The following is a 102,113-nucleotide window of genomic DNA, read 5'->3' as shown; positions in this document are numbered from 1 at the left end:
TGATGATTGTAAAACAATGATTCTTCTTATTTTCTGGAATTCTTTTCCATTCTCTACATTATTCTAGCTTAATGTAAAAAAGGCAAATGTGCAAAAAAAAATGTTTTACAAGGCCAGTACTTGAGATGAGCCCCAGGAGCATGGCTTACTGCAAACCTGTGCTTTGCACTGCTGTAACAGCTGCATTAAATGAGTATTTGTTAGCATAAATAAAACCAGAGTGAATTTCTCTAAAGTGAATTTAGGACAAATAACCCAGCAGTGGTGTATGCTCTGTGCTACAAGGCTTGTATCATTCAGTAACATGCCATGAAAGAGCCTGGATTTTTATGTTCTGCTCTTGACATGAAATAAAGTTAATCACAGACTGAGATTTCTTTGTTCAATACAACAGACTTGTTTCTGGCCTGTACAATTCTAGTTTATCTCACATTCCTGCAGCCTGCAATATTGCTCTGTCCACAAAGCTCACTGTGCAGTGCAGTGCTGACATGGTTGAACAGCTTACCTAGATACTGGCACAAATTCTCTAACCCAAGGACTGAGTCTGTTAAGGGCCTTCTGTTTTCTAGATTTGACCTCCTGTTTCCCAGCCTGTACAAATCTATTGCTACCCTGCAGAATTTGTTCTTTATTCAGGTTGTTTTGGTTTTCCTCATCTCCATGGCATTCCCAGTAAGAAGCATAATATTCAAAGGTATATTTTAAAAAGCCTTTTGTGCTTTGTACAGTTTGCTGAGTAAAGGCTCTGGGAAAGTTAGTTTCTTGCAAAAGAAACTACATGAGTAAATACACTACTGCCCAGGAAAAGTCATGCACCTTCTCCCAAACAAAATGGAAAGGTTAACTCCATCATGGCCTGCAGATACTGGAGTCCTTCATTCCCAAAACATCCTCTTCACACAGCTTTTGCAGCTCCTTTGACAGAAGGAAAATTAAATTTAAATTGGCAAAGACCCTATTCATTTATGCCAAGAAAATCCCACACAATTTGAAATTAATCAATAGCACAGAAACCCCCTCCCACCTACCACATGGAGCCCAGTCTCCAAAAATCTGCAGCCTCTCTCTAGGGTGGTATTTGAAATAAGCATGTTTGCAGAACTAGCTTCACCCTCCTCCCATGCCACCTTCCCACACAGAGAGATCTTTTGATACTTTCCTCCCAAGGGAAAAAACACCACACCTATGTGGAAAACAAAGGCTAGAAATGCCTGATTTGAGAAAATCTCCTTACTGAGCCAATTCACTTTTCTCTCACTGAGAAGCAATATATTTTTAGTCCAGCAAAACACAACACAAATATGATTTAGCCTTCATGTCAATAAACCTTTTTTAAAGACCTGGTAAGAAAGGTTTGCCTGAAACAGAGCCTGAGCTCTACCCTTACTTTGCTTTCCAGGAGACCTGAAGATCTCCTTAAGGAAGCAAGATAGCAATTGGTTACCACAAAGCTTTCCATGAATGGCCTTTTGAAGCATCTGGGTGAGACACCTGCAAGACTCCAAGGTGTTTGTTACTCACAGTGTACAATTACCCAGCCCCCACTATATTTTGGGGTTTTGCCCCTCCCTTCCTGCAGGGTTTCCCCATGCAAGAAGGCTCCAGGTGCCTCGTTTCTGAGCTGCCATCAGGGGTTTGCAGCATTTCCTTGTTTGTGTTACAGCAGCATCTACAAGCACCACAAGGGATAAAGGCCTCACTGCTTTGGCTGTCCCAGACACACCTAATGACACACATTATATTTAACCATTGATAGATTACCCAGACTGTTCCAGACTGGATCCAGCCTTCTAGCACATCCTTACTTTAGGGAGAATAAGGAGGCACAACCCAATCCCATCTTGCTTACTGTTAAAGAATACATTATCCCTGAGAAGTAAGTGCTCTGGGTTTTAATCCCTTTGGGTTTAGGAGGCACATAATTGCAGGTACCTGAAATCCCATATGATGAGTGTCATCAGGAGCTTATTGCTCAACCTGTGGGGACCACTGCCTCGTGTGGCTTTGGTAGCAGTGGGTTCCAGTGTCTGCACTGGGCATGAGATGGCTCAGAGCTCACCCAGAGCAGCAGGGACTCTCCAAAGTCAAGGAAACATCAGGTTTGTGAGCTTTAGGTTGCTTTCAATAATGTAGCTGTCAAGCTGCCTTGCTCAGATGGAAGGGATCTACCAGTAGCATGCTGCTGTCAAGCCCAGTAAGAGGACTTAAAACAGATTTTGCTAGGCCGTGTCTCATGCGTTAAAAAACTAATATCCCATACAGCTAGGCAGGGAATTGGGAATTGTTCTGCCATGGAATGGCACTTGACTGCTGTGGTTCTGCTGTCCCTCCCGGCTCCGCAGCAGCCGCCATGCCTGGCAGGGCACCGCGGCTCCTCCAGTCCCGCCGCTGCTCCCGGGCGCCATGCGCTCCGGGAAGGTGGGTCGGCTGTTTGTACCGCTGCGTGCGAGGGACCTCAATAAAGGGGGTGAAGGAAGGACCAAATTCCCCACGGCAGGAGCTGAGAGCATTTTATTGGTGTGCTCCCACCTTCTGCGTTGGGGAATATGGCCGCATGGCCCCGGCTGTGTGGGGCTTTAATCGGGGGTGGAGCAGGGGGCGTCACGTGGTCTGGGGGAGCCAATAGGAGCGCAGCAGGGGATGGCACCGGGGCCCGGGGCTGCGGGGGAGGGGTAGCGGCAGGGAAGGACCCACAGGCAGGGACGGGGGGATGGGAGCCATGGGACCTGCATGGTAAGGAAACCTGGGAACGGGCTACCGCAGGGGGGAAACCCGGGGGAACACAGAATCTGCTGACACACATCAGAACCCCGAAGTCCGAGATGCAGCAGACTGCAGCTGGGGCTGGACCAGAGCTGTGTCCCATGGGCCCGTCCTGCAGTGCACCCACACCTAGAACAACAGAGAGCACAGGCAGGCAGTGCCAGCAGGAAGCACAACCAGACCGCTGGGAGTTAGTCAGGCCTGTTAATCACAAAGCTGTCCTCTCCAATCATTGCTCCACCCAAAACACACTGCTAATTGCCCTCATATTAATGTTTGCCACCTGTTTCTTTCTTCTTAGCCTTTGCCTATGCAATCGTCATTTCTCAAGTTTCCATACTTCTTCCACAAAGAAGTGAAAAGATTTTTCTTTTTTGAAAAATTTTCTACTATCTGAAAAGGTAATAAATGAAAAAAAAAAAAAAAAAAAACACCAAAAAAAACCACAAAAAAACCCACAAAACCCCCCAAACAACAGATCATCCAATATAACTTCAACTAGCCAAGCTTTGTTCCTTCTGCACAGCATCAAATGCAGAGTGTTCCTTTCTAGAGGTAACAATATTGAAGAGCTTTCTCTCTCCTCTCCCAGTTCAGGCTTTAGCATTATTGGTGTTTTAACACCATGTCACAAGTACAGATATTGCAGATTAAGCCACGGGCTTTTTTTTTTCAAACTCTCATGTTGGTTTTTGGTTATTAAACACCACCTGAATAAGGAACTGACTAACAAACACAACCTTTGTTACAGGAAGAAAGGAGGAAATCAGCAGAGAGCTGTCTGTCTGTCTCAGCTCTGGGGAAAACCACTCCTCCCTGTTGCCAGGGGCCACTTTAGTGCTGCACTCGGAGCCAGGGGTCACCTTAGAGACACCCTCAGCTCCAGCTGTCTCAGGGCAATGCAATGGTTTCTGCAGGCCTCTGACTACAGGCTCTCACCTTACGAACTCGGGTTAAACTAGCCACAGCAGACTGGTGGTTTTTTCAGCACTTTTGTTAATTGTGAAGCTTCAAATTCACTTTCTCCTGTTGAATACATACAGCGCAAGGAATAGGCAAGAAGAAGACCAACTCTTAATAGCAGTTCAGCATCACAGAAATTTAATTGTGACAGGAAAAGTCACAGCAAGTCACTTATAAGTCACATCTGCAAGAACATTTTGCTACAGAGAAAAAAAAAACATACCACTTGATACAATTAAAGGATTTCAGGAGGTAATATGCCAGGTAGCACAGTGTGAAAAGGCTTTCTTTCCTGTAAAGGACAAAAATACCTTATTCCTTCAGACCCCTTCCTCACCTTATCATAATGAGATATGTAGTATGAAAGTTGATCAGGTAGCAGAAGGGTTAGGAGAGCACTGACTACATTTTAATTTAGATTTGTCTGTCCATCGTAGCTGAAATGAATTCAGATGTCTTTTTGACTTGAACAAGGCAGTATTTGATAGAATCTAGCAGCTATCTGGGTCTCCATTAGTAATTCAACCACTTTCCTGTCTCTTCACCATCTCATCATTCCAGCACTGTGATCCAGACTGGGACAGTGTCAGGATCCATCCCTGTATGGGCCACCAATTGTTGCCATTGGTGTTTGGTACCAGTCAATGGTGGATGGGAAGTGACTGTCACTGTTAGTTTATTATCCTACTGTAAGACTTTCATACCTTCTCTCTGTGAGTTCTCACAGGCAGTACCTCGCAGCACTGACTCTTTTTCTCTTCCTTCCACAAGGCTGGCTGACTTCTTCCTGTCCCTAGCATGACTGCCTGACCCTTCCAGCACATATTAGCCCTTGCTGTCCTTAGCACAACCACCTGACCCTTGCTCCTCACAGCAGCACAGCCAACTGACTCCAACTCTCCTCCCAACCAGCTAACCCACTCTTTTATAACACCTATCTTTACTGGACACAGCTATGACCTATTAAGGGCAGGCCTGTTCCTACTTTTTGGTAATTAGCAAAGCTGCAACTCCTCAGGGGCGAGATTGCCTTCAGCACTATCGCTATTCTCTCACAATCCATCCTTCCACAGGACAGCAGCCCAGTTCTTTGGATATCAGACTGGGAAGGAGCACAAAAACTAAGCCCTGATATTTTTTCCAGGGGCCCAAGAACCTCAAGGCTCTCTCAAATAGGTAAAGACCATCACAAGGATCATACTATAAAGGGGAAATAGTCTTTTCACAAAGAATTTTAAAAAGAAACCACAAGAAAATTACATTTTCTCAACCAGAACAAAGCTACATCTTTGTAGCTTCTGTAAATCAGATTTACCTTTCCCTACTCATCCTTATTAACATGTGCCATTTGGAAAAAAATATATAATAAATGGGAATGCCTCTAGATGTCAAAATCTGGGAAGTGTATGCAGTGAATCACCACAAGACATAGAATGCTGCAAGGGACAGCACAGACCCCTACAGGCTCCAGTCCCTGGTCCACACAAGCATCCCTGTCAGTAGAATTTGAGAAAGAGTTTAAATAGCTGAGAGGAAAAAAAGTTCATACTGGAGGTATTATTTATTCTTAGTTCCCATAAACCACTTAGGCCCTCAGTTAAATGTGATTTTTAAAAGACATGCACTGCATCAGTATTTGCTTTGGGATGCATAATTGGACTCTAGGATTTTAACTGATTTTAACATTAAAAAATAAGTTTTGTCAAAGCTGAGGAAACATCCATTGACAGAGTGAAATCACATGACTGTAGGACTGGTATCAATCATCTGTGACTGCATTGCAGAGAAAGGAAGTCTTTGCTAGACTTATCTATCCTCAGCAACTTCAAAATTTTGATAAAGCTCATTCAAGATGTGATACATAACATTTTTGAATGTAAAATACAAAGAAATATTGAGTATTAATAACTTTTCACTATGTTTTCTGCTTAAAATCCCTGGACTACATACAAATCACACCAGTTAGTAAGTTAAGATGACAACAGAGAAATGAATACCTGAATTTCAGACCTTCTTTATGAAGTGAACAAAGACTGCAAACAGGGAGGATGTCTCTCACCATTTAAAACTACCCCTTTGGTTTCAATCCTGCATATGCATATTGCAAGTAAGTACCAACACCTGCCAAGCAAGGCAGTCTCACAGCAGCACACGGCAGGGGTCTCCTGGCACTGGAAATGTGCCAACCCAGCCTGTATTAAATACCACAGTCGCATTGCTTCAGCTGCAAAACCACTGCCAAAGCACCTTGTGGAAAGACCAATGTGTACTACTCACAGCTCTAAAAAAAATAGGGTGGTGTTGCACTAGTATAGTTAAACTAAAGCAATTCTGTATAAAAGAATAACGAGCTGATTTCAATCGGGGTTACTTATTAGTTTATTTTTGCTTCACAGCAGCGCCATTTCTATGGCCAAATTAGGCTTCAGGCTTAAAGAGTTGCTTGGATTGCCAGTCTCATAAGATTAGTGATTTTAAATTAAGGAATGGGTTGCAAGAAAAAGTAATTTCATGCTTTGAGAAGAACTTTTATTTATTTCAAAGGCTTGAAACGTAGAACCATGACTCCATAATCTTATTCAAATGTTGATGTCATCAATGCATTTAAAATCAGCATTTAACTAGGTTAAAGAAAGAAAACAGAAGCTGCTGAAGTCCACTAAGAATTTCTATTTCTAGATAAAGCTGCTTTAAGTGCATTACCAATTTTGCTAACTGTGGGATGTGATGCACACGACTGAGTTTATAGGTGTTTAGTGAGAGTTTGTGCCACTTTGTGTATCACTGTGAGCAGTCAGCACAAAGAGAATGATATAAATATAGAAGAGTGGGCCTACAAGCTCTACTCCTAATTTAAAAACTACATTTGTCCTGGATTGCAACAATGCTTACTTTCCTTCTAAAAACTTTCATCTGCCCAAATAAAAAAAGTCCTTAAGTTTTTTTAGCTCTAATGAGCATACAGACTAAGCAAGCTTTAGGGAACATTTCCTGTATTTAAACTCTGTCAATTAACAGTGCTGTACCCAAATCCCTTCCAAGCCATAACATGATTTTAAGAAAACTAAATTGTATCAGTGTGGAAAGCAGAAAGAGAAGAAATAGAAATTAGGTCAGTTTAATTGAATTGCAGCAGCTTGTCTGAAAAACACCTTTGCTACCCAGTTTGAAAAGGCATTAGAAACCACATTAGGGAACTGTTTTAATTTTGAAAATCTTCTTCATTACTGCCTGCTTTGCTAAAATGACTTTCAAAATCTTCATCTTTGCTACTCCTGCTTTGCTGAGAGGACTCACTGCTGATGCCTCCTTCTGAGCTTTAATTTGTCTGGAGGATGAAAATAATGACAACATTAAAGCTATAAATTTCAAATGGACAAGGAGAATCTAGCTTCAGCAGGATTTTATGTGTCTTTTAGGCCCTTATGTGAACTTTAAATTTTAACAAAAAACTCCTATTTTTCTCACCCAGAGGAGGTGCCCACCACAGTCTGGTCTCTGCACACACAGAAAGCAGAAGGAGAAAAGGGTAGAGCTATTGACTATTTTGGCAATGGGGTTTTCTGGCCTTTGGGTACAGCTTTACACCTCCCACACACGAGTTGGGGAACTTCAGGAAAAGCAGTAAGCATTGAGTAAGCCTCATATTAACACTTCACCTCACTGACACCTGCTCCAGTCCTGGCTCTCCAGCACTAAGTGCTCCTGCTGCTTTGATGAAGACACCAGAAAGTTGTCAGCCAAACACAAACTCCCCTGTATTGCAAACCCCACCCCAAAGATGTGACAGGAGTGTTCACACTGTGGGTGCAAGTATTTCATAACAAATAGTAAACCAAGTATGTGTCATTTTAGCAAGGGTTGATTACACCAATTACTGATGTAAGATGAGCTACCTGAATGTATGTCAACTATAGATTAAGGGCACATCCATTTGTTCCACTCTCCATCAGTGGAACAGTGTTAGTATCATAATTCTGAAGCAAGACAAAACCTGGTTCCACCCTCTCAAGGAAAACTCATTCTCAAAAGGAGGATGCACTCTACCAACAGCAGGAGGAAGAAGCAGCAGCCACTGCAGTTCACTTATCTTTCTAGAGGAATGTACATTATTAAAATCTAAATTTGGTAGTGCGTGACTTTCCAAACTCTAACTACAGGGAGTACATACACACACACACACACACACACACACATATATATATATATGCGTATAACAAAAATGATGAAAAGAACCTGCTCCCAAGTCTGTGTTTCCTAGCATTGAGGATTCAAAATGTCATCTGAAGCACCTCTGTTTCACATTGGCTCATTCCTTAATTGTGTCAGTATAATATTCACACATAATTACAAATTATAATGAACAAGTCCCACTCTGAAATCTGAGCCCTAAAGGCTATATATGTTATCCAAATATACAACCAAATGTTAGCATTTTGTGCACATTGGGATTCTTCCAACCACAAATTTAAGTAATTATGATTATTCCTAATGTTGCAACAGAAGCATCATGTTCAACTATTTATAGCTCAGAACGCTTTTCTACTACATCTTCTGGAAAAGAAATACCATTTTTCAAAGTCACCCAATTTTCATAGCCTTAAGCAAAATACTTCAGCTAAATTTCTTACCTCTATTAGCACAATCTTTACTATTAAGCCATTTGTGTAAGTTAGTTTTTGACTGACTCTCTAATCTTCTGACTGACAGAATTATACACAGGCATAATGTGTTTCCTCAAGGGATTTTTCTACTTACAGAATCAGTCTGCAAACTTCTCACTGTCTGAATTATAGTCCATTATTTAATGTCATCCATTTCCACATCCTCAAAAACATGAGGGAGACCCTGTTTCTGGAGGTGGCTCCCCATGGCTCTTTGCCAACAAAAGTGCTTTTGACAGTGAATGACACTGATCAGAAACCTTACTAATTTTTGTAGCTAAATTAGATGTTGCTTTGTCACCACTGCCTGAAAACAGTCAGAGATGGGGAGATGCCTGGGTGTTCCTGTTTACAGAAACAGGCCCTAAGTAAGATAACTGCAACCCAGATAAAAGCTGGCAAGACTAGCTAATCATATGGATATACTTATATCAGGTAGTACATGCCACATCAGACAGTTTTAATGAAAAAGGCAGTGAGAAGAGACACCCACAGCACACACATCTCCCTTTCCCCTCCACCAGTAAATGCATGATTTGTTGTAAGAATATAGACAACACAAGCTCCTCAGTAAGGGTAAGCAAAGAGAAGATTCACAGCAGGTCTACAGACAGGGCCTGCAGGGAGCAGAGCTTCAGGGAAACATGGGTCAGGCTTACAACACACCCTTGGTTCTGCCTAGCTCTAGGTCACCTCTTACTGCTTGGTGACACCACAGCATTACAGGCAGGCACTGATCCTCAGTGTTTGCCCCTACAGCACAAAGGCTGAAAACAAGCCTTTCCCCCAGGGCATCCCCACGAAGCTCTTGGCATATTGTAGAGACAGGTGAGATTGGCTCAGCTGGATAGAGCATGGTGCTAATACTGCCAGGGCTCTGGGCTCAATCCCTCTATGGGCCATTCACTTCAAAGATAGACTCAATGAACCTTGTGATCCCTTTCAACTCAGAATATTCCATGATTCTGTGAACAGCTAAACTCAGGATATGATTGTGGATAAGGCCTTGCCTTTAATTTGTCAGAGGCTTCAGCAATCAGGTAATAAAACAATAAAGAGCCAAGTTTAACACTCAAGTACAAGTGATTCACAGTCCAATTTCACCAAGTTTAAGGACCAAAAAAGTTTCTTCCCCTTGAAAGAAGGCCCACTGCCACGGGGAATACATGGTAGAACACATAGCAATGATGGCTAAAGAGCAATAAATTACAGTTCATATTAATACATGCTGCAAGCCTAGGTAAAAAGGAGTAGAAGAAATGCAGCCTCTTCTATATTCCCTATACTGAAAACAGTCTTATCCAGTAATGCAGATGGAATGATGATTTACTTTTCCAATCACTCCTACATAAGACCTCAGGGTGTGCAAAATGGCCTTTTCACAAAGTTGTGTTTGATGAAATCAGGACGATGAATCCTTTTTATGCTATAAAATGCTGTTAGATATAGCTGTAGTAATAACTTCAAAAAATATCAGTCTTCAATTGACCATTTTATACATAGAAGAGAAAGGTAAAATGTTTATTCTACAGTTAGATGAAAAAATGTTCTCTTATAACAAACACAAAGACTAGTTGCTCAGTGCCTGGCATTCTTTGTGAATATTTCCTGGAATTACTGGTGTCCGCATCAGGCCAGTGCAGCTATAGGTGTGTTTCAACATTTAAATGTAGAAAAGGAGAAGCATTTTTTAAATTTAAATTTATCTTGGATATTTTTGGCATAATTTTTAAAAAAAAATTAAGGATCATGGATCTTGTCAGGATATGAGCATCATAGGGAAAGGAAGAGACATTTGAGGATTTTTCCAGATTGAAATGTTCAGTGTCTTGCACTCCTAACACTTTCTCCAAATCTTAACTTCCATGTAAATATGCATAAATGCATTCACCACAGGTCTGGCAATGTTGTTATGAATTTTAGAGGCCCCAGATACATCCTTTCCTAGAAGACTCTCTAAGCAACAATAAAAACAAGACAATAGCAAGAACTGGTACTTTTAGTACATCACACGATTCTAGCAATCATAGGAGGGTGAATGCAATTCTGCACCTATAGTTTTCAGAATACTTTCTCACTTGTAGGCAACATGGGGCATAGGGCATATAAAGCAACATTCAACCAATTTTTCAGTATTTTCAAGCTTATTTTTCAGTATTTGAATAAAGAACCACTATGAACTGAACTGTGGTCTGATCCAGTCTGACAGTTTCTGTGTCTCTTTGCACTTAATAAGGTAGAACTAAAAATACAATAAAATCAAACAATGCAGAGACATTCCTGGCGATCCATTGCAGAGAGAGTTTTTTAAAGAAAGAGATTTTCCCTTTTTTTTAATTTAACCAGGGTGGCAGAATAAATCTACTTGGTACTTTTTTCATACTATAATTAAATTCCCAGTCATGGAAAACAGACAAACTCACTCTTTCTATTTTCCCCTGGAGTTTTCTGCAGCAGTCATTACTAATGCCTTTGTTAATCAGAAGTCGGCTGGAACCGAGAAAACAGGAGCTAATCTGCTGCTTCTCCGATCTGGGTGTCCAAAGAACAAGGATTTGTTGCAGTCATTGCTTTGCCACCTGCCTGAGGCATTCAACTGTATCTAGCACAATGATGCTGGTAAGCATTCAGGAGTAAATACACAATAACATTTGTATGTTTACAGCATCTGTGGAAGGTGTGGGTAGGGTGATTTCTCTACTGTGTGTTTCCAGAGCAAGTCAAACCCATTAATTAAATTCATGCTCTTGTCCTGCTTCAAAAGTAAAAACAGAGATGATTTATGGGCACTGACAGCTGCAGGAACTGGTTTTGCTCACTCCCTCTCATTAATTAATTTTGAAGCATCTGGATAGGTTGATTTCTCAGATTCTAAACATACAAAAGGCTGCACATCCTCAGTTTCTGCAAAGAAAGAAAAATGCCAGTGCCATGTAGAGAACTGTCTGTCATGGTTTCTCAGTGCTGGCATATCATAGCAGGGGTCCCTTCCAGGTAATAATTAACATTGGCTCCATGATTCCAGAAGGCTGATCAATCACTGTACTATACTATACTATACTATACTATACTATACTATACTATACTATACTATACTATACTATACTATACTATACTATTAAGAAAACACATCACCCTTACAGACAGTCCGATACAGTCAGACCAGATTGGTCAATCAATCCAAACACCATCACCAGTGACAAATCAAGAAATCACCCTTTGGTAAACAATAATGCATTCCACATGTGCACAACAACAGGTGCAGCAAGTGAAGATAAGAATTGTTTCGCATTCTTTTCTCTGAGCTTTCTCACAGCTTCTCAGGAAAATCCTGGGAGAGCTGTGTTTCTCTCTGTTCAGAGGATATGGGATTAGCACACTGGCTGAACAATATCTACTGAAATTGTGTACCTCAATATCCCTGTGCCTGCCCAGGCTACTTGTAGGATAAAGCTGTAAGAGGTTCCAATTATAAAACATTTCTTATCCAGTATTATTTTACTTGTCCTAACAAGAACAATTCTAAAATGAGAAAGTAGCACCTGTAGAACAGTGTAATCTAAAAACAAAACAAAAAAATTTCTCTAATAACAGACCCAGGGAAATTGCCACAAACACTCCCTTCTAGAGGGAATATCAATGTCTCTATATTGCATATAATGATATATGCAAATATAAATATACAGCAATACACCAGTGTGTTTATTTCTTCTAGGTTCTTTAAACAGGAGGCAGATTGCTAGCATTTGGTGCTGAAAGCTGGAGGTAAGCAATCAGAAGACACCCAACATACAAGCTAGGAACAGGAAATTGTTACAGAAGTGGAAAATTTTGGGTGCTGAACTTTCACCCTTGTCTCCTGTGAGATTTTTACTAATAAAAAACTATATAAACATAGACAGATTATATTGACATTGCATTACCTGCCCAGCAGAGCCATATGCTGCTTCTGCAGACATGGCCAAAAAGTTCAAAGCTTCCCATGCATTAATGAGCTGAACCTGGGTGTTATATGTTTCATATCATGCTGTAGACCTATATTGACCTATATTGACATAGTGAAGGGCTGGGCCAGAACACTGGATCTGTCTTCCAATCAATTATTTTATGATTCTGTACAATACTTGGTAAAACATAAGGCAAATTTATTTTGTTGTGATTCATAGTCCAGACAGCAGAAAGTCTGCCAGGAACAAGGATGCTACCATCTAAAGCAGCTCATGATCACTAGTTACCAGGAAGAAATAAAAAGTATCCAGCATGGTCCATAAAAGTGATGGAGAAAACAGAACATAAAACTCTTTCTGCCAGTGACCCAAAGGGTCTCACTAACAGATTACTGGAACTAAGAACCTCTAGCTAGGCATGAATGAGCGCATGATACTGGGTTGCAGAATCAACTAAACAGACAACACTATCCCAAGGTGCCTTAGCTATTAGAAAGATAGTCATTCTCCAGAAAACTCTTGTACAACTGGCAAGACCACAAAGCTCTTTCAAATAGCCTATTTTCAGCTGTGAATCAAGATCTCTCCTTTCGTCAGCTCATTTTTACCACTCAGGAAACAACGTGTGCCTTTTCAGTTACTGATGAGGTGCTTCACGAATCAAGATTTGTCAGATTGCAAAGAATTGTTAAAGTGTTCATTAAATATTAACTGGTGCATACCATCTTACCTGCTTACATTCTTCATGTTGTTGGTGACAAGTTTGATATTTACAAGGAGCAATGTGATGACAGAATTCAAGAGCTGACATACTGATATATTAAAAAAAAATAAATTCAAGAAAGTTTGACAGAATAAATAACCTCAACATGATTATAATTCATATGTACTTTTTGTAAAGAAAATGGACTATTCACTTCTCTTCCTCCTCAATTCCTTCAGTGAACCAAGACCCAAGACATCTTTAGTTACCTACATTTCCTTTTTCTTATCCCTATAGAGTCTAAGAGAGAAGTGTGCAGTTTGACAGTTGGAAGGTTATTTCTTCACTCCAAGCATTCATAGAAACAATTCAGGATTTTCAAATTCAGCTTTGATTTCACAAAACTGCTCCTTTTCCTAAACTTAGAACAGAATCTTAAAGGCTTTGAATCCACTCCTAGCAAGATTACCATGAAAATGCAGTGAGAGGACATTAATACAACCATATGTAAACAATCGAAACACACGGGCACAATCACAAAGAATGTATGGAAATCAGAGGTTTGTTCCACTGAAAATTAAATTGCAATGAAATATTGAAGTCATCAAAAAGAACTCCCAAAAAAGCTATTGGACAACAGACTTTGCAACAGAGAAAATATTTGAATGGTACCACAAAAGCTCAAGGGCCAAGATTGTTAAAGAAGGGAAGGAAACTATAAGGGAAATGCAAACCTCAGGGCATTTGAATTAAATGGGCAATTAAAACCACTATTGATAGCTAAGCATTTGGTGAAACTAGGGGACAGCATAGAATTCTAAGACTTTTTATCGACAAAGGAAAACACCTAGTGTCTACAACCAAGTGATCTTCAGCTCAGCTTGGAAGACCAAGGTGTGATTTCCAGAAAGAGAGAGTTAAGCCCTGTATTGTTTGAGTAAACTGTTAGTTCTCTTTGATCCTTAGGGTGAGGGAGACCTTTCTTAGGCAAAGCGCTCACCACTTCACACATTGTGCAAAGAGAGGCTGTGTGCGGTGCTTGAAAGCTTCACGGTGGGAGCTCCTAATGGAGCACAGCCAGAGGTGAACCAGAGTGACAACTGTCCAGCCTGCTCAGAGAATGCAGCACCCCATGCACCTTTCCAATGGAGGACAAACACAATTTTTAAAACCAAAAGCCTAGAAAGAGATCCTAGAGCAGCACAAGAAGGTGCTCAAATAACTGTGTCAACAATATTTACTTTGCTCAGCATGAAATACATCCAGGATCTGAAGCATACCTATGGTCTATGTAAAAGCAGGTTTAGATAATTTCATTTTGATTTTGGTTTTATGACTTTGAGATAGCATGTTTTCAGCAACTAAATGAAATGGAAAATGCTAATGTGAGCTTCTGAGAGCCTAAAGATTTTGTTTAAATTCTAGGTTATTTTGGAATGTGAAAGCTACTTGCTGCTTGGATCCATGACAACCATGTAGGCACTCTTCACTTTAACAATCTACACCAGCATGGTAAGCCATATTCCAAAGACTGAGTCTCACTGGTAATTGTGTTGTGCAATAAGCTGGAGTGACTAGGTATATAAGCTTCATGCTTCTGGCTTAAAGAAAGTAATATAAAAACTATTAAACAACATAAGCAAGAAGGATATGGCAACATACCTTGATTCATGAACACTGCTTTATACACCAGCCAAGTATTAAGTTTCCCAGAATATCTCAGAAAGGATGTTGCTAAGCAAAGATGATGGTAAAAGAATACTTAATTAAGATGTCTGAATGCAATATATAGGACTAACAGCCATGCTCGAAACTATCACCAGCAAGCAGAAAAGTGAAAAGGTCCAAATACAGTGAAAAAAACCCATACTTTAAACTCAAGTTTAAGAACAAATATAGAATGGTTTGTCTACTTTTGGGTCAAAAGCCAATTATACATACATCAGACAGAAGTTGGCAATCAAACCGTTTATCATTGGACATGATATAAGGAGTGTGCTGACAACTTACCAATAGCTGTGACTCCCAGCAGCTCTCCTTTTTGGCATTTTCATTTTACATTTCTACAGAATTATAGGAATTTCCTAGAAGATTCAAAATAAACAAAACAAACAAAACCCAATAATAAATTAAAGGAAAACCCTATAGCTAACCTACTACTTCAGACTACTTCAGATACAGACAAAAGGAATTTACAGCAGTTAAGAATGCACTTGAAAGTTCAGTAAAACAAGCTGCCTCTTTTGAATTTGTTAAATGAAATCTGCATCCTTTCATAACTGGACCATGGATTTTATTTTTCATTTACTTTCACTGTATGCATAAATGTTTAGGCCATGGCTTACACAAAACTAATGAGGACATTAAGACAGAATTATACTGCAAGTAAGATTATTAGAGATCTGAACAAAAATTAAAAGGAGAGTCTTATAACTAATTAACTAATCATACCTATATTAAAAAAAAAAAAAAAAAAAAAAAAAAAAACAGAATGCAAAAAGGACATAAAATGACCGCAGTAAAAGGTTGCATAAAAACAGGAACACACCACGACTCATTCTTCATAAGCTTTATTATTCACTTCACATAAAGTACTAATCACACCTTTAACAGATGCACAAAAACATTCAACCCTTTGCAACAGTACAGTAAGATTGAATAGGGCTATAAATCTTCAAAGTGCAGCACAAACATTAAGCTCTGAGAAGGATATGAAATGGTGACATACAGGACAGCTTAAGTGACTTGCTCTGAGGGCAAAAGAGCAACAGAGTGAATTGAGGCTGAATGAATCCCAGGTTCTCCTTAGCAACGAGTCACATCAGATACCCAGGCCACTTAAATTTGCATTTAGATTTCAATCATATTTCAGGCTTTTAATAGAAAGTCTTCTAAATGTCACCCATGGGTCAGACACTATGCAATGTTGTCCTCTTGAATTTGTAGGCAAAGAGCAACCATGAAACTCCATATACAGCAGGGGTACTTTCAAACCTGGAAGCTAGATAGTGAAATTTTATAAGAACTTCTCAGAGTTTATCCATAAATTATGAAAACTATAACTGCAAGGAATATGTATGCAATGAGAGTATAGCAAAAACAGCAGCAGCAGTGATGACCATGTTGCTTGTACTTTGTTGCCTTGTACTTTCCCATCCCAGCCCCATTGGCTATGGATGCTGAATTCAGGAATGAACTACCCTGGCTTAGATCCTAGGAGTATTCTCCTGAAAGGGATCTCAAGGACAACAAAAATTTCACTCTCTTACAAGAAAAGCCTTGCAGGTTTCAAGAATGGTGCAAACATAACACTGTGTGGACTTGTGGTTTGTAATGTAAGCTACACTGAGAATTTTCAAGTTATCACTCACGCAGAGAGATGCTGAGAATGAAAGAAAGCACACGGCCCAATTTCTAAAACTCACAGCAAAATACTTTGCCCATTTCACAGAAGTGAGCTCGACTTGGTGATTCATGGTCATTATAGGTTTGCATGCACACACTAATCCACACGGGCTCACATTTCACTACAAGGAATACTGAAAATATTTGGATTTTTAAAGGAGGAAAAGCATCTGCATTTCAGTATTGTTCTACTCTAATTCTACAATTATCTCATTAATTTATTTGTCTCTTTAAAAATTCTTAATACAAAACATTTTGCTGAGCTTTCCATTTAGCTGGAGCACATGTCTGAAAGAACAACAGCTTTACCAATATCTAGAATATTATTGCAATGCCAGAGGCATTTCTTAAGTTTCAAAGTTTATGAAAATCTGAAGGGTGAAGTTCTGACAAGCACACAAGAAGTTTTAACTGATACTATAAATATCCTGGCTCCCAAAAAGAAAAAAAAAAAAAAAAAAAGAAAGAAAACACACAGGAAAAAAGGTCTCATAATACTGCATAATTGAAAGTTTTCTAATTTTGCTGTTGTTTAAACACTTCACATGAGTCCTAATCCACTGTAGCAAAGCTTATGCTCACTTTAAGCAGGTTAGCATTCCAGTTCAGCTCAAGGGGATGAGCATACTACTCAAGTGATTTATTTGATCACTGTCTAAATTTAAAATTCACAATGGTACCAAGAGGAGGTTGTTCTATTTCCACATTGTTTGCAGTAGACAGTAAATGCCTCTGAGGTTCCTTCTTACTTATGTGTGCATGTGAAGAAACCACTTGCAAAGTGTTTTACTCTTGCAGGACCAAGACATTTAAAACAAATCTTTCAAGCAGTCGATGGAGTACAATTGGAAAGGTAGGATTATTTTTTTTCTCCTTGTGTAGGTTTAAAAATGACTGGCCATTCACTATTGTAACTTCAGCATTCCACAACATAAACCATGTCTCCCTACAATACTCCACAGTGTTTTCTAATGACAACACTCAGCTGCTACAAGCACTAGTGACAGAACAGAACTGTGTTTCTTTCCAACCCATAAGTTTCCTGATGTAGCAAATAAAAGCTTGCCAATTTCCACTCTGAGGTTTAGAAAAAGACACTGTACAGAAGAAATGCAGAAGAATCAATCTAAGACAGTTAACACAGGTGAAAAGTGGCAAGAGAAAATGTGAAAATGCAGGCAAATGCTATGGAAAGAAGAAGAAGAATGGAAGGCAAGCAGAGGAAAGAGAGGGATTTGGGAAAAGAGAACTAATTGGAAAACATAAGGATTAATTTGGTTTGAGAGGGGGAGCACAGTGATCTCCAACAGTTTCCCTATAAAAAGCTGTAGGTTATGCCATCAAATGGTCAAACACAAAAGCACAACTTCCTGACAATGTTATGAAATCTACTTGGTCAATGTGTTGAATTTTAGGGGGGGCTTTGCTTTGTTTGGGTTTTTTTTTTTTTTTTTTTTGGTGCTGGTTTCTTTTTTATGGGGGCAAGGGCGTAGTTTTTGCTGGGTTGGGGTTTTTTACTTTTGTTTTTACAAAAGAGAATCATTGACTCATTCAAACTGCTTATGGCTTTATCCAATTTTCTTAGTATTAAGAGAGGCTGATGTTCTGAGCACAACAACAATGCCACCACAATACCTGCCACTAGCAATATTTCATATGATATAAACAAATCAGAAGCATCTGAAATATTCAGGACAAGATGAATTTTAGGCACACTAAGCTACAGCTGAATACCAGAGCTGAGATCACATATCCTGCCTGGCCTAAATCCTGTCCAAACACATGTACACAGAACACTCCAATCCTGTATTTGAAGCAATCTCCATGGACATCCAAGTCTATTTTCAGAATATTGCTCCCTGAAGTAAAAATTTATGGCATACTGCTAAACTCCAGCAGTGTCTCTTCATACCCTCTTCCAAAGACTCAACAGGGAAAAAACAAACAATCAAAGAAGCACTGAGCCTTTCCATAGAACTGCTGTGCAATCAAGAGTTTTCAATGAGATAGAATGACAGGATTACAGGAGTCAATCTGCTTAGACTTCATTGCTGATTTCCTAAGTTTTATTTTAACTTACAAGAATTTCACAATATCTAAAACATATGAGATCTCCACCTCTCTCTCCTTTTCCATCTTACTCTGTTCACCAAGGTCACCTAAAGATTCAAAGTCTTTCAACAGCATATTTTAAAGGTTCTGTTATCTTTGGCCCAAAATTTCTGCAAAGAGCCAATAAATCATTTTTGCACAGAACTCACAGACAAATACAAGAGGCAACAGCTTCCAGCAGATGGGCCAGCAAAGAGCTTGATTTCATAGTGTACAGAGCACTGCTATACTGCAAGTGAGAGGCACTGTCTGGCAATGTACATGGCACAACCACAGAATCACAGAATAAGCTGAGTAGGAAGGGCCCCACAAGGATCATCGAGTCCAGCTCCTGGCCTTGCACAGCACCATCCCCAAGTCACACCATGTGCCCAAGAGCATTGTCCAAATGCTTCTTGAACACTCAGATTTGGTGTTGTGACCTCTACCCCAGGGAGCCTGTTCCAGTGCCCAGCCACCCTCTGGGTGAAGAACCTTTTCCTGACATCCAGCCTAAACCTCCCTGACACAACTTCAGGCCGTTCCCTCAGGTCCTGTCACTGATAACCACAGAGGAAAGATCAGTGTCTGCTCCTCTTCCTCCCCTCACTAGGAAGCTATAGACTGCAATAAGGTCTCCCCCTCAGTCTCCTCCAGGCTGAACAGAACAAATGACCTCAGAATATATTTAGGAAGCATTCTGACTTGTCAATTTTTTTCTCACAGACTAATTCCTACAGCAGTAATGCTGTAGCTTTCATGCTCACTGTCTGACAATTTTGATTTTTCTAATGTCCCAAGTAGGATTTCTCATTGATAACAGCATCCATAAAACTGTACGGAATTATTCCAGGAGGCAAAAAAATAAGTCTTTATATATATATATATATGCAGTTGAGAAACAATATGCATCTAGAAAGTACTTCTATATTTAAGCAGGCTTAAATCAGCTGATTGTGTAAATGGAAATCTAAGAAAAAGTGATTTCCAGGCCAGAAGACAGAACCCACATCAAGTCCCAGTCAAAACCACAGAGAAGGCAGTGATTGCTTTACACAGTATTCAAAGAGTTAGAGAATTCCATCATAAATTAGGATCCTCATCTCAGTTTGACCCTCAGTCTCTAAAACACATTCACAGCTATCAAAATCATATCCTTGATGGCATGCTCTCAAGCAGTTTGCTCAAGCCTGCCATTGGGAAAAGAGCAAAGTATAAGCAAGGGAATTTTGTGAATTGTAGACCCATGGCAGCACCATCTCAAGACCAGATTCTAGAGCTGTTTCTATTTAAAAAGACATTGGCTACAATCAAGGATTTTCAGGTGAAGGGTTGGAACCCAAGAATCCATCCTCCAAAGTGCACAGTTGAACAGAATCACATAGAGACACTTTAACCTCTCAAGAAAAATGACATTTCAGACACAGTCCCTCTGTTACATAAAAATTGGCTATAACTAATTTGAGGCTCCACTTGTGTTGCCAAACACAGATCCCCACTCAGGCTTAGCCTAACACAATTACTGACTCAAAATAGCTCCTCTGCTGATTGTTTCTCTCACATGTACATGACCATCTGCTTCCCATTTTTGCCTTGTCATACATTTAGACCATGAATCCCTTGGGAAGAAGCACATTTCTATGTTTGCCTCTATACAACATGGGACTAAACAGGACTCAGGGTTTTAGGCCCGACTATTAAACAAGCTATTATATTTTAGGGGATTGATAATTTTAAAAGATGTGAAATATAAACTTCAGTAATTTAAACACTAGACTATGTAAGTTGGGTAAAACCAAATGTAGAAAACAAGCTTAGCTGAAGAGGAAATGAATGGGTTTATGCTACCAGCTATATTTGGTTTTCCTTTATGCAAACTGGCTAATGATTGTGGGAGTTGTACCCTTTTCCCCACTCTTCCTTTTACTCTTTAAAAATAAAACAATCATTTCGTATGGTAACTAATGGGGGTAGGGAAATGTTCTGTGACCTAGTGCTGTGAATTATGAGGAACTAGTCAGAGAGAATGTATTTCCTTTTAAGTATCTTATAAATATTTAAAATCAATTGCAAAGAGCATAACAGGAAAAAAATTATATGTTCAGATCACCTCCAAGCTGTAGCCCTTGTACCCTCTAGGGCACTCTTCTGCAGCAGTAACACCTCAGAAAAAGAAGGTCCACCTTCCACATGAGCTGGCCTTACTCTCTCAACTGTTTATAAAACAGTCAACAGCTACCAGAAATAGTAGTCTGTGAATGAAATAGTACAAGAATGTCTTCTTAAAAACAAAACAAAACAAAGAAAAAAACTAACTAACTAAAAACAGAACAAAACCAACAACAACGACACAAACCCCGAAACTGTCAAGGTAGAAATAAGAATCTATGATGAGAATAAAACATGGCACTTCGTATGCTGACTAATACTGTCAGGAAGCCACCAGGAGTAAGTGGAAGATCTGGCTGACCTTAGTGGTTTGAGAAGAAGGACATTTTGAGGAGGAGCCTAGCAGGATTTAACATAGCTATGCATATTATTATCAGCTTACACAATGACCAACAGTTACAAATCAAAATAGAACACCTTTTGTAAAACTGATAGCATCTACTTTTCATGACCTTCCCCTTCAGCAAACACACCCACAAACAACAAGTGCAGGTGTGCTCAAACAGTACTGGTAACACCCAAACGTCCCTGCCTTGAGACCTGCCCACTGCTGCCTCCTGGTTTGGTGCAAAACAGCTGCATGGAAAAGCAAGAACGTGAAGGGGCAATGTGGGAGCAGAAAACCTGTCAGCATCTGATAAAAACACAGCTAGATGCCTGGAGGTATGGGAAGAGAGCATCTGTAAAGAAGTGGAGCAGTTTCTAATGTTGCATTTGCATCAATCCAGGTGCTCCCCATTCCAGCTGAAGTATTCACAAAGGCACATAACAGTTAATAGGTACTGCCATTGCCAACTATACTGGTATCATTTCTTGGCAGTACAACTACACATATGTAAGATAATTAGCACGTATTTTTCTATTATAAGCAGAGCAGACTAAATCTGACCTTTTGTCTGTGTTTTGAGAAAACAAATGTAGCCAGACACTTCCATTACTCTGACCATCCCGACTGCCAAAGTAGTTTCTCATCAGATCCTAGCCAGACATCAGGCTGGCAGGATGCTCTTCCCCTGTGCTGAGAAATGTCACAGCATGCACCCACAATTAGGGGGCATGACTGACGCCTGCACGGTAGACACACTTCTCAGCTAGGAGACTGTACTCCAGCTTGGATGGTCTTACGAACAATCCAAAGATATAATACAGAATTTATTCTATTATAGTACTATTTCATGTACATAGCAATTAGAATTGACTGCTACTGTTGTGATCCTGGAACTGCATATTTTTGTCAACTATTACTATTGCAAATTTCCTGGATAAACATTTAATACTTGCATACCTTTTCAGATGACACAACACAAATAAGGGTTAAAATCATGATAGCATACTGGTTATTTGGTGAGTAGGCCATACTTTGGTGATTAGCTGTGCCATATTGATGGTTCGTCTGGCAAGTATAGTATTTGTTATTTAGGTTTTTGATATTCATGGAATCATAGAAAGGCTTGGTTTGGAAGGGACTTTAAGTTCCAATCCCCCTGCCATGGGCAAGGATGCCACCCACTAGACCAGGTTGCTCAGGACTCCATCCAACCTGCCCTTGAACATTTTGAGGAATGGGGCATCCACAGCTTCTCTGGACAAACACTTCAAGTGCCTCACTACCCTCTGGGTAAAGAATTTCTTCCCAACATCTCATCTAAATTTCTGCTTTTTCAGTGTAAAACCATTCTACTCTGTCCCATCACTATCTACCCGTACAAAAAGTTGCTCTCCTTCATTTTTGTAAGCCCCCTTTAAGTACTGGAAGGCCACAACAAGGTCTCCCCAGAGCCTTCTCTTTTCCAGGTTGAACAACTCCAGCTCTTGTAGCGTGTCTTCAGAGAAGAGGTCCTCCAACCCTCTGAACATTTACATCACTTTCTTTTTAATCTCCTGAAAAGTGTGGGATTCTGCTAACTAGAAACAATTCTGTTTAAATGTCACTTAGTTTGCTTTGCCCCTTGCTATGACTGCTCACATACCTTTGTCATTTAAGGATTCAGTTATTCAGCTATGTATTACCTTGATGAAGCATAACCCTTTTGTGATATCAGATCTACTTCCTCAGTAATGAAAAAACTACTCTATGTTGGAATACAAAGCATCCAAATTTATGAGGCTGTAACTGTGAGACTGCTTTAATTGTCTAGATAACAAGCAACACATGCTTCTGATCAGTGAGACCCTCTAGATTTTGATAACTGGACTGATTAAAGCAATTTTCTCCCTTGAAAAAGCTACAAGTCTAAATCAGTTTCATGGCTTTACTATGAAGAAGCCTAAATTTTATCACTAAATCCCACACATAGAACCAACATCAACTTTCATGTCTTGAATAGCACACAAAACATCAAATTCTTCCCTCACTGAAATAAATAGCCATTGTCCGTACACAGCATCTGTGTGTAGTATCACCCAGAAGTTTGACACTTTAGTCAGGAAAATGCCAAATATCAGTCCACCTTGTACAATGTAAAATCCATGGGCTTAATTCAGCCTGGCCACGGAGAAAGAGAAAAAAATCCCTTTAAAAAACACATTATCACTGTTAGCAACTGATGACAGTGTATGGATTATTTGCATTCAAGCAATGATCATATTTATCTGTAAAAAACAAGGGGTTCAGTTTGAAAAAGAGCAAGCAGAGGGGCAATGAGAGCCAAACATCCAAAATGGACAGCCATAAGTCACCCCTGCAGTTAGGCTGTGGCTCAAGAAGTTTTATACAAGTTTTTGAGGAGTCTAGATGTGTCAACTTCTCCTGTCTTCATTGTTAGCTGCACTAGAAAAACATGCAAGCTGTTCAGCAGGCAAATAATATTCTCAGTGGAGAATAAAAGTGGCTGACAGACCTGTGCAGCTCCTCAGCACTGTAAAATAAAGAAAAATAGGACAATCAACAATAACCTTGGCAATAACCTTGTGCTGGCTGGATAGCATAAGGCTCTTTCTGTCAGACACTGACACTCCTTATTCCCAAATATAGAGCCTGCTTCCCTCAAAAGAGAAGAGTAAGCAGCACCAGAAAAAGCACTTGCAGTTTTCTTTTCTTGCAGAGCAGCAGAGATAGGAAAGACTGCAGGGTGACTCAAAGTCAATCCACAGGTCATACTCTGTCAGCAGGATGGCACAGCCAGGTATCTCACTAGGGCTGGACTGCAAGATGGCTGAGGCACGGGAACAACAACTCAGTGCTACATTTTAAGAAAGTGTGAACAAAAAGACTGAAGTCAATTCAGCTAGCAAAAAATGGACAGACTAAAATAACCCATGAGGTGGGACCTGCTGCCTATAAGGGACCATGTTACAGTTCCTCAGTTTAGGTCATTTATTTTAAATTATATATGTCAATTGAGTTATTCCCTGAAGTACATTTAAAATAAATTTCCAGATTAAGATTCAGTGTGAAAAAATGAAATTAGATTTTGGTCCAGCTCTTAAGTATTGGTCTCAGTGAAGATTTGAGCACAGACTGTGCTCTCCACAGACCATGGTATAATAATAGAATAGTTTGGGTTGGAAGAGGTCACCTAGCCCATCCCCTCTGCAGGGACATATTCAAGTAGATCAGGTTGTTCAGATTATTCTGGGCCCAGGATGGTTTGGGTTCTCCTGTTCCCCAAGCCTGCACCCGTTCTGAGGCCCTCTGGTCTCAAAACAGTTACTAAGGTCAGGAAAAAGCCCACAGGATTTGAAGGGTTCTCTGTATTTTAAGTAAGACAGTTCTTCCAGATTATATTCATCCAATAGTAGTGATTAGCCTGCACAGTGTGTGGCTAAGTTATGTTCCTCATCTTTTTTCCTTTACATGGTTTTTCCTGTTATTCTCTCTCCCCCTCTAGCACGGGCTGGTAATTTTTTCTACTGTGTGTTTACTAGTTTTCCAAATTTCTAAATATAGTTCCTCTCAACTCCACCACTCCTCCTACAGTTTTTCTGTGCCTCTTTTATATTATCTGTCATCAATTATGATCAATTATTCCTCTGCCTCCATGCCTCAGTAGCACAGAGACTCATAGAATGGTTTGGGTTTAAAGGTCATTTCATCCACCCACCCTGCAATGAGCCTGGACACTGCACTTCCTCCCTCCAGCCTAGACACATCTGAGCCTTTGTCAGACCTAGCACATGCTGAGAACAGTCTCTGAAATCTTCTGAGAGGTGTGAATGACTACTTAGCACAGAAGGCAAACTGCACCTCCTGTTAGAAGCTTGTCAAGTGCTAGAGCTCTCTAAGGTTATTCCCACCCCACATTCTCTATATTTCCTCTGCACATATTTCTATGCAAACACTTTCTCTTCTCACACTTGCTTCTGTGCATATGTCTCCTAGCTGGTTAGAATTTGGCATCTATGTTAGCAAAGAAATACCAACAAAGTCAATTGTGTTTGTGTTACTAGTGAGGCAGACAGACATAATTCTGATGAACAAGGATTTGCGTCCTTGACAAAGAGACTGGTACCTCAGGGCAGTATCCTCAGAATGGACAGGTTTTACTGAGGAGTGCAAAACACAGCAAACTGATGGGGAAGACACTGGCAGGATCAAGTCTGAAAGATGCCTCTAACTAGAAAATGTCATCAGAAGGAGGTGCCTCAGGCCTCTAGGAGATACATCATCCAGGCTCAGCCCAGATAATACCCATGTAGGAAAAATCTCCTTACTTGTTAAGGTAATCTAGAGGGAAAGGATGGAGGAGAGTAAAAAGCCAAACAACAGCAGCATCAGGGTTTGTGGGATGAAAACTCCAAACAAACTAAAACAAACAAACAAACAAACAAACAAAGATACTGTATTAAAAATAATGATCCAGAATCAGAGTTTATCAGTTGAGAACTACTAGAGAAGCTATTTTAATATTGTCTCCCTCAGCTTTCTGCCTCTGCTCCTGGAGGTATCTAAAAGGAATTTAAAAATAAAAATCAAGACAGAAGAAAAAATACACCATGAACAAAAGTAAGACTGAACTGTTTCTGTTTCCATGTAAACTTCCAAAAAATATTGAGAAAGGTGCCAAACCATTTTTATGACCCAAAAATATTTCTTCTTCCGTTTTCATGACATTATCTCTTGTTTGCCTTTTATTTACTCATAACACAGCCACAGTTTAAATAAACATTACGACTTATGTTATTCCATAATTTAGAGTCAGATACCTTGTATTTCTCAAATCTGATAAAGAAAAGCAGACTTCTCTTAAAAGCACACTGTGGCTGGAAACACAAGGCTGTGGGTTTGGAGTCAGACATTATTCTTGTTATCTTCACCAAGGTCTCACACTTGAAAGAGAAGTCCCACCTTATTCTCTAAGCCGGCGCCACCATAATTGTTTTTAACCACCTTCCCTTTTTCAGCATTTGTTTTACTGATAGGATTTGTGTCCTGCTCTCCTCAAACTAAGACTAATTACTACCTCCTTCCATTGTTAGAATTTTTTCCAACTTTTTTAAAGAAGTTGCTCTTCTGTATCATACTGTTTTAAAGGAAGAAGGTCAGTCTTTCATAACATCAGGTCTTCTTTGTCTCTCTGTGAACATATTTAATACATTGCAAGCACATTATATTTAGACTATCTTTTGACATGATCAACTAAAGGTCTGCTGGGGTAGCTGGGGTAAACACACAAAGCTAGGCCTCTTCCATCTCTTTCACTGAAGAAAAGAATTATAACTTTAAATGAACCAAGCACTGATACGGAATATGCAAACCACAAGGCTATTCTACACTGTCCTACTACAAGAATCTGATTCTTTTGTAGAACCTGGTACAAGCTCATCCACAGAGGCACACTTTAGGAAATTCAGCAGCTACTCAAAACTGAAAAATTCAAGTTCAAAATTTGGAAGAGTAAAAAAGATTAATTATAGGCCTCCTTCATTCCTTTTACCTCAACAGCTCTGTCTCATTCCTGCAAATGCTCCAAGTGGTCCAGTCCACATCTGAAAAAACTTCTAAAAAATCTCTACTTAACATTTTTGCAGAGCTTTAATGCCAGGTAATCTATTAGTGTTCAGGATTAAGTAACTGCTTAATAACTAGTGACAGACATTTACAGGCCTTCAGAAACATCATGGTCAAGAAAAATAATATCCAAGATTAATGGCAGTTTGATCTGAATTCTGAGAATCTGAATGTTAAAGCCAAGGATTTTACTGCCACTTTGGACAGGCAGCCTTTTTCCAGGGGGAAAATAGCCCCCAAAGTGTTCTACAGGACAGCATCCCACATCATGTCATGTTTTTCAGAAATTATCTCATCAATTTAGGAGCACGGCATATCTGACAACACAAACATTTAATAAGGATGCAATGTCTCTAAATTCAGCACCAGTTAACATCCATCAGTTAACACCATCCATGGTTGAAGTCTCTAACACTCTTTTGTTTCAAGCCTGTAGCACTTGCTTGACTCAAACTGCTCCAGACAGCAGCTTATTAGTATTATTTATCCATTAACACAACCAGGAACATCACACAGTACACAAGCCTTTAGAGCTCGGTATCGAAAACAAGATAAGTAGGATTAAAGCACGCTTTTTCATGCTATAAAAGCAATTTGTTCCCCAGAATTATTTTCCAGCTTGACTTGAAAGATTATCATAAATGGAAGGAAAGGGCATGGGAAAAAAAAAAGCCGGTGTTCAGACAGTGACATTGTAAAACTATAGTCCTATTTCAGGGATGTGAAATAATTCATAAGATAATACAACATACACTGTTTTCCATATGTAATATTTTATTCATGCCAGAGGACAGATCCAGTTGTAACTAATCAGTTGAAAAGCATAATGCAGTAGCTGCAGAGATAATTCCAACAGCAGCTGTAATTAAAAAAACAAACAAAACAAACACACACCAAAAAACAGGAAAGTGCTTTCTGTGAAAACTTCAACAGTAATTTCAATTTATAATTGCCTTCTATGACAATCACAAACATCTTTACAACAAAATAAAGGCCAGCAATTAGAACTTGCCAATGCTTAAAACCTATAAGCAATATTTTTTGCTTTAAAAAAAAAAGGCACAAAATTTGTAAGTAAAATCCCTGAGTAGGAAATCTGTCAGATAAAACTCTAAGCAGAAGTACCCTGACTTGAAGTGCCCACTCTCTGCTAGAAGCAACATCTGTTGTTGGAGCTGGTTTACATACAAATCAGAACTGGGTTCACCAAAACTATAAACTCTAAAGCCAAGCCAAAGGCTGTGAGGGAATTTCAGTGGGAAATCCTCTTCAGACAAACAACCCTGTATCAGAATTCCTTCTGTGATGTTGCTGAGGTATGTGGGGTGAGAATACACAGTACACAGTCTGCAGAGATGTGGAAGGGAGTCTGCAATTCAGGGAGAGAAGCAGCTGGCTTAAAAGCCACTCCAACAAGCACTCAGCTCCATCAAGGTGGCTACTCCTGATAGAAATTTCTGCTTCAGAACAGTTCATGTGTACACAAAGACAAAAAGCATAGGTAGGAGCAGCTATAGCCTAGGCTAAAACCAGCTGCTGACTGTAGGCTGTTAGAGGCTCCAAGAATGAGACATCTGACATCAGGTATTTAGTTCAGTGCTAACACCAGAAATACTCAGATTTTAGAGGGCAACTGTTTGGATTTACATTTCTGCTAGCATAATTGCCAGTGTGCAGTTCAAGCCATGCCTGAGAAGAATAAATCAATACTACTTTCCTTGGATGTTTTGTAAATAAATTACTCCAGAAAATACCCCGACCTTGCTTCATCAATTTCTGTTTTATGGGAAGTGAGCCACTGTCCTTAGGCACTGTATGTGAGTTTGTAGAGTATCTCAAGAGAAAAAGAAAGAGCATGAATAACAATGGACAAAACACATTAAACAACCTGCCCTGACTTATTAACTTGAAACAAGATAGCCACCACCCATAAAGAATACTGGGGGGTTTAGGGGTTTTGGATGTTTAGATCTGGGACTTCAGTTTAGGTTCAGAACAGAACTGTTCTCAAGGGTCTAAATTAGCAAACCACTTCTCGTAATAGAAGACTTTGGCAGAAGAACCATATAAAAGGTAATTCTTAGCATCTCACTGGGTTAGGCAATGGTGTAGCAAAACAGAGACAGTCTGCTAGTTCTAGTGAAACTCTGGAATCTTACTGTAGCAAAATGGAAGTGTAACATACTGCTTATAACAAAATGCCCATTCCAGGAATTTGTCTGTGCCTCACTATGAGAAAATTCCTCAAAAATGTCACCTCAGTGTTCAGTGGATGTCACAGGGTCAAGTGAATGGAAACAAGAAGATATTGGGAAAGAAGAAATCTGCTTCTTTCAGGTTTCAAACACCTTGAGAACTCTGCATTTGTAGTTCCCACATTTAATTTTAATAAGATGTTAAAATGCAAAAAGACTCAGAGAACACCACAAGGACAGTTCATATGTTCAAAACAATGTCAGTATGATAATATTTAAATAGATGAGCAGTGAGGGGACAGTACAGGTCCTCTCCTATGGTGACAATTAGACATGACGGTCACTACTAATATAAGAACTACGAGGCACCAAATACTACAAAACACAGCTTCAGGTCAAACAAAAGCAGGTGATTCCTCACACAGGCAAGGCTGGTCTGTGAAAGTACTGAGCAAAAGATGTGGTAGATGCTAGCAGTTTACTGTTTCAAAAAACAGCTGGGCAAATTCATGGTAGAGAACTTTACCAACAGGCGTCAAGTGGAAAAAAATGGAAAAAAAAGCCCAACCAAACAACAAACCAATAACCCACACCCAATACACTGACTTACAATTCTCCAAATCATAAAATTGCTTAGGAAACTATTCCGAGAGAACAGCACTATCTAAGAATTGTTAAATTCTTCCCCAGATTTTTCCCCAATTAAAGACCATTGCCAGTGCACAGCAACCTACAAAAATGTTGAACAGTACTCCATCCATTCTTGTGTAAACATCTTTCTTTTTAGCTAACAAACCCTTCTAAACATGAGCATCATTTTCAATGCAATTGCTCATATTTTAATTTCATAATGCTTCACTCACTCTGTCTCTCCCTTGCCTTCCCTTTATCTCTTTTCAGGTTAAGGAAAATCCAGATGGGGTGCAGGTGCTGCAAAATGATACAAAGGTACAATAGAAGAAGAATTTCTTAGACTGAATAAAAGAAAAGCATTAAACCATGTGTCTGTGCTCCCCCACACCTGTTGCTTTAATTAGCCACTAAAAAGGTTGGCATTTTCTCCAAGTTTACAGCACCTTTAGGTACAGGCATACAGATTTCCTATGGAAGTCCTTTTAATTTACTGTAATTAAGGTCCACTTCTATAATTCCTATCCCACAAAATGAATTGTTTTGCATTGAAAACTCTTCTTTAGTAAAGTTTTTTCTAATTTACGTAGCATGGGCTTCCCCCAGTTCAGCAGAACAAGGAGCACACATCATGTCAGATCCTCCCTCTCTCTCAAGCAATGAAAATGAACAACAGTTCTTTGCTTCCATCATAGCTGTTAAATGTAATTAGCTGGGGGAAGAATCCCCATATTAAAAGTCTCCCTAGAGAGGAGGAATAGCTAGTTTTATGAAGACCACATTTCAGCTCCACTTGATGGTTACTACTTCCTCTTGGCCACTTCTGTAGAACAGGTAAGGAACTGGGGAGAAAATGGTGCTATGAGAGAAAAAAGAAAGATAAAGAAAAGAGAGAAGCCCTGGGAGAGATAAGTCAAGGAAACTATAGAGCAAGAGGAAGAAAATTAATCAGGAGGGAAAAAAAAAAAAAAAAAAGGACAAAAAACTTGAAAGAAGAACACCAGGAAAAAATGGAAGATATTTTAGCAACTGTATGAGGATATATTAATTTATAATCCATGTTATGACTACTCATTGGCTAATCAGCTTCCCAGAGAAAATAAGGCTGGAAACAAGCAATGACTAGCTCAAAGTTCTCCAACATCCTCCTTATGCTCCTCATAAGGTGAATCTCAGTACAGGGGTTAGTTATGATCAGTCCCAGGAGACAGCAGCCAACAGCATATTCAGCATTTCCATTTGGTTTAACTCATTCTCAGGACCCAAGATAAAGTTCAGTGACACTCCTTTCTCAACTTATTCAGCTTAAAAAGGAAGCTTAATCTTTTTTACTAATTATATTGATTAACATCATAAGTAACATTTCCTTTCCAAATTTTTCTTACTCCAGCTACATCTTTGATCCAGAAGAAGTACAATCATCTGGATGCATTCATGAAGTAAACAGCTATAAACACAATGAACAAGGCAGCAATAAATCCAAATTCAAAGAGAACAGTGAAAATGAAGAACCTAAAAATGAACTCCAGAAGGATGAGGTAAACAAAACAGAAAATAAAAATCCAATAAACAGTACAACAGAAACTCTCTGGAATCACAGAGGCAATGATTCTCAAGAGGATGGCCTTGTGAAGTGTGCTGCAAAGCCTGATGTTGCAGTCAATGGTGGCAACTCCTGTGCTCAGCACTCCATGCTCAACCCCAACACAAGATCAGTGAAAGAAACCAGTGAAAAGGGAACCTTCAGCCAGTCAGAGGCTCCTTCAGCCAGCAATAGAGACTTGTACACCAAATCAAACAGGTCTGGACAAGACCTTGACCTAGAGACAAGCAGTCAAAGTAAGGCAGCCAGCAATGTGCCTAACAGTATTCCAGACTCCCAGTCTGCAGAAGACAGCGTCTTTCTCAAAGGAAATTCAATACTGGAAACAGAAAGCAATACCATAAGACTGCCAGATATTGATTATCCCCAAAATGGCAATCAAACTGGGAACTGTGTTGAAAAAGACAGCTTTTCATTCAACTGCACACATTCAGACCAAAACACTGGTGCTTCAGTAATACAGGACCAGGATGCTCATGTAATCCCACCTTGGCCTGTGAAAGAGAGTAGTATTGAACCTTTTAAAACTGACTCTGCAACTTTGAGTGAGAGCCTTACTGCTGGTATCACTGTAGTGGCTGTTACCAAAGTCACACAGGCACCCACACACATCAACCATAAAGATATCAGTGGAGGAATTGAGGAGGAAGATGCAGAAGTTGCAGCAGCTCTGGCTGCACTGGAAGCTGCAACAGCAGGAGAAGATGTGGAAGATGATGATGAGTACTAGATGGTTTCTTTCTAATACACTGGGTAAGATCCAGATGTTATTTCCGGATCAATATGAACAGATATACAGCACACATGGAGAGCTGTTATGAACAGCATATATGAGACTAAAGCTTGGTCCCTTCAGCTGTTTTATACAGCCTTTTAATTTCTACTGCCTGAGGTACAGAAGAGCTCCCTTGACTAATGGTAATACTCTTCTCCATGAGCCCAAACAGCAGGGCAAAGCACCGTTTCTTCCACACAAAATATTCAGTTGTACACCCACCTCATCTGCACTCATGCAAGTCTTTCCTTTTTTTCCTCATGAGGGTCTGTGCACACTGCATGTTCCAGGTTCACAAAACTCCCATTTTTTAAAATAGGACTATTGAAGCCATGGAGTTAGAAACCACAGATTTTCATGATTAGCAGAAAAAAACTACATAACTGAGCCAAAGTTCGATGATCTACTGAAATATGAAATAGGGAAGGCAGCTTGGACTGAACTTTACAGTGGTTATGGTTCCATTATGGATTAAGCCTAAATCTGTGCACGTGCACCTGGCATTAGAATGATAACATCATTTCTCCCCATACACCTCTCCCTTGACTGTTTGATATCACAAGTGTTGCTGCTTCAGTTCCTTAAAACAGCAAAAGCCCAGCCAAATCCAAGAGAGTAGGTAACTTTCTGTTGATTTAATGTGCTAAAGTAGCTCATATAAGAATTGCACACACACTATCAGAGAGGCCAGAGAGAGATCAAAACTCAGTCCCTACCAGTTTGGATAGATTAAAACTGTTGTAAAACAACAGCCTGAAACCTCTGAACTCCACTAAATTTTCCAGGTGCATGTCGCCTGTCTTAACAATAGAGTTTTCAAACAGGTTGCGTCTCAAACATCCCCAGCAAGAGCCAATATGGACTCCTCCTCAGTTCTGCTGTAGTTTCTAAATTTGCATCAGGAAAGGGACTGATTTTCAGATTTTAGGATTAAGCCTAAGATCTGAAAATAGTTACATTCTTGGAGGGCTGCATTTCTAATGGGAGAAAAAAAAAAGGAGGTAGAGACCAATGTGGTGCTGTCAATTCAGCAAAAGTATGGTTGAAATAGAAAGTGCTTGAATTTTATACTGAAATTTTGTGGTTTCCAAGTGTTTGTTATAAACTCCTAATAAATTTTTTAACCATAAAAAAAATAACCTGGTGGCTTTTGTACTTTATGCATTTTCTGAATATAAAAGTTACATTTAAGAAGTCCAATAAGACATAGCACTCATTAGATACATGAAAAGCACCAACAATGTATTTGCCTACGGCATATGGTGATTTTGATTTCTCAAAACATTCATGACACTCTTAGAAGCAATTAAAACAACCTAAAGTCTCAGCTTCTAGAGAACGAGATCCTGCTACAGGCAAGAGTCACAACATTGTATCTGTAAAATAAAAAAGCTTTATATGGTTTTAAAGTATTGTAGTACTGTTGATTTCTCTACCTCTTTCCTATTTTAATAGGTCCTTCTAAGCCTTCTCCTAAGTGCATGCAAGTTTTACATATCCATTTGTCTTTCAATACTGAAAGTCAGTGAAAGTGCCAGCACATTGCCAGTAACGAGTTATGCTGAGAGTGTTGCCAGTCCTGACTGTCCCTGCCCACCACCCCAGGGCTCCCCTGCCCTGCCTGGGGCCCAGGACCCCACTCACCCCTCGTGGGGGCAGACCTGCCAGCCCAGCCACGGGCCCCACCAGAGATGCCTGTGCTGGGGCTGTCCTGGTGCTGTTGGCTGCCCCATGGCTGCCCCCAGCTGGGGCAGCAGGACAGACTCTGGCTGTGGGATCCAGCCTTGTTATCCCCAGGGAGCCCCTACTGCTCCCCACATCTCAGCCCCAGGAGCCAGCAGCCCCTTGCTGCACCATGATATGAACCGTGAAAAACAATTCAAGTAAAAAAGATGCTAAAGAAAGAAATGCAACAAACACCCCAGAAAACTTACCTGATTTTTTCAATATCCACTCAATTCGATTTTTCTAATCTAAGCTGCAGCTCAAACTTCAAGTGCAAATCACAGCAAGTTTCTCACCTTGTTCTCCAAGCATTAAAACATATTAGAGGAGAGGCCCTGGTCAGATGCAGCCCAGACAACTCAAACCAAGCAACTCTTCCACAGGAATTGCCCGCAACCATGGGCCACCCTCTGCAAGAGAGCAGCTGAGCCACAGACAGTGCATGTCTTGCAGCCCAAGTTCTCATTGTCATAAATAAAAGAGGCAAAACCCAGCATAAAGCAAGTCTACTCACTGCATTGGAAATAACTGGTCAGGGTTCTCTCACAGAAAAAAGAAAGAAAAGAAAAGTTTGGCCTTTGCATATCTCAAACCTACATCATATGGAAAGCTTCCATAAAACAAATCTATGAGGTAACACCAACATTCAGACTTCTTTTATCTGCTAAGTTTAAAATCCCAGTGCAGTTTTTAAGTTAAAAAACACAAAAAAGAATTTGTATGCATTTTATATTTACATATGTGTTTATATACCTTCAACCCTACCATGATATCACAGAGTGTCAGGAATTCTTACCTTTTTGCAGCTTACAGTGCAATTTTCACAATAAATGTGAAAGAATCACTTATTTAAGAAATAATTTTTAAATGCCACACACAATTTCCTCCACAAAAATTAGATTTTAAATAATTATGTGAGAACCAAATCCTATTCAGTCCATCAATCGTTGATTCAAATAAACACAAACATTGCCAGCTTGAAGAATCCATTTTGCTCAGGCAGTTGTGAAAGAAAAATTCAGTAACTTGAGAAAACAGAAAATCACAGAGAAAGAAATGCTACTAGAAGCAAGAGTAAACTGTATTTTAAGACTTCTGTCAAAAACTACGTATTTTTTTTTTAAGACATCCAGACACTGTAACTTCAGCTACCAATCAACTATGTTTCCTATCTTCAGAGGGGTCACTTACGAAGTATCATTTAAATCCGTCCATTTTCCTTCGATACAAAAAAATTAATATGGGGCTGGTTGGCCAGTATCTATCACTATTAATGTTTCTGTACTTGATGTAATCCTTTATAGGTAAGGGTGAAGACATATGTAGCAATAAAGAACAGGCAATAGGATGGGAAACTATGATAGGAGTTGGTATTTCTGTGAAAGCTTTTGCATCTTGGAAGCTCATGTTTTATTTGTTATTCTTCAAAGCCAGTAACAATTTAAAGGGAATTTGCAATCTTTCATATATAAGCAAAGAGACATTGAGGAAGACTAAATTTAGCACCTTCGCATTTGGCAGTAGGTCAGCCCTGGGTTATAAAAGAAATTCAGATCACTGCAGAGATTTCACATATCACTATGAGAGTGGAAAACAGCCCTCAAGGAAGTTCTTTCCTAGAGAAAATGCAGCAAGAGTAGAACCCAAAACTTGACACTGCAGAATTTTTCAGCTCAGCAAACAAAGTTCTAACAAGTAAGCAGGAACCTGTAAATAGATAAATTCCACAAAGATGGAGGTTTATGCTCCCCTTTTAAAGAACAAATGTAATTGTTTGGGCAAGTTTTGCTATGGAGACTTCCCATTAAGAATTGAAATTCAGAAACAAAAAAATCTTATTTTCTAAAAGATATTCCAGATTTGATTGCTTAAGTAAAATATCACTTTAATCATCATTTGAAGGGTGAAACAAGAAACACTGACTTGGAAATAAAATTTAAAAAATTAATCTTGACCTTATGTTGTATTTGTAGTTTCAATTTCCTAAATGTGATTTAGTTTTCCAAAATATTAATTCTTACCAATGTATCTCATTTTGGTAAATGAGAATACAATATCTCTACATTTACTAAGGTCTGTGTATATGGTACTCCACATATTTATTCAAATACCTATATTATACATTTTAATTACATGGAAACAGTGAATTTGAATTATTTCTCTGGAATTTTGGTATCTCTCCCTGAATGTAGATGGAAATTGGAATCCACTAAATTGCACAAGAGCATCACTTCAAAATTAAATGTATTAAAACTTCTTTAACATGCTGAATACACAAAGAAGTTAAATCATGAAAGTAATTCTTCATTAAAAACTAATTTATTTTTAAACAATTCTGTTAATGAAACTTTCTTTACAGATATTGTGTCCTACAGTTATGAACACAGATATGACAAAATGCTTAACAGTAATTGTTAGAAGCAGATTAAAACTTTTTCATTGGTCTTTTCAACATGAAATGCCCTTGGCAGAGACTTTTTTTCCTTACCATCATGAAATCAAAACAGAAACTCCCCAGCTTATTCCCTTGGCCAAGCTTTTCAAATTTCATGCATTCACATGCACTGCTAGAGACATTAGTCTTAGGACTCCCTTCTCCATTACCAATTTTACTTGGCTCTCAGGGAGGTTTGTTTTTAAGTTTTCCTTCATCTTGAACTTTCACAATCCCAAACTTCAGTTCAGACAATCCTTGAACTGAACTCGTTGAGTAAACAGAAGGCAGGAAATACTGTCTGCCCTGAAATGGTACTACTGCTAACCACTTCTGCAAATTCCACCCCACCTCCTTTGGGATTTTTTCCATTTCTAACTATGAACCATTTAAAGTTTTGAAGAATCTAAATGTGCATCTTGGATTCTGTAATAAAAATTGAAATAGATTATAGCAAATTAATGCCTTAACATAAGCAGCAATAACTTTCTAAGTGTTTTATTGTTAAATGCCATTTTAACTTCTTTTAAATTGTTTAGTCCAATTCCACAACAGATTTACATGTAGCTACTCCCCCACTCCCTATTTCTCCTTTAGTCAGAGAAAATAAATACTTCCTTGTACAACTTAGTTTGGAAAACAGGATTGTCTCAAAGAAGCAGGAAAAACATTACCTCTCTTGATTTTGTTTCTAATCCCATTGCTGAAGTACACATCCTAATCAGTTACCTCACAATGACTGTGATCAAAGCTCTCAAGGTTACATCATTCTCTGCTCTGAATCTTGACTGACATTATTATAAACAGGATTTAACCGGTTTTTGCTTAAATTCATGGCTCAATTACTATACACTAATAACTGATAAACCTTTCATTCATTAACAAAACAATAAACCTCAGAAGACCTTCAGGAAATACAGCATCCCAATATTATGTCAGGTTGAAGACAACTTAAGTACTCAACCAATGCCACAATAAAACCATGAAGACAGCAGTTTAAGCCATTTATTTGCTCATTAAGCTCCATTCTGTTTACTCTAAGCTAGAGATTAGCTTGATTATTGTGAGGGTGCAGAAGCAGAGAGGAGAAAAGCAGCACCATCAGCTACTCAACCTCGAGCATGGCCAGATTTTCAGTTTCTGTGATCACATATTCTATCCCCTCCCTGCTCTTAATATCTGGAGCCAGTAGCAAGTAATTGACCTAGACTTATGCAAAATGAAAGGACAGTAAGCAACAAAGGCAAAATAACTACAGAACAAAATGAATGTATGAATGAGATTAAAATTCTGTTTAGGTATTTGAGGACAAACCATAGCAATCTGGTCAAGAATTAATAACTTAGGTTGTTTCCATCTCCCATCTCTGTCGTTCTTAATTGAGATTCTCTTCCAAAAATAATGTATGAAATAATTGAGGTGCATTCCTCAGATTAGCTTTTTCATAAATCCTCAGGGAAAAAAAAAAAAAAGTTCCATGCAAATGCCCTTTATTTCAATTGTCCTGGTTTTAGCTGGGGTAGAGTTAATTTCTTCTCAGTAGCTGTTATAGTGCTGTGTTTTGGATTCAGAATAAGAATGGCATTGACAACACATTGATGTTTTGGTTTTTTTGAGAAGTCGTGTTTATCCTAAGTCAAGGACTTTTTTTCTTGTCTCATGCTCTGCCAGTTAGGAGGTGCACAAAAGAAACTGGGAGGGAGCAGAGCTGGGAGAGGTGGCCTGAACTGACTGAAGGGAGATTCCACACCATAGGCTATCATGCCCACTGGGGAGACGTTTGGGGTGATGATGTTTGTCTTCCCAAGTCACTGTTACAGATGATGGGGCCCTGCCCTCCTGGGGATGGCTGAACACCTGCCTGCCCATAGGAAGCAGGGAATAACTCAGTATTTTGCTTTGCTTATGTGCATGGCTTCTGCTTTCCCTATAAAACTGTCTTCATCTGTCTTCATCTCAACTCACAAGTTTTCCAGTGTTTACCCTTGCAATTCTTTCCCCAATCCGACTGGTGCAGGAGTGAGCAAGTGGCTGCCTGGGGCTTGGCTGCTGCCTGGGGCTTGGCTGCTGCCTGGGGCTGAACCATGACATCAATACAAGATGCACTACAGAAAGAGATTTTGCTGTGGCCAGAAGGGGTACAAGTTTCTCTGGAATGAGTCTCCAGAACAGATGAAGTATTACAGATTTTTAATGCCACAGTTTCAGTTTGGGAGGTAAAAGTGACACAGGGGTTTATCTAACAAACAGACATCATACTTTGCCAGAATAACGCTGGTCTGATTTTGGTTACCTTTTACTCATTAATCTGCTTTTTATGTAGACTTACATTAAAAACTCATCCAATTAGCATCTGCAAAAAAAAACATACTAGAGATCCAGCATTAATCAAAATCAAGACAAATTATCAAAAGCCTTACAAAAGAATACACATACTCCACCCTGACTGGGAATTACTTTTCCAGATTCATGCATGAGTGTTAATTACCAGGCGATGCACGCTGCTATTGTTTTGACATACGACACACAGATCCTGTTCTTCCTCATTGCTTTGATTAAAAATTTGGCTCGGAGAGAAGTTTACATTGTTCCTTTTAGTAACTGCAGCAGCTACTTCCACACCACTGCAAGGCAGGAGAGGGGCTGAGCTGCTGGGGCCTGACTAGCCACAGCTCTGCCCCAGCCCCATGAAGCACCTCAGATCTCCCATTAAGGTGGGACTTTTTCAATTTTTTTGGTTTAATTCTTTTTTTACGCAGACCCACTCCGACCTTTTGAATTATCAATAAAAGCTTCATAGCTCCCTCTGCTGCCAGCAAGGAGGAAATTCAGTTACTCTACAGAAAATCTGCTTGCACCTGACAGAAAACATTGCATTCCTGTCTCTCTAAGCATATATGTGTGTAGAGTCCTTTGAAAACAATGTTTGAGAAATATTATGGGTATTTTAAGACTCTCCTAAGATTGCTGCTTTTATTGGATAATCATCCTTACTGTAAATCAGTATTGAAGACCAACAGTTAAATACTACTTTAACATGGTAATTTCAAAAGACTACCTTATTCAATATGAAAATCAAACCATATTATCACCTGAGCATTTATCTGGATATCTGGATATTATCACCTGAGCATTTATCTGTCATATCTAATGACACCCACGAAACAAAAATCAATCATTCAGAACAGTTCACAGACAAGAGTTCATCTCAAACTGCTTCTGCCCTATCACTACTATTTTTCAGTCCACCTTCCCAAGTCTTTCACACTGCCACTGCTCCCTCTTCTCCGAACCTGCAGTGCCTCTCCAAACCCATCAGGTACCAGCTAGGTTTGTTAGCTGTCTTGCTGTTGCTGTTCTGCTCCATGCTGACAGCCATGAGAAGTGTCCTGAATCCAATGCTCTCTATTCCCCAGGACCATTTCCAGACACCACCACAATGGTGACGTACCAGCACAAGTGCCTCCCATCTGCCTCTGCTGCACTTCTAACCACTCTGCAGCCCAGAAGAGACAGGACTGGGATGTTTGACTGAAAATAGACAAGGGAAGGGAGCATCAGAGGGTTTACACATCTAAACCTAAGGGGTTACACTGGCAGAAAAATGCATTTGCTAATACATCGTCCTTTGTGTTGTAGCTGCAGCTACACTCCACGCCTTGCACCTCTACAGTGCTAGAGGCTGCCTAGATATAATTTAAGAGGAGTTTCAGTTTCAACAGGTGTATTGAGCTGAAGACTGACACAGACCCACACAAGGCCTGACATACAGAAACAGATGGCCAAGCACTACCCACATAACTGGATCTGCACTCACTCCATGCCACAGGGCACTTGGCTTCACTTATCTAAACTTACTAGCAAAATATACCACCAACCCACTCTTTTCCTCCAGATAATTTGGGAGCCACAGGTAATCTGTGCTTTCTGTAACAGCACAGAGCTTTCAGATCTTGCCATTAATGTCTCTTTGAAGGCTTCTGCAACCTTCTTGCTTCCAGCACTATATGCCTGGCATCTCTCCTACCTTTATTTGAAAGTAGAGGAACAGACTCCTACCTTCCCAAACTGTTCAGCTTCCTTTTCCTTATCCTGCTCCAGCCCTACATACCCTTTTATTAGTTTTGCCTCAGCAGATGACCTTAACCTGCCAGGAAGGAAGCTCCAAGGCTGATAGCATGCTTCCCAGCTCTGTACAGTGGTAGCTCCAGAATCAGCCAGGCCCCTCAGAGAGGCAAAAGAGAGCATCCAGAACAAAAGATAACATCAAATCATGGCTCGAGTAAAAAAAAAAACAGCAGCACCTTAGTACAGGCCCCTTACCACTGGAAAAAATATTTAAAATTAAGAAAAGAAACCTAAAAGTGGAAATTTCAGATTCCAGCACTTTGAGCCTAACCTCCCTCAAACAAAATCCCAAAACAAAGGATTTCACAAAACACTGAGAAAAAAATTAAATCTAAATCCATCTTTATTTGTCCAAGTCTTAAATGCTGTTCATTAATATTAGATAGCCAAGACTTAACCACTCTTTCCTTGTTGACTCATTAGCAGTAGCATTAGTCACTTAGCAGGGGAAAAAAAAAAAGAACAAGCCTAAAGTGCCCAGAAACCCTAAATTAATAGATACAAATTGATTCACACATCATACTACAGGTCACAGGTGGGAGTCCTCAATGACCACTAAACAGCCAGGAAACTTAATTCCTCAAGAGAGACAGTCTCACATTCCAACCCAGTAGGCACTTTCAGCATTACCAAACCAGTACACACCATATGTTCTCTCTTCCAGACAGGGCAAATCTCATAAAAAAGATCTTTTTAACCCACATGACTTTGTATTAGTAGGCAGTTAAGTACAAGCTCAATTCATTTGTAGGGAAAAAAAAAAAAAAAAAAAAAAAAAAAAAAAAAAAAAAAAAAAAAAAAAAAAAGGAAAACAACCAGACAACAAATCTATCTGGCACCCTTTTCTCCTGAAATTTCTTATCATGCTTTTAGTACCTATTTCCCTCTTCTGTGCCTTTCAGTTCAGCTCTGATCACTGAAAGTGGCAGCCCTGTAACTCCAGCAGCCTCAAAAGAGCTCCCCAATTCAAGCTGCAGATGCACCCTCTGCAGGAATACTGGAGTCTGGAGTCATTTCTATAGACAGAGCACAGCTGCAACATCTGCAGTCTTAAGTACACAGGAAAACACTTGTGCTTCAGTGTTCCCCCAGAACGAGACCAGCTGGCTGAAGTAACACTTCCACCAAGTGACACACAACACATGTGGGAGTACAGGGGCCATATAAGGTACCAATTTTGTCAAAGTTTCTGTACATGTGAAAAACAGGGATATAGAAAGAAAATGGCAGTGAGAAACCAGGTACACTATGGCATGCTTTCAACTGAGACTTTTATAGAGAGATTCAGAAGCAAAAGAAATGCTTTAATCGTTACCATGTTTCAAAAATACACTGCACATGGGCTCTGTGTTCTTTACTAGCAAAATCAGATTTTATTAAACATAGAAGTAGCTCCCTGGACTATTTTGCCACAGCAGCATAAGGTAAAATCCTGAATTTTGGAATAATTCTTTACTAAAAAATTAAGTGCCTGCATTGGGGAAAAGTAACACAAGAATTAATCCATGTGAAGAAAACAAAATCCATTTGAAAAAAAATTCTTTGTGTTTCTTTTGAGGACTTGTCTATGTCAGTCCAGTTATAATAGAATTTCTCAAACTTTAATACAGCAATCCTCTTGTATTTCAATGTATGTACATATTGTCTAGTAAAAACTGTGTACTACACATACTACACAGAATTTGTAGGTAGAAGAAAAAAAAGAACCAAAAAAAATTCCTGCAAATAAGTCTCACATAGTGTGTTGAATTTCCGGAAGCTTCAGCACCAATAGTGTCTCAATTCTGCCTGCAGATTAAGGCCTGGAAGGACTTTAAAATTTTTTTTTGTTTGTTTTTTTAATATTCTCAATATAAACCACAGCTGTATATCAACCTCTGATATTCAAATAAAGAGCTCAAAACAGACCCTATGTGATGCTGCTAGGAGCACTGAAATAATAAAAAACCCAAACTTGCAAACAGGATTGTACACTGATAGCTACAACTTGCTTCAAGCTACCTTGAAGCTAGCTACAACTTGCTTCAAGGCTTCTTCACACTATTCATGCAGCAAAATTCATTCTTAGTGCCCTTTACAGATCACAGTCATCTGTAAGAACATAATGTAACAAATTAAGCATTGTAGTATCACAGACGGACACAGGCTGAGAGGAAACAACTGCAAAGAGCTTCCTGTCATTTGAGATTTTTCATTCCCTACCTTATGAAAAAATTAAGAATAATATTGAGTATTTTTAAAAGCTCTGTATCAAATATAATAAAAAGTTAAAAGTCTTGATATTTTAAATTTAAGATACCAGCTTGGGTTAAAGCACAGATTTCTGTCTCTGTCATTTAAATAGGAAACTAAAGTAGTATTTGCAATTGTCCTTTCTGAAGAAAATCAAACTGCTCTGAAGTACATCATACTATAACCAAACCTTCTCACTATCTCCATAAACAAAAACTTAAAGAGGCAAAAAGATTGCATTTTACATTTAGATGGTGCAAAAATTAAATTTCACTCAGTGGTTGAAGGCTTAAGGAAGTCAGAAGCAAGCTTAAGAATCAATATTTTTTATTTACTGCTTGGTAGTATAAAAGTTGTATATAAACTATTTTGTTAAAAATACATTTGATAAGCAAATTTAAGAAAAGCAGAGTAATATGGCAATACGCATACCCCTACAAAATAGCAGTGTAGTGTTAAAGGCAATGAAACAGGCACAGTTTCTAAATCCTCTCTTACTTAGGTAGCAATGCATAAATTCAATTCTTGCACATATCAGATCTTATAATACCTTACATGATTACTTTGTACAGGTAAACAATATTTTACATATCCAACATCTTTCCTTCCCTTCTATTCTACGCATTTTCAATGGAATCAAAATAGAAACTACTTTTAAAATAAGTAAAAAAAAAATACATATTACTGTTTAAACTTTCTTCAATCCTTTTGTCATTTATTCACCATACTAACACATCATGTATCAAAATACAATACCAAGACAAACTGCCCTTTTTTTAGAAAAAGCTTTGTGGACAGTCTGTAACGCTGTATCTTCTTTCTGAAAATTATTTGAAAACTGCTGCTTTCTCCAATGCTCCCTTCTTCCAGTAACACTTTATAGTCATAGCTATCAATCTCTTGGAAACTGAAAGCTTATTACTACAACCAATACTAATTAAATCTTCTAGAAATGTTCCTCACACAAATAATCATGTGAAGCTTAATGTGTGCCTGTAAGATGAGGTTGGTGTTTATGTTGTACTTAAATATTGAAGAGATTTCACAAGCTGATTTTAAATTTATGGGAGCAGGGAACAGTGCTAAACACTGAAGTTAGAGTCCCAGCCAAACAGTTATTTTGGGTTCTCAAGGACAGACAATTATCTCTAAAAATATCCATATTGAAAAGAGCAATAAAACATTTACTATTTTCAAAGTTTGGGTGGGCAGTGGTGGGTTTTTTGGCAAATATAGCATCGCGGAAAAATACATATTGATAGGACCAGTCGGGATCTTGTGGATACACACAGGAGAAGACCATCAGCAGCACATACTTGCAGCAAGAGTGAAAAAACTTGATGTTTCCTGACAAGACATGGGAGTAACTAATACACAAGCAGGAAGAGTAATTTTGTACACACTGATTGTTAACACTGCATACATAAATCAATGAAAAACCACAATTCTCAGATATGAAGGAGGAACACAATTTAGAGCTGTTGTATTAAAAAGATTGAAGGTATCAATTTAAAATAAATCCATTTCAAAAACATACACTGATTTTCCTTGAGTTCATAAAGCAGATTAAGTTATAGTTCTCAAAATATAGTGCAATCTCTACTAAAAAGCATTACATTAGAGCTTACATTCTTAGGCACTCAGAACAAATGATATAATTTTCTATTACATAGAAAAGTTTGCTGAAGTATTACAGAGATTTCTCTCCCCAGAACAAGTAACAGGACAAAGCTGAGATCATAAGTAGATACAGAAAATTAATATCACAATATCATGGTACTTTTAGCATTAAGTCACACTTAAAATATAAAAGGACTAACATTGGCTTAAGATTTTATTGCCAATGAATACAACTACCCTCAGTCCAATAAAGCCACTCTGAAGCACTTTAGTATACATTCCATAAATTTTTTAATGCCCAATATTCCATATCCTTATCTAAGGCTTGAAATATGTTGCCTTAACTTAATAAGGAACCTGTGGGTAAGAACAACAAAAAAAGAAAAGCAAAACTATTAGGCATTCTTCAAATATGAGTGAGCAGTTACAAGAAAACAGGAGAACACATGGCCTTGAGGAAAGTAACCTCACCAAGAGCTCATCCAACTGCATACAAAAAGATGCTCTTCAGTCTATGTCAAGTAGTAAGGGAGAGGTATGGGTCTGGGGAACAACAATTTAATTTAACATCTGCATATAACTGAACCAGTCTCTACTTTGAGGTACCCTGCACAGAGTTTGAGGGCTTATGTAGTAAAGGCACACATGCAGATTTGGCTGACATAATCATGTATGTTTTACTTGGCTACAAGCAGTTAGATTAAAAGAATATTTCATATTTCAAAGGCTGGCTTTTACCTTCAGCAAACACTTGTCAATTTTGGAGCGGGCAAAACAGGAGAAGAAAAGTCCAGATGGACCACTGGGGTGAATGCAGTTTATCCATGAGGTAATTGTATTACTCTTAATATTGAGCTGGTAAATGCTTGTCTAAGTTAAAAAAAAAAAAGTTTAAGACTTGATAAAGCTTTTACCTTTCCTGTCCAAAAACTTGTACGTATGTTTTCTTTCCAAGATGAAGCCATTCATTATGATGTCCACACAGCTCAACAGTATTTAAGTGTCTAAATCTCACTATTTTACTGGTCAAAAACCATTAAGTGTTTAACCTTGCAGGAATGACATCACAGAACTTGTAAAATGCTACATTGCCATAAATACATTCCCTTAAATAGTATGCATCTCTTGGGAGTTTTCAGTTTTCTCCAAAGTGCTTGCAGACAATCTTCTTCTAAAAGGTCCACCTGTAAGAGAAGAAAACAATTCTAAAAATAAACCTAAATAGCAAAATTAGTTTTAGGATGGACACACCAATGAAAAAGTTAGCAGGTGCACTGAAATGGAAAAAAACCCCACAGTTGCATGAAGTAATTGCCATGCATTCCAAGTTTAGCATGTGAAATCATAAAGAGGAACTAAAAATTGAGCTAGTACTCTTGAAATGCATGGACAAACTGACAAATCACATCAGTGTTAAGCACTACAAATGGAAAATGTTACATAGCTTCAGTGTACCAGTACCAGTTTCTGTTTACCCAGTAGATGAGTTCAACTCAATGTCCAAGAGCTCAACTCAAAGTTTTGACTTCAATTATCAGCTGTGTAGCTACTACTCATTTTATGTGCCATTAAGCATATTTGAAATAAAATTAACTGATGAAATGGAGTCTGCTGAGAGCATGGACCTTGAAGACACAGAGAAGACATGCTACAACTTTCAGTGATGCAGCCAGCAAGACACTAGATAAGCTGAAACACTGTAGAGGTCACTTCAGAACATATCAGTTTAGGGGGAAAAAAACCCTGGACTTGAGAGTAGCAGTGAATGCAGGCAATCAGCAATGCTACTTCATTCTGGTACTGTCCAACTCAGGAATTCCACCTCATACAGGAACTCTCACTAACAGGGGCTAAAGTCAGCCACAAATCTACTGCCTCTGAATGACTGAAAAACCTCTTCTGGAACCAGTTAAACACACATTTAAGTCTGCCTTCTTCCTGAAGATCTGAGTCAAATTCCCCCAAACTATAATCTTTAATCATAAATGTATTGACTAGAGGCACAAAATGCTGTTTTATTTATTCAGTTTCAGTAAATTGGGCTACAATAATTTATTAGAAGTCCAAAATAAGTAGCTGAATTAAAGGTGTAACTACTACCTGTTTACACATGCACAGCTTCTTGTGACAATAGACAAAAACTGATCTAGAACCATGCTAGGGAACAGCATCATACCCTTTTACAAGCAAGATCTGTTTATTTTTTGTAGTGCAAATCAACCAGACCTCGCTAGTTTCCCAGACGATTTACAAAATAGCTCTGTTGGACTAGAGAGACCATCAAAATATTCTGCTGAACCATTTCTTTGCTATTAGAGCATTTGTTTTCGTAAGAGGCAAAACTTTAATCCTAAGGGGCGGTTTTACAATAAAAAGCTGCCATAGATGGACAATTTTTTTATAGTTTTACTATTGTATCTCTCTAGAGAATAGTTTATTTTTAAATTAAAGTAGTAATGGTTTAAATTTATAGAACTTTTAGGTAATTACAGGGAACAGCTTTTCTATTTAGGAGAGGAAAGAACAAATTAGACAGAAAACTGGATTACAAAACATTTTGAGTGATTTCAAAATGATGGGGTTTTTTTATTCAAAGTGCACTGAAATTTATTTTCATATATGCCCTATTCTTTCTATTTCTCATGCTTAAAGAGAAGATAACTAGCTTGCCTTTAAGTAGAAAACTCATATTATGAACAATCTGATGAGATTTCTGTATCTCCCACTAGAGATACAGAAAAGAAATAAAAATAGTCACAGAACTAACAAAACAATTAGATGGGCATGGAAATGCCCATCTAGTGAAGGAAGATGTTATCTCCTATTCCATTTAGCTAATATTGATTTTTAAAAAGGGAAGAAATAGAAACCACATCAACATAAAAAAACCTTAAACACAAGGACATAATTCTGAATCAGAAAATAAGAGTACTGTTTGCCTTTCACTGATATCTGTAGATCCTGCACAGATTTCAGTGCAACAGTGAAACAGCAGCTACTAGGCACCTCTGATTTGCCAAAATGTGCTACAGATCAAAAAGCGAAACACTGGCATAGACAAGTCTGGTCTTATAAATGTCCAGCAATAAAGATGCTTATTCCAATTTCTTAATTTTTGAAACCTGAGCTCCGCTTCCTTGCAATTTAGCCTATCACTGTCTTCTTATTTACTGTGAAAAAAAAAATTACCTCATTACCCTCCATAACATTTTTATTATTTGGAAGCATACTACATATCCAGGTCTCTCTTCCTCTACAACAATGTTTCAAAAAACCTGGGTATAACTTAGTGATGAGGCATAGAGGCCAGACAACTACATTCTGCTTAGTTCAACAATCGAACTTGTGCTGCCAGTAAGGGCTGGGAGGAAGTATCCCACTGCATACCAGCTCTCTACTTTAACCCTTTAAGATACTCAAGGGCATTTGAGTCTTGTTGCTTTTCTAAACAGACCCAATTTTCTCTTGTGCATTTCCCTCTTCCATTTGAGGTTACCAATAGTTTGACGCAACATTATTTTATCCCCTCTCTCTGCATACAGAGAGTTTGGCACTGTGCACTTTCTTCACTTTCTTCAAGTCCAGTAACTTTACTATGTTACCCCAGAACCCTTCTTCCTCAAGGGTCAAGTCTGAATTTTGAATCACATTTGTTTAAAATCACCTTTCCCCTTCATATTATCCATAAGCATATCATCAAATAGAGGCAAACCATATTAACTTCCAGGATTTTTTCCCCCCAACATTCTAAACTGTGAAAAAAAACCCACAATGCGGATTGCATTTCAAAACCATGCTAGGCATGTTTTTCACATGCTCAATAGAGTAACTCAAGCAATTTACTGAAGTTTAATGACTCACAAGAAAACCCCAAACGCCAGGCTTAGTTAGATCCCTGTGAGATCAGCAGTTTCATGTGATTCCATTGCTATTAGTCAAAGCTCCACAGATCTATCAGAGAAGTATCTAGTAAGCAATCATCTTATACAAGCATGCAGTACAAAGCAGCAAGCATAAGAAAGCAGCTGTAGTTATTGAATAACTGTAGTTATTCCAGTGATACAAGCGTCATCATAACTTGTTTGTTTTGGACAATAAGCACATTGCCACTAAATCTGAGCCACTGCCAAAATTTGTTTATTGCCAAAAAATTAATACGCAGACATTTTATCTGTTGGACTAGTGATGCCACACCCACAAAAGTTATTTCAACATCTACTCTAATTACAAAGTCTGAATAAACAATTAGATAAGAATTCGGCAGATAAAAATAGCCTTTCCTAATTTACCATTAACTGAGTGACCACATGTAATTTTTGCAGACTTGTGTAGAGAATTTTGAAATTGAAAGATGAGTTTTCACACAGAACTGACACATTTTCAACTGTACTGATTACCTTCACATATTTCACAACTTAACACTTTCAGTATGAGTTCCAAACATTCAAATGTGTGATACCTGCCTTCACTCTGAGCTTCTCCTCTCTTGCATTTCCTGTTTTGCAGGCGTGGCAGGCGCTTCGCTCACATCCTGTTTCGCAGGCGTGGCAGGCATCTCACCATTGACACTCTCCACGCCACTAACAGACATCAAGCTTTTCCTCTCTTTGGAGTTTGATTTGTGATCCACTTTTGTGACTCGAAATCTGAGGTGAGCAAAAGAAAGTGCACTTGTATTTCCCAGAGATGAGTTAGATCATTCTCAGGAGCAACAGCATAGGCAGAAACAAATTTCCAGGTCCCAAGAACAAGATGTCAGAGCAGACACCTACATGGATGCTGCTTCACTTCAGAGCATCTTCCTGCTGAATCACACTTTCTTGTGTTTTGAAGCAGAATCCACAGATTGCATACCACTTCTTAGAACAGTAATTTTCAAAGACAACTACAATCTAAGGTAGGCTTTAAAAATAACAAAGAGAATGAAGCAGTTTCTATAGCCTCACACTTACTTGAGAAATAACAAATTTAGAAACAGAGACGTTTATTAGTGTGCAATTCTTGTTTCTTTTTAGCCTGTATCAAATGAGCAAGAGCCTTAAATTTATACCCACAGTATATCTCCATCTTTTTACATAGTTCTCAAAAAAAAATAAAATCACATTTACTTCTTCCAGAAATAACTTCAGTCTAATAGTAACAGGGTCGTTAAAAAAAAAATCACTGACCTTATAAACAGAGCAGAATCAGTGGATATCTGATCCAACCCTGGCCACTGTAGCATTCTAAGAGAAGTATACAACAAAATGACCTAAGCCTTACCTTCCCACAGAAAGGACTGTAACTTCTCCAATACGACTTCTTCTGTTCTCTTTAGATTTTTGAGCTGGCTTTATAAGGTGCCATCGTTTATGACTACAGCGAGTACAAACATCCTTTTCCACCACTCCTCCAACAGTATGAAAGTGATGGGCTTTGCAGCTGTGTCTGAACGGAACAACACCTGGTGACAATGGAGTCCCTGGACTCATTGGACTCTCAGGAGAGGTAGGAGATAATGGGCTGTAGGAAGAAGAAATAAAGAAAATTTTATGTTTACTATAAAATACTATTTCTTAAAAAGGAAAAAGTATTAAATCCAACCTTCAGTTATGTCTAGTGAATAACTAGTTTTTACAGGAAACATTTATTTGTGAGGATGTCTGGCTTACAGTTTCCTCCAATACTGTATTCTTGCAATTAGAATCACTTTCACAAACTAATTCAGCTGCAGTCATGTGGTTAAGGTAACTAACACAGAAGACAATTAAGAGGGGGGAAAAATCAGCCCAAATAGAAGAGAACAGGTTACATGAACTTATACTGATGAAGACATTTAATAAGCTGATTACACTCACAAAAAAACTACCTTGGAAAACTATAGAAAGTATTTCAGAATTGTTGCAGGATCTCAAGGAACTCTGAGAAGAAGAGCACAGTCCCACAATATTGAAAGGAGGCAAAACTAAAATGTGTACCACAATGACAAGAGGAGACAACATCATTCAGTTTCAAGGGAAAAAAATAAAATGTTAAGTACCTAGAAAGAAAAAGCAGTACAACTTCCAAAAGGCATTTGAGATTAACTAATCAAATCAATCTGATTTTCCTTAAAAACAGAAAAAACAAACAGCACAGATAGAAACCAGTTGTACTTTTTTGGGACTTTAGCATTAATTTTAACACAGTCTTGTAACACAGCAGGTCAGAGATCATGAAAGGTGAAATAACTGTAGAGTAAGGCAGCACACCTTGTAAAAAAGATTAAAAACACATACAGAAAGTAGTATCTGGAAGTTGCTGTGAAACTGCAAAGACATTCTAAATGTGGTTTTTTTGGTCCTTTAGTGCTTTAAATTCAGTGCTTTAAATAATTCACTGGGTAACAGAATAGAAGAATAGCTAAAGTACCCATAGACTTTGGGTCACCCATAGAAACTGTAGAGATCAAAATAAGAAATCAGAATGATGAGAAGAGAACATGCATACAAAAGACACACATACACAAATCTTACTAAAAATACTGGATGTATTGCAGTAAGGACAACACAAATTCTTAGTGTTTTAGCAGAAAGTCTTTACCTAAACCTAGACTAAAAAGCAACAACACAGATGACCATTCTTCAGAAAAAGAGGATCATGAGCTGAACATGAATCATTAACAATGTTCTTGCTTAAAAAGGACAAAACACTGGAAATAACAGAAGTATAACTTGTGAACCTAAATTTACATTACTCAGCATTAATCATGCCAGATCTGATCCTATCATGCAGGTTTAGAAATGTTGCTTCAAGAAATACAAACAAACTGCAGAGACTCCAAAGGGGAACAGAAAGAACAAATTAAAGAAGTAAAACATGCCAGAGAAGACTGGGAGTTACTTGGATGCTTATTTTCAAAATAAAAATATTGACAAGAAATATTTATTTGGTCTCCAAATATGTAATAAAATGCTATTAAAGAAAATAAAAGTAGCTCAATATCTGAAGCAAAGACAGAACTAATGGCTTCAAGTGAGAGATGTGTAGATTTTACTCAGCCATAACTATTTCTATAATTAGGAAGTTTCATAGTGCACTGAACTTGCAAAGAAATACAGAGGATTTCTACTTGACTAAAAAAGCTTCAGGAATATCTGTCAGAATCTGTAAGAGCAGTCATTTCCCCTCTTATTTACTCTTCGTATTTTAATTCACCACTGAAACTATAGTCTAAAATGCCCAAGGTAACACATTACACATGCCTATGCAAAAAATTCAAATAAATATCTCTACAGAACCATAGACATTTAAGAATATCTATACTTGAGAAGAAATCCCTTTAGAAATTCAAGTTTGTTTCAATAACCAAGCCTCTCACCATTAGAATAGGTGTTTAATGGTTGTATACTTGACTCTTTATTTTGCTGAAACTATATACTCCTACTTCTTTTATAGGTGACACAATAGTACTTGAACTTCCATCTCCTCTGCCTTGAATATGAACACAAGGTTATATACGAAGAGTATTGAGAATCTAGATATAGCTAAAAGTACTCATGTACAGATACAAGCACTTTTACACATATGATGCATCTACAAGGTTTTTTACACATACAATGCACCTAAGGCAGAGATGCTTTCTCTACATAATTATCTGAACAGGTGTGCAGTGAAAAATCTTAAGAGGTAGGTCAATCAATGTCTATTATCAAAATTACAAAGAAAAAAGTAAACCAAAAGCAGAGACAGAAAAAGATGTCTTGTAAGTTAGCACCTATACAAATGAAATGAGTGCTGTTCTGCTCTGAAGCCACAGTGGCTTTGGACTAAGCCACCTGGTACTTAACTTCACCCCAAAGTAAAACAGTATTTGCAGCATCTATAAATCTTTAGCCCAAAATGCAGTAAAACTGTATCATGCACCTAGAACACATAACCAGAAAAGCCAGTCACTAACCCAGGGTATATGTTAAAATTTAAGGACTCAAACACAACAGAAAATCAAAGTATTATCCTCTTAGCTGGTAACTCAAGCAAGCAATGTAGTCTTAGAACTGTTCAGGAAACAAAGTCCTTTGAAAACATATGCTTTTAGTTGCCTCAGGAAACATGCATTAAAATGAGGAGTAATTACCTTTCAGGTTCAAAGACACTGCTATCTGCTACCATGGCCTTTAACACATCAGCATTTGCTGCAATGAGAATAAACAGAACTCTTCAAAAGTGAACGGTTCTAACTTTAGAAAAAAAAAAACAAAACCAAAATTAAAGTTCCTCAAAGAAATTTCATTTAAAAGAAAGATGATTGCATTACGTATCTCCAAAAAAATCACAAAAGAAAACTGCAGAGAAAAAAGCCAATATAATTCTATGGGTAATCTTAACATAAACTACTAAAATTGCAGTTCATATTGCACTCAAAGCTCTATCCCAATGCAAGCCATGAAACGCAGCCATCTACACAAAATTCTTGAACAAGATCTCTGAATCACCTCACACATTTAACCGAACTTCCGATTAAAAACATCAATTTAAGAGAGCCCTACAAAATGCAAATTCATTATCAGCCAAGAACTATTAATTGCTCACTTCCTATCAAAAAACATGACTTACCTAATACCAATCTCAAGGAAAAATACACAAGCTCAAAGCACTAATAGTCTAAAAAAAACCCAAACAACAAAACCGAAAAATCCCCACATGCAAACCCAAAACCATTGCTTTTCCAGAGGACTAGTTTTCATTCAGAGGTAACTCAAAGCCAGTTCAATGGTAAGAACTCTGATTTATACAAATGTAAAATCAAAAGGCTCTTGTCCTATAAAAACATCCAGTCTCCTAAACATTCCTTCCTACGTTCTGAACTAACCAAGCATACCATGGGGTGCTTAACCATGATTTTGTTTTCTCAGCCACATCTTCCTCTTTATCTTTTACTTTGCACACACATGCAGATAACATTTACAGAATTCAACATTAGTGCTCTATACCCAATTGTCTCAGTTATGCACAAGCCTCTCATCAGACAAGAGCTGCAATAATCACTTCAGGACAAGAAGTTTGATCTAGTCAAAACATAAAACTTCCACAGGCTGTAAACACTGCCACTAAGAAAGCAACATTGAGCTTTTGCTTCACAAACAAAGCAAAAGCCTGAACGAAAAAGGCCCAAATACCTAAACAGTTAAAATATTTGTAAATGCATGACCTGAATTTACCATACAAAACAATTTTCAAGTAAGCAAGAAAATTCCCTATTGTCCTTGAAGTTACTGCCTTGTAAAGACAATTTCAAGGAGCTAAGAATAAACAAACTGGTTATTAAATGAAAGCACATAAACATACCATACATAAGACCATGTGAAAAACATATTTGTTATAGAACACCATCACAAGGGCTGCTAACTTCAATGGCACAATACTATACCTTCATTTTTCATGATGTAGTTAACAATTTGTCCCACAGTGTCACTATTCTCATGTATAGTTTCATTCATTTCTGTGCAAAGAAATAAATATTTGTCAGTATCTTGGCCTTATGAATCAAGAACTGAACTATTTTAAAAATAAATAATGATTAAAAAGTCACAACCAAAACAGAACACACACCAAAAGAAACTTCACTTTTAAAAAGAGGCAAGATGTGTTGCCACTATGGAGGGAAAGCTTAGGTAAGATTTTATCATACGAATAAAGTAAAAACTATGAACACAGGTTTATCATCTGTACATTAGCCCAAATAAATTCAGCTACGAATTAATTAAGCTCAGTGTTTTCACAAACATACTTCAAAATTCCTTCTCTAGCTAGTAAGGAGGAGACAAATAAGAGAGCAGTATTTCTAATCCTAACAACAGGGAGGGGAAAAAAAAAAAAAAAAAAAAAAAAAAAGTTAAACTGTCTCAAATCACTATCCTAAAACAGGTACTATGAGCTTTTAGTATGAGGGGGATTCAATTTAAGATTTTCACCACATTTACAAGGACATGACAAATGATTAATTAAAAAAAAAAAACCTGACAACTTTTGAAAGAGAATGCATCCACTAACAATATTAAAAGCTCCCCTAGAATAATCTGCAAAGACTGAAGAAGATCAATTGCGGAACTAAGACAATGAAGAGGCAAAGCTGTGCCCTTCCCTAATAACTGTTATAATGCTTTATTTAAAAAAATGGGGTTGAGGCAAGTTTGATAGACTAAATTCCTCTGTTATGCAGTAAATTAGGGACTTCCTGACCTCTGTGCCCACGCTTCATCTTAATACCTGCAACTTTGCAATGTAACTTAGAGGGCAGCTCCTTCCTGCCACTGAGACAAAGGGGATGTCCCCGTTTCGCTACCACTCCCCTGTTCCAGTCAGGGAAACAAACAGAACAGATAGCTCCACTCACTGCACAGCTGCCCCAGGCAGTTAATGCTTAAGAACACACTGACACATCATTACTGCACCACATGGGTCTACCCTTACCACAGAGCCACTGTAATCTGCACTCATTATGAACCTACTGAAAAAAATTAACTGGGAGAAAGGAAGAAGAGTATTTACAAGTGACTTTTGTTCTTACTTACATTTTACAAATGCTATACCATGTTACTATAGGCCTTCCCACCTAGTAACACCCTTTTTTTTCCCCAAGTAAGAATAGATGGGAATAAGGAACAATAAAAACAAGGGCACAAATGAACAAACGTTAGGATAAAAACAAAGGCATCTTTAAGGAAAAAAATTATAAGCAGCATTACATAAAACAGAATAAAGATATTCAGTCCAAAGGCTTGGTTTTATAAAGAGCAGGAAGAAGAGAATGACAGCACAACAGGAACAAATTAAGATTGCAAAACATAAAACTAAGACTTTAGGCTTTAAATGGAAGCTTTTTGCCACTTCTCACCTAGCACTATGTACACCAATACTTTGTTGTTAACAGCATGTAGAATGGAGAAAAATGATCTGGTGACTCCATCTGTGGAGCTGCAAACAAATATAGGGATACTCTGATCCCTCTGTAAGCTTTTACTTAATGTTAGTAGACTTGCATGGGAAAAGCGGAAGACGCCTGGATTTGACTGGCAGAGATCAAATCCCAAGTGACGTGTCTTAACAAAAATATTGTTCTTAATACTGCTTTGATGTCAAATATAGACACAGAAATGACAGAAGTCTCACAGTAAATTATTTCATACTAGTAGCAATGTACAGAAACAGGAATTTGTTTATTAGACTTGATTACCTATTTTTTCATCAATTTTTTCTTCTTCTAGTTCTTCAGCTTCTGTTGTACAACGGTATCCTTTTTTCTTAAGGATATGGCAGATAAGGATCCCCAAGAGACCCATGATGAAGAAAACAGGAACCAAAGCAAAGGCAATATACTCTAGGTGTTCAGCCTTGCCATCATTGCCATCCATTTTAGTTGTCATAGTTGTCTGTAAGCCATGGCTTGACAAAACCCACGGAACCTCTCCATCTATGTAAATCAATAAACAAATGTATCACTATACACTGTAAACCACTCGAAAGAATTCAGAAAATTACAAGCATGACCACATTCCCACAGTACCTTCTGCAATGATGAGGAAAACACATACTCTACTGGCTGAGAACTTACACCAGAAACAGCAGATATTCCCTCTTCATCAAACAGTTACAAACATCTAACATCCAAAAAGCCTGTGTGATGTTTCTTCAATATAACAGTGAAGAACCAACCATATTGTAGCCTGACAGGCTTGTTATCTCAAATAGAGGGCCCACATATTTCACAGAAGAATAACACTACCATTGCTCCTTGTTCACATCAGCGAGGAAAATGCTATACCATTCCTCCAGTCCAAAGTTCATGCAAAATTACCAAGAAAACATGGATCCTTCCCTAATATGAGAGTAAATACAGGATTTAATATTGACCCTAGAAAAATTATCAGGTTTGAAAGAAATAGCCTTGATTTTTATTTTTGACAGTGGGAATTCTCAAAAGAAAGAGCATCCACCCCCTACTCATCAGAATAAGGTGGGCTCATTTTTTGTTTGTCTGAGATCTGGAAATCATTTGGTATTTAAACCTGAAACAGGACATGAAGGAATTCTTTTTGCTTGCAAAGAATTTAAGCTGAAGCACTGTCACACACTATATCCACAATTAAGCACTTTTGTTTGATTTAAATTCTGAATTTCACAGATGTAAACTATGTTATAAAGTGGGATTCTTATCTATCAAAAGTACAGAATATTTACTTTAGAAGGGACACTTGAAGTTCATCAGTCTAAATGCTGCCAAAAGCAGCACTGATTAGATCAGGTTTTGCAGGTGAGCTCCATTCAGATGATGAACGTTCCACATTTCTGGACAATCACTTCAATATTAACACACTTTTAGGTCCAATATACACAAAGAAACTAAAACCACAGTACCTTCTCCCATATCAAAGTATAAAAAGTTCAACAGCTCAGATAAATCCAAAATTACATGTTGCATACTTCAAAACCTTTGCAAACCCTTCCTTAGAGCTTATACACATTACCCACCTCATATAATAAAGGCTTAAACATTATTATCCCCAACCTGCATTTCTACCTTCTATTCTTCTCCTCCACTCCAGCTGAAAACAATTTTTTTTTGAGTAGGAAATAATGACTACCAGGAAGTGTTTCATTTTTATCCATCTATTTCAAGATATTTCCTATCTACTTGTATTGAAATGGACAAGGAAATTCACAATTGTTCCATTCATCAAACTGGCTGAAGAATAGGAGAGTCAGTAGAAAACCATTTACATGACAGGGACACTTTCCAACACAAATGTCTAGAATAATAATCCTTTCCTTTCCTTTCAAAAAAAAAAAAAAAAAAAAAAAAAAAAAAAAAAAAAAAAGGAAGCCTCTAAAAATTTGCAGAAGGAGCGTTATTCCACAGACAGAAAGAGAAGTTTGATATTTATCCTAGTTTTCTTTATTCCTCTAGCAACAGTAAACCTTTAATTTTAAAATATTTCTGAATTTTTCACAACAGTCTTGAATTGTCAGTTGGGTAGTATGCAATACATAAGACTTGGTCAAAGTGAAAACAATGAAAATTATTTGAAATAACAACTGATATACCTCAATTAGCAACAAAAAAAAAAAGATGTATTAAGCATTTTGCTAAAATAATTTCCTAGGAAATAGTAGAAATGCAGAAAAATTGAAAGAAGTGCAAACAAATTACTGAACAGATCTCAAAACAAAATGTTAAAGCAGAATCTCAGGATATTTGCTTTGGACAAAACCAGATGGTCTAGTTTGTTCTCAAAACCAAAAGAGAAAGCTATTCACTTTTAAGAGGCCAGCAATCCTACAGATGAATATACGCAGAATTTACCAACACGTAACCTTCAGAAGCTTTAACATATGCCTGAGTAGGACAATTGAAACGTATCCACAATTCAACACTTTAAGGTTGCAGCTGTTTTATACTGCAAGGAAACAAAAGACAGGAAAGGGCAAAGGATGTAATCACGTAACTGAGAAAACTGATCTTACATGCAATTTACTTGCAGTCTAAGAATTTATAATTCATGCTTTAATATACCAAAATATAATTTCTTTTTTTTTTTTTTTCTAACTCTACAGGTAGCAACAGCCACAAAGTACCCCAGTTAATCAACAAAAGTAGTTTCATTTACTAGGCAGGAGAAAAGCCATCACACCAGAGAAGTATTACCTGTATGACTACAACATCTCAGAATCTAGCAAATCCAACTGAAACAGTATACATCACAAGCTCTTAAGGGTATTAATAAATAAGCACCTTTCATGTTCAAATATAAGACAACAACAGGCAGATACTTTGGATTTTGTTGCACTGTACTGATTCTAAGAAAGAATGAGAAACACCTTCCTACTATCAACATCCACTTGCTTGTCAAACTATTTTGTGGAAGGGTCATAAAATTTATTCAACTCAACTTTCTGGGTTTTCTGCCTCTCTTTGTGGCAAGAGTGGCATGGACTGCTCAAAGTAATATCTATTTTCTCCATAACCATGGCAGGCAATTCCCACCAAACCTAGAGAGCAAGGGGGCCTTTTAACATGGCTAGCGGTCCATGCCTCAGGCTTTCCAAGTCACAGTTCACTGCAATTCCTCCAGATCCAAAGTGGCTTCAGGAGGTCCTTTCCCATTCAGTTCTCTGGTACCCCACTCACTGTGCTCCTGACAGACTGTAATCCTGAAAACAGTTTTAAACTGGATTACTGAGATAACCAGGTTTCAAGAAACAAGGCCACAAAAAGTCTTTAGTTTTTAAGCAGTCATTTTACTGAATCAGTATAGCCTGAGGTTTGGCAAACTCCTCTGTTAAGACAATCCACTGACTGAGTATGCTGAAGTGGGGAAAAACAATGAGCAAGGATAGACAAGTACATCTAGAACAAACATCCCAGAGTAATTGTAGTAACATGGAGCCAGAGGTTCAGAAGTATGTTCAAAAGAAAAGGGCAGTAGCATTAATTACGTGCAGAAAAAATTTAAATGTGAGGGCAGTGTTCAAGGCCAGGTTGAATAAGGCCTTGAGCAGTCTGGTCTAGTGGGAGGTGGTTAAAGGAGGGCTGGGACTGAATGATCTTTAAGGTCCCCTCCAATCCTCAGTACTCTTATTATTCTATTAAAAAAAAGTATAATGTCCAACATAATTATTTTTAAATCATCAACTTGAAATCCTGTCAGCTTGACACGGCCACTGAAAACATAGATCCAATTTAACACCATCAACACCCTCCAAAAGAGCAAATTGTGCCTATACTTCCTCCAAAAGGAGAATTGTGCCTATACTGGCACTTTTTTTACTGACAGAAGAATGTTGAAAAAAATTTAATTTATCAACTGAATACTCTGTAACATAGATTAGTCTATTAATAGGGTTAAGGTTTACAGAGGTTTTGAACTATGAAGGAAAACATACTTAGAAGTATTTTTTTCATTTAAAAATTCATTAAATTAATATGGATACTTCAACATACCAGATTATTTACATAGGCCTATGTGACTTTCTTTGGTTGTAATTAGATACCTAAAAATTCAACAAGAAACAAACATTACTAGTAAAACATTGTATCAATAACATTTCTATAAAAACATGTTCTTTACACAAAGTCCAGAAACTGCTTGATGCCATTCATCTTTTGTTCAGACACAAAAATTCATGAAAAGCAAAGCAAAAATATCCTAGAAGAAATTAACTTAGCTGAATCAAGTACTTGGTGCTGTGCAACCTTACAAGCAGAGCAAAACACACAGCTTTCATTATCAAACACCCTACACAGTCTGCCCTCAAACCCTCAGCAATTATGCCATAATGCAAAGCCAAGCCTTGAGGACCTAAACGAGCAGTACATTTTACATCTCAAGTCACAGCTACATCATTCATTGTACATTCCCTATTCCCTTTCCCCAGAGGCACATTATGCTTCTATCAGACTGCTGACAGTTCACCTCAGTCTCGTGATGCATGATGGTGCTTCTCAGTGGTTTTAATCAGGCCATAGCAATCTTCCTTGACTTGAGACAATTCATAAAAGAACTGATTTGTTTCAGTGCTTTGCTGTCCTGGCATTTTTATACAGCAGTCATTGTTTACCAGTCCACATATGAAACTTACTTGAAGATGTGATCTAAATGAAATTATTTAGAAGCGATATTCAGCACCCTTAGTGATGCTTAAGCTGTAAAAAAATAAATTGCACTCATGCTACTAATTCAGATCCCATGTACTCATTTGCTTAAAAATTAATATATACCAAGTACTGAAGTTGAACATTGCCTGCTCTTACTTCATCCTTACCTAAGATGCAAAATATAAAGATAGTCAACCTCAGACAAGTCTTTTGGTTCTAATCACTGTTACTCAGATACAAAGGTAGTGTTCTTCCACCTCAGCAATTGCTCAAGACAAATTACAGCACCTTCAGGAAACAGAATATAAGAGGAAAAATGTTAGCAGATAAGTGGAAAAATATTTCATGTTTCATTAAATTGCTATTTTTACATGATATAGACAAATTTTTCGTAAAGCACATAAGAAATTTCTAGAAATATTTAATCTTAATCCTATCTTGCCTAAAGTACAACTCAGATTCTTGAAAAACAAATCCTTTTAATAACCAAGATCAAAACAGTTTAGTTCTTATATTAGCAATATACAACTCAGCATTAAAATAATGTACTGTTTTTCTAAATCTCCTATACTATATCTAAGTAGGATCTACACCCATCTGATTACTTTAAGCACATTCCACTTGGTTTTGTATTGTTTAATTTAGAGAAGTGGCTCATAAACAACAATGTAATCTTCTCTCTACTCTACTGGTAAAAAATCCTACTTAGTTACTCTGGATTTTGCCCATTATGCCCATACCATTTACTTTTTATGACATGCCTTTTAAAAAGGTTTGTTTACATGTTATGAATTTGGTTATTTGAGCAATCTACCTGCTAAAAATAAGTACATATATATTCACTATCTTCTTGTCCATGAAGTTTAAGGAGTTACAGGATCATATTCCCTGCTTTTAGGCATGAAAACGAAACATAGATATTAATCTCACAATATACAAACTATTGTTGGCCTTAATGCTAATTAATATTTAAACAAATTAAATATGATCACATACAACATATTTAAGTACAACACAAATGAAATATTATGGTATAGCACATTATCTGTTCAATTATCTAAGCTAAACACAGCTGGAAAACATGCCTCAGTAGCAATATCGGCTTAGGCATTTCTCCCCCTCCTCCCCATTAACAGGCCAGTCTACCCATCTGCAGAAAAAAGGGCCATCACTTAGGGTTCAAAATAATCAGAGAGAATATCGTTTGCATGGGTGGGTTTTGGTTCTTTTTGGGGCTTTTCTGGTGCTTTGTCTTTTCCTTTCTTTTGTACCTGGATCACTCGTGGATCAATTCACCACACAGACCTACACACACTGCTGCTAAAAGCTTTGCTTAAGCCTTCTGTGGCAATGCCACAAGGAGAAATGGTGAGGCAGCCTGTGAACCCAGCTCCCCCTGCAAGAGACACCTGATGATGATACTCAGTGCTTCATCCTCTTCTGGCTCTAGAGGAAGTGTATTTTGAACTACATTAAACACTAACAACACTTCCTACCTCCAGGACAGATATCAAAGGTGGATGGATCGTAGAATGATTTGGATTGGAAAGGACTTTAAGGACTATGTAATCCCAACCCTGTCACCATTGGCTAGGACACCTTCACTAGATCAGACTGCTCCATCTGGATGTTCTTTCATTTACAGAATTCATTTTAAGCATCATTTAACGTAAAACTTCTTTCATGTTAAATTACATGCTTTTAAATTCAGGCATAAAAATAAAAACTCCTTGTTTATTAGCTCAATTTCCTAAATACACACTAAATACCTCAGTCTCAAGAATTTAAGAAACTACTTTACTTTGAAAAACCTGAGTTTTAGTGAAGTCAATTCAATGCCAGCTTGTATCTCCTAGCACATCCCCTCCTGGATATTTCCTTAAAAGAAAAGAAGTTCTAAATCAGTTGTATTCTTTCATTCAGTACCTTCAACTTACTCAGAGATACAGCATTCTATTAGAGATGCAGTAGAGGTTTTTATTATCAAATCGAATTTTTTTTAGATTCTTAATTCAGGTGCTCAGCAGGGAAATAATTTAGGTAAATCACTTAATCTGATGGCAATCATGTATTCATTTAATACATGTCTCTAATTATTTTACCAATAGTAAATTTAACAAGAATTTGATGCAACTTCAAAATAAATATACTTTTTATGAGTTATCTGATTCAAATAGTATTTATCTATTCTGGACACTACATTCAAATTGCTTTTGCAGAACTAAACAGATGAAATTACTAGCAATTTCAATCACAAGACAAAATATAACACTGCCCAAAACACACACACACACACACAAAGATAATTAGGAAACATTAGGGCTTCTCTGCCTTACTAGTCAGGTGGTAGCTACAGAAGAGAGCAGACAAACATAGAAGTCAGTAAAGAAGAGGTTAAAAAATTTATTTTCTAGAGAAAAAAAAACTCTTAAGTGAAGAAAACCTATTCCCTACCACTTGCTTTGTCTATTGTTCAAGGAAATTGTACTTCGGGGAATATGCTTAAAGTGAATAACAAAGGAAAGCCAGCTATCATCGAAGAAGAACATTCAACACATTTGTGAATTCCACTTAACTTCTAGCTTCCTTGTAGTAATCAGAACCTACAACCAGAAGTGAAATAAGCAGGAAGTGAGATGACAAAAAGGAAGCCACATGATGAAGGAACATACTGACAACTAATAACACAATGCCAACTGCCTTAGAGGTTAAGCAGGGCTGATTAAGAATTTCTGTTAAGAACAGACTTCAAAGCCTTCATCAGATTTGTCAAAAGCTGTATCTTAAGGAAATGAGCAGAAGGATCAGCCAAGTTTCCTTAAAGCTCATTCTAAATGCACCCACCTCGTGAACACCAACAGTAAGATCCAGGCAGCAAGTCTCAAGATCTGAGACACCGAACAGCATCCATGGTACCCAACATTGTGTTAACAACCATAAAACACCAAGCTTTTCAGAGTAACTCAGGCCAGAGCCTGCTAGGAGTTCTTACATTAGAGACAAAATCTCTGGCTCACCAAAGTCACTACAAAAATTCTGACTGCAGGCAAACTTTGCAGGAGGTCTGGAAAGAGAGCTTTCTACTCTGAGAGGCAAGTCTCCACCCTGACAACATCTTTACTAATGCCGATTTTTTCTGAATTACACATTCTATCAACACATTCAGTAAATTGTCTGCAGAAAGTTTTAGACTGGCTTCTTTGAAAGCCTGAGGGTAGGGTGGGGATTCAGAAAGGAGGCGCCTGCAATGTAAGGTAGGTCCTACTCACAGCAAAAAAAAATATAGCTAAAAGTATTACTGTATAATGCATATAAGACTCAACGATTTTGAGTGCTGAAATAATTGCAATAAGCATTGCAATTCCCTCACAGCCACAGAGAGCTTGTTAAGAACCAACAGGGAAGACCAAACCTAGTCAATCATAAGTCACCACACCATGAAGGCATCTGACATTATTTAGAATTCAATGAGAAAAAAAAAACAAAAAACAACAGTATATAGAGCAGTTTTGTCTTGCTGAGAAAGGGAAAAATTTAAATATAAAGGGAAGTAAGATTTAGCCTGTTCTCTGTGCAACGCAGTATGTGGTTGATAATGCTGCATTAACACAGAGACAAAAAGCTTATGGTTCACTGTTTACCAGTACTAAATTGCAGTGCTTATGGTGTAATTGCTTTGGTCACTACTTGAGCAGCATATAGCTCCCACAGCAAAAATACATAGAACTGGTGCATTACATTTGCATTTCTCTTGGAAAATTGTTCCTCAAACTTCAGTCTTCAAATACAAGACACTCTGCAAACAGCCACAGTACATTTAATAAAGCACATCTCACCAGTATGGCTGTTAAAAAGCAATGAAATAAAATCCTTCCTGGACACATCACCTATTTAGTACTATTGCATATCATTGGTTAAATTCACAAGTACAATCAGCATCTAGTGAGCAGCACTAAATCAATGCCATCAAGCACATTGTATCAATGAATTTATGCAAGCTAACAACAATCCTCACTAGTTTACAGGAGTCAAAAACCAATTTTAACCCAAACCAAAGTATCTCTTATGTGAAGAGGTACACTGTGATCTTGAGATACTGCAGATATGTTGGCAGAAAGCATTTGGAAAACTCTGAGAAGAAAATTCTTTCACAGCTTTTGCCTCTCTTGCTAGACTTAACAATTTTTAGCCTACATAAGTACAATCCTATTCACCTAGACACCTGACTAAATTGCTGCTGTAGTTATTAAATCTACAAATGCACATAGCATACCAAGAGTTCTCCACCCGCCTTCAAGTTCAATAAAGCAATCCTGAGTATAAACATTTGTACAAAGTCAGTATAAACCTACATATACACATCCTTTCATTTACTAAAACATCTGTTTACAGCCTCTTCAAGATACCACTAGTAAGTAAGCTGTGTAGTAATGACAGCATGTATAAACATGCAGTAATTCCCTGAAGTAACAGCCAAAGAGCAAACTGGTTTTTATCTGTTAACAGAAAAAAAAAAAAAAAAAAAAAAAAACAAAAAACAACAACAATACATATATATATATATATATATATATATATATAGTCATGATCAAGAAGAGAAATCCACAATTTCACTCCTCCTCATAGTTTGCATAGAAAATCTCAGGTCCTCAGATAGCAGCCACCAGGCAACATAAATCTGAAATTCAGGGTGCCTCGTGGTACTTATTTTTTTCCACTCTCCTGAAGCACCTTGCCTTCAAGTAATATACAAATACAGAAAAGGAACGCCACAAAGACAAGAAACATTTCTGGATTTATTCCTTGCTAGTAAGTAGGCCATCTTAACTGTTTCCACTAAGTTGAAAGTTTACTCTTAAACAAGCTGGTACACTGTTACTTATGTCATACTACTCAAAGGTAATACAGCTGATCAAGCTGAAAGTGGAAATGAGCATCAATTTTTAATTCAAGTGTTTGAGCATCATAGACAATGCACAAAAAAAGCGCACTTCAGACTACACAGGCAACAAATTCGGTTTCCAAGATTATTAGTAGCACAGTAGTTGTGGTTAGACATAAACAAAGAAAATGTCATTTTAAACTAACTTCCTCTGGTGACTGTATGTGTGCAAGGGCTCTTCAGAGTTCTCAAGGGTTACAGTCAACTTTTCATTTCCAAAGCCTAAACACTAAGCCAAGCTTAACTTCACAAGTGAGGATAAAACAGAAACAATGCTTTAATGCACTTCTACCTTAACAGCCATCCGAATCCAGTTAAAGTGAATCAACTACGAGGAGTTGTCAGACTCGAGCTCGTACAGCTCATTATAGTTTTTGGTTGTTGTTTTTTCTTTTTTTTTTTTTTCCACCCTCGCCACTCCTGGCCATAAGCTCCTACATCACCAGGCCGGGCTGTCGCGACAGTAAGCACCGCGCGATCGCTGAGGGCACTCGCAGCCCGCCCGAGCAGCGCCCGCCCCGAGCGCCCCCGCCGCGCTGCGCTGACAGGCGGGAGAAACTTCAGCCGCTGCCGCCGCGGAGCCTCGACCTCTTCCCAGCCCGCTCCCCCGAGCTGCCCGGGGCTAGGGCGGAGGGGGACGCGCCTCTGCCTTGCCGCTCTCCTCCCTCGTTCCCCGCGGGGACTAGAACGCCGGGGACCCCGAGGAAACCGCGTCGGGCCCCGGCAGAAGCAGCGGGCTCAGCCTAGACATCCGAGCCGTACTGCCCAGCGAGGTCACAGCCCGCGGAGCTGTACAAGGGTCGCCGGCGGGGAACGAGGGGGTCGCGAATTGAAGCGTCCCGCCGCGGTGAAGGACCGAGGCCGCAGCGACCCACCGAGAGCGGAGCTGTTGCCCAGCCCGTCAGCCATCAGGCCCAGCGATGGCGCAGTCGGCGGGGTCCCGCCGGTCGCTGCCGGAGCCATTCTCGACGCCTTGCCCGCGCTGCTGCGCGTCGGCAGCGCGGCCGCTGCCGCCCTGCCCGGCCCGGCCCGGCCCAGCGGCGGCGGGACGCGCCCTGCCCGCACGGCGCCTGCGCGGGGCCGCCGGCCCGGGGCGGTGCTGCCCTGCCGCGCCCGCCCTGCTGGAGCTGCTGTGGGGAAGCGGGCAATGGGGCTGTTTGTGGTCGGTTTTACTGGGGGTCGAAGGCGTTTGTTGTGCGCTCCTGTGGGGCTTATCCGAAGGTGCCCCACACTTAAGTTTAGTATTAGAGCTCCCAAACGTGGTTTTCTGAGCCCAGCAACCGCAGCGCTGGGGTGCAGCGAGGGGGCATCGCATCCTAAAGGGCGCGGGGTGACTCCTTGACCCGGTTTGCATGGCACTGGTCGTGTGCCACAATGGCTCCCCAGTGCCCGGGGTGCAGGGCCACCCTCACGGAGTTGCCCACGGGGAAGCCTCTCACCCAGGCAGGTTTGGGTGTGTCTCCCTATGGGTTTCAGCTGTAGCCAGGGAAGGCTTCTCTGCCTCTGCTGCCTCAGGGGCCGTGCTCGCTATGCTGGCAGAGTCCCTGCTGCCAGGCTTTGTCAGGAGCCATTGCTCTGCACCAGCATGGAGCCTGTTATCTGCATGGAAGATTCTCACTGTAAGGGCAGGGCAGTGGTGCACCTGCCCCGAGGAGCCATAGGGGCTTGTGGAACTTGTTTGCCACCATGGCAGCATTATCACCAGGACACACAAGCATTCAGAAACTAAATGTGGCCCTAGATTCACTGTCCTTTAGCATGTGGGGGCATTGCTTCCACTCACTCTGTTACCTCTTCCCATGCACTAGGCCTGAAATTCATGCTTTATTCCTTAAATCTTCACTGCTAAACTTGAGGTTGGTTTTATACTCTGGTAAAGTAACTCACATGATTAGAGCTTGGCTCACTTTGTATTTCAGCAGCCGAAGCTGGACTTTCCTACTGACATGGCATGAAACTAAAGATTTATTCTTGTACCAAGGCAGAGGCAGCTATAGCTTCCCAGTACTTCCAAAGAGAATACTCTGAATTATTCTAACCTAAGTAAGTTATTTACTTGCTATTACTGATTTTGAATACTTAAGGTAAACTCCACTCATTTAAGATACAATATTGCAATAATTATAAAGACAGATTTTTTAATGGGTTTTTTCATCTGGTACCAACATTGTGTGCAGAAATACCCTTATCAGCCCCTAACTAGACCCATCCACAGGTAGATTCAGAATACCAGACTGGCAGCTTCCTGTCTGGGACAATCATGCTGATATCTCCTCCTCTCACTACCTCCCAGTCTCCTTTTCTAGTAAAAAAAAATATGCAGAAAATTATGTTCTCAAAAATAGTACCTCAGTACCATTTCTGCAATAGACAGGAAAGAATTGCTCTGTAAATAATGAAAGTTTTAACCCTTTTCCTCTGTGCTTGACTGTCAGCTCTATTCATGGCACTAACTGTAACCACTATTTTTTATGCAATTTTTTTTTTTTTTTGAGATACAAGTGTTAAAAGATTAGGGTGATACAGTATGTGAGATGTTTATAGTTGGAAATACCTCTTCTCAGTCAAGTAGATAACCAAAACCATGAAAACTCAGATGTTTTGGTGCGAGACTTAATCTGTTTATTAACCAAACTAATGAGGAACTAGCAGAGGTGTCCTTTTCAACACAATACGCAGTCAAGCAGCAGGACACAGAGTTCTTTGCACTTTCAAAAACAATTATTTCTTCCTCTTGGGTTTTCTACAGAAAGTACTACTGCTTACCTCAGTTGCCTCTGCTCTGTCTCTTACATTTTTATTTACTTTTTTTCAGGGTGTGGTTCTGTGTCAGCTGCTCTCAGTGTCACAAAAGTGACAGACTTGGAGAGAGATACAATCTTCGTTTTCTTTTTGGTAAAGTGCAGCACTGCAGATCCCAACTCAAAGGAAATGGCAAAATGCAGCAGGATTACTGAACCATGTCTGCCTACATGAAACAAGCTCTCCAGAGGTAGAGTTTAACTCCATCTCCGACTTCAGAAAGACAGTGTTTTTTCTTTTTTATTCTTAAGATTAGGCTTTACAAGCAGGGAATTGGCACAGTTTCTGAGGCAGCAGCTTCCTGCCCTTCTTCATCCACTGGAACACACACCCTTGGGCATGGGGAAGCTATCAAATTAGCTTTGCCACTAGAAGATCTGTGAAACCACCTGTCAGCTTTTATGAAAATAATAAATCTCACTCAAAACATTACTAAGTTTCCTTAACAGTCTCAAAACTAATTTTCAATGAGGTTTAATTAGCCCAATCTATGTCAGTTATTCGTTATGATTTCTAGAATGTATCTTTGGTTTGTTCCCATTACTGGAAAATGCAATCAGTTGGGAAACATGCAAGCAGTTTTTCTATTGCAAAGTAGTCAAGAAATTTTGCTTAAGTAGTATTTGGCTCTACCCACTACTAATTCTTGAAACTTCAGACTCAATTCCAGTGTTGATTTTCTTTATTGGAAGACCTTTTCAGGATTTCATTTTTATTGGTAATAATAATTGCCTGAACAAACCAGACAACTAATTGTCCTCATTTGTAAAAGTTACAGAAAGAATAAACATTGGCAGAAGTAAGCAGAAGACAGGAACCATTGTTTGCACATTTTAAGTAGCGTGGTCTTAAACATCAAAACAAAGAAAGTAACACTGGAAATCTCATGTCATCAAGCCCTTTTATGTGACTTAATGAGATACTTTATACCGAACTAGCAGGATACTAATTTCACAATTAATTATATGTATGTGTAATTACATATTAAAATCCATCTATTTCAAGTATGCACAAATACCTCAGTGTAAAACTAATCAATACTAGTGCCAGTAAAATATGAATAATTGAAATTCCCTTTGAAAATCAAATTATACATATTTCCGCATAACTTAATTGCTCAGTTTTATTACTAGAATCACAGTTAATGTTGTCTCTGTTTTCTAAGCATCCTTTCTACAAGCATTCTTTGTATGTATTATCTATTTATTCAAGGCAAAAATACTTCCAAAATGTTTTAAAAGCTGCATCCAAATGCTAACAGTATTTAAAACACCTATATACATCAAAGAAGTACTCCTTGGGAGTGGTAACTTACCTCACAGTGGTTACTTTACACCATGTGTATTTGTTTATGGAAAAAGATGTATTAAAAGTAAAAATTCCTAGACCCAGACAATATAACCCACCTTGGTGTTCCATGTTTGGCTGTGTAGTGCTTAGCTGCCTAGTGGAATTAAACCCCAACACTTGGAAACACTTGGTATTTCTGACTCCAAGTAGCTATATTATCAAGCCATTAGTGGTGGAAAAGTGGTAAGAAACGCTCCCAGCAAACTATATAAAAGCTAGATTCCTAATTAGTTCTTTCCACTTTTCCCAGCAAGCATGCAGCTGTTTCTGATGATGAAAGTAAAAGCATTGCTGAAAGGTATTGCTCATGGGCAACCTGGTCTAGTGGAAGGTGTGTGTTCCCTGCCCATGGCAGGGAGGTTGGAACTATTAAGGTTCCTTCCAGCCCAAGCTATTCTGTGATTCCATGTTTCTTATACAGAAAAATAAATCCCTAAACCTAACAAAGCTGTAAAGAAGATACAGTTCTTCATTAAGATTCTGAACTTTATACTCGAAAAATTGCCCAGTTTTGCAATATTTCAGTCTTCAGGTTGAGAAAATATCAGTAGAGAAACTAAGCTATAAGGGTAGTATGTTTCTAGAAGAAATCTCTCTCTCCTGTTTACTCTCTCTCTGTATTTTTCATGACACTTCTAATGCACTAATCAGTTTTGTTACTGATTTTGTTACCCACAGGTCTTTGTAAGCAGGAATTCAGTTTCAGTTTTATCTGTACATTTGTAAGGTCAGGGGTCAGGTGGCTGACGTCTTTCAGGGAAATAGTTAAAGCACTAGATTTTTGGTTTGGGAAGGACTGCCTTCCCTTTGTTTGTAATGAGTTCCACTGATGAGGATAAAATCTGTTTCTCTGGTTCAGAGAGAATAAAAAAAAAATGGACTTGGTTCTACTTGCCAGAGAAGAAGAGAGTAAGGTTATTGATGCTGTCTCAAGGACAGAGCCAATACTTTACAATCATTTGCATGTGGATTGAAAAAAAACTATTGGAAACCAGAATTGAAGCCTGGCACACCTCTCCAGGATGCCAGCCCATAACGTTATAGCAGTTGTGGTAGGATATAAAGAGGGAAGTGGGGCAATTAGCTTTAATTCTTAAAGCTTAAACCATGCTTAACCATGCCTAGCTTAATCCATGTTGTGGCTGCCATTACATCTCCTGAGATGCCAGTTCCTGATGGTACTCAGTAGGTGCTCCCCAGGAATGCCTGGTAGGCAGAGCTTTCCTCAGGGGACTGAAGAAGAATGTTGATATTCTGGATGCTAACCAGGTTTAGGCATGATATGCCGTTAACTTGGTGCTAGGCTTCAGACCAAACATGTCTTCAATGCTTTGGGAGACTTGATGCTATGGTTCTTAGAAAGCTCAGGTGCTTCCGAAGTTAACAGCTTTGGGCTTTAATGGGGTATAAGGAGTTGCATGCTATTAGATCAGTTCTTTGGAACATGGATGAGAGAGAGGATCTTGACAGCTTCTGAGTTTGACACGGGATCACAAAAAAAACAACTCCATCCTAGGCTGAAAGGAGTTGTGAAAGAAGATTAGTGGTTTTGTGGAGAACCATATGATGAATAAACAATGTACACAGTGGCTTGCCTGGGTGAGGTAGAGGCAGAAACTGAAGTAGCACAAAGTAGATTAAGTCCCTACAGATGACAGCTTTTTCCTGGGTTTTATGCTGGCACATTTGTTAAGGAATTCATCACATAATAGTTAGCAAGTAAAAATTAGCATGTAAATACTATATTAATATTTTATATTGTGATGCTTAAGTAAATTCAAAGTGAAGCAAAAGTCTACAATAATGAAATCAAGATCCACAGGTTCCTATTCCCTAGTCATACATTATTATGAATTAATTGGAAGGAGTTTGAATTTTTCATAGCTGGAGACTCACTGAGGAAATCAACAATAGTAGTGGGGTTGGAAAACTGAAGAAAGCTCAGTAGTATTGTGTACAGTGACAAAGCATGAAAGGATTGGCTTCATTAGTGGCCTTATTACAAAGAGTACATTCACAACTTCATGTGCCTAAAGCACTAAGTGTACATACAAAAGGAAATTTGGAAATATTCTATTAATATTTTGATTGAACTCTAATAATTCTGGCAACATTCTTAAATGGAAGTAAGAAAGTAACTGGGAAAGATTGCTTTTGTATTTCAGCTAAGAGGGAAGCAGAAGGGATGCATGGAGATGTGTGGAAACCTGGAATCATTTCTTGGTTCTTCAGTGACTTTGTGTGGCTGTGTAAAGCAGGGCAGAAAGTATTTCTGAGTGGAAGTACTCCCCATCTTCTGCCCAGGGCAGACTGGCAGTGTGTGTTGCATTACAAATGTTTTCCACTTCCCAGAGCTAGTAAAAAGACCAATACAAATTAAAAATCTTGGATATTCTAATTAACCAAACTGGTTTGTTGTTGATTTGTTTTATCTAGCCAGTTTGAAGATATTTATTTTCCTCCTCTTCTCTATCCCAGTTCCTAGTAAGGAAAACAGAATAACTGAAAGTTGAATTTCAAGTTAAATTATTTTTAATGCTCAAAACTTCAGATTAAATTTGAAGTAAATCTCCTTAACTTCTGAAATTTGATCCTCAGTAACAAACTGTCTATCCTGCAAGAAGACAGTAAATTTATTTGAAAAGGAGAATAACAAAGTATTTTGTAAAATATAAATATTAATTAAGTTTCCATGTAGTAATTCTGGAATGACTATCCAAATACAACAAAGAGATTTGATCTTTGCTAAAAATGGACTGCTTGTCAGCCTTTTTGTGCTTTTTTATAGATCAAACATTATAAAGAAGTCCTCTGTCTCCAGCTGTCTGTAGCACCATATGAGAGATAGCAGTTAAATCATTGCAATAAGTGATTAGTCACGGCAAATATGCTTAACATGGGCTCTTTAAAAATTAGCTTTGTACTGCTGTTGCTCTCTTATGATTTCATGGAACTGTTTGTCTGGGACATGTTTTTTTTAATGTATAAAATGCTAATGTTAAACCAATTGCATTTTGATTATTTTCCCATACTGGATCTGACATAAGAATGAAAAAGGTAGCCAAATAGCAGTAACTTGTGCAGATTATGCCACATCCAGCTTTATTAAATAACCTGCTGAAGATTGTAATCATAACAGAGATCAGACTAGGAGAATGCAATGACAGTATACTAACAAGAAGATATGGCATAAATACATCTGTTTGGCCTTCCCATCCCAAGATTTATGATCCTAGTCTGTCAGCAGCATTTACACCTAGTGGCTAGGCACTTTCTCAATCTTCAGTTCAGAAGCTACTTTCTAGTTCTTCATCACTCATAAGTAATAGTCTCCAGAAAATTTAGAATCTACTTCTAGGAAGCTACGGAACTAGAAAAAAAAAAGGATGTAGACCTCCAAGAGACCTCTAGCAGAGGACTTAAATTCTTCAGTTATTAGATTGGAGGCTTACTTACTCATAAAAAGCCTTGCTTTAATTTGAGCATGCTGGCTGTGCAAGTGGAATAGCACATTTCTTGAAAATAATACTGAGGGTGAAACTATTACAGTAAAATAAAACACTACTGCAGTAACAGTTCCTCATTCATTTGCAGAGAATGAAGGTCAGGAAAGTGATCTGTTAGCCTGATATGATTAAACTTCTCATGTTGGTTGACTGAACTCTTACCTACAAGGTTTAATCTCCTTAAGAATACATAATATAGGTAAAAGCCCAGAGCCAAGTACGTAATCACTAAATTACAATTTAAAGTCTTAGTAAGAACAGCCTTTATTTCCTCCGAGATTTCAGAAGCACACTCTGCTTTAGGCAAATATGACTCACCAAGTTTGCATGTCAGGAGTTTGGTTTAAAACTCAGTGAAAAACAGATATATCGAGATAAACCTCAAATCTTGTTGGACCTGTTTATTTCCACTGCTTTTGATATGAAACTCTCTAGATAAGAAGCCACAAACTGACTGAAAAGCTGTAGGGAGAGGGAAAAGATTTAATTTGAATTCCAGTTTACTGTTTTCACAACAGTGTTTCTATTTATAGGTATAATCCCTGGTAGGTCAGGTCACCTATTGTTTAGAGACAGAGAATACTTAAAAGCAGTTGTGCACAAATAAATATAGAAAACTATAAAAGCTTGACTCCAGTGAGATATAAAGTGGACATGGCTGTATGGATGCTTATTAAATGTAACATGATAAGTACTATTTGGGGATTTCCTAAAATAATGTTAGTATTTCTGCTGCTTCTTATCTTGCCTTCTCTGAGCCTAATGGTACAGTAATCTTCATACCAAGGTAGCATCTTGCTCTTTTTCTCTGAAAGAAAATAGTTTATTGACAAGAATTGAAATCATGATTTCACTATATGAAATTGTGCTGATTTCTCATGCATGTTGGATAAACTACCTGAGAATATGGATCTGAAGCACAGTTGATTCAGGAGTTGATTCCATTTTGAAGCCTGAGAGGGAATCAAGGGATAGAGGGGAGCAGGAGAGGAAGGTGGATGAGAGTTTAGGGAAAAGTCGATGGAAGGAGAAGCTTCTTAAATCTGGTCAGGAAATAATATGCCCTGATGGTGAGAACTTCAAGATTTGGACAGATTTTTCTTTTTCATTTAAGGACAAAGCTGAGATCTGAAGTATGATTAAATCAGAGTAATTTTTGCTTTACCAGTTCATTAACAGTCAGTGTTTGTGACAGCTTTAAAAAGGTAAAATATATAATTCTGAAGTCCCAGTTTTCCAAGGAATATAATATCTATAGATTAATCTTCTATTTTGTTTACTTTAAATTGATTCGAGTTTTCACTGAGGATAGAAAAGACTATAATCAGGAAACAAGTAGTGCCAAAGGCCAGGAGGAATGATGAGAGTCACTCTGGGGAGAAGGATAAGGCTCTACAAGCAAAATGGACTCTGGCACTGTGTTTTTTTTTTTGAAGAGGATCTTCTGGCAACAAGGAAAAATCCTGGCGTTTCTCACTGAACATCTCTCACAAATCTAGTTCTGCCCAAGTTAAATTAATATTATTTTAGAGATCACCTATAGTTAGTGCCATACTTTTAAAAACTGCAATAGTTAGCTTTGATACAAACTGCACTTAAACAGTAATTTTATTACCAGAAGGCAGTGTGCTTTTTTAAAAAAGAAGCAAGCAGGTTGTGTTCCCAAACAATAGGAGATAAAGGAGCTGCTGATTTTCCATGTTTTGTGTGGAGCATATGGTCTGGTTAATTGTCCTGGCTACCCTGTTCTGTCACCTACTCTTGCTGTAGGATTTGAGACAAATATCTCTTACAGGATTTTAATAGGTGTGTGTGATAATTTAATTAAAGTCATCTTGTAGATGAACAAATTTTTTTGGTTAGTATGTGCCCATACATATCAAGTCTTAGCAAGTTAGGTTTTCTTGCCTAGGGTGATGGGAGGGGAGGACAAGAGTAAATAGTAAATTAATTAAAATATATTATTTCAGATATTCCCAAACTGTATATTAAATGCAGTCAAACTTTTTGCAGTACAATAACAGAATAAACATTCCGCAGGAGGTGGGAACAGGCTCCCATATTTGCAGAGGGAGGGGACAGGTTTTAATCAAAAAGCCCAGTGTTAGCCTTCTTTTCAGATGTTCACAAGTTCATTGATTTCCTTTTGGAAATAAAAATATATAAATCCATACTTTACTTTAGTAAAGTCCTGCTTTACTAAACAGAATCTTAATCAAAGGGTTGTGAAAGCTGAGCATTTCTGCTGTTTCTCAGCTGTGGATTCTGTCCTGCTGTGTACAACCAGACAAATCTTCAAAGCAGCAGAAACTATGGTCAGCAGTACCTTGTGTCCTAATCACAAGGATATAGAGTAGTCACCTCTTTTTTTTGCTGCTACCACAATGATTATTTGAATATTTTTCATATTTCAAACAGTGTCTAAGTCTCAAAACATTATGTAGCTTGATGATTTAACACATTGCCAGAATACATAGTTTCAGTATTCTGGGAGAACGTAGCAAATGCTGGACACCTGGGAAAGAAAGTAAGAAACTCCTTTGTAGCTTGTCACTCATTTTTTCTTACTAATAGTTTCAAATAAAATATTTAACTTTATGCTAAATTAAATGTCTCCTATAAAATGTTTTTGCTTTATATTTTCAGGAAAAACCCAGTATATATATATAGGATATAAAGAAATCAGTTTCTTCCTGTCAGAGTATTTTCTAATGGAAGTGGGGGCAGGAATGAAAATGTGCAAACAGAATTGCATTATAACCAGCCTAGGTTTGCAAAGCATTATCTCAGAATAATGCAAATAATATTAATACATTAAGATGAGGACAGCCTTATGAAGGATATTTTTTGTATGAATCACTATGTACACCAAACACTAACCTGCAATAATCATGACCTTAATAATTATTCCAGGAGCAGTGTGTAACCCAAACTTCCTCAAGAGAGTCATTGCCTAAACTTATATTAGAGCCTAGATTGAGATAATACGTCTTTCTATATTATCTATATGATATATATCTCTATCTTATGGATAATGTATAATATAGAGAGATATTTTCAATTAGAATTAAGTTAGGTGAAAAGATTATTCAATCTCTTCACAGGGACAATATAGGCAATATACTGTACAAGAGATTTTTTCCCAAAGATTCATTTGACCTTTATTGAGCCTCCTAAAGTAAACACCCTAAATTATTCCATAGCATCACTCCAGAGTGTTAAGTCAACAAAAGGCTTTGTATCTCCAAATATTTGCTTCTCATATGATAGCACAAATAGGATTCCATAATCAGGAAGTCCACCTGATGTTTATAAAATGTAACCTTGTCTCAACTATTGAGGTCCTCTGATAAAGTTAAGTTCTTGCTGAATATTTTAACATTCCTTGAGTTCAAAATATTTTGACTGAAAAAAATGAAAAGGTTTTTTTTTTCCAATGGTGTTTTTTCCTATACCACTCTAACAACAGAGTGCAACCCAGATCAAAACAGTGCTGCTGTAGAAGTTCAGATCCTTCACTTAATCCTCTACTGCAAGGAACTGTGACAGGAGGATCTTCCTCCCCTTTAAAATACTCTTTTTCAAAACACAAATACAACTCAAATAGTATTGAAAGTTCCACTGAGAGAAAAAAAACCATCACATACTAACTAAGCCTCTACACTTAGTGTAGGTACTTAATACTACTTCCCTCTCAGCTGTTCCTTCTACCTTTCTGCCAGAATGGTTGGCAGAAGGATGCAGGAGGAGGAGCATCAGAGTAACTTGGACAGCTCAGAGTAACTGCTGTATCAGATGAGGAGATGTTAGTGGTTTGGCATGTGCCACAGATTCACATTTGTGGTTAAACACAGTGTAGCTTTTTACTCTGCCTTTCATGCAATTTATAATTGAAAAGCAGCAGAAGTCTAGCAGAAGCCTAAGCAGTAGTCTGAATAACAGTTTGCTCTTAGGAGACAAATTATACCAATAAATGTTACTGATCATGTGGGACCCATGATAGGGCTGGAAAAAAAACAGAGATGTGATGAGAGCACACAGAATAGGAAGGGGAATAAGAGCTGGTTAACTGGCACGCTGTCAGTGTCATCACTGCTAAAGCTGGTGTGAAAACAACATTACAGTGTGTTTGAGGGGACTCAGGAGAATGGATGAGAACAAAATGTGGGAGTGATTGAGTGAAATCAAGGGCTTTCTGAAGCACAATATTCTGCTTCAGCAAAGGTGGGGACATGCTGATTGCATGCTTGTCTCATCATTGAATCCCTAACTGGTTTAGCTTTGTGACTTTTGAAAGGGTCAGCCAAAACTTTGACTCTTTTAGAGGACATCTAACTGATCTACTTTCTAGTCACAAAGTCCACAGCTGCTTCTGGAGTTAGGCAGCGCATAAATAAGGCTGGGTATCTAGATCAGTTCAGCTGAGCATTGCAGGGCAAGGAGCTCTGTACCTTAAAATAGGAACATAGATCTATTTTGACAGCTGCAAAGGTTACCAGCTCCAATATAGTCACTGTGGTTTAATCATCTGGGAAAACATTGGCATGTGATCCTTGTCTGTCACACAGATTGCTGCTTACAAGTCTTTCTAAGTAAGAGATAGTAGTATTTTCAGGTCAATTTAGGATGGTGGACATGGTGGAAAGAGGGGTTACTTCTGCTCCTTTGTGCATTGCTGAGTTATCCCTCCCCTGTTTTACAGAAAAATAAAGCTTATATTGCTGGTTGTTTCTGTCTTCCAAGGGCTGTAAATATTTCCAGTGGATGCTTAACAGGAAATCCATGGATAGTAAATTATTCTGTGGAGAACTGTCCTACTGAAATCTGGGATTTTGTGTCATTTAGTCCTCACTCTCTCCCGACCTCTTTTTCCATTTTCTAACTTTTGTAGGTTAATATCAATCTGTCTGGTCAAATGTCTATAACAGGAAATATTCCAAACATAGAATGCTATTGTGTTCTCAGTATTTCTTTTCATTTCTTGATACTGGAACACTCTGGAAATCTGAATATTGAAGCAGTGTAAGAAAGAGTGCAGATATTTTAAATTCAGTGACATTCGTTTTCAATAGTCTAAATCTAAAGACAAGAAGAGGAAGGTTCTGCCTCAAATTACAGGAATACTTACACTACATTATCAAGCAATTATTATCTGGCAGAAACGTGGGGAATTTTTTGTAAGGCGGGACCCGTGGACGCAGCTGCAGATCAACTCGGAGCAGCGGATGGCCTCGGTAGCTATTCCTGCTATGACCGAGAGAGGGCAGCCTGTGCCCATTAAATCATTGCATGAAGCCGGAACTCGGCTTTGGAAGACCTTGGCGTTTGGGGAGTTTTAATTATTCTGATTCATTTTAATTAAAACTTTGTGGAGATTAAAAATGAAGCTGTTTAAAAAGCGTATTGTAGTGCAATGTCCAAATTTTTTGAGGCTATTTTAAGACCTACTGTACAAATTTCTCAGTATAGCCTTTCATTTAGTTCTTGTATGGTTTCAGTAGGATATGCTTATCTCCTCTGCCAACGGTAAATAATCTGCATTAATAAGATGCTACATCTTTAAAGTCAGTTCCTTCATTGCAGATTTTTTTATTTATTCAGGAAAAGGTAGGACATTTAGTGTTGCCTTCTTAGAGCAGCTTTCTAATGGAAATGCCTCTACTAACTTTCCAAATTTTAGATACTATTTCCTTCATCAGTAGGACATCAGATAAATCTTTTGTATGTGAGCTCAGTTTTGCTGTCTGTAAAACAAATATTTCAACTTTAGTGGTGTAAACTGTGGAGTGCAGCTGTATATTATAAAAGCATAGTGTGCCAGTTTTTTTGAAGCAACCACCTTTCCCCTTTGATATTGCCATCGTGCCTCTCAGCCATGCATTTACAAGCCTGAGCATTCAATGGGAACTGCTGCAGGTTCAGCACTTTTGAGAAACAGCTTACTTAGAAGTCTAAAGTTGGATTTAGAAGCTTAACATTTTTGGGAAACTTGTTATGTTTTCATAACAAGTTATGAAAATTCTCATAACTTATTGTTGTTAAGGCAAATATCTATCCAGTATATTTATGCTTTAACCAGTTTTAATTTTTTTACTTTTACTCTGGATAACTAATCGTGGTTAAGGAAAGCTTTCCTTTACTTAGGGTGAGTAGAACTGTCAGAATCCCTCTCAACCCCATTTCTGTAACAGACAGCACAGTGTTTCTCAAGTCAAGTTGTAGGCCTGGTAATTCTGCCTAGATATGCAGAAAATTACCTAGGGAGGGAATAAAGTTTAATCACAACCAAACTGAAGGACATGTATAAAAATAACGCACCCTACTCCTTTCATAAAGGAATTGGGTCAAAATAAACTGTGCATATTACTCTTGAATTCCATTAAATCCTAACATCAAATGTTTCTTTTTTGTCACAGCATAATTTGAATCATTTGCACAAGGGGTGATTTCATTATCATGATTCATTAGTCAGACTAATTTTATTTTTCACTTCATCTTGTATTTTTGGTCTTTACCAAAAGAGAAGATTTAAGAGAAGGGCAGCAGTCCAAAATATAATTCAAAAGAACTGGCATTAGCTCTGACTTTGTCCTTTATGTTGAACAAACATAAGTTAATTTATCCTTGAACCTAGAAACTGAATGCAGTCTAGAACAAGACAGAAAAAGCATGTTTTAGTAGTTCAGCTGCCACAGGATCCAAGATCCGCCTGACTACCAGAGATCAGGAGTCTATGACAAACAGTGGAAATTATAAAAGACTTTCAGTTGTGAAGAAGAAACTTACAATAAACAATAGAGAAAAAATTCAAAGAGGAAACATAAAATAATCTGACACATCCTTGGGTTAGCTGGTAGACAACAGAAGTGGAGAACAAATACTAAAATTCAAGCCATGAATACAATAACCACCACATCCTTCCTTTTCTTCCCCTGCTTCCCCCTCCCCTCTCATCAGGTTACAAGAGCAGTGCTTTATTTAAGACAACATTCTCTTCTGAGGGCTATATGTGCTTTTTGAAATGTGCAATGTGCACACCAGTTTCCCAGTCAATCTGTGCTGTAGAATCAAAGCTTTCTCTCCTGCCCCCTACTAGTATTTCAAGCTAGTGATGAAAGTGAAAACTAATAAAATACCCTTAAATTTTCAGACTGTTTAAAGTAGTGAAGCTAAGACAAGTATCTACTCTAAGCTCTGAGAACCTAAAGCTAACTTTAACTTGTCATCAGTAATATTCTATAATCTTTAGTCCTTTTATTTCTGTAGGTAACACCAATAGCAATTGTTACGTCCCAGCTGGCTGCAAATGGAGAATGATCATGCATTAAAAGCATACTGAAAATGGGGGAATTGGGTTGAAAAGCTTAAATGTAATATCTGTACATACAACAAGAAAATATCCCTAGTTGTGACATTCACTTGCTGTTAGCATTTCACAAATTTTCTCTACAGCTGTATCACAATACTGCAGAATTCAGCAACGAAAAATTTAGGTTCCTTGCCAGAACATACAACATCTCATGTGTTACAGAATCTATCAACATCTCAGAATCACAGAATGGCTGAGGTTGAAGAAGACCTCTGGAGATCATTTGGTCAAACTTCCCTGCTCAAGGCCCACCTGCCCAAAAACCAGATGGCTTTTACATATTTTCAATGATGAATGTTGTATTGCACTAAATGTAACACCGCAGATGAAGACTCCAAAACCTCCTTAAGTGCTCAGTCACTGTCACAGCGAGAAAGTATTTCCTAATGTTCACCGGGAACCTCCTCTGTTTCAGTTTGTGCCTCTTGTCCTGTCAGTGAGCACCACTGAAAAGAGCCTGGCTCCAGCCCATTTGCATCCTCCCTTCAGGTATTTATATACGTTGGAAAAATCCCTCTGTACAACATATAGTTGCAGATAACATAAAATTCAAAACTTGACTGAAGATATTGATGAGCACCATTAATGCATTCATTGCTTTTCCTATCTGCAAGTTAAATAAAGCAATTTGGTGCTGTGGTGTTAAGGCTAAAGCCTAACACAGCTTACAGACAAATGCCATTTACATGTGTGAAAAGCCTGTGCAGCTGCAGCCACACTGAGCTCAAGCTATAATATTCAGTTTTCATCAGAAACTTTTCACTTCAGAAAGTGTAGGTCAAGAGGGATGCTTTAGGTACTCCACAAAGTACCCCATTCTGAAATTCTAGCATTAATGTGAATTTAGTAATGAATCCACCTGTTTCAAAGAAGATCTAATTAAAATTAGTCTTTTAAGTTCCCAAAAAAGAGTATAAAGTCAGCAAACTTGCTTGGTTTTTTGAATGGATTTTTAAAGTTTTATTTTGTCAATTTCAGCTGGGTTTGGTAACAGCTGGAGAAAAAAAATGGAGAACGCTTCATCCTTTATGTCTCAGTTTTATCGGATTTTTAATATGTAGTCAACCAGTTTTTCTCCAACTCAGTATCAAGGGCTTGTTTTGAAATACTGTTGGGTTCTGAATTCTTTCTTGAAAATTCACTTTTTGAAAGAATCACTAGGAAGAATCTTATTGTTATGTAGTATTTTGAAATAATTTACACTGTATTGTTTTCATGAAAAACTGTGTTCATCACAGCAGCAACTGCAGGCAGCAGTTGGCTATTCTTTTATTTTCAGCCTCTTCTGGTGTCATTAGATCATGAAGTTTTCAGGACTGTGGCACTTTGCAGGTTGCATGGCTCTGGCCACTCTGCTCAGAGCAGTCCCAAAAGGTATCAGACAAGAACTTTGAAAGAGTTTTTCTGTGACACAGCTGAGCCTATACTCATATGGAGTAATGGATCTTGATAACCATTTTGGTCCATCCTGAAGAAAACCTGCTTGATTTACAGCCAACCTCAGGCATTCAAGGGAAAGAGGACATGTTCCATGAATCTGTCACCTCCTTCAGTTGAGTCAGTGGCAGTACTTTGTTATGGTGCTTTACAAAGTCAGTGTTGTTCTTCACATAGGCAAATCTTACTTTTTGCCTGTGGTTACTCCTTTCCTGCCTTTCATCAGCATGTAGAAGTTCAGTGACATTTCCACAAGGCCAGCCCCTTCCTCATTTGCCCCATCCTCTAAACTTGGGGGAAAAGGGATGCTCCAATTGCTCCCATTGAAGCACTGTTGGGAAATGCCTGGATAGGATATCCCTTACAAGAGTTCAGATTCAGGATTTGGTACCCCTGGCAAATTAATCTGCTTCTCCTGTATGGCACCTTCACAGTGATCTTGCATTTCTCATCAGCCTCAGAACACCTGCAACACACACTCTGCATCTGCACCACTCTCAGGGATCTTCCCCTACCTTGGCCTGTACTGCAGAGTTAAACAGGGAAATCCCAGTGACTCCTTATGGCTCTCCCTGCAGATGTGCATCACCTGGTCTAGCCCAGCTTCAGATAGAGGCTGATCAGATGTAGGGAAAACCTCCAGAGCACTCAGACTGCTGTTTCCCTTAGTACTTTGGGAAGTTGATGACAGAAATCTTGTTAGGCAAGAAAGAGGGCTCAGTGTTCTCTGGACTGTATGTTTGCCCAAAAAAATTGTAAGAAATCAACCAGGATGGAGGGGCTTATCATGGCATCTTCAGGGGATTCTAGTCAAAACACAAGCTTAGTTATAGGAACTGTTTAGACAGAGCAGCAGCTCAGGCTTCTCTCAAAGGCACCATGTTATAAGCTATAGTAATTATTCAATCAAAGCCATATTAACTTGTTCTTTAATTCCAGCAGAAGGAACACAGTCCATTTTCCTGAGAGAAATTCAGTTACTTTTTTTCTTTTTTTTTTTTTTTTTCCTAATTTTGCAGCTGATGTCAGATTTGTGTTCAGCCAGAGGTACAGAGGCCAGAGGAACTGGGTTAAATGACCATTATCAAAATGATAGAGAAAACAGATGATTAGAAAAGCAGCCAAACTTTTTTTTTTTTTTTCTGATTTAGAGTGCTCCCGAGCTCATCCCTCCTTCATCTTGACTATAAAAAAAGGAATCTCAGTCTCCTTAGTCCAGTGCCCGTGGAATGTGACACTTCTAACAGCGCTACTTTCTTCCGTCAGCCATGCTGCGGAGGAGTCGGCTGTGTCCACCGCGGCTTTCCCGCTGTTATTTGGAACGCTCCTCCTCCGTTCGGCGCAGTGCAGGGGCCGGGGCCAGGGGCTGCCCGGGGCTCCCCCGGGCCGGCAGCCGCAGCCCCACCTGACAACATTCAGCGCCCCGGGAAAAAAATTATTAAACCCCCGCTCTAAGCAAGGGCCCCGACCCTGCCGCGCTGGGCCGCAGGGAGGCGGGGCCGCCCTGTCCGGCCGTGGCCGTGGCCTCGGCCCCGACCCTGACCCCGGCCCGGGCAGGCGGGCGGGGCGGGGGTGGGGCGGCTCGGCTCGGCTCGGCTCGGCTCGGCTCGGCCCGGCGGGCGGGCGGGGCGGAGCGGAGCGGGGCGGGCGCCCTCCGGAAGAGGGAAGGAGCGGAGCGGCGGCGGCCCGGGAGGAGTGGGATGGCAGCGCGGGGCTCCGCGGGGGATGGCGCGCTGCGCCGCGCGGCCGAACAGTGGCTGCTCTGGGATAAGGTGAGGGGCGGCGGCTCCGGCCAGGCGGGGGCTGGCCGGGGGGCGACGGGGGCGCGGGCTGGAGAAGGGTCAGGAGGCGCGGCGTGACGCCCGGCTGTTGCATTGTGCCGGTTTGGGGTGCGGTGAAAGCGCCTGTTTGCTCCTTTGGCTCTGCTTTCAGAGCTCTCTGACAGAGGGGTGCTCTCCCTCCACCTCTCCATCCATCCCCTCCCGCCCCGCGCCGGGGCTGGCGCAGGTGGGGCTGCGGGGCCCCCCGCACGGTGCTGCGGCTCTGTCACCTGCCGCAGCAGCCGCCGCTTTCGTTTAGAAACATCCCGGCTTGGTCTCTCATTCTGGCTTTTAGCTGTACTGAACGTCTTTTTCAAAAGGCCCTGTATTGTTCCGAACCGCTTCAGTCGCAGGGCAGTTGGTAGACTTAAATTATTAAAGACCAGCATATATTGCCTTGTTATCTGTCTCTCAGTGTTAAAAACCTCCTGGTACCTTCAAATTCTTGTTTACTAAAATATTGATCCTAAAAGACATGGGGGCTTAATTCAAAAACACCTGGAAATGCAGAAGCTCTCAGTTCTGGTTTTTTTCAGGTGTTACTTCCCTTCCTGTTGAGACTTTGATTTTGGTTTTGACAGCACTATATGCAGAAGTAAAATCTTCTGTGTGTTTCTGTTTTCCACATACCTAAAGAGATATCTTGCCGTAGTGGTGTTCTGGAAATGGTCATTTAGTTTTGCTGCCGCAAGTCCCACTGAGATGCAGGCCTCTATTGGCACATTTGGTTTGCATTTTTTATGTCCCTTTTCATATAATTTGTCCATTTGGCTGTATTAGAACACACTGGCCATTGCCTCCCTTCAGTCACTAAATTGACTCCCCCGAGCTGAGCACTCAACAATGCTTTCTGAGTATTGTGTAGCACACATACCTGTTTGGTAAGGCATCTTCTGCTTATCTCAAAAATATCATGGAAACATATAATATTTCTCTTTTTTAGTATTCTTTCCGGGTTCTAAAGGATGTCATTAGAAGTACCTTGAGGTTTTTGTGATTCTTCATTAAAATCAGTAAACTGTTTAACTGACCAGTTACCCAGTTCTGGTTTTATTAGTGATAGAGCAGTGCCAAACTAGTCCTCTTTTCAGAAATGCTAATGCATAACATCAAATGACAATAAGCTTTTATGCCTTTTTTTCCCCCAGTTTAATTGAATTTGAGAAAATAGTTTGGTTTTAGAGCCTCTTATTTACATAGCTTCCCTCACCAGCAGTAGTTATATTCCTGTCTTCTGTGTAATAATTTGCTTTTCAACTGGTTATTCTGATTATTTTGTTAAACCCTCTGGAAATCTAATGCAGTATCCCTTATAGCATCTTTACTTTTGAAAGTTTAGCCCTCTGTTAGCACTTGCATCTTTGACTCAGTAATAATTGACTAGTGTGCAATACCCATTGCTGATTGCTCAAAAATGATGAGGTATTTTAATTTCTCAGGGAGCTGTTGAATGTTTCTATTGAGCAACAGAAGTATCAGATGTAACCCTTGTCCATTTACTCTGATATAAAAAAAAAGTTCCTTTTTTACATGCAGAGATAGGTTAATATTTAATGATGATAAGCCCCATGTTTCTTACAAAATAATCATCTGCAAGAGCAAGCCCTTATGGCTGATGGCAGTTCTGCTGACCTAACTGGAAGATTCTACCTACATGACAATTACTCTGCTTGTTACCAGGCTGTTTTCATCACTCTGTTCATTACAGTAATAGCATGTTTTTCATTCTTTCTATTATCAGTCACAGAATTATGAATGGAAGGTAGCTTCTGATTTTAGTAAAAATAAAATCTGTTTAGTCAGAAGTTTTTCCTCTCCTGCAAAACCTTGTGGGGACTGCTCTACTGATGATAACTCTTTGGGCCTTCCTGTAGTGTAGATTAAAGTAAATAACTCGAGTGTTACCAGGTGATGTTCAAGCTAATTGCACTAGTGGATATTATCTTGGTATTAAATCATCTGCCACTGTATTCACAGAAAATGGTACTTCCATACTCACATCTGGTTTAATTTGAGAGCAGAAAAAGTGTAACCTGAGACAATCAATTAGAAAGGAAAAAGCCAGCACTTCATCCTTCTGATATTGGTTCTTCTTTGGTAGAGATGCTGTGAAGAGTTTGTTTAGGCAGAAGAAAAAGCCAAAACCAAGATTAGTTTTTTACTTAGCTGTGTACAGTGGCACCATAACATTCTCCACAAAAGAAAAAAATAGGCAAATTCTTAGGAGAAAATAGCTATAAACAGTTATAGCAGTAGTGCTGGAAAAATCCTTCTGCCATATTGAACAGACTTGGCCTGGCTTTTACCATTATTTGGTGTGGGGTGGAGGCAGGCAGTAGGGAGCAACTAAATTAATGCAACCAAGTTTTCTTTAGAAAATTATATGGACTGAAACTCTGAAGACTTGAGCAGCCCCCTGGACATGTACATTTAACCAGACTTAAAGAACTGGAGGATCCCTCTAGTTTCACAGTAGATACCAAACATGGGAAATTGTTCTAACAAAAAACTTCTTGGCTGTGAGGGCTGCAGGATGCTCCTGATGTCCTTCTGCATTGGCATTACAGCTTCTAGTCTGTGAAACACCTGTAGAAATGTGTGTGGTATCTGCCTAAAAACATGCACATTTCAGTATTAAGAGATGACTCATGTGCACGAGAAATTAAAAGGTGACTAGGCAGTGTACAAAACTAGATGCAAATGGTGTCATTCAGGCTTTACTTTTGAGACATAGGCCTGATATTACAGCAAAAACTTGACATCAACTTGTAAACAGCCTAAACTCAGTTATGCTGCCCTATATATTCTATAACAACATAGAATTATATTTATTCTTACAGAATGTAATTACCCAATAATAATAGATAATTGTGTCAAGCTGCCTACAGGGAAATGTCTGTTACAACATTCTTGGACTGGTAAATCAGTAATTTTTGCACTGGAAATCAGTAATTCTGGGGCACCTAATTGTTTATTGCACTCAAGAAGCTGGAATTTTTTTTTTTTTTTTAATTGTTTAGTTTAGTCTTCATTATGCAGCTTACTCATGAGCACTAAAGGCTCTTTAGCTTTTTCAGTATGTATTTAACTATGTTGTTTGTCCTGTGGCAGTGGGTGCACAGGTCAGTGGTTAGGACATCCCGACTCTGGTCTTCGTTTGATGTGCAGAATGTTTATAACTTTGTATGCAAACTTACTCACATGCCTACTACTCTATGTGTTTGCAGCATTTTCTGAAGCTGCAGAAGAGATATGGTTTTACATTTTTTTTTCCTTTTTTGCCTAGAATGATATGCTTTCCTTTTCTGTAAGCATACCTAGGTCATCCAAGAAACAGTAAAGTCTATGACTTTTATGAGTTCATTTAATTGCCTAGAAATCAAAGTTTGTGTCCCTTTGGAAATGAGAATCTTCGTACTCCAGAGTAAAGTGTGTGTACTCATGCAGTGAGTAACGTGCTGCCTCTCCAGGTAATCCTGTTGTCAGGAGTCTGCCAACTGCCATCTGTCCTCTTGGCTCCTAAGTTCTCCAGAAACCAAATACTCAGCTTCACAAGTCTCATAACATTGAAAAGTAGAGACATACAGGACTTTGCTAATTCCCTGAGTCTAGAAACAAAAAGAGCAATTAGCAATAGAGAATCTGGAAGCAATATAATAAGAAAAGCAGTGAAAGTTAGAAACTCCTCACTGTTCTCAAGTGGTCTGACATGGCCTTTTTGTTGCCACTCTCGAATAATTTTATTTAAGAATTTGGCTGTAGTTTCTAGGCTTTCATCCTGGGGTTTTGCTTATTTTTACAAGCATTACCTGCAAATATGTTGGAAATTATCTTCTGCCCAGTCTGTTTAGTTTTTCTGCTACCTCTGATGCTAGCCAGTCTTGGGACAAGGTTATGATTTAATTTGTTTTAAATTCTACATATAGTGCTATAGAAATAACAAATATTTTTTAATAATTAACTTAACTAACTTTCTTAAATGTTTAGTATAGTTCTTGTGATGAGGAAAAATTCTCTGAACTGTGGAAGTACTGCTTTTTGTTTGTTTTGTTTTTTAAAATAGAAAACATTAAAATCGACATCTTGGAAATCTTTTAACATCCCAAATTGTTATATATATATATATATATATATATATATACATATACCCATTGCTGTCCAGGTAGCATGTTCACTTAAGGAGATAAATCTAAAATAAGTAATACTTGAGGTTGTACTGATTTAAAATTAAGAAGACAGCATGAGTTCTGGTGTTCTGGAAGTTGTGTGCCATGTTTTAATGCTGAAACCCAGAGATTGGGACAGAAAGTCAGTTCTGTTAAGACAAACAAAACCTCATTTAGAATGTCTGAATTTTGTATCAACAGAATCCAAAAACTTACGCAATCGTGAAACAATTGCTTGCGGAAGGAAATGCCGGAGAACTGCAGAAATACTTTGGCTCACGGATGGAGTTTGGCACAGCAGGGCTCAGAGCTGCCATGGGAGCAGGGATTTCCCACATGAATGACTTGACTATTATCCAGACAACCCAGGTATTGTGTTCAGCACTTTATCTCACTTAACCGGTTGTGTATATGAATGGAAGAGCCTGATTTATGGCAAGCAAATGAGTATTCTATGGAAGTACAAGATCTCTCCTATTCTTCCAGTCTTCAGAAGTTATTTAAATTATAATTATTAGCTGAGTGCTGATCTCTGAAAACAAGCAGAGAGAAGCTATTAAGCCATTAAGTTACTTTTGGTATTTGATTTGCAATTTAATTTATACACAGCTGCAGTTAAGCTCAAGTGTAACAGCGCTGTTGTAACAACTACAAAAAAACCCCAAAGGTAGCCAACATTTGGTTAAGCTTTGTGAGTGCTAGGCATGGTTTTACATATAGGCAGTGAAGGTATGTATACATAAATGAATCCTAAAGTAGATCTACTTGGGGAAAAAGCCCACAACCTTGAATAACTGCAGCCTGGAGTGGTGATGTATCATGTGCTAAAGAGATTATTAAGGGTGAGATTTGGTTAAAAAGCTGAAACACTGGCCAGCTGTTCTCTTCCTTATGTGAGACCCATGACAGGTGAACCATTTCTCAAAACCTGCAATTCAGACTAATTGTGTTACCAGTTCCTTTTTGGAGTTGATTCTGATATTTTGAAAAGTACTTAAATGCTGTCCAGGTTTGCACTATTGATTTGAAGGCTTCTGGTATTTCATGGTGTTTATTGGTCCTGGACAAGCTGAATCCCAGAGCAGTTCAGTGAGATGCCATTATCTTAATGTGATGATAAATTAAACATCAAGATTGGGTTAATGAGGTGGATTTGTTGTCGTCTTAAGGGATTTTGCAGATACCTCGAGAAGAGTTTCAGTGACCTGAAAAAGAGAGGAGTTGTGATTGGGTTTGATGCTCGTGCTCATCTTTCCAGTGGAGGTAGTAGCAAAAGGTACTTCTTAGGTTTTGTGTTCAGGATTTTGTAGCTACCTTGTGTGATCCATGATGGATCTACTTCAGTTGTATTTTCTTTCTGTAGAGTGAATCAATGTGTGGGATTTACAGTATTCTTACATACTGGTAATGCCAAAGCAGTTCTTAGAGTTGTGCTTTGTCTATTGGGAATAGAGAGGGAACACATTTAAATTGGGTCTGTACAGTAATTGAGGTATATTGATAAGTGATGGTGTTTTTGTTGGGATTTTGTAATTGCATTAGGGTAGAAGGAAAAGCTGTGAATTCTAAGAAACTAATAGGCAAGAAAATGAATATATTCCCATTGTATCTTTTCTTCCTGTTAGGTTTGCAAGACTTGCTGCCAATACCTTCATCAGTCAGGGAGTTCCAGTTTATCTATTTTCTGATATAATACCAACTCCCTTTGTGGTAGGTTTTTTATTATATCTTTTTATTACTTTAACTGCTTTAAATGTACACAAATTCTGTCAAATACCTTGCATTACTTAAATTAAGGATGACTGCACAAGCTAGTTTTTACTTTTTAAGGTCTTCGGGCAGAGAGTCTTTTACTTATTTAGCTATGTATTGTTTACAACATCTATAGGGAAGGGAGAATGTGAAATGTCAGCAGATAGCTGTGGAGTCTGAAGTCTGAAACATACACTCATATTTGTCTGGATTTTTACCTTTTTTTGGTTTTTTTTTTTGGGGGGGGGGTTGGTTTTTTTTTTGGTTGGTTGGTTTTTTTTGTTTGTTTGGTTGGTTTTTTTGGGGTTTTTTGGTTTGTTTTTTTGTTGGTTTGTTTTTTTTTGTGTGTTTTTTGTTGTTTTTTTTGTTGGTTTTTTTTTTTTTTGGTGTTTTTTTTTGGTTTTTTTTTTTTTTTTTTTTGGAGGGAGGAGGGGCAAGGGAGAAGGGGAGGTATTCTATCCAAAATAGCAAGTTGTTGGAGTGCAGTGATGTTTTGCCAGGAGGATTGTTGGATTTCACGATGCCCCCATCAGAACACCAGGTGTCTCCAGAGCAACACAGAAAAGCCCTGCTCTTGGCCCTTGTCCTAAAAGCAATAATTTCTCCCTATACCAGTTGCTCCAGTGAAGATTGTTGCAAACAGAGCACAGTGGTATAAAGACTTTCTACATAGCATTCTTATACTGATACATTTTTTTGTAAATTTAGGGTCAAATTCTTCATAGTGCAGTTTAAAGTGGTGTTGCAAGAACTGCAGTTGATTGCATTTCACTATTAATTAAAGAGCCAGGAGTAAACACAAATTTGACCTGTGTTCATGAATAATGCTTCATTTTTAATTCACTCCATCTGTTTTAAGCTAATTCATAAGAGCTCTCTTCAAAACAATTCTCTTCTGAGCCCTGATGGAGTAGTTTCTCCCCAGGCTGCTCCCAAAAGATGGTGTAGATGAGATTGCTTGAGCTGCAGTTCTCTGCCCCATGCTGACTTGTGTCATTACTCCAACAGACTTGGCACCCTCTACGGCCTCAGGTACCTCAAGTCATTCCACAGTAGGCAACAGGTGCATCTGGCTTCCTTCTAGAAATACACTAGAGATTCACAAAGCATCTGGAACAACATTAATAACGTGTAAATGGAAAAATGCACAAGAAAAAGCAAGGGCTGAAGTTGAGCCACATGGAGTCTGGTGGAGCAAGTAGTATTTAGCTTCTGCTTTAGGGAGTCAGTGTGTAGGAATCACATCCTGACATTCTTTTCATACTATGAAATATTATATATGCATGAGAAGAAATAATATATAGTATGTTGCACATTCTACTTCAAGTAATTTTCTCTTGTTACAGCCATACACAGTAACTCATCTGAAGCTTTGTGCTGGAATTATGGTTACTGCTTCCCATAATCCAAAACAAGACAATGGTTACAAGGTATTTCTAATGTAATCTATTTTCTGTCTCTTTTTTTTTTTTCCATGTAGAGAAACAAATGCAATTGTATATAGTTCCTATCATGGTATACACTAAATTAGTTACTAATCTCTCTATCTTTTCTATGTATTTAAAGCTAGTATTATGTTAAACTAATAATATAGTTAAAATCTTTATTCTAGAAAAGAGGATGCCATTGTAATCGACTATCCACTGAAAAAAAACAGAGCTGAATTGCCTGTGTACTAGTCATTCAGTAGCTGGGCAGTCATATACACACTGTTTCCAAAATACAAAAAAGGAAGTTTTCTCAGTAAATGACTGGGCCTTGTTTTGTGTTTCATTATGGATCTTCATATCTTTTGATAAAATTACTTTTTTTTTAATAGAATAAAAATGGGATGTGAGAAGAAACACTGAAAATATGAACAGAATACTAACAGAATGCACAGAAGCCTAATTTACTGTAATACTCAAGTGAATTTACTGCACCTTAACCAGCAAAAAACTTAACAAAACTATCTTACAAGATTAATGATCAAATACTCACTTACCTATTTTTTATTTAGGTTTACTGGGAAAACGGTGCTCAGATAATTTCCCCTCATGACAAAGGAATTTCTCAGGCTATTGAGCAGAACCAAGAACCATGGCCTCAGGCGTGGGATGACAAACTGATTGACAGCAACCCACTGCTTCATGATCCATATGCCATGGTCAATAAGGAGTACTTCAAAGACATACAGAAACAGTGCTTTTACAGGTGACTGGTGTTAATTCCTTTAAGAATACAGGATATTCCATCTAGTGTGTTAGCAGGGAAGCTTAAATTGATGGAAGTGAGGGTGGCCACAATCCTGCCATGACCCAATTCTGCCTGTACCTTTTTGTCATCTTTTGTTGTTGCATTGGCAGCTGTGTGGTGGTGTTGTAAGCCAGTTCATAAAGCTGTCCTGGCAGAAGTCTAACCCAGCAAAATGAGCAAATTTCTGATGATATCTCCATGTATTTTCATGGCCATGCATCAGCCAAGTGTCACAGCAAGACTGGGGCTGCTGGAGGTGAGCTGGCATGGACAGCCCACCAGCCTAAAACCAGATTCTCAGGGAGACAGTGAACCAGGTTGTTAAGCCAGTTTGGGATGAAGGAGGTCTTGCTCTGTCATTCCAACCTTGCTTGTACTCTTAATAGCCTTGGGTGCCTTACAACAGCCTACTCCTCTCACTTGCTCAGTAAAATCTTTACTCAGCAAAATGAAGTGGATGTTTCTCTTGGTGAACAGTTAGAATTAATTTATGTGGTAGATGAGTATCAACCTTTTAGATCTGCTTATTTTATGTAGAAATTTTAAGCACCAGGAACCATGTTCTTACTCTTGCTAAAAACAGTCAGGAGTTACTAGAAAGCTGGGGCTATTACACTCCTTTTTCAGAATCGGAATTAAATATCTCCTTAGGAGTTTGCATGATTTTATGTGTGCCCAATACTTCTTACTTGCTAAAAATGAGTGTGCTCAAATTGGGCAGGCTGCTGTTGACTCACTTTGTTCAGAGTTTTTCAGAGTGGTTTAAATGCTAGAGTTGGGGTTGAAGAGTCTCTTTAGTCAGTTGTATTTGTTTTTCACTTGACTTCTTTGGGATGTGTAGACTGTACTACCTTTCTTACTCCAGTGATTTGCACATACTCGGACATTGAATGCCAAGAGTGACTCATATTGTTGAAAAATTAGGCTAAGCTAATTTTCAAGCCATTGCTTTTAAAATCTGACCTCCTTTAATTCATTATTTCAACAGTGATATAGAATACTGAGTTATATCTGTTTCCAAACATAGTCAGTTTTGTGCAGAACAGTCTTCCATGTCCAAGTTTACTGTTAACCTGTTTTATTTCAGGAATATAAACAAGGAAACAAACCTGAAATTTGTTCATACTTCTGTGCATGGCGTAGGACATAAATTTGTGCAGTTGGCATTCAAGGCATTTGACCTTAGCCCTCCTTTTGCTGTTCCGGAGCAGAAAGATCCTGATCCAGACTTCCCCACAGTGAAATATCCAAATCCTGAAGAAGGCAAAGGTGTTCTGGTAAATAGATTTAATTTTTTCTTAATAGTTGTGATGTCTTTCAGTGTTTTCCTTTTTGCCAGAAGTCACAGCTAGATAATGGTGGAAGGTCAATTTTTAATCTGTTTCATAGCCTTACATTTAGTGAGGGGTTAGCTGGTATCCTTTCATTGACATAACCCTCTTTGAACCAGTCAGGTAGTAATTAGCTATAACTTTCAACTACTTTGTGCTGTGCTCTAACAGAATGGGCAAGATCTGCACATGGGACAAAGTGATAGTTACTTTAAAAAATAAAATAATAATAAAAATCTTCTCATTTGTTTTTGGAAGGCTTCTACTCTTTTGTTCTGACACAACACCAGGAGGGAGCAGGAGAAGTCCTGACAGGTGGTTAGAGTTTCTGCTACTATTTTTGTTACACATTATTATTGAAGTATCCGATTAAATCTAGCTAGCTTTTAAGTTGGGCTGCAGAAGTGGAATGATGTAGGTAAAGTTAAATGTCCTGACTATGTTCTTCTGCCAGGCTAGAAGTTTTTGGGGTTTTTGAGAGACACATAATGATTTTGGGTGTTTGAGATTCAATAAATTGGGAAAATTACTTAAAACCTATAAAGAAAGTGAAAATATTATTTGGGAATATTAACACTCATCTGGTCCTGCTTGCCACATTTCCAGACATTGTCTTTTGCTTTGGCTGAGAAAGATGGGGCAAGAATCATTTTAGCAAATGATCCTGATGCTGATCGACTGGCAGTGGCAGAGAAACAAGAGAGGTATGGTAATAAAGTAATGCAAACCAGTGACATTTTTTACTCCCAAGGTTAGGCTCATTTGGAGAATTCTTGCTACTTGTGTTGCAGAGGAAGAATAGTCACAGAAATAATTTTTTTGATTGAAAACACACAGAAATGTGAGAAGACTGTATGAAGCAGACCACAGTAGAGGCAGAATATGAAATAATGATCAATATTAAACAGTGTACAGAAGCCTGAATAAATAGTTGACACTTGCTGTAGTTTAGGCATGCACAGAAGCATGTGAATTGTTGTTATTGTGCTATACATTTTTAAAGGTAGGTTTTCAGTTAAATTTTTTTTTTTGGATAAGACTGATAAACATTTTTTCATTCTAGGTTTATTAAACAATAACTTGGATTCAGGAGAATCTGTATAGTTCCCTGATAATCTCTTGTTCTTTAGTATGAGTATCTTCTTTCTCAAATCCTGTTAAACCAAACATTTTACTAATCATTAGATGATTTGTGCTTCTCTTGCTCAGATTCCCACTTCTTTACATAATGTTACATATTTGCATTTCACCTTGAAGTTTTTCAGAGTTTGGTACTTCTCAGTGTAGTCATTTGTACTCTCCCCTTCAAGAACTACCTGTATGAGCATTATTTATCTTTGCATACCCAGTCAAAGAAGGGGATCACAAAAGGTAAACTTGCTCAGTCAGGGGTTACAATAAATTGTTCATATTTGTGAAAATGCAAGCTATAGTTCTGATTCAATATTGCTGTCCCCTGATTTCATGCCCTCTGATACTCTGTACGTCTACAGTTGTTTGCATTTCTGTATTGTGGTTTTATTTGATTAATAAAAGAAAGCTGAAATTCAAGTACTTGGTAGCATATCTACAAATAGTGGTGTTTCTCCTTTATTTACCTTGATAAAGCAGAAACTAATCTGAGCAGTTATAAACTATAAATCCTCAGTAAAAATAAGCTGCAAGGTTTTCAGCTTAGAGAGGAGCAGAAAAAAAAAAATCTGCTGCTGGACCAGCATATATTAATTCCCTGTGCATGAGAGCCAGAAGAGGGATGTAAAATTATAGCAACAGTCTTTGGTACCCAGGGGATGGTATGGGCATCTGCTAGGTGTCCTCAGTGGTTGTGGATGACTTAAATAGTTGAATCTGTATCAGTTAGACAAATTTCAAAAGTCCAGTTAAAGGAAACAGTGCAAATACCCATTTTGCTCAACGGATAACCAAAAATGCTAAAGTAGTAGCTTTAAAAGTAGCAGTATTTTATTTGGGGTTTTGGGGTGCTTTTAAACTCATTAGCCTCACAGCATGAACTAAGGAGACTTCTCTGCCTTTGGAAAAAGAACGGTCTTTTGTGGACACTCTGCTGTGTCTTGGACAGTGTTAGTTGGAGGGTTCGTATTTCAATGGTTTTGGTCTGTGCCAGCCTCAGTTGGTAATTCAGCGTTGAGGAAAAGGTATAAAGAGTTTCAGATTATGCTAGTTATGATGGGTTAAAACAAGAATGCAAAATCACTCATGCTTTTTGTCTGAAAACTTTGAGCTACCAGAAACATGAAGAGGGGTGTTAGTTTATTGCATCCATTACCAGTGAGAGTGTCATGCTCTCATTCTGCTACTTCTACGCTCTTTGTTTAGCCAGTCTTAGTTGTCTCCTAACTTTCAGTCCTGCGTCTTCTCAGACTTCTGCTGTAGCTTTTCATACACTAATCAATTATTAATACAGGCTTCTACAGTATCTGTACTTCTTCTTTGACAGAACCTCCTGTAGAGCACACTCTCTCAGCACTCTTACACTAAGTTGCCGCTGTGCATTGCTTTGTGCCTGTTGGCATCAATAAATGCAGGAGACTGAGTCTGCTTCTCTTTCACAACAGGTACTGTTTCTGTAGGTCTTGGTTTTGTTAGTCTGGAGGTGTCTCTGTCCCCTTTTGTGACTGGGAATTTTTTTGGCAATTTTGACATTTGTCTTTCTTTTTTTCATTTTATTTCCCGTTCTAGCAACACATCTATATTAATCCTTTATACACATTTAAGATTTTTTCCCAATCTTCCTAATGACTAATTGATGTATTTGTGATTAAATTAAAAGTATTTGTGACTAGGTCAACTAAAAACACTGATCACTTGAGAACTGTATTTTTGTGTCTCTGTGCTTGTCTTAATCACTGAATTTATAATTTGTATGCTGAACATTTTTGTGTTACTTAAAATATGTTGGAAATATCACTGTTTCTTTTTTGAATAAATGCAAAAGCTTGTGTGTATGATGGAGAAGAAAGGTAACAGTTTCAGAATACTTTGGGGGAGGAATTTTTTTGCTGGTTCATTATGAACACATGATACCTTGTTACTGTTACATGGAATTCCAAGGCAGTGGTTTATTTGTTAATATTCATTTATAGTAGAACCAATAGATTCCTTTTTTACCCCCAGTATTATCCTTTGATTTAATGTACTTTCTAATATTTTTTTGCCTGTAGTGGTGAATGGAAAGTGTTTTCTGGAAATGAACTAGGAGCTCTTTTAGGCTGGTGGATCTTCACTTGCTGGAAAAATAACAGTAGGGATACTCGTGCCATTAAAGATGTCTACATGTTATCCAGTACTGTTTCTTCCAAAATCCTGAGAGCAATTGCACTAAAGGAAGGTTTTCACTTTGAGGTAAGCAACATGTTACACATCATTCTATGTACTTTTAGCATCTTTCTTACTAAGTGTCATATCTTCATAAAACATTGCTTTTCTTCTCAATGCCTTTGATTTTTTCTCACTGCTGTAGGAAACACTGACAGGTTTCAAGTGGATGGGCAACCGTGCCAAACAGCTCATGGACCAGGGGAAAGCTGTTCTTTTTGCATTTGAGGAGGCTATAGGTAAGAGACAGAATGTTGTGTTTTCATATCTTGCAAAATAGTGAAAAATAGAACACTGCAAAAAGTGACAGAATTGCAGAGAGTCATAGAATGGGCGAGGTTGGAAGGGACTGTTGGAGGTCATTTGGTCCAATCTTCCTGCTCAAGCAGGGTGTCTTAGTGCATATTACACAGGATTGGGCACAGATGGTTCTTGAACATCTCCAGGGAAGGATATTCTACAATTTCTGTGGGCAACCTTTGCCAGTACTCTGTTAGCATCTCAGTAATGAAGCAAAATGTAAAAAAAAAAAAAAAAAAAAGCTAAAAATGCCAATATAAGGGTGTCCTCAATACAATGGGTGTATTTCCAGTGAGTAACAGATAATTATCTATTTGGCTGATTGATACTAGTTTTTAAAACCTTTGTATCTCTGCTTAGCACAAAGCTTGTGAGCTAGGAGTATATATGTACAGTAGAGTGGCTATGCATATTTGGACTGCAAATTCTGCATAAACTTTTTTGAAAAAAAGAGAAAGAAATGCATTTTTTCAGACATGAACTTGAGCTTTTTTACCTGACAGATTTAAGCTCAGTGTAAATGAGAATAAAATAAAGTAAAAACTACCCCAAATTACATTTGTGAGCTGGAAAGCCATGGTTGAAAGCCACAAATGAAAGTTATGAATTCATGAGGAGGAAATTGTAAAGCTGTAATGCTATTTAAGTGTCTCAATACCTGAAAACCAGAGAAAATGTGGTTAATTTCACACATAATTATCAGTGTTACCTTACACTACTGTATAACATAATCACATTTGAGACAATGCTATACTTGCATTGTTCCTGCAGTGGAGCATTTCTCTATCTAGAAAGCTCCATAAGGACCTGGGAGAATGTGGCACTGATATGATGTAAATCTCTGTCTTGAAATTCCATTAAATACCTTACTTATTAAAATTAACACTGATTAGAAGATACATTTTTTTTCTACTTTTGGTTTGACTCTAAAAAGTCTGTACTATGGTAATGTGCATATCTCCTTTCAACAGGTTAGCCTGTTTGGCTAACCTTCCCTCCCCTTCCTATTTCCTGTTAAAAATGTGTCTAATTATATCTAATGTTCCTTGTTTAGGTTATATGTGCTGTCCTGCTGTTCTGGATAAAGATGGTGTCAGTGCTGCTGTTATAACTGCAGAGATGGCTAGCTTTTTGGCAACCAGGAATTTGTCTTTGTCTCAGCAGCTGAAAGCTGTCTATGATGAGTGAGTTCAATTATAATTTTTTATTTTTCGTATTTTATCAATTTCTCATACTGGGGTTAATAGGGACTCAATAGCAGCCTATAGTTTATAAAGAAATAAAATGTAGATTATTGTACTATTAAGACAATTCTGTGCTAATAGTAATATTCAGAAAGTGTTCCTGCCTTGTGGACATGAATATATTTATGACTTTGTTTTGTGTTGTTTTAAGGTATTTTAAATATAATAATAACTACCTTAGTAATTCTCTATTAGTAATGAGGTCTTTGTTATGTTTTTCTGAAAGGTTTTTTCCTTTTGGGAAGTCCCGCACTTGGGTCCTTTTAGAGAAGATTGAGCAGGTTTTTGGCCAGCTGTATTGCTGAGCTGTAGAAATCTCTGCATTGCTTGTTGCTGCTTAAATGAGCCAGACACTCAAAAATGTTGATGGCAGAATGGGTCTAAGTAGCTCTGGCTTATTTATGCTACACACAGAAGCCAGCATGCTCCTGTCCTTGCAGGGCTACTTAAAATTAAATTAATTCTAGTTGGCTCTAAAGTTAGGCTTTTTATTGTATTATTCTTTTTTTTTTTTTTTTTTTTTTTATAGATGATTGTTGTTGAGTTTTGGTTGTCCTTTTCTCTTTCTGCTCCTGATTAATGAAATCTGAGCTGATTATGCAGAAGTGCTGTGACTGGCCATTACTCTTAGCTGTATACAGCCGGGTATCCCTCTGAGAGCTTTTGATATGAGGCACTACTTTTTCTTTTGTTCTTTTTTAATGGATTCAATGAAATTAATAGCAAAGATGAATATTAGATTTCATGAGGCAGGGCATGGTTTTTGTAGAGGTTTTTGGTTGTTTGTTTTAAAGGAGGGAGCAGCACAGGCTGTTTGATACTCTCCAGCTCATAGACACTAACAAGGGAGTGTGGAACCTGCAAAGAGACTGATGGAAAACTCCAGCCTTTGTGCTGCTTGTTTTGCTCATCCTGAGTTCTCATTTGTGTGTAGCACTATCCATGCTTGTTTCATCGCCTCTTTAGGAAGGAAACAAGTGGAAGGAAACAGTGTTTACACTGCATAGATAAATTGTGTGATATAAAAGCATGAAAGAAGAATTCATACCTAGAGCAGCAAATACAGCATCTGATGTGAGAATTCCCTTAAGTGCTACTAGCTGGAAGTGCATATTCAAGAATTGAATATTCAACCTCTGGCTTGAGGTTTTTTAATTGTTTTAAAAACTGTATTAGTTTTAAAAACTGTATTAGTTTTTTAATACTAATACAGTAAACACCCGCTTCAGATTGACCTCAGAATATTTGACTGAGTGGAATTGAGCTGTGCCATAGTTCTGCTGTGTACATAGCCACTGAAGAGGACTCAGAGCTGTTTTAGCATAAGAGCAGTCTGTAAGATGTCACTGCACATAGTCATTCTTTGTGGCAAAGCTAGAGATAGATAAAGGGAAGGATACAAATCTGCCCTATTAAATTGTTGTTTGATAATGAACTGGAAGAAGGGTTCTTGTTTTGTTTTGGGGGATTGTTTTGTATGTGTTTGATTTTTGTTTGTGGCTAATACAGAGTTGCAGTTTTCTACTTCTTACTACTTTACTTTTTTGTCAGATTTGCCTTGTGAGTTACAGTCAAAGCAGAAGAAATTGTTTTGTTTTTGGAAATGTAGAAGGGGAATCTGTCTCAAAGTAAATGCAGATCAGGAAAAGGACATGGTCCTAGTAGGCTTCTTTCAGATACAGGATAGGTTTTATTAAATCCCTTACTGAATTCTTAAGATTAATTTAACTACTATTAACCTTCAAGATATCCATTTGAGCATAAATATGACCTTATTTAAGAAGGCATTCAGATTTCTAGCGTGAACATCCTAGTACTAATGAAGATTCTGCCCCTCAGATTTTCACTGCCATCAAGGATATTTATCAAGTCTTGATCTGTAGCAAGAGCTCACTTGAACAACCAGTCCAGGCTTTTATGTTTCTCAACAACATGTTATTTTGAAAAGTCAGGGTTACTGGGTCATTTGTCTTTGATGCATCATGTTACCTGGCAGCAAACAGGTGAGGTAGAGAGACAACGTTTAGAACAGTTTGGTTTAGTAAAAACACTGTAATGGGAGAGTAGAAACACTTCAGTGAAATTATTGGAAAAACCAGTCTAGAATTTGTTTTACCTAGAAAAGGTCAGCTGGAATCCACTCAAACAAGCTATCTCTTCCCTTCCTATGGTGGTTAGAGCACTTCAAGGCAATAATGGTATCTTCTTTTTTTTCTGGTGTTGCTGTAAAGTTTCTCAGTTTTCATCATTAAAAATAAAAGGCATCTGCACAGAAGTTTATTTAAAGTATGTAAAATGGGATAATTAAGCTGTTTAGACCTTTTTAAATTTGTAAGGGCAAGAACTGATGCTGCAGTTGGGTGAGCATGAGTACAGTGTTGCCTTTTGGAAGGTTGTATAATGTGTCTGGTGTACAACTCTTAGAACATTGCTTCCTGGATTCACTAATATTGCATCTTCACAGATACGGCTTCCATATTACCAAAGCTTCGTATTTCATCTGCCATGATCCTAAAGTTATTCAACAGCTTTTTGACAACCTTAGAAATTTTGATGGAAAAAACACATACCCAAAATTTTGTGGTAGATTTAAAGTTTCTGGAATAAGGGATCTAACTACTGGGTATGACAGCAGCCAGCCAGATCAAAAGGCTGTAAGTATCTTTCTAAATTACATGTAAATCATATGTGATGTATATACACATACATAAAACATTCTGTGGAGAAACACTAAACATATTTACATACTGAGTCATAAAATAAGTTAGATTGGTGATGATTATTTTGCCTTGGTGAAAGGAAGTGAAGCCAAGGTGTGGGTTTTTTGTTAGGTTTTGTGGTGTGTTTTTCTCTCCAAGATGACAGTTTGTGAAGGGCAGTAGGAGGATCTTGCTGCCTTGCTACAACAATCTGCATTGTTTTCTTGTGAGTGCATATTAAAGTGTCTATTAAGATGTGGCTTTGGATTCTATGTTTTTCCACAATCTCGATTTCTTTTCCCCCTGGGAAATGCCATGACAGCTCAACTTCTATTAGCAGTAAAAAATTGTCTAGATTTGAAATGAGCTACCTAGCAGTGATGCAGTTCTACCAGATTCCAGGCTGAGGGCAAGGCTGTCCTTGTGGTCTCAAGACCACAATGTTGAAGAAAACAGAACTAAACTATAATTTTAGCTGATGCTTTTGTCATACTATCTAACATCAAGTCATGGGTTTATATATAGTCTCTTCCAAGTTTTTTTAAAAAATATTCTTAATATTTCTAGATACTTCCTACTAGTAAAAGCAGCCAAATGATAACATTCACTTTTGCTAATGGAGGAGTGGCCACAATGAGAACCAGTGGGACAGAACCAAAGATCAAATACTATTCTGAACTTTGTGCACCTCCTGGAAACAGGTATTGTCACATACAGCAGTACATTTGGTGTAACAGAATCTGTGTGGCTTTTTGGCATTGTCTTAGAGAAATAAGAGCTCTCCATGTCAAATAATATTACTAAAGTCATTTTAGTGACTGTATTTGTATAAAGCTTCAACTCTGCAAAATTTGTTGACACATTCTTGTCACTGAAATTTCTTTGAACTCGGTTTTACATTCAGAGAAAACAGTATCAGGAAAAACATTCTGCCTTAAATAAATGCGAATATTTTCACCCCTTTTTTACATACATAGTTGCTTTAAAATAATTTAATCAAATATAAGTTGTTCTAATAGATTTCAGGCCCTTTTATGTTTAGTAATTATATCCTTAACCAGTAGCCTTGGAAATCATACAATCTTAATTATTTACTTACATAATGAAAGTAATACCTTTTCACAGATGAAAAGTCATCTAAGAATACTGCTACAAGTATAAAAATTACACTTCTAGTCACTTACATTTAGTAATAGAAGAACTTCTGGACTCAAATTGGCCATACTACTTTAGATTATATTGTGGAGTTATGTTTCTTCATAGTCTTCATGCATATCAGTTGAACGTGAACATCAGTGCATTGCCATAAGAAATCAAATGTATAGACTTTTAGCATTAATAGAAAATATTTGTCTAAAGCAATGCAACAGATTTAAAAATTCCTCATACTAAAACTGTACATTTTAGCTTTTCCATTGTTTCACTGTTTTCTGCTTTCGTGTGATTTTTGTTTTCCAGTGATGTTGAACAGCTGAAGAAGGAGCTAGATGAATTGGTCAACGCTCTTGAAAAACACTTCTTTCAACCAGAAAAAAACAAACTTCAACGACAGACTGAGTAAAATAGCAAAATTACTACCTTGATAGGCTTTTGCAGAATTAGAAGTGCATTATTTAAGAAGTTAAGGTTTTTTTAGGACCAAACATCTGAGAACTCTGACTATAAAGACTTCAGCTTTTAAGAGTTATTTTGGGTACTCTTGGCTCTAGTATCTTATTTTGGAAGGAAAATACCTTTACCCTTAATGGACCAAAAAAACCCAATCAGTTAACTAAAAGCTTTATGAACTAAAAGTTGACTGCAAATGTATTTCAATCAAAACATGTTTTAATTAAATATAAATAATACTCTGATATCTGAAACAGCCTGTTTTGTGGTGACTTATTTCTTCTGTGTGCATATAATCTGATAACACTATGCAACTTTGTCTGGGTTTAGATTTGCAAAGCAAGTTCTTCTGTTAACAGGAAGTATTTAAAGCCTGTGGTGAGAATTTGACAAACTTGGGGCAGATGATTCAGAAGTAGTTATCTTTCTGAGGGATTTTGGCCCAAAGTAATGAGAAACTCAGAGCAAATTTGTTGAATATCTATTTTCTTTGGGACTATGTATCATATTCCAGGCTAGGGATACAAAGTGTACTAAACTGTCTTTGAATACCATGAACCCATTAAGATAGTATATCTACATCCAGCACCTTTTTGTTGCCTC

General features: G+C 38.3%; 3 protein-coding genes and 1 long non-coding RNA gene across 8 annotated transcripts; 3 read left to right on the top strand and 1 right to left on the bottom strand.

The window, feature by feature from the left end:
* The first annotated feature begins 10,881 nt into the window (after window positions 1-10,881).
* C4H4orf19 (chromosome 4 C4orf19 homolog) lies at window positions 10,882-33,224 on the top strand. 2 transcript variants are annotated; one of them, XM_053975713.1, is made up of 6 exons: window positions 10,882-11,012; window positions 12,109-12,158; window positions 14,469-14,555; window positions 17,247-17,301; window positions 29,754-29,801; window positions 30,874-33,224. In XM_053975713.1, exons 5-6 carry the CDS (start codon window positions 29,770-29,772, stop codon window positions 31,814-31,816), a joined length of 975 nt encoding a protein of 324 aa, XP_053831688.1. In that variant the 5' UTR covers window positions 10,882-11,012; window positions 12,109-12,158; window positions 14,469-14,555; window positions 17,247-17,301; window positions 29,754-29,769; the 3' UTR covers window positions 31,817-33,224. The 2 variants fall into 2 exon arrangements, with proteins under 2 accessions (XP_053831688.1, XP_053831687.1); XM_053975712.1 differs by lacking the exons at window positions 10,882-11,012; window positions 12,109-12,158; window positions 14,469-14,555; window positions 17,247-17,301 and having other exon boundaries at window positions 29,736-29,801.
* Window positions 33,225-42,690: 9,466 nt separating this feature from the next.
* Window positions 42,691-65,560, bottom strand: RELL1 (RELT like 1). Of its 4 annotated transcripts, XM_053976469.1 has the most exons (9): window positions 65,431-65,515; window positions 59,781-59,901; window positions 58,960-59,009; window positions 55,195-55,431; window positions 53,389-53,460; window positions 52,096-52,153; window positions 49,263-49,502; window positions 48,464-48,646; window positions 42,691-45,184 (listed from the first exon to the last, which is right to left on the bottom strand). In XM_053976469.1, the coding sequence occupies exons 4-8, from the start codon at window positions 55,382-55,384 to the stop codon at window positions 48,466-48,468; spliced, it is 741 nt and encodes a 246-aa protein (XP_053832444.1). In that variant the 5' UTR covers window positions 55,385-55,431; window positions 58,960-59,009; window positions 59,781-59,901; window positions 65,431-65,515; the 3' UTR covers window positions 42,691-45,184; window positions 48,464-48,465. The 4 variants fall into 4 exon arrangements, with proteins under 4 accessions (XP_053832444.1, XP_053832445.1, XP_053832443.1 ...); XM_053976470.1 differs by lacking the exon at window positions 58,960-59,009; XM_053976468.1 differs by lacking the exons at window positions 58,960-59,009; window positions 59,781-59,901 and having other exon boundaries at window positions 48,460-48,646; window positions 65,431-65,560.
* A 111-nt stretch (window positions 65,561-65,671) lies between these two features.
* On the top strand, window positions 65,672-67,789 carry LOC128806702 (uncharacterized). The gene is made up of 2 exons (XR_008436909.1): window positions 65,672-66,598; window positions 67,371-67,789. It is a non-coding gene; the product is annotated as an uncharacterized LOC128806702 (long non-coding RNA).
* A 14,907-nt stretch (window positions 67,790-82,696) lies between these two features.
* Window positions 82,697-101,782, top strand: PGM2 (phosphoglucomutase 2). Its single transcript, XM_053976312.1, has 14 exons — window positions 82,697-82,791; window positions 87,207-87,374; window positions 88,175-88,281; window positions 88,631-88,715; window positions 90,104-90,187; window positions 90,757-90,950; window positions 92,080-92,269; window positions 92,930-93,027; window positions 95,506-95,686; window positions 95,805-95,898; window positions 97,014-97,143; window positions 99,668-99,857; window positions 100,470-100,603; window positions 101,361-101,782. The coding sequence occupies exons 1-14, from the start codon at window positions 82,720-82,722 to the stop codon at window positions 101,461-101,463; spliced, it is 1,830 nt and encodes a 609-aa protein (XP_053832287.1). The 5' UTR covers window positions 82,697-82,719; the 3' UTR covers window positions 101,464-101,782.
* The last annotated feature ends 331 nt before the right edge of the window (window positions 101,783-102,113 follow it).

Source organism: Vidua macroura, chromosome 4 (assembly GCF_024509145.1).
Source record: "Vidua macroura isolate BioBank_ID:100142 chromosome 4, ASM2450914v1, whole genome shotgun sequence".
Lineage (NCBI taxonomy): Eukaryota > Metazoa > Chordata > Aves > Passeriformes > Viduidae > Vidua > Vidua macroura.
This window is presented reverse-complemented; position numbering and strand designations above follow the sequence as displayed.

What these genes read in the sequence shown, in the direction of transcription:
- C4H4orf19 (XM_053975713.1), top strand. Translation starts at nt 29,770, where the DNA reads ATGGGGTGCAGGTGCTGCAAAATGATACAAAG. An exon ending in TGCTGCAAAATGATACAAAG is followed by an intron (nt 29,802 to 30,873) that starts GTACAATAGAAG and finishes TTCTTACTCCAG; the next exon opens with CTACATCTTTGATCCAGAAG.
- RELL1 (XM_053976468.1), bottom strand. Translation starts at nt 65,518, where the DNA reads ATGGCTCCGGCAGCGACCGGCGGGACCCCGCCGACTGCGCCATCGCTG. An exon ending in CTACATCATGAAAAATGAAG is followed by an intron (nt 52,154 to 53,388) that starts GTATAGTATTGT and finishes TTCTCATTGCAG; the next exon opens with CAAATGCTGATGTGTTAAAG. An exon ending in ACAGTCCTTTCTGTGGGAAG is followed by an intron (nt 48,647 to 49,262) that starts GTAAGGCTTAGG and finishes TGCTCACCTCAG; the next exon opens with ATTTCGAGTCACAAAAGTGG.
- PGM2 (XM_053976312.1), top strand. Translation starts at nt 82,720, where the DNA reads ATGGCAGCGCGGGGCTCCGCGGGGGATGGCGCGCTGCGCCGCGCGGCC. An exon ending in TAATACCAACTCCCTTTGTG is followed by an intron (nt 88,716 to 90,103) that starts GTAGGTTTTTTA and finishes CTCTTGTTACAG; the next exon opens with CCATACACAGTAACTCATCT. An exon ending in CTGAAAGCTGTCTATGATGA is followed by an intron (nt 97,144 to 99,667) that starts GTGAGTTCAATT and finishes GCATCTTCACAG; the next exon opens with ATACGGCTTCCATATTACCA.